We start from the raw sequence: 144,179 nt of genomic DNA, 5'->3' as shown, positions 1-144,179 counted from the left end.
ACTACATTTATTAAGGTTTTAGAAAGGTCTTAAAAAGCATTCAATTTGACTTAAAAAATTATGCAAGCACCTTGTGATATACATAAGCCTTTCTCCAGGGTATTCCACAAACAGCCCACCTATTTTGGGCTTGCAATTATAGCTTGTTGAACAACATGCAACTTTTCTAAGCGTTATTTCCAAATTTAAAATGTGTTAAATGAATCTAGCAAGTCGCTCTTTAACCAGCTGTTACTATCGATTGTTGCTTATAACAAGAAGTCAACTCTCTCATTTATACTTTGCCTGTGAACACCACTTTGAGTGAGCTATATAATTTGTATCACCTAAAAAAACGGAAACGGCTCTGCACTGAAGAAGCCTGTGATTTATATCATGGAACCCTCGCGGAGAAAACGCCATGAACACTGCTAACTCTGCGATGTTGGATACTAACATTTGATCAGAGGTGCTAAGGCTCTGAGATGTTTACGGAGCCTACTTGGGAGTTTGGCGTGGGTGTGACAGTTGGAAAAAAACTTGAGTTCGTTGTCGTGCTTGTGAATCATTGCGGGCAGGCATTTTTATTCAAATATGCATGTTGACGCAGTCATATTCAAATGCTAAAATAAATCTTCCCTGATACGGTAACACAGCATGCGAGCATCATGAACATATCAGTGAAAGAGATTTAGCTCCGGGGAAAAAAAGATTCACAGCTGTTTAATTTTTCAGGAATCATGTCAGGTTTGGAGTCAGCATATCACTGGGGCTATGTGCGTGATAATAAAATACATATCTGAGAAACAATGTCAAATGATTAATACAACAGACCCAGTTGTGATTTGTACGCACTGCAAAAGATGCAGGAGAATGGCACCACGCTAATCTTTCAAAAGAGAGATGAATAATGACAAAGCGATGAGGTGCAGCACGGCGTGTGGTTTCCTTTACAGGTGCTTATATAGATCTATCATTTTGTTCTCTCCGGCATCTCTTCCCTCCATCTCCTCACTTTTGCTGTGGGATGAGACAGCTCTGCAGCGCACGCAGCAAAACCCCGCGCCTGCTCCTCCATTCTGATTTTCCGGCCATCCAGCTCAAATTACCGAGCTCTTTCTCTATTTCAGCTTTCACAGTAAATTCATGTGCACAGATCAGAGGGCTGTGTGGCCTCAGCTCTGCAGGCTAAAATTGTTGTCCTCTCCCGTCATTCTGATGCTGCGCCTCGCAACTTGTTGTATGGGAAGAATAATGAGCACATTCTTGGACGATGCTGTGAGGACGCCAGCGGCAAATCTGCCCTCCATGTGTCTCTCCAAACGTGCACACTGGGAACAGAGAGACCCCGGAAGTTTAACAAGTGCACCGAGGGACGTTGGACATTAGGGGCAATGATTACATTCAGTTTGAGACATGTTTAAGTGCTATAAGAGGCTGGAACTGGCAGTTGGCTGCATTTCTGTATCAGACGCTCTCGGGGTGAATAGAAAATATAGTGTTTCACTGCATGTGGAGAAACGTACAGTATATAAAGGTGCCTTCGGAAGCTGAGGTCATACAGATATATCTTGTTATGTGACCAATGAGTGTACATAAAGATGAATGACACACCAACACCTCCTCTCTCTGTACAAAAATGAAGATGAAATATCCTGGATGTGTCAGGATATATGCTGGTGACTTCAGTTTGGGTTTGCACGGTAGTTATTGCAGTGGTATCAAGGTCCCATAAACCAGCTCGAGGGAAATATTGGCTAAACTTTGTCCGACTGTGGTTTGGTGCTGAACAAGAAGTGTCCATTGGGTTTATTTATTTGTTATTAGTAAATATTAGTTATTAACTGCACTAAACATACCTGTCTCAATTCATCATTTCATACAATAATATTGTCTTTTGCACACTCTGTCTACATATTCTTACACTCACAGTATATTATATTATCTATTGTATTGCCAAATACTTATATTAATACCCGTACTATATATCATATATTATATCATACTCTTTGTATATTCTTTGTATATATAAGTCTATATACACATATTTTATTTATACATGTGTACATGTTATTATTATTATATTTTACTATTATTATTATTATATATATTGTTGCTGCTATTATTACTATATACTGCTATTATATTGGTATAATTACTATCATATATAAATATATATTATATACTATATATACTGTACTATCTTTTATATACTGTCTAACAATAACATTACCATCATATCATCAGTACTATTACCATCATCTGCCACTGCACCTTATCTACCTATTTTATCTTTTGTTTCTGTTTTTATTCTTTCTACCGCAATATTTTATATTTTATATTTTATTCTATTGTATTGTATTTTATTGTATTCAAATGTACCGGCTGCTATGACGACTTAATTTCCCCTCGGGGATGAATAAAGTAATCTATCTATCTATCTATCTATCTTATTAGTTTTCCCTTAGAACAGCTACGTGACAGAGGCTGATGAGAGCATTGACTTTGGACCCTAAATTTGACAAAACAACGAGGTAGTATTGACGGAACCTCCAGTAGGGAGCAATTATTTGTGTGTCCTTGTGAGCGACATTTTTAACATTACACATATTTGTTTGAACCACTGGGACAATAATGCATCTTTAAAGAATAAGGTCATGGTCATAATTAAAAGAAAACAATGTCGACTCTTGGTGGCCATGTAAAAAATTGGACAATTGAACCCAACCGCATCCCACTATGTTCGCAGACCAGTCAATAAAGCAACATTGTAGATTACAGTAGGGCTATACACTTCCCACAACACATCAAACTAATATCAAAAGTCAATAACAGCAATAAAGGCCCTTACTGCGCGTTAAAATAAGTAGAACTTGTAAAATACAAAGCATTGGCAGGCTGTCGCACAACATGTAATTACACACCAGCCATACTGCGTGTTTTTGAACCACCTCCAGATAGACAGATAAATATTAGCATATGAAGATTGCATGGCTCCGCAAACCCCTCGTCCATATAATAAAAACAGACGCTCTCGCACAGTGCGATATGAAGACAGAGCTGCGATCATGTGAATGTGGGGATATGTTTTGAATGCACTGCTGGGGAGCCCGGGGTTGGATGTGACGTGGGCTGGATGTGATTGATTGTGTTGTTATTGCTAAGGACTCTCTTCCGGCTGCCTCCGGGACCCTTTTCGATCCATCCACTGTCTGTTTGTACTGCTGCTCATAAATTTTACAGGCCGCGCCTCGAGCCTACTGGGAGCTTAAACAATTGCTTTATTGATGAATTCCTCTCGTACGAGGAAGACCACCACTCCAGACTGACACGGGACATTTCACCAAACCCCAAAATTAGTACTGCTGCGTTTTTTGTTAGTTTGTTTAATTTAAACCTCTTAAGTGCAGTGAGGCTGTGTAGATGAGCACTTCCCTGGTGGTCTTTATTTACCGGCCTGTTTCTGGTCTCTAAAAATGAAAAAGTCTCTTTACATGGGGAGGTGAACTTCTGGTTTATGTTGTTTGCCAGATCCAAGTTGTTCCATTACACACCCTGTGGAGAAATAAATGTGAAACTCAAACATTAAACAAATAAAGCCCCTGGAGTTAGCATTAGATTGCTTTCATTTAAAAGTAACCTCGGAGTTTCAGGTCGCTCTGTAGGAGCCGTAAATTAATTACAGAGAGTAGTGCGACGGATACACAGCAGGTTTTGTGCGTGGGGGAAAAAACGAGCGAGGCACAGGTTACGGTGTGTGATACTATTCATGGGTGCAGTGAGGCAGTTGGGGGATATTATGTTAGTGGGAGGATTATTGGGGTTATTAGTCTTGTGCTACTAACCTCAGTGAGGGAGAGCTGCGGAGATATCATGTCACTAAAGAGAGCCTCCTTAAATGGACACCAGGTCGCGCCCCGACACAGTAACCTCTGGAAGCCAGCGAATCAGCAAAGCACATTGCTGTTTTTAAAGAATAAATATTACAAAGAAAACATGTTTAATTCTCGCCAGGATCAGCTCCAGGTTCCTGGTGAGTCAACCGGGGGTTTTGGGAAATGGAGTACTGAAATATTTATCAGAGTGTTGCATATTCAGCTGAGGGTCCTTTGTGCGTGCCCGTGTGATCTTTCACAACACGTTCACAAATTAAATATTTATGGCATTTAAATAAAAAGGCGAGTGCCGGGTCTCACCGAGTGGTAGCGTATGTGTGTGAGTGTGTGTCTGCGAGTGTGTGTTTGCCCTGCGCCTGAGTGCATGAGGGGAGAAGCGAGCCCTGTGCTATCTGGGATGATTGGTGTGGAGTCCCAGGAGGTGGGGGTGTGTTGAGCCTGTCAGGATGGAGATATGCGACTCACCTCCCTATCTACTCATTCACAGAGACTGGAATCAGCCTCAGCTTAACCAGTGCGCTGTGGTGACTGAGGGGGCTGCAGCAGACACAGAAAGACCAGTGTGCCTGACCTAATGCTGCAGTAAGCCACCACGCACACAGCTGTACGTATGGAAACAAACCGAAAAACCTCTTTTCTCTGCTTCATTACATAAAACATTTGATTTTTTTTAATGATTTACACATTAAATTGTTATGTATTTATGTATTTCCATATTAAACTACATTGGTTTTTGTACAGTTACAGCCATAGACAATGCGTGCCAATATTCTCTGAATAAAAAGGTATGCAGCCAGCATCCTACTGCAAATAGCTCTGAGGAGAGACCTGCTATTATCAAGTATCTTGTGTAGCGTAGCATTTCCTGACACCAGAGTTTTCGGTGATCAAAACAGCATGGCAGGTTGAAAAGACAAAGTTTATACGTTAATGCTAATGCTATTGTTCGAAAAACCTTGTGTGAACCAGTTTGCTGACTTTATGGCATGTCTGTACTTGCACCCCTGTTATGCTGTATTATCCAGCCATCCACATTCTGTACTGCTTATCCTTTGAGGATAGTGGTGGGGAGCTGGAGCTAATCCCAGCTGACATTGGGTGTAACTGGCAGGGTACAACCTGGACATGTCACCAGTGTATCACAGGACCAACATCCTGAGACAAACAACCATTGGTCTAATTAGAGTCTCCAATTAACCAAACCCATTTTGATTGTCTTTGAATTGTGGGAGGAAGCCTGAGTACCCAGAGAAAACCCAAAGTCCCCACAGAGAGACCCAGGATCTGTACCGGGAGCTCACTGTGCCGCCAAATGCTTTAGCATGTCAATAACCATCCAGACAAACAGGAACACATGAGACCTGACAGTCATGTCGTCTCCTGCTTGTTATAGTCATCCTCTCAAGGGCCCACTAGTGCAAGACAAGAGTCACTAGGTCAAGGTTAGCCAAGACAGCAACACCTGTAGCAAGCTTCTTTACAAATGACCTGGTTGCAGTTACATCAGCCCTTTTAGCGAGGCTCCCATAATGGAGCCCCACATGCCTGTGGACGTCTGTCTGACTTGGCCTCACAGAAACTGAGTTCAGAGAATCTTGGGAAACTAGGGGAAACTCATTGTGTCATTGCACAGTATTTATCACTGTATGTAGGCAGAAGCAATAAAAAATAATGGCTGAAACTAATATTGGATCCCCAAGTCCTGTTTATTAGAGCCAATGAGAATCCCCAGTGTTGTGGGTAAATAAGATTAACGCTTTACAGTTTCTCCTCAGCTTGTCGCTAATTTCCAAAGGCCAAATGCCAGTGTGCTACTCGCTCACTAATGACACGGGAGTCGGTTTTACAGCACTTTTCAAATTCAACAGCAGCAGGGCCGATCTAATTACAGCGTGTTCACACCACGTCCTTTGGAACGTGGGAGATGACTTTACCGAGTTTCCCCAACATATGCACATTCAAGCCAGGTACTGCACGTTACCTTCCAAGCATGACAAAGCGTGTCTGTGGCTTTTCACCGTTCCCATGGGGCGAACTCGAAGTGCGGGTCACCTCGTGCTGTGAGGAGAAGGGGGGGGGGGGAGTGCTCAGGTTCCGCTTTCACAGTGGCACCGTTAGCGGAGCCGACCCACTGCGACAGGGACATCCAAAATGAGCCAAACACAATTAGCATAGAAAGAGTCAGCAGGTGGGAGTGTTTTGTGTGAAAAATAATACCTCATCAACATCAACAACCGCTATTACAACAAGACAGAATGCCTCTAGTGATGAGTGCAGCCCAGCATGGAGCACGCCGTAAATCACCATACGATCCCTCCGAGGTTTGAATCAGCCTCTTATTTCCGACAACACAGCGTGGATATGAACACAACTTAACAAACAGTGTGATCTCAGGTACATTTTCTTCCCCCGCGTCCTAAACCGGCTCTTTACTGATGCGGTGTCAGATGAAACTCCTGTTGACAAGCAGAGCCTGGCGAGAGGACAATCGACCTCCTGGGAAGGGGAGTCTCGGAACAGCTTTGTCTTGAAAACGTAGCACCAGTTCATTAAAGGTTAATGGTGCATTGATGATAAGTTTTATCCACCTCCTCTCTTCTGGACTAATGATGCACTGCCTGCATTGTGACATCTTTCAGGCAGGATGGATGGTTGAGTCCCAGGGATAAGGTGCTGGAGAGTCTTTACTATAGGGGCCAATGCCGCAGTACACTTCTTCAAAAGGAAGGCACCAGGTTTTAAGAGACAGGATTTACACCTCAAAGCATCTGCAGTCTCACCTCAGTAAATCTGTATTGAGAGGATACATCTGAGACCCTGATATGTTTATAGCTCTGCGACTCTAGGCATTAGCATTGGTTGCAACACTTCCTTGAAGTGAGACACATATATAAAGCTGCAAAGGTGAGATTATACACCTGAACTTGAAAGTTAGCTTTAGACATGGAGTGGGGGATGCACCTTTCATATTTCATCAACAGCACGGCACTAATTAAAAAGAAAAACTGGACCATGGATGAATGTCTAACTTCATTACTTTGTCTGTAAGTGGTCTTAGCTACTGCACCATTTACTTTCATGTGTTTTATAATGGAAAGTGGTGAGGGACTGCACCTTATAGCACTTGAATTTTAGCTCTGGAGGGAACTGGCCACAGTTGACATTACTGGCCAATGGTCAGATCTAACTGCTTTTTAAAGGGAGAGTTGAAAGTCTTAACAGTTAATATGTTGTAAATATCAACAATATGTATATATGTGAACACCAGCCATCTACATTCTCTATTGCTAAGCGCCAGCTAATGAAAGTCCAATCGACATGAACAGTTTCTTGTAATTCCTGCACAATTACATGGATTTATGTGTTTTACTGGCTCTACACGGTTGACTACACATGAATCACACCAAAAATATGCCCTGGCATGTGGGATGGTTGTTTTTAAATAGACTCAAGTGTATCTTAAGGCATCAGTGGCTTAATAATCAGACTCCATGCACAACGTGTTAATTACATTCAATGCATTTTCTCATGGATTTTAGAAGCTTTGGATAAAAATTGCGTCTCTTTTCCTCACTGCAAACATGAATCTCTAATTGCACTGTTTCGCTAAATGGCCGAACTAGCCAGCAAGCAAACAACACAATGAATTATTGAGCAAGTCAGAGATGTGCAATGATTCAGGGGTAGAAAACAGAGGTTGCCAAACTTCTCAGCTCATGACCCCCAACATAACAGTGCAAGAGACCAACGTTATTCCAAAAGATATTGATTTGAGCTAAATTCACCTACGTGCACATGTTACAATACTTCCTGTGGTGCTGTAAACTGACCTTCTGCTCGCTGTCCCTTATCTGTCTGATTCACCTCAAGGGTCAAACGAAGACAAAGAAAATCTACAGATGATCACTATTTGTACGGTTTTATTTTATATTCATCTACGTTCTAGGTTCGGAACGAATATGGCTCTAATACGATCCTGAGAAGTAATTCTCAATTGTGTTAGATCTTTTGTAAATTATGTTGCGACGCTGCAGGGGGACTTGACCCCTAGTTTAAGAACCACCGGTTTAAAGCATTGTATTACCTGCAGTTCAAAAAGTAGCAGCAGCACAATTAGCACATACAAATGCAGCACTGCTGTGAGGTCATCTGGCAGCTGAGAAGTTCAGATGCATTTAAGAAAAAAAAACACAACATCTCCGATTTAATTTCTGCCTAGAACCCTTTCTTGCAAGTCTTACCTCTATGTCCCTGCATTTTGCATCGATATTTTTTTTACAGGTAAAAGAAAAGTGGTCAGAGTTGAATAAGTAAAACAAGTGAAACCGCATAATAAAGAACTGAAGCAACATCAAGGACATTGTAAACCTCCTGTGTTTTCACTCATGCTATCCAATCTCCTGTTTCCTCTTGGACTGTCTCTGCCACAGCATGGGGACACAATCTGGATGGATCAATAGAAAGGCTCAGCATTTGCCAAACCGACCAGTTCGTCTTAATTCTTGAAGTCTGTGGCACCAAAAGATGGCGAAAATGAAAAACAACAAAAATTCCAAACAATGTAACAGATGCCACCTCATCCTTGACAAATAGAACTTTGCTGGCTCACTATAGTCCGACTGGTTCCTGCATACATGTTGGACTCACTATCTGGCAGTTGCTAACTTTTATTGAGAAGAGATAATAAGAAGAGAGTAAGTTTTGAATCATATGTTTGCCTGTACGAGAAATGGGTTGTGCATGTTTTTTTTGTGTGTGCAATTGTCACCTACATGTCTTGCTTGTTGCATCAGTTGTCATGACTGCAGGCCTCACTGCATATCAGCAGCATGTATATTTGTGGTTGCTGCTGCCTAACCTGCAGTCTGCACTTTAAATACTATTAGTGCACTCAACCTTTGCAGAAGTCGCCTCAGTGTGTAGCTGGACCCGCTGTGAACTACAATCAGGGGCCTTAAAAGGAGGCAAACACAGATCTCCTGTAGCTGAAGGATAAAATCAACCTGTGGCGGAAACAGTGGTGTATCTGCACATACGCTGGTTCAGCTCAGTCATCAGCCTGCAAACTATTTGTTGCAGATTGCTGTTCATCCGCAAATTTTATTGTTTTGCCGCGGGGCAGGATCCTCTTTGACCTGTTAACCCCTCGGTCGTATACTCCTCCAGGTCCTCTGGTGGATCAGGATCTCAGGGGAGAAACACGACATTTAAGCACACTATACAAGTTTGACCAGCAATAGTCTTAAGAATTATGTGTTTTCTATGTAGTGTAGTAAAGAGAAAGGTAATGTGGAGTAAAGTTTATTAGGGCTTACCTTAGATTCTCTAAGCCTTCCGCCATACACCAAAAATATACTGTAAACTGAACCATTTTTTCTTCCTACAATTTACCAATAATTTCTTGGCTGTCATCTATCAACATTGAATGAGTCATTAGCAAAAAAAGGGCATTAAAGGAAAGTAATAACACAAAGTACCTGAATAACCTGGTATTGAAGTTGTGCTTTGTGAATGTAGGTGAGAAGGATTTTAACACTTAACTGTCTATAGCATGAAACTTACATCCTCCACCTGTTAGTGCAATATCCAACTGAATAATGTGCACCGTACCTTATTGTACCTGCTACCATGGAATCCTCACAGATGGCTCACACTGTAATCTGTCAAACTATACTGCTGTTCATAGTTGGATATTGTGCTTATTTTTATTTAGTGTGTGTGTGTGTGTGTGTGTATTGGTGGTTTGCTGCAAATGCAAACCTAAAACTGGACAAAAGGGGATCTCTCAGCATAGGAGTGTAATACTGAGATACTCATACAACTATTTTCATAGAGCTTCCAGTTACACAAACGGCCCATTGACATGCAGAAGGTAGAATGCAGTAATATAATGAGAGGCGGTGGACTAGTGGCAGAATAATTGGACTATGGGCAGATAGTTATGGACATTGGACTGGAAGGTTGCTGGTTCGAATTCTCATGGTTGACAATACAACATACCTGCCAGAACAACACCTGGATCTGTTCCCAAGTCCAAAGAGCACTCTCCCTACCCCCACTGTCTAAGTGCCCCTGAGCAAGGCACCTTACTCCCCCAACATCTGCTCCCCGGGCGCTGTGCATGGCTGCCCACTGCTCTGTGTGTCCTGTGATGTTCACCAGATGGGACAAAAGCAGAAGATAAATTTCCCTACTCTGCATTTCGTGTGATTGTGCGTGTGTTTGGGATCAATAAATGTATCTCTGTATCTTAAAATTACTAATCTACATTAATTTCATGCAATTTTACTACAGCAGCATCAAATGTGTTGGAGTAGGCTCATCCGTCTTTCCTAGATGTTATGATTACATCACACACATTTTTCCCCAGAGTACAGAGAGACCATCAAATGTAAATGTTTTTCTTACAAGTGAATGGAATTCTGAGGAATGGATGATGGATACGGAATGAGCAGCAGTAAGTTTCCTTCAAAACATTCTTGCTGGTGCAAGATGTTGTAAAGCTGTATATAAACGGTGTTGGGCTAAATTGTGCTGAAGAGCAACAACTCTTTTCTTCCCTGCTGATGTTCAGGAAATGTAAAGAAAACAAAATAACAAGATGTTTTTTTGTATCATTGAAATTTGTTGAGTATTTGTAAAGATACTGGTTTTAAAGTCTAAACATAAAATGTGTAAATTATTTAGATTGTGTTCATTACTTTTTAATTGACGTTTTGCTTTTTAATTTTTTGGTTGATGACATGAAAAAAAAAAACATTTTCCATGGACTTGCTAAGATTTGGGTTAACAAGCTAACTATTTAATATTTCACTCTCATTCAACATTGAAATAGATTGAACAATTGTCAAAAGAATATGAGTTTTTGTTTTGTTGTATTTCTATGTTACCACTCAATTTGATTCTGTTTTAGTTTTTAAAATTAACTTCAATTGGCTTTATAATGTAACATTTCTTGCTGAGATGTGGATATTATTATTATTCCAACTTTAAATTAGAAATTGATAAACCACAGCCGGTAAAACAAGACTAGTTAACCTAGTTGAGTCAATGCCATCTGGTTGATAGGATGTTGAGCAATAAACATCTGACTAATCCTGATAAATGTGTTCCCTCATCAGAGCATCATGTGCCATGAGAGGCTGTGACAAGGACAAAGGAGTGAAGAAGCCTGCTGTGAGAACTCAACGATGACAGCGTGTTCACTGTCTCCTGACTGACTGTATTTCTCGGAGACTCTGTAATCTCAGAAACCACAGAGGAGACGAGTTGTGTGGCAGCTAATCGAGGCCGACTGAGGCCGTGCCAGCGTCGTGCTGAGAAGCTCGTTCTGATTTGAACCAACAGCAGTGGAGGCTCCAGAGGCCTCGGAGCGAGGAGTCATGGACGAGGGCTGCTAGCTCAACCGAAGAGCTGTGGAGGTTTGAATGCCACAGCACAGTTTTGGGGAGCTCTAGTTGGATGTACTTTCTTTGTTTGTGTATTGATGGAGTGTTCTGATGTTATTGTAACACGAGTTGGGTTGGGGCTGATATTTTTGCCTTTTCACACTGTCGTCTGTCAGAGCCTCTGGTTATCTCTTGATGAAGTGCATAATTGAATAGCTCAGTAATCACTGCTGAGCCCACACCATTTAGTAGTTGATCCCATGGCTTTCGGTACTTGTTAGTTCCATGTGGTTTCTTGGCTGACAAATGTGCCGTAACCAGCAGGGTCAGCCATTCCATTAGCCGACTGCTACTTAGATTAATGTTGTTGTGATTGTTATAACCTGTACCTGTGTTACGGGTTGAGAGTGGATCGGGCTGGAGGTCCAGTCTTGTGAGGAATGCTCCTGTGCAGGCTGTGTTGGGCGTTCGGAGACTGGTGCTGTTCACGTGTTAACCCCGACGGTCGCCCCTGTGTCTTCTAACAATGGCAGCCAGGTTTCTACATCACTGACAAACCCAGCGCTAGAAGGAATAATTAATTAGATTGGTCCTTTGTGCCCCCCTGTGCAGTATTGTCTTGGCTGACTTTGGCCTTGATCAGCTTTGCTAGAGGAAAATGTTTTAATGACTTTCTGATCAGTTTTTCTCATTCCCTCCTCCCACAGTTGGACACCCGAATCGTACTTCTTATAGGGATTTTTCAGTGACTGATTAAAAACAAACTAATTAAATTACCATTGTGTTCGAAGGCTGCCGACTTCTTCTCTGTACAGGAGAGTGATTCATTGGCTTCTTGAAAGTTACCCTTTGAATTCTTGTTTTTCCAACTTTCTTTTTGCTGAAGCTACACATAACGAGCCAGGCAGAGATCCTGGATAAATAACTATTCTGAGCTTACTGAGAGCTGTACGGCCCGGGGGGTGTGCATGTGCCCTAATAGATGGGTGGTGATATAATACTTCAGTTTTGACAGCAAATCTGTTCTTAAGTTGCCGTGACAGCCAGTCAAACTCATGCCAGGAAGCTATCAAATGGAATGAATGATTCGCTGCGTTCGCATGTCTACAGACCAAACTGAGAGGGGCATGACACAGTTCCTCTGGCAGCGGTTTGCTGGGGTGGCGTGCTGCCAGGGAACAAAGGCCCCAGCTCGGCGGGCCCGTGTGACCGAACAACGGGGAACAGCTTCATAGTCGCGGCTCAACCTTCAAAACTTGTGCAGGTGAAGACAAACAGCTGCGCACGGCCGCAGTCGCACTCCCCGTGTGGAAACAGAGCTGCTTACTGTGCTTGTCACAGGAGGGAATCATACCAATTAATGTCCTCGGGATCCTTCCTTCCTGGTGAATTAGGATGAATAGCAGCGCTGGTTCTCTCTCAGAATCTTTCACTGCGCAGTCTCTGAACATCGGTGTATCAACATCTGCAGAAAGGGCCATGTGTGGGGACAGAGGCTCGCAGCTTCATGCACTATTGATGTTAGTCCTTAAGTGGTCTCTGCACTTCCTTTCCATTCATTGAAATAAACATCCATTTCACTGTGGTACTTTTCCTATGCAATAGTCATAATTTGAACGTGATCTATCATTGCGTGAACACCAGTTTGATTAACATATGACAAGGCTGTGCTCGTATAATGAGACTTCAATATCCTCCAAAGTGAGTGCAAACTTTTACAGCACACATGAGCATAAAAAACCACACTGTAAATAATAAAAAAGGACCAAATATGAGTCAGCAACATAAAAAAAGACTTGTTCATCACTCATTAATGTAAAATACCACATACTTAAAACAAGCACAGGAATCCACATCCCTGCATGTTAAAAATAAAGAGGACTGCAACTTTCTTTTTAGTTCTGTATCAACGCCTAAATTGGTGCCCAGGGGCTGCCGGTGCAGGAGTGAGCAGCATTAGCTTTCCTCACCACCACCCTGGCCTCTTAAAGACTTACTCCCACCAGTAAACATATTGGCTGTTTTCACCAAGTTTCCCAGTCTGTTTATTCGTGCCCCTTAAAAAAAAAAAAAAAAGCAGCCAAACAAGACACTTATCAAATTCACTCATTTATTGATGTCAGGGTGCAGGAATGAAAAGATTAGTCCCAAATGGGATAAAAACGTCTGTCTATATATTAAAATATGCATGTGTGCAGAAAGAGCGTAACCCAGGGGAGAGGCAGCAGATGAAATGAGCCGCTACGAAAAGACACCTCCATCCCAGATATAGTGAAAACTGTCTGTACAGAAGTTCAATCTGCTGCCCATAATGATCTAATTTGACATGTCGGATTTTAAATCTCCAACTTTCTGAGTTAAAGACTTTTTGCTCAAACTTTTCTGAAATGTGTTCTCTCTCCATTCCATCTTTAAAATTGCTCCTGCCCGGTGTCTGCCTGCAGTGAATTAGATTGTCCGAGGCTGCTTGGAAGTGCACAATGGCTAATGTTTACCAGTCAGTCTAATTTGTTCACTTTTTATCTGCATCTTTATGCATCCCGTTCCTCCTTATATAACCTCCTAGCCTCCTTTCTGACTATTCTTCCTGTCATTTGCATGGAATGGGGATGTGGCTGTTGATCTGCATGGCTCTGCGGCACTTCGTGAATTCAGTGGTCAAAAAGTGTTGCTGAAGTTCACGCTCAGGTCAGTGAAAGCAGCAGTATTAATGAATCAAAGTAGCCTGGATGCCAGACAAACTTAGCCCCGCCCACAACATTTGAGGTCGGGAAGTTCGGTCTGGGTTGCTCCGTTGGGGAGAAATTATGCCCGAACAGAAACTGACCGGACCAATCAGGTTGTCAGGGCGGGCTTTATACGATGATGGACAGATGATCAACAGTACCACGTCATCAAAGTGCGCTTGGGTTGAATTCGTTTTCAACAAACATGCCTGCCGCTGGAGAGCTGAGATGTGTAGATGCTGCCATTGAGTCTGTTTTAGAAGACATCGACAGCACATTCATTTTGAAAGAGGAACACAGAACGTGGAGGCGACGCCAAAGCACCGCGCTAATCCCTATCGCCCCGGCGCTCTTTTTATCTTTATCACTGCTTGTGTGGCTGTAGTGGATGGGCAGTGGGGGACATTTAATAATGTCATTGGTCAAATTTAAACTCCAGGACAACAGAAGGGGAATTCAAAGTATGGGATGCATACTTGATCATTTATATCATATAAAATATGTCATCAATATTGTTTAAAATCATTTTTCAGTGTGTTTCCCGGCGCAATACGCTCGCGTCAAGCGCAAAAAAATAAACTCGACGCCGAAACGATCGCTGCACGGCGCTAGGCAGCCTTGGCGCAGCGCGGTGCTTCAGCCTCTGGTGTGACCCGCACAAAGGTTTAACATGGGAGTGGATGGGAGCCAGCTGTTATTTAAGGCTTGGCGCTGCGCTGAAGCGTTGCTTTGGCGTCGCTTCAGCGTCCGGTGTGAACCCGGCGTTAGTAAATAACTCACAATGCGTCGCCTAACATACGTCACATACTACGTTGCTCTGATTGGTTGTAGGTCTATCCAATTGAGACAAGAGGCATTCTTTTTTCTGGTTTGGTTTAAACACGACCCATAATCACAGCCCAATGGAGCGGTATCAGACTCACATTCTGACTAGAATTGTGAGTATGACAACGTCAGGCTAGAATCAAAGCGGAACCTTCACTGAATTTCCAGTCTAAAAGCTGAGAATACCCTCCACCTGTCTCTGCTGTGTACTTGCTGTAAACTACAGTTGTTGGAAAACAAAAATATTTCAAGTTTATTCCCCACAAATAAAGATATAGTGTCATATTTGGTATGTAGGAATCCATCCATTATTAGTCCGTCTGTCTGCCTGTGGAACGCATATCCGAAGAAGCGTTCATCTGGTCATCTTCACATTTGGCTTGTGTATTCTCTATGGCCCAGGATAGTGCAGTTTAAAATTTAGTGTAAGTTTGACACGTTTGATATTAATAAAATGTGAAAGAGAAGAAGGATCGTTCCCTTTAGCAATTTGCCTATATAGAAGGAGTACAGGTCTAAAAATTGTGTCGCTGTTTTAAAAGAGCTTTGAAATTGCAATGTATGAAAAAAAATTAAAGCATTAAGTCATTAAAACAGTAAGAACGGTAATAAAGCAAATTCAGAGTCATTTTATGATAAACATTGGCACTAAAATAGTCATCACAATTAAACCAGGTGGGTTGAACACAAAGTTTTCTAACTTCACTCTGCACCATCGACTGGACACAATTCCCTCCATCGTCGTCTATTTGCTGTATTTATGTCATAAAGAGGAAGCAATATTAAAATAATATTATTAATAATAATAACTTGAATTTCTATAGCGCCTTTCAAGAGACCCAATGATGCTTTACATGTGTCACTATAGGGACAAAAATAATTAAAAAAAACTGTTAAAAGCCTCAATAAAATTGCAGGAGATGATACAGTAAGACAAGATCAGTGGGCGTAAAGTCACTTGCTATATACTCAGCAGTATAGATGGTAGTTAAGATCAGCCCCACCTTCAGCAGCTGCAACATTAAAGTGATGTACACGTTCATGCCTCAGTGATGAGCAGGCCTTCTTTTGTTTTGGATACTTTGAGAAAGTGCGCAAGGACACATTTTGTTTGATGCAGCATTTTCCCTCGTGCTCCCAAAGATACTGTAATGTCATAAAAAATAATGAGTAATTTTAATGTGTAATTAAACTAATTAATATATCCATGCTTCCTGGGGGCATCAAAGAACCGATAGGAATTCACTCTGCCTGTGCAGCTTCTAAAAGCCTTATCAGCGAGTGCAGCTAAATCAGCCAAAGAGTTTACATCTTTCATTGACAGACAGTATGTCTTCATAGACATTGATCCACTTTCTCCTTTCTATTGTTCTTAGAGGTTCGGGATCAGGTTTCTAAAGCCACCACTTCCTTGTGCACATGTTAGTTTATTAAATTTGCATGACTAGGACATGTTCCAGCATCTACTGTGGGCAATTGTTGGCTTAGTAGTGATGAATAATTAATGGCAATTAAGCTGTTTGTTTTTTACAGCTTTACAGTTGATTTTACAGTTTGGCAGGGCATATTTTTCCGAATGATTAAAAATAGGGTAGCGAGTCACATGTGCCTCATGTTCTTTAGACTTGGTCACATTTTTTAAGGTTAGCCCACATAGCCTAGAGGACTTTGAACATTAATAATGCAGCAGTAGTGTTTCCTCTGGAAAGATAAAGTGGAGAAATGGCTTCCTGAGCAGAGAGTGAAGTCCCACTTCTTCAGTGTTGTGATTCCACTGTCTCTCTTCCTTAGTTTGGAGCAGGCCAAATTTCATGTCGGGTCCTTCCAGTGACACTGTTGAAATTCCCCATGTTTGTAAAGCGAGATGGCGCCGGCTGTGACCGTCAGTGACAACGACACTCGCCCCAGCTGCCCACCACGGTGCAGTTGAACCAGAAACACAGCGGCTTGGCTACATCACAATAAAATATCCTGTACATATGCTGACTCTATTCATCTAAGCATCTGCATGTTTAGAGGCTGCATTTATTAGGCTTTTGCTGAAAACACAAAGGATGTGCTCGTGCAACATCTATTGGTAGTACATATCTTATATGTGACCTTTGAGCGAGGTCAAAATAAGTGGTAATAATCACAGGATCCAATCTAGGGACTGTTGTGTTCTAGATATCTCTGTTCATTCTATTTAAAAGGACTGGAATTACATTTACTAAGTGTGGTCCTTTTTTCTCCAAAGTGGATTCATGTTACTAAATATATTCACATTCACATTTTTAATTCCGCTTTTTAATATACTACACAAATATTTACTTGTGATGTTCATGAATTTCTACAGGGTAGTGTCTCAAATAAAGTTCCGTGGACTAACCAAAAAAGAAATTCAGAACATTACTAAAATTTTAATTATTGGACAAAAATGATTACAGACTAGTTAATCAACCCATTAAACAACCTAAGAGCTTCTGTTTGACAATAGTATTGTGGGTAGGAGAAAAACTACTTTTGTATTCAGTTCTGACACAAAAACTGAATACCTGCCATTGGGCCTTGCTCTGCTTTTCTTGGGCATGGACAGGTTAGAGAGCTAGACATTCTCTGTGTGCAATTATCATAACAACAGCCACAGCTTCCTCTGCCACCATTCGTTACAAATATGGATATAAAATAGGTTGTTTAGCCAGTAATGGTGACCAATTAGACTGAGTGCAACTCGTTCCTGTTATAACAGTCACAACCATGTATTACCTGCTGCATTGTGAATGCACTCAAAGACTTAAAATTGGCTTTCTTTTAATGGCAGACAGTTGGATGAGTCCCAGTAGGAAAGGACAGGTGATTATAATGCTTGCAGGTAGTCCCTTATCGCCAGGGAGAAATTCTGAATCCAACTGCCTCGCAACACCACAAATAGGTTTTCTTACTTGTGTAATTGTACAGATATAACAAAGGAGATAAAGTGCCATTTTAGTGAACTTTGGATGTTCTGGCTTGCAGCTAAGCTTATTGTCTGCAGGTGGCTGTTTGATATTTAGCACATAAAAATTCTGGGGGGAATCAATCTTCTCATCTAACTTGGTGCAAGAACGCAAACGGCCATGTCAAACCAATTAGGTCTGGAGCCGTCTCATTAAGTATTACAGAAATACCCCTGCTTGCTTTTGAAATAATAAATGTCACCAGGATCCGTGGGCAGCCCAAAATAAATAGCTTCCAATTTTATTCACATAAGAAAATGACAACAAACAATTTAGGTGAGGCGGAGGTGACTCACAACATCAAATGCACAGACGAAATTATTCAGCTGCATTTGAAAGAACAGTAAAACAAACAGGGTTTAGCAGGGTTTAACAAGTGGCACAATCCCTCAAGCACTAGATGCCACTAAAAAATTATGCAAACTGTAATTATACAAATTTTATATCAACAGATTCTCAAACCACTGAAAGCAGTGGCTAGTGAATGTTGTGTGTGGAAACTCGATGTGAGCGCTGAGGATGGTGCAACACCAAACTGGGTTTTCTTGAGACATGTCCCAAAGAGAGGCACTGCAGAATGTGACGAAACAGCTGTCAAACTCTTGTCCCAGCCTGAAACAGGACACTCCCATCCCATCACTCACGAACATTTCAGTATTAAGTTCACATCCTGACAGTCGCTTTCTGTTTATCAGGGTACTTGTGGAGAAGACATCACAGCGTGGACAATGCTAATGCTGAAACCTTACACAATATGTTGCAAAGCATCAACTAGAGAAATAGCCTGCAGTGTCTTGCCAGTGGTGGATTGGTAATGATGAATAGGACAAATCCTGGTGGGTTTCAGGTTCACTGTGGCCTTATTACCAATAATAAATCATGGTGCATCAGTCAGAGCCGATAGAGCTGATGCACTTACAGTCTATCTGTGTTAGACAAACATGGACAGATTATTGATCATTCCTAGAGGGCACACACCCTGGGGCCCAAGTGGGCCTGAACCTTTGCATGATGTTACAGACCAGGACTGTCTGTAGATGAGTGTTTGTAATTGAACTATCCTAGACATGACCTTGAGTGATTAGAAGAGAAAAATGAGAAAGGGACGAGGGGACTCTAGAACAGTTTTTCAAGTCTCTTTCAAAGCTGGATGCAAAAACACTAAATAGATAAATACAATGAGCAGAATTTGACAAGAAATGAAAGAACTACCAAAAAGAGACAAAGATTAAAAAAAAGATTTCAATCGAATATATCAGAACTACCAAGAGACACAAATCGAATATGATGGGACACAAACCAGCCACTAAGAAACACATTCCTGTGTTTCTACCTGTGGGTTTTGATCTTATGTGGGAGAAGTGGGCAGCTTGTATGTGTCTGTAGATACCCAGGGACCAATTGTCTCTTAATCAGCACATATAAATACAAAAAATTGTGGCTCCTCTTCGAATAATCTGCTCTGCACATAGAGATGGAGAAGTAAACTGAAAAAGAAAAGAAAAAACACTGGAGCAGAGTGCAGACAAGTGCAGCAGAGATAGATAGATTCCATACAGGTGGGCACTGCAGGGGCCAACATTCATACCAGGCTACTGTTTTAACTTTCAGGACTGTGCTGGTCTGAACAAAGAAAGGTCACACAAACACTCACTAAATGATTTAAAACCCCAAGCTGTCAAATCAATAACAATGTTTCTCACATAAGTGAAAAATCAAAACAGTGCCAGCTCCCCATTTTATTTTATTTATTACCGGCCGTGACAGGTATTGTTTCACCTTGTGTGTGTGTGTGTGTGTGTGTGTTTGGCGAGTGGCAAATCATGGCAAAATGTGGTCCAGGAGACACCTGCTCTAGTGGGAACTAATACAGAGGTATTTTTGAGTACAGCTACTGTCTGTCTGTCTGTCAGTTCGTGGAAATATGTTGTCACACAGCTGTGCCAGATGCTGTTCCAGGTGTGTTTGGAATAAAATGAAGGCCAAGTTTGAAGATGGGTGCTGTCTGACCCATCATTACTGAGTACTTATATAATAATGTACTAGTATCTACTATGTAGTTATGGGTAGTATGATCCCACTGAACTTGTTGTCAGTGTTGTAGATGTAGAGGTGTCTTGGCAGCTTCAACTGTACAATCACCCACCAATACCCCTGATGGCCCCCCACTGGTCACCCTTAATCTAAATGACTGGCTTCTCTGGCTTTGTCCAATTCCGATGAAAGGGGTGGTTTATTTGACAGCTGTGTGTTAAGAGAAGAGACAAGAGATCAAAGTAAAATGAAAGTTATAATTAGGGTTTGCGGGGACTTCACAGGATTCAGTCATAGAATATTTCTCCAATGGTTATAAAGGTTGGCGTGGTGTACCACTCGAAGTGGCATGGCATGGTGGTTTAGTTGTGGATGAAGCCCAGTGGGCATGCTGCCCTAGCCCAAACCTGCTGTACCAATCACAGACGCTCATTCATCCCAAGCATCCCACAGCAATCAGAATTAATTTACACCTTAAAGGATAGTTCACCCCTATGCCGATGGAGGGATCGGTGAAGTGTTTGAGTCCACAAAACACTTCTGGAGTTTCATGGCCAAAACGGTTCAACATCCAAATCCAATACAATTGCAGTTATTAGAGCTCTATCTTCAGAGATAAAAAAACAACAGAAAAAAAAACATAGTATGCCTCCATTTTTCTCCTCTAGTGTCATCCCAGTGTCTGCAAGCCCCAACATTCATATTGACTCGAAATGGCTTCATTTACACCAAGTTTGAAGCTTCCTACGAGGTGCATTTAGAAACCGTCTGAAATGCTAATGTCCGCTAACTAGCTTCGGCACTTCTGCTGGACTTTAGTCTCAGAACACGGTGGAAATTATTTTGTTTCAATTCGAAAAATGTATGTCGGGGCTTCCGGACACTTGGCCCACACCACACTAGCGTTATGGAGGCATATTGTGTTTTTTTCCTGTTGTTTATTTTGGTCCGAAGGTAGGTCACTAATATCTTCAGTTGTATTGGATTCGGCTGCTACACTGTTTGTCCCTGAGACTCCAGAAGTGTTTTGTGGACTCAAACACTCACCCACCCCTCCATTGGCAAAGTGTTGAGTAGATAATAAGTGAATTATCAGTTTTGGGTGAACTATTCCTTTAATTCACACACACACACACACACACACACACACACACACACACACACACACACACACACACACACACACACACACACACACACACACACACAAGAGGGAGGGGCAGCCACGTTGCAGACAAGATACTTTAGTAAATATTTTTTTTACAAACTAAAGAAATAACAAGCTGACCAAATATACTGCGCTCTAATAGATTTCTCTGTCCAACAGAATGTAACAGAATAAAACTTAGCTTCCGCTTTTCATTTCTGAAGTTAAAAATGAACCCTTTTTTTGTGCTTTGTCAATATTTCTGATGCTGGGTATACTTGGGACATTTTTGCACATTCTAAACTAAAATGGTTTCAATTCCTTGTTTTTGTTGCCGTTGTAGACTTTTAAGTGTCAGTGTTTTGTTTGCTCTGTCAAATATGGGGGTTTTGACGTTAAAGCCCAATTTGAAATGTCATTATGTCACCAGGGATGAATATGCCCCAATTTTAGCATTTAAAGTGTCCACAACCACTAAAGTTCAGCTGTCCCCTACTTCCTGATCTGCAATAAGTCAAATCTCCTCTTAAAGTCTTAAATTTAAGTGCAACTTATGTAGATATTTAACCTATTGTGTAATGCATTTACCTGACATGTCATACACCAATTCATATTTTATTAATCATTCATTATTGTGATGGTTTATGTGTATTAAAATGAATTCATAAAATAAAAACATAAAGGCAAAGACATACATACATTTTTGTATCCTTTGCATTGAATAGGAAACACCATACAACATGAAAAAACACAGCTTTGTTTTTGGTTCACATTTTTTATTTTTTAAGCCTGTACAAGTTTACACTGAGGTGATACCCACATCTCTTGGTTTGTCTTTGCAACCCGGACCAAAAGTGCACCAATGAAACAAAGTGTTATTCTCGCCAGTGGATGTTGTTATACCTCCAAATTTAGAGAACTGGCAGTAACAACAATGGGAGCAGTGTGCTGTGTGCTGCCAAGCCCGGAGCTTAAAAAAACAATCACCAGTCTCTCAGTCAAAGCTGTACATCTCCTTGGGAAGCACTGTGCACCTCTAGGTGCTTCTCATCTTTCTGATCACTTCCCACTTGGTTTTCTTTTTCTCTGACCTCTCTCCGCACACATTGTCCTTTCAGAGGAACAAGTTAAAGCCCAAGTACGAAAAGAGTGAGAAAGTGCAAAGTAGCATGAGTCTCTAATAATTAGACAACAATTTCCTTTCCATGCACACTCCCTGCTCAGGGGGATGGGGGTCAGAGAAGCCATTCAGCCACAGAGCAGCACAAAATTCAGAGCTGTGGTAGCAAGCCTAAAGCTTCCCAGCCTTGTGACTTTTTTTTAGGAGTTATTTTTATTTCCTTACACTGATTTGCATAAGTTTATGCCACCATATGGCTTTTATAGAATTTTTTGTTTGGTGCAACAGCTCCTGTCGACACTTCAGCAGTTAGAAACAAGAAAGAGAGACTTGGCAGTGCACTAAGTAGACACCAGATCCAAGCGACATGGCTCCGACATCACACCCCATCTTATCATCTTCAGTGATTTCCACTGATCCCTTTTTCTCCAAAGCCGACTCAGGATAAACCCTCTTAGAAATCACTCGATACATTCTGCTTATAACTTACAGTCTGGCATTAGAATCATTGAGCATAGCCTTTGTCAAGGATCTATACAACACGATTCATCATACGGTTGAAAGAATGGGTTCTGATATTGCCTGCAAGAATCAAGTGTGACTTGTGTGATGTTTGCACAGGCACCAGACGCAAGAGGAACATTGAAGCACAGGGGGTTAATGAAGACTTCCTGCCACTCATCCAAATGTAATTATATGTCTCACTCAAGCTTAAATGCGCTCTTGATTTTTTATATTTTAACATTCATAGAAAATATGTTGAATAAAATATACAGAATTACAGTTAATGACAGCAAAAAAACAAAAGCACATTAAGGAGCTGCTGGGAGTTATACAATAATTAAGCAACCACATTATGTTGTATACTGTATTATGTTGAAATGTTCCTGTCTCCGGTAACAATTAGGAAATAAGTGTTTTTCATTTGCACTGATGAAACTGCAATATAATATCTAATGAAATCCTCACATGTTCCCTTCTGTTCTCAACAGTCTCATTAAGAAAGATAAATGTTAATATTTGATAGAAACCTTGTGCGGAGGCTCTGTTATAATTGTGCTTTTTTTGTATATTCTTGATGATAGTAATCCATGCAGGGTTGCCTCTTGATGTGTGTAGGTTATTTCATACTTAGATATGTGTTACAGCGGATACATCTATAAGTTGGTGTAGTGAATTGTGATGTGTAGTACAGTAGCTCTGAGTACTGCGATGAGAGGGAGGCCATCACCTTTAACAAACTCCAGTTGAAACTTAATAGCATTGAAAAGAGAAGGAAGGCAGCGTTCATTGTCTCACTCTCCCTCTCTCCCGCACAAACACCCTAAAAGTCTGTCACAGTCAGAGTGACCAACAGCAGCACCCAGAGAAATCCTACCCATGTCAGTGGCTGGTGGCCATCCATAAAATGTTTACCATCTTCAGCAGGCAGGCTTGATTTTTGAATAAACTCTGTAGACCAGTGATTTTCAACCTTTTTTGAGCCGCGGCACATTTTTTACATTTACAAAATCCTGGGGCACACCACTAACCAAAATGACACAAAATGACACTCTATGGCCTAACACAGTACATATAATTAGTAATATAGTTTCTAAATGTATTAAAAAGCACTATTTTAAATTATTTCAGCCCTTTATTACTCTTACCTTTTAATAAGGTAATGAATCAGATTTATGAAACAATCTTTGATTTAACTAAACTTTATTTAACGGAGACATATTATACCCATTTTATCACATTTGATATGGTTCCTTGGGGTCTTAATGAAATGTCTGTAACATATTTTGGTCAAAATACCACAAGGATCATTTAAAACAGGACCTTTTAACCCTGTCTAAAACAGATTGACCTGTTTTGAGTGCCAATAGTTACTCCCGCCGTTTACCCGCGCTTCATTGAATTTCTTCACTTTGACATTCAGAGCACTGGGCAGAAATCACATCGCGTCAACACCCACCGTGGGCCTTCGCGATGCTTTGTTTTAATGAAACAGTCGGATTCCCCTGGTCCGCACCAGAGTCAGCTGCTAGGCGCCAGCCGAGGCGCACCGCCGGAGGGGGCCCCCCGCGCGAACGGAGGGTTCCCCCAGCGGGCGCCGTAGCTGAGGTGATCTGCGAGAAGGGCCCGACACGCGTCCAGAGTCGCTGCCGACGACCGCCGTACCCGGTCCCCTCCAACGGCCCGCCTTCCGCACCGGCGACGGACACCGCCCCGCGGTCCAAGAGAAAGAAGAGAAAGAAAGCACCCCGCACCACTGAAGCCGTGAGGCACAGCGGAATAGGACCTCCCCCCCCAAAAAACCTTGAGGCGTGCCGCACGCCGGGTCTCCGGAGGCGTGGAGAGGAGGGCGACTACTCCCCCAGCCGCGGCACGTGCCCAGCGGTTTAACCACAAATACCAATGATATCAGTGAAAGTCAAGTTTATTACCGATGTGCAGATGTCGGAAAACATCTTCGGTGCAACACTAGATATTAGATAATTTCCCACGGCACACCTGACGATCTCTCACGGCACACTAGTGTGCCGCGGCACACTGGTTGAAAATCACTGCTGTAGACAATGCTTTGCTGTGCACAGTCACTCGTCTCCCACAGCCCTGGCAGCTCATCTCCAAAAATGTAGCATCTGGAGATAAAGTCCCATGTAATATTCACACCAAAACTGCTTTCAGACATGCGCTGAACTGCGGAGATCCTCTAAATTTCCTCTGCATGAGGTGTATGTGTGAATGCAAGTGTCCGGGTGAGAGCCTTGTTAGTTTCTCCTGGCCTTTCTGGCCCTCTAGTATAACGTCTGCAGAAGTAAACGTAAGCAAACGGCACGGGCTCCCCTTCTGGATTCAATGAGAGCACGTGGGGAGCTAATGACACTTCTTCGCGACAGACACAAAAATGAAAAAAATATTGAAAAGAATATAAATATTTCACGATGAAAAAATTGTGCCGCACATGTAGAAAACACAGACAAATAAGTCAAGAGGCTTTGTGGTGTGAAGAGCCTATGTCGGTGTCGATGAGCTGTAAACAAAGTCATGTGATCTCCGCAGTGGAATTAATATGCTACTTCCTGCCATCACTGACCCAGCCCTCACCTGAATCCTGCGGAGAATTTGTTGTTGTTGTGAACATGTCTGAGCAGAGAACCTCAGGCTGCCATGTTCAAGTGTGAAAGGCAAACTGCGTAGAGAAAATCTGGACCCGATTCCTCCGCAGGACATGAAACAGGCACACACACCTACACACACACATACACACACACAAATACATAGAGCCAGAGTGGTGCAAACCAATACTGTTTGCTGGGTAATGAGGCATTAATGAGAACCATTTAAAATGAACAAACAATTCTCGAAGTTTAAAAATCAATCTATACACAGCAGCAATCTATAGACATCTAATTGACTGACTTACTACTTAAGGCTCTGTTCTCTTTCTATATTGCACCATGTTCATTGTCATAATTTAGACTGTAAAATGTTCAAAGCAGTCATGTAATTAGAAACATGAGAAAACCCTGCCTTAATGAGGATAGTTGGCTGAAAGTTTTTACATGTTACTTAAATACACAGTTATAAAAACATAATTGAGTCGGGAAAGGAAGATAAGGATAAGTCAAGGCTTTAACACATTATTAGGACAAGTATCACAAGGGGGCTGAAGTACACTGTGTATAATGCGCCCTTTTTAAGACCTGTGACACATTTGCCTTCTACTTTGGGGAACACAAACAAACACTTTAGACTGAAAGTGTGAGAACTGGCCGGCACAATGTCCCACTCTCAAAGCATGATGGGAACCCCTTGGGGTAGCAATAGAAATCAATACATTTCAGCTCTTTCTTTTTGTTTGTTTGCTTTATGCTCAACATGTTTCTTTGAACTCGAGAACATATCTTATATGCTCCAGGTCTGTTGATCCAATGACAAAATCCTCCTGCTGTTTACACTGTATGTTGTGAACCTATTAACAGTATGCTATATAATGATTGATAAGGGCCCCCAGTGCGGCGGTGAGCTTTCTCAATACACCATATGGATTTTCACACCGGCAACAAATGGCAGGGAAAGTCAAATCGATGCATCAATGCATGAAAAGAAATGCACTTTCTCTCGTGTTTAGTCCTCATGGAGGCTGACGGAAAAATATTTCTGTCCAGTAAAATTCTGACATCAGTCAGTCTGTTGAAAACAGTGGCTCTCAGGGTCTGTGCTGCTGGACAGGACAGCTGGTCCCGCGGAGAGACTGCTCAGCAAACATCAGTCTCAGTGTGGACTGAGCAGACTGGACACTTCAGCATTCACTTTGAAGTTTTGACCAGCCCAGATCTTGTATGCTGTAAAACCAACTGATATTTTAGAGTAGCCAAAGTCTATATTATTCTGAAAATGATTATACATGGCATGCGGAAAAGCCATAGGCGTGTAAATAATGGAGAGAAAAGCAAGCTGTCGTCTTCCAAATGTGAAATTTGATGCAAAGCCATACTTTGTATAATGTGGCCACATGCAGATAATATGGAGACAATGTTCATTTTAGTAAGTAATAATAATAATATTAATAATTTGCAGTTGAGTTGCATTGGAAAATTTACCTACTTATTCAACATGCATCTGTTTGCCTGTATGTGAAACGCATATATCGCAAACTCTTCAACTTAGTTGCTTCACACTTGGCATGTGTATTCTTAGATGTCCTGGGAAGTTGAGTAGTAAATAGTTGGGCATTGGGAAAAAATCTATATTGATCAAATTTGAATAAACAGGCAGTCAGTGTGGGCGGGCAATATGTTTTGATAATTTAAACACTGCAAAGGTGCTCATGGAAACCTCATTCAACAAAAATCACTTTCTGCTTTGTCTTCATAGTAAAAGCACAATCTTCTTTACTGCTGCTGTGCTTCTTATCAGGTGTAATCACTGAGCTTTTATTTTGAAAGATTGTTTCAAATACGTAGACTGTATATATGGGTCAATTACTTAACACCCCGTTAAATAGCTGACATGTCTTGTTTCCTTTTATGAAAAACATTAACATAAAAATGTCATTGTAAATAAACCAGGTAGCATGAGCACACAGTTTTCTAACTTCATTCTGCCCCATCGACACATACAATAGAAAGTGACAGTATATTTTGGAGCACTCTCTGATGACAAGGAATAATTCTGATGTTTTGGATTCCAAACAGGCAGGCATACAACAGGCACTACACTAGTTGCAAAATAACATCAACATTGAATTGTGAACTGGCCCTTGTCTGCTCTTGGCCTCCTCCACATGAGGGTCAGAGTTTAGATTCCGCTGGAGAGGAGCACTAGACCTGCTCGACCTGCAGCATCTCGATACAGGAAGATTTAGCGGGACCTGTGCTCTCTGAAATGGATGCTTGCCCGAGAACACATGATAGTCACTATTAGTTACATTATTTATTCCATTCCCCTGGTTGCCTGTGGATGAAGGTGGATTCTCTGCAGTCCCAATGTATGCAGCTGCTCCAAATCTCTGCTGACCTTGATCTGTCATTTTACCCGAGACAAACCCCCACTCCGACACACCTCTGCTAAGCCAATAAGATACCCAATGACCTTAATTAATGGCATTTCACCTCTTCTGTATTTCCCATCAGTCTCCCTCTGAACACCCCCAGGAGTTCTCCTGCGCCCAGGAACATTAAATATTCATAACTCCATAATTTTAATATATTTTACTCAATCAAATGGATGGCAGCAGATAAAACTAACAGCAATTATCTATGCAGTGATAGGGAGATTTGTTTATGTGATGAGTGACAACTGCTGAAACGTGTGGCTGCCACTCGCTCTCCTCTTTGCCTTTTAAATTTTTTCTTGATAACACAGCGTCGATGCTTCCTTTAACTTGAAAGAGAATCGCTGGCACAGCTTGTGAAGAGTTTGGGGAAATGAGATTTCCATTTTTAACAAAACAAGTAACACAGATCCTCTCACACTGGCTGACAACATCACAATTACAAGTGTGCTGCCATCCAAAAGATTGCTGTGGATAAAATGGGCTGAAGCCACTGATACCAATAAGACAGTGGTGGAATCCTCTGCTGAGAAAGATATGTCAGTATTACTGAACTTTAGAAATGAAAGTTACACATCAGACTTCAATGGAATCATGTTTAATTTTCCTGAAATAAGTGCAACTCAAAAGTAGAAACCATGGAAATGTAAAGATACAATCCCTGTACATACAAAACAGATATAAGAGGTTTTAAATCTAAAGGTGAATCTTGTCTTTCTTTTGTTTTTCATTGCCTCACCTCCTCAACATCAGCACCAGACCATTTATTACCTCTTCCAAGGAGGTTGTAGTTTCACCTACCTGCTTGTTTGTTCATTCACTGGCAGGATTACACACAATAATAAACCAATTTTCACCAAACTTGATGAAGGGAACATGTAAACTTTTGTTGTGGATCCATGATTTCTTTATTTCACTCATTTCGCCTTTCCTTTCCATTTTTTTTTTCTATTTCTCAAGAAATAATGTTTGATTCTGGTTCTAAAACGTAAAACACATTTATGGTTTTGAAATAAATGAGTTTTGAGATTTTGTGCAGATAAAAAACCATAACAATCACAATTTGACAAACGTGTGTAAGATTGTTGTCCCTTGGCTGAGGTATGTGCACTTCCGATGCCAATTTAGGCCTGGACAAAACAAGTTTTAAAACTCTACCTGCTGGTGAGTTAATCAGAACACAAAAACGATGCTGAAGATGCTAAAAATTTGTGTAGAGGTGAAAGAAAGCAGAGCAGATGGGTTTTCTCTTGGCTTTTCACTACTCTGTTTACATAGCCTACAGAAATTGCATGCACTGTTCACACAAAAAATATGTTGGTGCAGCTTTAAACAAAGTTCTACGCTCACGGGTCATTCTTGGGGCATCTCATCTCATTTGCGCGCCCATGACAGCAATCCAGTCTCCAGGTGACGGTAGAAACGAGAAACTGGGTTTATAATAAGCATGTGATGGAATCCCCTTACAGAGTTTAGACTGAAGAAGAAATGAACTCCACCAAAACGCTGCATGATTTCAGAGGGTTGCATCATGAAAACAATGAAACTGAAATTAGGTGACACCGTACTTATAGAGCAAAAAGCACTGAAGCACCTGTGTGTCTGTGTGGTCCTGCACAGCACAGCACTACAGGCCACTTAGTGCAGCAGGGTTTCAGCATGACAACCTCTCACCCTGGTAAAAAGCCTCTGTCTGTGTGTGTGGGCTCTGTACTCGGATGAAGAGGATTCTTGAGGTTCTGATTGGGTGAATGAAAGCCTCATAAAAAAACTCTCAGGGGCTAGTTTCACTAATGCACATCACTTTTTCTCTCTTTACAATTTTTTTTAAAGAATCCATCTTCTTTTCTGCCTAAATTCCCCAAATCTACAGCAAATTCCCTAAATCACGAATACCCTTGAAAAGCCTCTCACTGACATATGTTGTGTCATGGAAATTCTGTGCGTTTTGCTTTTAATGTTGAGCCAAGGCTCAGTTTCTTAATCCAACAGGGTGTGTATACATCCCCAAATGTGAGAAATGTCTTCTTGATCTCTGCTCATCCTCGCGATCAAACGTGCACGCTCTCAAGGCGGAGGAATGGCTGGTGCCCATAGACTGGTGGCGCATTACTGTGCATGCGAGGGGTGTTTTCACGCGTCACCAGTGGGCGCTTCTTTCCTGCGCACAAAGAGAAAAGAGCCCGGGGATGCGCACAATGTTGAGTCTCCGCTCAGAGGCGCCGCTGTGCTCGTCCTCTCCGCGCGTCTTGGCAGCGTCTTGGTGGAGGAGAGCAGTCCGAGGAGGTCGAGGAAACGTCCCGGTGTGAGCGCGCCTCGTCAACCCGCAGAACCAGCACAGAGCAGTCTTTCTCATTGTGGAATTTACCGAGGCAATCTTTTTTTTGTTTTTTTTTAAAAGAAGGCGCACTTGGAAGGAGCAGACATTAAGTGCCGAGGAGCGCGAACGCTGGAGCCGGAGCAAAGAGCCCATCTCCTCTTCCTCTCCTCTGGCTCCCGACAAGGAAAGAGTTGCGGTGAGATATGTTACCCGCTCACTAGATCCAGGAACAACCCGTCTGCAGAGGAGAGTGGGATTTACTATCAGAGCAGTTTCATGCAGAGGAAAAAACAGCGCATCCCGTAGAACAAGTAAGTGTCCGCTCAGCCAACGGTCACACGCACTCCTGCGCGTTATTTCCTTGGGTTTTCATGTGTGTTCCGTTAAGTTTGCTGCATGTGCTTTGCGAAGAGGAAAAATATGACTTCATTTAACACAGGATGAAATAAAAAAAATGAGAATGAGCCTCATCCCCGTGGGGAGATGTCTTTATCGTATTCTCTCAAAGGGTGCACAGAGGCACAGTGTGCGTCGTGCCAGTGGTCACACATGCACGATGCTGATGAGTGCGTTTCTGGTCGAGCCCCTAATGGTTTGCACGGTCCTACTGGGATTTCTACTGTTGGGGCTCATTTCCCTCATCTAGGACGAGGTCCATATGGTGCTGCTTTGCTCAGCCACACAGAGCAACAGCATCAGGACCCCCCCCCCCCCCCCCCCCCCCCCAACTTGTTTTAGGGCAATTGTCAGAGTCTCTGCAGAGGGAGCAGGGGCCTGAGCTCATGTGGATTTTCTTAATGGTCATTTAATTGTGTCTAAATGACCTTTAACATTATACCATTCTGATATTTGCCCCCCCACTAAAGACCCTCACAGGATTATGACAGTGGCAGCCTACTGGGGAGTGTCATTAAAAGAAATTAACAGCTCACTTTTTTTTTCTGGAAAGCTAAATATTTGGCCACCAGTGGTCTCTTCTCTTTTTTCTTCCTTCCACGCAGACCGTATAAAGATAGAACAATGAGAGAGAAACGCTCCATCTACAAAGTATCCTGGTATTCATCTGGGATTTCAATCGTCTCCACCCCCCCCCCCCCCCCCCCCTTTTTTTTTGTATTCATGTTTATTTATAGATCCTTTGCACATATTAGCAAAATGAGAGGTGGAACACGTCTTTTGAAGTCAGGCAGTGAATTATCCTATAACAAAGCAACAACCAGCATGTGGATGAGTTTGTACTGTTGAAAACCCCTTTTGATTGATGCAGAGTGGAAAGCACATTGTACTGCACAGTTTCTTCTTTGGAAAAGGCTCGGAGTTGGATTGAATGGCAGGAGGAAAAGAAAAAGAAAAATGTAAAGAGGCTTCCTGAGTGTCTGCTGCTCCTCATCCTTGACCTCCAGTCATGTGTTTGCTGCTGTATCTGGGATGTGGGTCCGGGGATGTGCGTGGCTGATGATGGGGGTAGAGAAATGGATCGCTGCTCCCCCGCTCTTTTAAGTGCACTTACTCTCCTGCCCCTGCGTTAGGCAGCAGCTGAGGGATGCAGCCGTGTTTAACATCGCAGAGGGAGTCACTGGGGGCGTCCTGCTGTCTTCCAGGGATTCATTGATTTTTCGCATGAAAATACACAGCTGTATGAGGTCTGCAGAGACGTCCTGCCCAGATGTTTGGCCTTAGACTGTGGTTAACAGTCTATCGTGAAATTACAGTTTTTATGTATTTTGTGTCAAAAGCTAATTAATTGTGGTGTCTGTGCTTTTCATGAGTAGATATACTGTATTTTACGAATTTGTTCCGCTCCCTCTCATATTTTGTCTCCCAGCATCCAAACCTGACCCTTCGTCACTGCTCTAATCATTCTGTCTTATTCAGACGTGCACAGCGTGACACGTCTTCCGCAGGTTATGTGGCCACTTCGTATTTTTTTCTAGCCTGCAAGGCTCTTGCTCATAATGAAATGGAAGAAACATCTCGAGAGACAAAATGCATTTAACCAATTCTCTCATGAATGTTAGAGTAGCAGCTGCCGGGATTGGGTTTGAAGCGGGGCAATTACATGAAATGCCTTTTTTTCGCGCAACCTTAATGCATTATTTGCCATGGGAAGCCTTGCTCATTCACTCACCTTCAGAGAGGCCTAATGCAGTGTTATGGCACAATCAGTGCCAAACAATTACTCCTCATTCTTTGCTTCCTCGCGTTTCATTTTGCAAGTTTTTCTGCTGCGACCAAAGCTGTGAATCACAGACGCAGTTAAGCTCTGCGTTCATTGGTTACTCACCTTATTCGTTTATTTTATTTATTTTTACTCTCCCTGCCTGGTGCCAAACTGACTTGTGCAGGTCTTCAGTCATTCGGAGTAAATTAGGAGGTATCAGTGCACAGTTGATTGTGAATTCCTTGTTCACTGACAAAAGCGCAGAGCAGCTGTTCATTGAGATTGAGTCGGTCCCTGGTGGCGGATCCTTGTCTCCCAGGTTCTCTCTCTGAATGACTTAATGGATATGGCTGCAGATAGTCATAAAGACAATCACTAAACGGAAATGAATGCATCACAGACTGTAGTGAATTCATATCTGCTGTGCCGCTGGATTTTTTTCTTTCTTGGCATAATCTGGGAGGTGGATCTCCAAGCTCTGTGTTGCTGATGGCCCGCGTGTGATCTGAATAAAGACCGGGAGCAGGAACACCCTTACGATAGCAGCTCTCTCCTTTCCTCCCCCCTTTATCAGATTCTTTTTGCAATTATGCTGCCCTCGGGGGGGAAATGGATGCCTTTAACCACCTTTCCTATCAATTATGTGCCAAACAACAGCCCCACTAACCAAGAAGTCATCTCATTTACTCTGGAATGTGTTTAGCCAATGATTTCCATTAGGCTTAGCTTCTGTGGAGGAGAGGGGAGAGTGATGCCTCATTACATTTGGCAGAGCAATCTTTTGCTCAGTTGCGAAAGTCCAAGACAGAAAATGCCTCCTCACCTTGATGGCAAAAAATAGCCAGGAGGGAGTTGTTTTCTGTGTCCAGGGAAAACTTTGTCTTTTGGATTTGCCAAAGTGTCTGCACGGTTCGACAATGGCAGCTCCTTGAAGGTCAAAACATTAGACGACATCTGCTCTGTGTATTCCCAAGAATTATACGTGTTAACTGTATGAAATGGCTATTGGAGCACCACGAGACCCTTAAGCTCTCCTCAGAGGGCCACTGAAAATGAGATGTCTCAAGTCACGGTGACGCATCCTCCATGCAAAATGGCTGGAAATACTGGCTAATACTGCGTCTTTTAATGAACCATTAATTCGGAAATAAATACACAAAGAAAACGCTCTGGAATGAAAATGTCACTGCAGGTTTTTACAGGCTGCAGAATGAAGCTGTGCTCGGGGACAAACATCCATCATTTCAGCAGAGACACTGTTCCGTGAGCTGCGTAAAACTCAACTTGCAAAGAAAGTCTTTTTTCCGTGGAGCTTTTCCTTTCACAATCTTGAGGCTTTTCGGACCGATGGGTTGAGATCACGAAGTCGGATCCTCCGGAAAGAGGATGGAAGTTAATACTGTACTCACAGTGAAAAATGCAGCACACAATATGTTGGGGGCTCTACCAGAATCGCACACTGTGTAATCCAACGTGATGGGTTTTTAAAGTGACAAAGCATCCCCTACATTTTGAAAGACACAAGGAAATCCACTCCGAATCTCGCTGTGTCGGCAACTGCACGAGATGAGGAACAATTACTGGCACCGGCACAGTCGAGTCAACACGGGCCAATAAGGTATGATCAGGCCAATGGGACGATTTCCTCCCTGCGCTTCCCAGATTATGTAGCCAATGCTTTGGAAATCACCACCATGATCCTCTAGTTACATGTTAGCAAAACAAGTGAGTGGTTAGTATCTAGGACCGTTTCAAGAATGCCAAAGATAGCCCTTGGGTTAATCCGCACAACAGGGTTGTCTTGTAAGGATGAGGGGCTGGGTTGAATTCTTAATCCTGAGAGGCGTATCACTTTCCACTTACTGTGATGTAGGTCATAGCTTGAGCAAAGCCCCTCCTGTGCCACTGATACTGCAATTACAGTCTTAAAGCTCTCGGTTCCACTTCCACAGTAGAAAAGTTTTAATGGCCATTTAGGTCATTGATCAGTGGGTAGATGGGATATCTGATGGAGCAAATCATTCCCTGTGATAATGACAGGTAAGTGAAGTGAGTGATGTAGATCAAGTCTATCAAGCGTATGATCATTATGTTTTGAAATGAAGAATGTTGAGCAAAATGCCAGACAAAAGTTTCATCGTTTTCTTTCGCTGTTCACCATAGGCAAATGCATTGCTAATACTGATTTATGAAGGAATTATATGGAAATTACATATGATGTGATAATGAGATTTTTAAGGATCAAATCCATAGATTGAGACGTCCTGACTTGTAGTTCCCTTTTTAGGTCTGAATACTAAATCGCTGTGTTACACAATTCCCATAATGTTTTTTAACTGTAACACATTCTTTCTATCATAACCATTAATAGGTCCTTTAAATGTTTAATTAACTACTCATTACGTATTATTTCACATTTCCCTATGGTTTGCAGGAAAGTATGAGCTGCCTAAGCCAAAGTCCAGGGCTGCTTTTGTTTTGTCATTTGTCAAAGACTTTTTTGTTTTTGGCACAACAAAGAACTTGTGAAAAGGTTTGTGAAAGTGCCAAGAGTTGTTTAGAAGTAAAAAAGAAACAGCATAAATGTGAAGCTTACTGATCTGCAGTAGTCAAGAAACAAATAGGTTTAGTAAAAAGACTCTTTTGGATCAAATCATATCATGGTAAAATCACATTTTCTGAATGAAATGGTGTCAAATCACATTCGCATCACAATATAGATGAATTATATCATATCTATTTGGTAGGAGCATCAGATGTATCTTCAGTGGATTTTTGGATGGTTGGCGATGCATTGAGATGTGTTTCTAATAAGCATCATTGATGGAGTTCGATTCCCCACTAATCACTCATCTGCTTAAGTAATTAAGATTCTTTATTCATAACCTGACCACAGCTCGGTCAACAGCTCTGTGCCTTCCTCCACATTCCTGCACTCTCTATATGTAACATTATAGAAAGAAGCCAGTCTATAATTCTGAAGTATTTAACAGGGCTGTCCGCACTTTTTCAATATTTAAATTAGTTGAAATAATTTGAACTTCTTCATGCTATATTTGTTCTATGTATTTGCAGTGCCTGTTCTGCCTCTCTTTGGTCAGTTAGTGGCATTTGATAAAGTATGCTAACATCCTCACCACCACACACAATTCTTTTATTCAGAAGAATAGAAGAATTTATTCACAGTCTCTAGAGACTCTAGACTATATAAAGATGGATGATATGGCAGCTCTCTAAAGTGTAGCCAAAGCATTTTGAGTGCCTCCTGGTGGCTTGCTGCAGTATGGATCATAAATGTTGTCTCCACCATGTTAGTGGATGGGAAATGGACCTAACTAAAATGTTAAAATCAACCTGGAATATTACTAAAATTTACCAGGATATTTTTGTAATTTTACTTCACATTTCACACTGTATTATAGCAGTTTTCTTAAATACAGGTTTTTTCTGACTCTGGTTGAGGGTAAAGAGCAGAGGATGGACCTATGTGGCAAATTGTGATTTGTGAAAATCAGCTATACAAAAAAATATGATTGATACATTCACTTCTGAATAGTGGGAGGAGCTGCAGACAGGTTGTCCATCTTTACGTCTTTGTGTCTAAACTAAGATTTGTTTGATCAGCTTTAATGCCAGTTTGACCTTTGAATTAAAAGAGACATCCTTAATATTTACCTATGATTACTGACCGACAGTCTTCTTTGCACTGCATGTAGCATTGGTTGAAAGTGCATGCACCCTCCATCTCCAGGCTCACCAGAATCTTGCTGGTCAGCTACAAAGACTGACAATAAAAAAACTTTGAAAAATGTTTACCTTATCATATTCGTCTCTTACTGCAGAAGCTAAATATACTCTCCCCACCCCTCCCGCTTGGCCTTGAACAGCCTCACCAAATGACATCAACTGTCCAATGCCTGGTTACACAAGCCCACCCCAAAAGTGTCAAACTCAGGGCATTACTAAGATAAGTAGCTGCAGTGTAATTAGTAAAATTCAAAATGTGGCCGCCTACACCCTTTTTAATCACAGCACTGTCATGCCTTACACACAGTATTCTGCTGGTGGCATTAATGCTAATGACACAGTCAGAGTCATTGTCACAGGTTTGACAAACTTCCAGCTGATTTCACAGGCTGAGTAGTTACTCTCCACGAAATGTAAACTTAATCTTAACGTGAACATTTTTTGGATTGCCCCTTTATATGGATAACTACTTGGTGGAAATGGAAGTTGGCAGATTTCTATTCTCTTACAGTGTGTATTCTCATTCAACACTAATAGCTGAAAGTGAAATCTGGCATTTTTATTGTTTTAGTTTGTGGCCTTCTCGCTGATCTAAGAGAATATGAAAGATGTATAGAAAAATGAAAACAGTCAGTTCGCTTACATTCGTCAGTCATCCACCAAACCCTTTGTTAAAGTATGAAGTGGCATTTTGTGGAGTGGTGGTACACTCTCTGCCAGCTCCTATTAATAGTCAAAGAGGGAGAGAGAAGTATCTTTTGAGGTCAATCATTTCCTTCCTCTCTTGTCTTTAAAGCTGCCGAATGGAGCTTGTTAGGCAGGATGAGCAGCACACGCATTAAAAGAAAACACCCATTTAGCAGCTGTTTCTTCTTCTGTGCCACCTGAACGTCACACCGCCGGCTTGTATCCCAAGGTTTTTGTCTGCTGTGCCCCCCCCCCCCCTTCTCACTTCCTCCTCTTGTAGTTTCCACAAAATAATAAGAACCAATTATGTAACTTAGCAGGGCTATAATCATGTTTTTTCCTGTTGAATGCTTGTCATATTTTGATCAAAATGTCGTATTTTAATCACATCCATAATTACTTTCCTTTCAGATTAAAATTCTTGAATCCAAGGGAGAGCAACCCATTCACAAGCAACTGGATGAGAGTCCTATTAGCCCTTGGCAACTAAAGATGATGTTACCATGGAAACAAATTGTTCTGCTATCAATCACTGGATGCCTTGCAGGTAAGATATTTTAACAAATACTTTATTTGAGTTTCACTGCACTTTATGTCAAAACACCATATCTCCTGATACATTTGCTTTTCAATGCATATTAATGTGTTATTCCACACTCTTAGACTAACTAGCATCTCTCTAAGGTTAGAGGTTGGAAGTAGCTTTGTCAATGAGCAGTGTTTATACACAGAGCTTTATCTATTAGTGAGGAGGAGACTTAATCAGAACAGATGTTAATAACCTCAGATAATCTCCCTGACCAGAAAGGTTACACTGATTAAGTTGCAGTCATTACATGTACAGCGTTCCAGCGTGATGTCCTTCACCGCTCCCGAGAGTCCTGCAGCACGTTGCCAGTACACTGACCGGGAGGTAGTCCAATCCTATTCCTGTTTATGACCGGTCCAGATCATTATCAGGATCCATGCAATGAAACCAGCCCTGCATATTAGCACAATCTACTTGCCACCGTGCTTCACTCTGCCCTTGTGTGACCACCTGGGATTTGAGCAAGAGAAGCACTGACACTGCACCAGAATGTCAACTCTTGTTCGAATGACATTGTAAATCCCAATGAATGTTATTCAAATTGGCTCATGGGTAATTCACGCCTGGCGCTCGTGGGAGCGAGATCCAAGCAGGCTCACCTTCGAGCAGACGAGTGTTTTTAACAGGGCCTTGGTCGCTGCCTATAGGTGCTCATTGTTATTCACTTCAGCTGATGGCAATCATTATGATATCTGAAGAGACATCTTGTCTGACTCTATATTCTGGGACCTGCACAAAGCAAACTGACACCTCAGATGTCAGCTTGCGTGACATTTTATTTAAATTCACATTAGGAAGAGGCTTTTAAACCAAAGGGGAAGGTGAATGAGTTTGATGTGGTAGCAGCTGTGTGACCATTTATTAATAGACCATTCTGCACCAGTCTTTTAAAATGTGACTGTTGTTTCCTAAATGTCACCTTTGCTGTGGTTTAGGTTAAAGACAATTTGAACTTCTCAGTGTCCCCAAAGAAACACTAAGAGCTGCTTATCTTTTTTTTCTCAATCCGTCAAAGTGAAGTAAAGGCTAATTTGTTGACATGTTTTACTGGTTAAACCCACGTGTAGAGCTGCTAGCCACATGCTGCAATCTGTTAGCAGTAGGATATTAATTAGGCCTACTCTGGCCGTCTGTTGACTCTGCTTTCATTTAGTACCAGATTGTGTTACGCATCCTTTCCTTTTAAGCTGCCGGCAGATGAGCACATCCGTATGGCATCAATTAACCGGTGCATGTGAAGTATGACATAGATGTTCTGGAAATAGAGCACTGTGCTCTATTTATCAATCCTGGCACTTATAGGGAATCGTTACTTGTGGAGGAAATTTGCGAAAACTGCCTTTTTGTTACATCAGTTGTCAACTCAGCACAAGTGTTAATAACTATCATTATGATCGTGATCCTGGCAAGTCATTATTACTGAAGACCAAACTTGTCTTGATATGCCACATTTACAGCAGTAGCAGAAGCGCAAAGTAAATGTTCCGCCAACACTGCCCACTACCAGGTTGGGAAATAGAGAAACCTGAAGCTTAATATTTACACTTTTGCCCTTAAGAAGCCTCAGATTTAAACCCTCAGTCAGGGACCCTCACTCGACTGAGATTCTTGTATCCGTTTTGTTTGTTGTTGTTTTGGTCACTGCAGTGTACTTCAGGGGACGTTTCAATCCCCAGAAGTAGCTGCTGAGTGAGCACTCCTAGCTTTCACGTTGCTCTCTGGGGTAAAGTCATTCCACTACGTCAAGTCGTTGGTGAAGATGTTTGCGACAGGTACGGGCAGCTGCACCCCGGGATCCAGGTGAGTCGGAATGAGACAGCGACCCAGAGGAAAAGAGGAAGATCGCGTGGTCAGGCTCACAGTATCTTCTGCCCTCTGCTTAGAAGTGGTGAATCGACAGCTCATAGCAATTTAATATGGTATACTTTTATAAGATATCTGTTTTGTGTTAGCAAACGTTAGCTCGGAAAGATAACTTTGAAGGTTGCTCTTACCCTGAATATCCAGCCAAAACCTCCCACCAAATGTGGCTTGATAGCCTATTTAATTGATTAATATTAGCATTCGGCCAATCGAAAATCTACTGCAGGGGTCACACCTCCAAATTATAAAATAACAAAAGAAGTTCATGACTTATCAGTATTTTACATAAACTTGCAATTTTCTATTACATAATTTGGGCTAAATGCACTCAACTGTAATGGTCAGAGTTTTTTCTCTTGTGTTGGTTCATCAGAAAAATACACCAGCATACAGTAAAAATGATGCCAAATATGTCAGCATTAACTGTTAGCAGCCTTACACTGATAAATGGAGTGTACTTCACTTTATAGAAAGGTAAGCAAATAATGAACACATCATGGGAAATGTATTCCTTTGATTTTCTTTGGAAAAATCCACAGTGTGCAGGGAACAGGAGACAACATACTGTATATTGAAAAAGTAATATAGTGTCAGAAAGTTCCACTATTTCAGCAAGACTAACTATTTGTCCTCACAGTATCTATGCTTTCGCCAAATACATCCACTGTTTTCTCTTAAGGTCAAAGAGACAATTTTTCTGGCTTGTACTGCAATAGATTTTCTCCCCTCTCTCTAGTCTGCACAGAGGATGTCATATTCCAAGGGCCAAGATGGAGGACGGAGCCAAGTGACCTCATTTTACCAATCAACTCCCCAGACCAGCAGGCTACCATCATGTGTGAGGCAGAAGGGAGTCCTCCTCTGCAGTACAGGTAAATGACCACAGTCATGTTACATTCCTCCCACGTGCACAAGCTCAACTGTCTTTCTGCTTTGGCTCCATATTCCCATCACATGGTGAAAATCCATCGCTGCTTAATTGCTTTTGAATCTTGATTGCTGCTCCCGCGGAAATCAAAGAGGGTACCGATAACGTTGATTGCCATTGATTTGCTAAAGAATGCCTTTTTGGGGGCATCAGTTATGCACCATTCAACAAAAAGAGCTACTTCAAAGAGCTACTACTTAATTGAGCATCCATTTCTCAATGAAAAAAGCCTATCTTTTTTCAGCCCCAGCTATGATGTAGGGTAAGAGGCACGGAGCTGCCACTGTGGTTGATAAATATGCCAACACCTCTGATATGAGCGAGGTTAACTTTATTAATGATAAGATTTAAGCCACTGTACGGATGAAGCTGGTGATTTATAATATGGTGCACGGCTTAAGAAATCATTAGCTGGAGAAAAGGAGATTCCAGCAACTAATTTGCACCACAGATCCTTTGATATCTTCTTGGCAATTCCCTGGCGGTGCAGGGAGCCTGCCTGCAAATGGCAGCTGGCTGTGTTTTTTTTTGTGGTAGATTGTGTTTCGGAGCTTGGTCAGCACCATGTAGATACACAGCAAGCAGGGGAGAGAGGCAATAACCTTGTGAGTGACATTCTGCTAAATGCTTACATTTCCCATAATGAGTCTGCGCTGAACAACATGGTCCAGGCACAGCAGCAGGGGGTATCGTTGTACTTGTTGTGCAACCCGAGCTATCCCAGGATGAAGGCAAAAACCATCACTTGTATTATTTCATCTGCAACTTAGAGCATTCTGACATTCACTTGTGTTGCGGAAGAGGTTCTCTCTTTGCTCCTTCTGGTGTTAAAGCAGCGGGGAGACATCGTGTTGTTGTTTGGAGGATCTGCAACTTTTTCCTGACCCAAGTGAGCACAGGTCTGACGTAATCTTACAAGAGCAGCTATGTAGAGATCATTGCTTTTAGAGTGTAACGTGTTATCCTCATATTAAAGCTACACTTATTAATATGTTACATAAATAATTGATCGATGGATCAAATAGAATGCTTTTGGTTTTATATCCAGGAACATGCACTTAAGTGCTTTGGTTTAGTTTCACCACTTTCAATCAACTGAGTGTCCGACAGCAGAGGGCAGTTGTTCATAACGGACACAAGAAGACTCATAAATGGACAGTATTTCAACGTACTACAAGTTTTATTTGTCTTGTTGGACAAAAAGGACAGGTCAGCCCAGCTAGGCCATTAAATAAGAGCAATGTCATAGAGGTTTAAATAAAGGACATTTAAACATTAGATGATTGTGAGACCCAGTGACAAATATAAACTGTATAGTTATGTTAGACACATATAAGTATGTATTTTTGACTGTAAAATGACTGCCCCTTATATTTCTCTGATTTCAAGAAATATCATCCTGCTTTTCTCATGAGCCTTGTGTGGTTGCTTTCTTATTCTGAATGTTTTTTTTTAAAGTGCATTACTAATGTAGCTTTTGAGCACTCAGCTTCACAGCAGTATTCTGCTGTATCTCACATTGGTGATGGTCATTTAGGTCAGTGGTGTTTGGGAATCAGTGCCATGAATAATGAAAACAAAATGTGAAACCAGGTTTAAAAGGAAGAACTGATGTTTGAGAGAGCAGTCGCTTAACACTGTGGCTTGACATTGCTTTCAAAAGACACTTTTTGTCCCTAATTTCACTTTGAGCAAGGATATATTTTTTTTATGCTTTATTTGGGCTGCATCAGTTTTTCTGACACTGATCGTCCTTGAATTGTCTCCTTTCCCTTCAGGCAAGGAGACATTTTTTTTTGTCCTGGTGATAAAATAAAGAGCATAAATTCATGGCAATTCATTTCACTAACACTGTAATTAGAACCTGAAAATGTCCTGAGCAGACCAGAAAAAAAATGCCTTTAGGAAGTGGTCATGCTGTGAGTTTCCAGAGTCTGCAAACCATGCACGGACCTCCACCCTGCAACGAACAGTGTTTGTTTAATTAGAAATGCCAAGCGAGAGGGTATTACATTCAGAGCTGCCCACTTAATTTTCTTAGTTACTGCTGCAATTAAGAAAAAAATCTTTCATTTGGTTTTATAACCATACAGAGAATTGGACCACCCAATATTAAATTTGTCAGAAAATATGATTCTAACCCTCCAGAGGGAGGAGGCAGATAGGCTTGTAGCAGTGAGGATGGCAGTTCACTTAGAACTGAGGCTTTCATAATTTATCCTTATCCTACAGTGTGGAAATAACAACATTCAAAAATCTTAATATTTTACAAGGTTTAAATTATATTATTATTACAAATGTTCCATTATCTTTTATAAGAGCAGTTTTCTCAATGAGTGTGGCCAAATAAATACAGTGTCATAGATTTCCAGTACAGCTGCAATATAGCAGAATATAGATATTTATTACTCTGCAATACTTCTTTATAAAAAATTTAAATTTTAGATAGTTCGAGTATGCCCATGTCAAACATTTCTGTGAGAAATCTTTAGGCTACTGTACTATTATGTTCAGCGTATTGTATCTTTATAGTGATGAATACATAAAATGTAAGAATAGCAAAAGTACATAAACAGCCTCAAGGATAAAGCTCATTACTCTATAGTTTTGTTACTATCAGCAAATATGTGACCACTCTCAAGCCGAGGCTGTCAGTTCACGTAGAACTCGGTGCTCCATATCGAACAGTGTTGAAATCACAACATTAATAAATCATTATATTCTGCAAAGTTTATGTTATGAGCGAAGATATGACTTGGTTCCATCATATTATATGGAGCAGTTTGTCAGTGTGGCCAAATTAATACAATGTCATAGTCTGCTGCTGTTTTGTGGAGCACAGTTCAATGTGAAGTTATACCGGATACAATGAAGTATTGTGTTTTGTGAGACATAGTTTGTTATTTAGTGCTAAACTACTATTTGTAAAAAACAAATATTTCACATCTGAAGTCAAGGGAAGTCTATGTCAAAAGTCCCAGTTGAAGATCTTTACAATTATAATTCAAAGTGTATAGTATCTTTAGTGTTATGTATTATTTAGGAAATTGGGAAAGAGCTTAAAGAATAATACTGATTATTCAATGGTTTGTCACTATCAGCAAATATGCCCGAAACTAAAAAAGCACCAGTCCATCCCTAAATACGATCTAATTTCTCCTATTGGTTTTTTACTGAAGATGAAAATCTTCAGAACCAGATCCCGAATATATAACTTCATTTGTTAAAGAGTGGCTCAGTATTTTCCTGAAAACATTGCAGCGGCTGCAGTTTTTATCAGCTGTAACTCAGATGTGATGAAATAGTGGATCCATTACTGACTATTTTCTGCTCTGGAGTAATATACATTTAGTGAGCTAGTGGCTATTTGCAGCCGCAGGACGGCAAATTTGGGATCGATTTAGAACAAATGACAGCGGCCGTGTTAATGGAAATAAAGAAACATGTCAGCCAGTGCCACATTGTAGCTCGCTGATGTGTTTTTAATAGTGTATGACAACTATGGAACTCAATAGCTCAGAGGAATAAGATATATTTGAGTTTAGCAACACAGAACAGTCCATTGTTCTTTTCATGGAATTTATTGACAGTAGAAAAAATTATACAGTATCAAAATCCTCTCCTTTAATTGGTTTAATCATTATGAGTAGCTGTGTCGATGTCGGATCATCAAATAAAAGAGTCACAGCTTTACAGACTTCACAGTGATCCCACTAAGAAAAATCTCATTAGCCACTAAATGGAGAAAGCAAGGAAGATGGAAAGTTCAACCTAAAAACTAAATGAAAAATCCTTCTCACATAATTGAGTCTGTAATTAAGTGAAAAATCCCGATTTGATTACTGAAATTTAAAAGGGATACAAAAGTGGAGAGTATCTGTATTAGTCGTCTGAAAATGATTTGTAGTTGATTTAATTTTTACAGCACAGACAGCAGATGTGATGAAACAAGAACTCAGACCACTTCATGTCTTCATGCTTATAATAACCTCTGTGAGTCCAGGTCCCTAGTTAGCACCATACCGTATGATGTTGTGTTGAACACTCTGATGCTCCTCTTCACCTTCACGGCGCCCACTCGGTGACACGGCAGATGTACGCTCGGGAACCCTGACAGTTCTGCGGTTGACAAATAGTCCGTTGGAGCGCCAGAGCGCACTGCAGGGCTCAGAGCCCAGCTTTATGAATACACCTGTCACTGTGTTTACTATGAATCTGCTGTAACACAGGATCAAGGGCACTGCCGTGATTGGAAAGGAGGAAGGGAAAAAAGTTCTCCGGTTGGTGTCTGTGCTCGTGTAACAGAAAGAAAAACAGCTGATCTTTATTTCACCAGTATCCCGGTTATGAGGCACATCCCCGCAACGATCATATTCTGAGTATCGTGTTTACATGGAACATTGAGAAATCTAGCTATTCATATCCCTGTATACATGACAAATACAAGTGTTATTACAATAATAATCATAGCAATACAAATAATTATAATTAATATAATTATTCTATGTCTGTGGTCTGAATTAACAGCTTTTCTAGAAGGCAGATATAGAAAATTCTCTTCTCTGCCGGTTGTTGATGAATATACATTAATTGCTCTACTTTTAATTTGATACAAAACATTATATACACAGTATAGATGAAATTATAATCTGTTTGTGTCTAAAGTCTATTGACAAAGGCTAGTGACTGTGCGTCGCAGTGATGCGACCACAGACTTGCGGTTGATCCGCGGTTCTTAAAAATGAACATTTCTGGTTAATAGAGGATGGGCTCGGTGGGTGAAAGAGGCATCATCCATCCTTAATGTGTAGAATACTAGTAAATGAAAACATAGGACCCTATTTATTGCACCATTCAAAGTGCATCAATAGTCTTGTGTGCAGGGAGCGTGTCTGTGCGCATCTGGCGTTTTAGTGGCGTATCTGATAACGTGGAGAGATTGAAATGCAGTGGTTGTGTTAGCTGCGGAATAAACATATATTGTTTTCTCACTTTTATTCTTCCCTTTAAGCACGTTTATCCTTTGAAAAAATAAACAATGCAAAGGGAGATAGTTTACAGATTTACCATGTGAAAGCCTCCCTCTTCCTCTCCCCTCTCTCTCTCTCCGAGACTTGCAAAGTCAGCCCTCACCGAAACGACACTGCACTGCTGCACGGGGCCCACTCTCCTTAAAGGGAAGGATAATGGAAGTCATCAGAGGGGCTCTATAAATATGCAAATACCTTTTAGCATTTCTATTTTCTTCAAAAAATAGAAATGTATTTACTTTAAATAAATGTGAATTTAATTAAAACCAGCCTTCTTAGGTGTAATATGTTACCATATTATCACCAGTAGAGGTGGAGTGGAATGTTCATGTGGGCGCTGGTCATCCGAGCAGATTTGCGCATGTGTAGTGTGTAGATACTGTTCTGTATTTGTTAAAAGGCCTATATCCACAGGGATTTTAGAGGTGACACACACGCACACACACACGGGCACGCAGAAGCACTCACCCTGACACAGGGTAGTTTAGAGAATATTTATTGTGTCACATTGGGCTTTCAAGCCAAATGAACATCAATTTATTAAAAAGCAGCGGCAATAACCTACTAAACATAATTGTAGATGGTACCCTGGTCAGCAGTTGAATTTCCATTATCAGCTCTAAAGCTCTGCGGGTGCATGTGTGTAGGTGTGTGTGTGTGTGTGTGTGTGTGTGTGTGTGTGTGTGTGTGTGTGTGCAGGCAGTATGTGGTGTGTGTGGTCACTGCTCTCTCTGTGGGTGTCTGGCCTCAAGCAAAGCCAGGTGAGCCGCTGCTGCAGTACAATCCCCAGTCTATTTGATGAGGAGACCTCATGCAAAATTGATGTGGACCTCAAGGTCACAGGGAGTTCATTCGGAGCATGCTCAGATCAGCACGCGCCTGCAGCACACCACAGCAAACAGGGCCGTGCTCCTGGATTCTGCATATCAGACTTACTGTGAGCTGCTCTCGTGCCTGATATGTGCTGTTATATCCAGTGTGTTTCAGCTTGGGCTGCGCTAACATTGAGACACCTTGCCCTGCCTGATTCCCCAGTTTTACTGAAGTGGGCTGAGTTTTAGGAGGAATAGTATGGGGGGAGGGCTAAAAGGATTATATTTCTCATTTCTTATCATTGGACTTATTTTGTCACCTCCCAGATTTGTCTTGGGACCCCTCGGGGTGTCCTGACATGCTGGATGTGAACCCCCGGGCTATAAACAGGAAAGAAGGTACAGCGCTATACCAGTGCGGCTGGTGGTTGGTTGTAAATAATTTACTGTATTGAGGAGAGAAACATTCATATCATGTGTCTGACAAGACAGTATGCCTAGTAAGAATTATTATACCCTGTGTACCGGACTCTAATGTTTCCAAAAAGTGCTGTAAAATCAATAGTTATTAATGAAGACTTATTGGTACCAATTTCCAGTAAGGTACATCTTGTAAATAGGTTATACATTGTAGCTAATGGCATTATTAGTGGTTATAAATAATTTGCTTGTGTAAGATATATCCCCCGTTTAGAAAATCACATTTTCAAACATGTTAACATGTCCCCCTTGCGCCTTATATATTATAATAGATACACTTTGAGCACAATAAATAGTCAACGACTCAGCAAGTATTTCCACTGTAAAGGCTTGGTCCCACATATGCAAATAGGGAGCCTCCCGTCCACTTCCAGGCTGTGCAAGTGAGAGGTGAAGTAAACATCCTGCAAATCCGCAGTTAGGTCTTGCATGAACTTAGACCAGCCTTCATAAATGTATGTGTGACCGTGTCCTAACATTGCAGTACACAAACATTCAAAGAAAGCAGATTCAGACAGCCAAGGTTTACTTGTGGGTGGGGCTCGGTAACTGGTGAGGGCTCCGACTCTAGTTCAGCTCGTCCTGAAAACGTTCTGTCGTAACCCGACCTGTAGTCGCTCTGGAGCTACTTCAGAATCACTCCTTGTCATTAGTAAGTACTTTTTCAGAGGTCCGTTAAGCAATTGACACAATATTCAGACAAGTTAACAACTCTTCTGAATAAAAGCTCTTGAATTCACCGTTAGCATTACAGCAACAAAACCAATTTTGCGCCTTCACTTTGAAGACATCTTGCTACAGAGTAAGGGATCTTGTGAATTTTGTTGCCCGGACATAGCCTGGATGCCAGACGAACTTAGCCCCGCCCACAACATTTTTGGTCGGGCAGTTCGGTCTGGAGTCGCTCCGTTGAGGAAAAATTATACCCGACCGGGCCAATCAGATTGTCAGGGCGGGCTTTATACGATGATTGACAGATGATCAACGGTAACGTAATCAACCACGTCATCACAGTGCCCTCGGGTTGAATTCGTTTTCAACAAACATGCCTGCCGCTGGCGAGCTGAGATGTGTAGATGCTGCCATTGAGTCTGTTTTAGAAGACATCGACAGCGCATTCATTTTGAAAGAGGAACACAGAACGTGGAGGCGACGCCAAAGCACCGCGCTAATCCCTATCGCCCCGGCGCTTGGCTGTTCGGACACTGAAGCGACGCTGAACCGCCGGGCAGCGCTAATAATATCACCCGTTGATCCAGTAGATCGCTGCACGGCTTTGTGCCGGTCACACCGGAGGCTGAAGCACCGCGCTGCGCCAAGGCTGCCTCGCGGTGCTTCAGCCTCCGGTGTGACCGGCACAAAGTTTTAACATGGGAGTGGATGGGAGCCAGCTGTTATTTAAGGCTTGGCGCTGCGCTGAAGCGTCCGGTGTGAACCCGGCGTTAGTAAATAACTCACAATGCGTTGCTTAGCATACGTCACATACTACGTTGCTCTGATTGGTTGTAGGTCTATCCAATTGAGCGAAGAAGAATTTTACTTCCTGGTCAGTTGAAACACGCCCCATAATCACAGCCCAATGGAGCGGTCTCAGACTCACATTCTGACTAGAATTGTGAGTCTGACAACGTCAGGCTAGCCCGGACATAGAACGGCACCAGTGAATGCTGTGAATATCTTGGTCAGTCAGATGCAATGGAAATAAACCAATATCCTTCAGTTTGACCAAGTTGTCGACCACTGCTGACTGAAGGCCCACAACCCCGCCCCCACTGACTGCTACAGAGTCACCTGTTTATTCAAAATGCCATTAATATTGAACTTATGCATGACTCCAGCGCTCCAAACTAAGCACTGAACTTCCACTGGCAATTTAAAATACACATGCCAAATGTGGAGCCGACAGGATGAAAGGTTTGCGAGATATGCGTTCCCCATATAGACAGACAGATGTTTGTGGAATTAGTAGGTATTTGCCTTTCCTTAACCCTCACTGTAACTCTGGATGAAATTGCCAGCGTAGTTTTATTATTTTGCCCACATCTGGATGTTCAGATGGCGTCATTATGGATCTTCAGGCTGTGCATTTCACCCCTTGTGACAATTTGAAAGCAGTCTATTTGCTCCTATTGATCTCTGTGAACCTGCAGTGACAGCCTCCTCCGTGTCCTCTAATATCAGTGTCTCAAAGCAGCCAGAGGTAGGCGGCTTTGCTGATTGTGTTGACGGCGCACAGACACCATTGCACCCGTCCAGCTGCCTGCCCTGGGGGGGGGGAGTGATCTCCCCAAGCAACCAACCTGCCTCCCCTCAATCATGCTGGGGGGCTGCAAGTGTAACCCGCTTCTCATCCTCACTCTTGAACATATATTAATCCTTCCTTTTGCACAATAGGAGGAGATATTCAGGAGATTCAGAATTCAGTTGGAGATATACAGGTACCTCATGAGGAAGCACTCGAGAGAGTATTAATTGAAATGGTCACATACGCATGAGGTTTGTCATAGGGCTTGGCAATTAATTGAAAATGTGTCGAAACCAATATTTATAACCTCTATCCGACAAATACTTTCTCCAATGCGAGCATTCACAAACTGTCGGGTGTCCGCTACATTCAGTATCACTCTGCTGCATGTCCTCCCTCCTCAACCCCCCGCTGACCTGCACTCAGGTTACATTTGAGGACTTGAAGTTTTCTTTGTGTTTGTTTGATTTGCACTTAACTTTAGGAGACACGTATTTAAACACATTGAAAAAAACTCAATCATCTTGTGCACACGCAGGTGAATCGCTACACACAAGACGTGACGTAACGTGACGTGCACAACCAGGACATCAGAGTTAGAGTAACCGGACATTCCGGACTCATGATTCGCCATCGTCGATCAATTACTCAATAAATAAATGTGATCGTCAGTTTGTAGGAAGTCCGACAGGGATGGAGCATTCAGCAGGTTTTTATAAAGATCAACTCTACATGTGAGTGATTAGAAATGAGCAGAGGAGAAGAGTCTCTTGTTGACCGACACTGAGTAGTGCACCGAGTGATGCATCCCATTGTGGGGGTTGTAAAATAATTGTTCATTAATTGTAATCAAGGTATTGATTTGAAGTCATATTGGCCAGCCCTAGCTTGTCATGACATAGTATAGAGAGTTCAAAGGTAATATTATGTGACAAGTGTGACAAAATCAGTCAGATTAAGAAAGTGGCACAGAGCAGAATGTTACATGAATAATGGAAGATACAAGATGAAACACAGCTTTGTCTTTTCTGGCTTGTCAGGCAGGAAACCAGGGAGAGCCGTGACTGGCTTTAAGACTGCATGAAGCATCATTCGAACTGCCTATTACTTTGCCTGGGAGTGGAAATAAAAAAAAAATGATATTGATTTTTTTCCCCCCTCCTTATCATTGGCATTGTCATTTCACGGTCTTATCGCTGCGGCAGACTTAAACATAGCAAAACAATAACGCTTTGTCTTTCAGATTCTGTGAGGAAAAGTAATTTTTCATCTTCGTTAATGTTGTGAGATAAAGTTCTGCTACCCTGCCTGCTCCCATAGGCATCACTCATTTTGCACCTCCTTCAAGTGCTGTGAGCTGCCATCAGCCTGACACACCCCAGATTTCAGAGAAGGAGACACAAAGTGTTTTCATTGTGTAGCGTGAACCTTGTTCAGTGTTTCTGTTGGTAGCCGTGATTAATAGCTGTCGCTTCCTGAACCCAGCTTGCATGACCGACTGTCTCGTGACCTTTTCCTAGTGGGAAATGGTCTGTAGACAATGCAATATGAAGGTGTCAAAGCAATAATTCAGAAACGCAAACGCACATGGCATAAACTAATTAGAAATCACTCACAGAGAGCATAACTCTGCCAAGGCTGCACACTCCTTTATGTTTGCAATGGTAATAACACAAAAGGTTAAGACATTTTTAATCTGCACTCGGGATTCAAATTCAAATCAAACTGCACATGCAGTCAGTAAAGGGATTGTTGAAAAAATTTAAACAAGACGGTGAATCGACAACAGCACAGTGCAGTGGTGTTTTGAGCTAAGATGCTAACATTTAGCTGAAATAGTGTTGATTGTGTTCACTATCTTAGTTTAGTGCCTTACTAGTCCTGAAAAGGGACTCAAGAGCTGTACATACATATATACAGGCATATAAATATAACGTATTGTACAGTCAATAAAAAAACAATAGTAAATCAAATTAGTAAAAGTAGCACTTTAAAATACAGCTTTAATATTTTTGCGTCCATAATAATAATCCAAAAAACAGTATTGTATTTAACTAGAAGGGCACTTGGAGAAAGCTTACAGCCACAAAGGCCACTTTATCACTATGAACACACATTCCTTCTGCTTACAGCTTACAACAGCTTACACTAAACACAGATACAATAGCCGCATATCAATATGAAGAATTTAAAAACCAAAATGTACTCTTTTTGTCACTGAATACAGATGACCCCTCCTATAATACTCATTTTGATTCAGAAAACCCAGATACCTATACGGATCTGCACCAAAAGTCTACACTCTACATATGCCTGATGTTTTTTATAAAGATGTCTGCATTGTTTTTGAGAAATTTACACAGATGTTGCAAAGTCCTATCTGAAAGCTTTATTATTTCAACCTTGGCTCATACCCCATCCCACCACCAGGTTTCAAGAAAATTGTTTTCTGTACAACCTTCTTTGGCGTAGGCAATAATGTGACACTGATTGACACAAACTTTTACGACACTGTAAGTACATTTTCTTCAACAATACTTAGTAACACTTGTTAATTATTGTGTGACTCTTTTAACTTGAATAAAATATCTTATTATGTTTCCCGCAGCTCAGTGTTAGCATGAAGCCTAATTTCCTGTATTCTTATCTGCACAAAAACACTTGCTCCTTCGCTCGTGGTCTAAATTTCCTCCAAATGTAATTGAAATCTGTCAGCAGTTTTTTTTTTATATATATGCTTCTACCATTTCCTCCCAACTGCAACAGAATCTCTTAATGTGTTTGTTCAGATATGGCAGCCTTACAGAAAAGAAATAACTTGTTCTCCTTAGCTTAAATTATAAAATATGAGATGAGATAAAATCCATGTCACCATGCAAGCAGGAGAAAATCAATGTTCACCACAGTGGATTTGCTCAAGTTTTGGAGTCTGGCCAAAATTAAGGTCAAAAAAGCAAAAATACTAAAATGTAATCAAACTGATGATAACTGGGAGCTGTGTAGTGTTTCGCGCCTTCCTAACTTGTCTCTGTTAATAATACTCACCTTTTGCTCACCATTAGATACCTTTTATCTTCTCAGCAGGATCCGGACAGCCCAATCAGATTGATCTCTGTAAAAAAAACACTGCAGGCGTGCATCTCCAGGGGGGAGGTGAGGTTCAGCTACTGATTGTGTTTGCGTTTTTCCAGATGGTCACTAAACGGAACACTCATTGATCTGAGGAATGACTACCGGCGTCACATGTCTGGGGGCAGCCTGATCATTAGCAAACTGGACAAGGACCAAGACACCGGGCTGTACCAGTGCACGGCCTTCAACACATGGGGCTCCATCCTCAGCCGCAGAGCCAGCCTCCAATTTGCATGTAAGTGATCCTACAACAGCTTTCTGGCACTGCCCCGACACAGTTGTGACATCCTGGCATCTCTTTGTATTTGTTGTGTCTCAGCCTGTTGTCAGAACAGGCTTGTGGACCAAACCTTTTTAATATTTATTTTTTTATTTACATAAATATATATATGTATATATATTCCTCATCTAAGTTGCCTGGGAATAGATTAAGAGGGGAGTAAAAGGGAAATGGTAATCGAATGAAATATCAAATGCAGGATACACAGTGGGCGAGGCGGCTTCTGACTGCCTTACAACTCCATTGATTCTCATTAGTGGTTCCAACTCTGACAGCAACTACGCTGGGTTTAAATTGACTCATATTTTGCCCAGCCCCAGTGATCCAGACTTTAAAGCACAAGAGCATGAATAATGCTTAAGAGGTGTTTGTATCTTTTTAATCACCAGCTACCTCTTTATGTATATCACAGCAGATTGTGGTCACACAAGACAGTGACAGGCTGTCATGCAGCACCCCGGCTGCATAAGAGAAAGAAGGCAGGTTGCAGAGTGTTGCTTAGGAGTGGGGTCCTACCTTCCTTACAGGCACTGCAGAGCCACCTCTCCTCTTTCAATCAAGGCCGCTGACTATTGATCATGTCCAAGGATGGAGAGCCTTTCACTTCCTCTCAGGAGATGGGCTGCCATTATCCCCATAGCTGAGCAATGAATCTCACTTGTGGGGACCGGGTCAGGAGCAGAGCTGCTTGACATTTATTGTCTTGCCTGCTGCACAGTGAGGAAGGTCCAGGAGATCAGCAGGCCTGATTCTCTGTTTGTATGTGTAATGAGGCCACTGCCCGAAGATAGACATAGCTTGCTTCTTTGCTGCTTAGCCTCCAGAATTCAGCTGCACCCACTATAAGCCAACGTGTCCTCACACAGTTCATATGTGAATTATAAACAACCAAAATAATGTGTGAAATAAATAAGAATGTGCAGTATCAACATACTCTTGTCAAGGACTGTACTAGGAGCACCTACAGACTTATTCATGCATTTGTCCAATCATGTGCCAGCAGTGAAATGTGCAAATTCAAGTAGATACAGGTCAGGAGCTTCAGTTAATGTCCTTCGAGAGAAAAACATGATCTCAGCGAAAGTGGTGGAGTTGGTTTGAGAGTTTCTGAAACTACTGATCTCCTGGGACTTTCCCACACACCAGTCTCTAGAGGTTAATCAGAATGGTGCCACAAAAATGACAGAAAAGTCTTGTTGATGATTGAGGTCAGAGGCGAACAGACGGGCTGGAGCTGACTGCTTCTTACAGCTGTAGTGAGCAGGGACTTTGGGGGATCCAGGCAAATGGAGCTGGGGGACCCTACACAGTTGTCATTGCCGTGGACATAATAAGTTGTTCTCTGCAATTGCCAACTCTGCCTACCATGTTCCAAAGCCCATAGTGGTGAGCAGAAAATCCTCTCACATGTTAGAACGTGAGGTGGATGGTCTACAACAGCAGAGGACCACATCAATTTCAACTCCTGAAGTACGGGAACAGCAATCTGAGAGTGCTGTGGACGCAGATTCAAAAATATCGGACGATGAAACCTTAAAATGTAGCCTGGTCGGATGACTCTCAACAGCATGAATCAATGGACCCAACCTGCCTTGTGTCAACAGCTCAGATTACTGGTGGTGGTATCATGGTTTGGGGGAGTATCTTTTGACACACATGTTTCAGGTAATCCCAGTAAAATAGAGGCGATTGCCTACTTGCCCATTGCCAGTAGTGGAGTTTGTCGTGTTCGATGTCACAAAAACGCTGGAAACGGAAAAGCTCTGTCTCCTACCATTTTCAAGACAACACAAACAGTCATGACAATTTAAACCCAAACACCTGAAAGTTCACTTCAAAACGTCCATCAGTATCTGAACTGAAAATAAAGAAGAAATTCAGCTTTGATATACCATTCTTACTGTAGTTTTGCATGTGTCCTGTGCAGTAACGAGTCATTCACATCGGACTCCCACACACACATTGCGGTAGTGCTATAAGACCATTACAGTTTGGTAGCACATGGCGCCACCCTAAACAAAGCGAATGAGAAGCGTTTGGTCAGCCTAAGACAAACTCCCACCTTGGTGGACAATAACGATATATTCTTTTCTCTCACTTTTGATATTCCCCTAAATCATGTGATTTAAAGTTCCACACATCAATATTTTTTACACTGGGTTCAAACGCCTGTTTGTAGTGGAAAGAGAACAATGTGTCACCACGTTCTGCAGTTCTCTTTGACTCTACAGAAAGTTTTTCTTTCAACTTTTTCTTTTTTCTACAGACCACAATGCTAATGTTTTTTTTCCTTCCCACCACTTTCATCTGCCTTGTTTCCAGCTGCAGCAGGCAACTGTTCTCAGTGTAAAAAGTCTGACAAACCCACGGTGCACTACCTGCTCAGCAGGAAACAGCTGACAGACACAGTTAGGGAATAGCTGGTGAATGTAGTGGAGCGCTTTGAAGAGCTAGTAGATGCACATAGAAAACTATATGGAGGGGTTTAATATTTGACTTGAAACATTGCTAAATGAATGCATGTGTTGCTACATTCTAAATTACTGACATAATCAAGGAACATGTAATTATGTGTTTGATGTGGTTTAATGGTTATAGTTTATTATAACTACATCAACCGCATCACCACTTTGATCCCTGTTGGAATCTGTAGTCAGGTCATTATGTTCCCTCTGTGGTGATTAGAGTTTTATGTTATTTATTTACAGATTAATTTTTGAGGTTTTTCCTTCCTCCTGTCAAGAGTTAAGGGTGTCACAGCTTGTTAAGCCCTATCATGCCAATTGTGATGTGTGACTATGGGCTACACAAATATAATCTGATTGATTAATTGATAGATTTAATTGAAAATAGCTACATTGAGAAGGATTTGTCATTATCCCGCTGAAGCAGGTAAACGCAGCTTTAATCTGGAACTGTGCACGCAATATATAATAGGAACTGTCTCTGTGGTGGCGCCTCTGCTCAGACCAATCATCTTCGAGCTGTAATGGTCATTCTCTGTAATCGCCGGGGCCGCCTATTTTTATATGGCAGAGACGGATTCTGCCTACAAAGGAATCACTGCAGCTACAGTGGGTTTGGCCTCTAGCTCTCAGAGTTACAGTGTGTGGTCAGTTCACTCCAGTGAAGCCCATTATTCTTCTGCACAGAAGCCGGAGAAAAGAGAAGTGTATCCCCTCCAGCACCGAGCCCAGCTACAGCTCTAACCTTCTCTGTGCCTTTGGCTCCGGGATCTGGGCAAAGGGAGTCATCCTGTCCTCGTTTACTAAGTCATTATTAGTAGCTCCCTGTTTCACCTCCCACTGTTTCCAAAACCACTGCCGTTATAATTATCGACTGCTGTTATGCCAGGCTTTTTTTCACCGACCACGTGTGCAAATCTCGCTCCCCCACTCTCGTAAGTAAACGTCTTGAGGAGATGGACTCTGTATTTACCAAAGCAGCCTGGGGAGATCAGAAGGACATCGCCTCTGTCTGTATTTCAAGTCAGCCATCTCCTCCTGTGGACCTCCTTGGTGTCCTGCCGTGACTTGGCTCGGTTTGATTCCGCTGCGGTCATCAGAGAGCTGCTCATTAATCTTACCAGCGCTCTGTCCCACTTCTCTCCATAATCTTCCTCCTCCTAATTTCCCTTATCGGTCACACTGACTTTCTTTTGTTTGTGTTTGGAAGGCTTACTCTAGGCTGTTAGCCAGAGGGTGCAGACAGAGTACAGAGCGGACTGCGGCAGCTTCCCTCCATCAGTCATGAAGCCGGGGACGGTTTATAATCCCAGGTTCCGTTTTTTCCGTCTGCCAGCAACTGTTCATTCATTTGCAGGGGGATAGATTGTGCTGAGAGTATTGATGGGGAGGCTAATGCTTTTAAGTGCAAGATTACACCACATTTAATAATGATGTTACTTATTGCTGCTGGCACTGAAAACTGTCATTTGTCATGCACACTCCCCCGTGTTTGTATAGTCTGCAAACTCACTACACACACTCATTTTATCCAATTTTTGCCTAATCTTTTCCTTGTGTTAAGTGTTGTGTTGCAGGGAAAACATCACCAAGTCGGGTCCATCTATTTCATCCCCCCCCCCCCCCCCCCCCAAGATGCCTTTCAAAGTGTCAGAGTCTGTCAGGAGGTGTTCTAGGACAATCAATGGTGCCCTATTAAATTCCCAGTGCTCAAAATATAACATTAAAAACATGTGGAAAGAGTTTGGGGAAACATTTGTCCCCCGTGTACAGATAGATAGAGATACAGAGGATATAAAAATATGAATGTCTGATATTCAGTTCTATGCTGTTTGGTTTAACTTCCACTCTCACCTTACTTGACTCATCAGATCTTGATCAGTTCAAAACCCAAGCTGTAAGGAATGCGGTCAACGTCCGTGAGGGCCAGGGAGTGGTGCTGCTTTGTGGACCGCCGGCGTATTCTGGAGGTAAGTTTTGTGCCCTCGCCCATCGTTTCCTGTTTCCACCTGACTCCGAGTAATTACCTCTACTCATTCCACATGGCAACCTTTGATAAGGGATTACTCCTTTACTCCAAATTAATCTGCCTTTACACCCATTGATGTGCGCAGATGCTCCTAATAATTTCCGCCTTATGTTGTTCGTACAGAATGTTACTATGTGGATCCTCAGGGTTTAACCCGCTTATCTTAAACGTGTTTCTAATGAAGGCAATGTGTCTATCAAATTGGTCTAATAGGGATAGTTTTATATTTTGGGAAATATGATTATTTCCTTTCTTGCTGAGATTCACATGAGGAGATCGATACCAGTCTCAGAGCTATCCATTAGATATGACGCTACTCTACAATTATCAGCAGCTTAACTGAGCTTAGCATAAAGTGTGACAGCCGGGTGGGAAACTGCAGGCTCTCTGAAAAGATGGGTGACAATATTTGCACGTTACATCTGTAAAGCCGGGCACAGAATTTCAGCTTTATGAGACGCGCAACTTATTTTAGAGTTTTTGAGCTTCATTGTGCATCATACGTCATGCACTATAGAGGGGGGTGGGAAGAGCGATCAGACGCTGCATGACAGAAATGTTGGTCAGCCATCTTCAAGGTCTTGCGCAGTTAAAGCATAGTCACGCTTCTATTCCCCAAACCCAGCATCTTTTCCCTCATTGCGTCTGCCTGGAAGCAATTGCACAGGGAGTAGGAAAAAGAGGGTTTAGCTAGCGGTCAATTAGTAGTCTGAAACATTTTGATCTCTTTCTGCAAAATAGCCAAACAAAAATACTCACGTCTTCCAAGCTACGTGCGTGTCCATGTGGCGACGCTTCTTTGTTGGACTGTTCAGCACATATGGTCAAGCCGGCGCCTTTCCTCCTTGTTAGTATTGTTAGCAAACAAACTTCGCCTTCTCCTTCTTTGACACAAACATTGGACCTGGAGCTGGTCCGGAGGAGCCGACAGCAACAAACAGTGTGAGCAGTCAGGATGTGTCAGCCAATCTGACCGTGCAGTGTGAGCACATTAATCGTGAGCTCTGGCTTCACATCTAAGACGATTTACTTTTACAGAGTTAGATGGAATTTAACTCCAACATTTTTAAAGTCTCACAGTTTATGCCCAGATTAAATCTCTGATTAATATGGTATATGTCATAGAATATGTAATAAGAATTAAGATGTAAATAGGAACAAGTCTTACAGGGGGTGACATACTGTGCTCTAATAGGCTGATTTTGGAGGCTGATAACCAGCTGCTGACAGTCGCCTTATAATTGCGTGAGTCACACATTCAAAAAATGCCTCAGCTGTTTTAATGGCCCAAAAAAAGTACATTACAACTGAGACTCTATGACCAGGAGATAAAGATGCCGCCCGCTCAGCCACACCACCCTGCACAAAACTGAGAACATATGGACAATGGCTGCTGCCTCACTTGTCCCCCCCCTCTTGATACCGTCGCTTGCACGACCAATTTCCTTCACAAGCGAGGCGTTTGTAGAACAGTGCAGTGTACAGCTGGTCTATGGGATAATGGGTCAGAGTACTCCGTGTGAAATGCAGTTTGACAGCTTGCCTCTCTGACATGGGCTTATACGTGGTTGGCTGCTGTAGCCGTAGCACCATTGTGTTTTCTCACATTTTCTCAAGTGACTGAAGGTGAAGCAGTGTGAGTCTGCTGTCCCATTCTTCATCTTCGTTTCTCTCTTTTATTCTCCTCTTTCCCTCTTGAATTTAGAAACATTGATGTGCTACATTACCTTGAACTAGACTGAGCTGATTTTGTCCCCCTCCACAACCACATTCATGGTCACATCTCTCAGCTATGACTCATTAAATATAACATTGTCATAGTAAATTGTTCTTGTGTGACTTTTGTTCTCCAACAAAGACGCTTGTTTCAAAGGGCCTTTTTGTGCCACGTCAGTCCCTTTTTGTGTTTCATAAAAGCCATTCATTTACAATAATTCTAGTGGTTCACGTTACAGTTGAGAGGGAGGTTATGCTGAGTCTGAACTGTGTAGCTCCTGCTTGCCTAATCAGAACGAGCTTTGTATCTGCGTCGCTGCACCGGGCTCGGACGCTTGATCCCAGCCGAGGCAGAGAGGCTTGCTCCCTTGGGGGGCATCGGATAAGCTTGACAGTGACTGCATACACCTTTTGACTCCGAGCCCCTCACCACCAAAGTGGAAGATTATACGGCGCATCTCCTCAGTCTCGCAAGTCTGAGAAGCGTGCACTTCTCAAAATGACATGGTAATTCATCATGGCAGGTCTCTCCTTTCTTGTGGTAGACCTGCTACTTGCAAAAGGGCATGACAATATATTCCTACTTCCGTACATCAATCTGTCTGTCCCTTCCTCCACTCGGGCCTCCCGTGAACTAAGTCACTCAGGGACCCAGGAAAAAGGAGGCCATGTGTCAGGGGAGGGCCACTGACGCACTGTAATCCATTTTGCTTCGCTCCCTTTCCTTAAGTCTCCCTTTTATTCTGCGCTGATAACTATTACACTTGCCATGTCTTGGTATCACTTACCAAGGAGACTGAGATAAGTGAAGGAAAATGGCATGCTAACATTTTTAGGCCACACATAAGTCTGTTTCTTTTTGGTCCAGCTATCCGAGCCACAGACACGACACAGACAAAGCCAGGTTTGTGCTGAATTGTCTGTTGGGTTTCTCTCTATAACCCTGTAAGGTCTTGACCTTGCGGTTAATTCAAGTCTGAAGTTAATGGAATCAGTCAGTGAACAAGCAGTGATGGTAGATCAGCACTGCATTAACATTGTTCTGTTATCCTTTCCAGAGCTGGCATTTGCATGGATCTTCAACGAATACCCGTTCTTTGTCCAACAAGACAGTCGTCGGTTCATCTCTCAGGAGACCGGGAGTCTTTACATCACTAAAGTGGAGCCCTCAGACGTTGGGAACTACACCTGTGTGGTGAACAACACCGTCACGAGGGAGAAGGTGCTCAGCTCTCCAACACCCCTGGTCCTCAGGAGTGATGGTAAGTGCAACAGGGAATCTTTAGACCATTACCCATTGGTTCATCCTACTATCCACTAATGTGTTGGCTTTGATTGTAGAGTCAACACTTACCTATGCTGTGTTTTAGCTTAATATCGTTCACCATTACTCTCTTAGAGAAATAAATAGAGGGGTATTGAAAATATTCCTCAAAACACATTGAGAGGTGGTTTGGGATGCATGTGGCCACAATATTTTTGAATGTAAAAATAAATCCGTCCTGGGCCACATACGAAGGGGCCGCCTACCCAGCTGATGTCATAATCAATCGTCTTTTCATGCCTCTCAGTGACAATGAGTTGATTTGTTTATGGCCACAACATAAACACTGACCACAACACATTGATTTCTAATTTGGGTAAAATCTTTATTCATAGTGGATCTGTGCACAACTCATTGATTAATTCAGCCACTCCTTACTCCTACCGCTCTCCTTTTCTGTCTGTCTTATTTGCACACACACAGAAACACACGGACACACACACATACACACACACACACACACACACACACACACACACACAAGTTTGTATACTTCTGTCTTAGTTGGGACACTCATTGGCATAATGCATTCCCTAGCCCCTAACCCTAAGCATCCAAACAAAACACCTAACCCTAACCCTAAAACCAAGTCTTAACCTTCAAACAGACCTTGGAAGATGTGAGGACTGGCCAAAATGTCAGAAATGAGAGAACGTTTAAGACTCAGTTTTTCGTTTTTTTTTGTCATTTCATAGAAATATGACTAATTATGGAAATATTCTGCACAAATCATTTTGCTGCTCCAATCTGAAAATTGCTCTCTCTTTAAAAATCAACCTCATCAAAAGAATTGATATTTATCACAGTTCTTTGAACAGAGTTTCACTGATTATATTTCAATAAGCCTCACATCTTGAATGATTGAAAATCAACTTTTTAAACCAAGTCTTTCTCTTTCTTAAATATACCCTTAAAAAATTGTGATTTAAAATTTGCGGAAATGTCGTCGATGTGTCCCATCATATTCCTCAGAGCACCTTTCTGGGTCACCAGGTTGTGAATAATCCTTTTTGTCCTTCTTCCAGCAAAGTAGCATAAAACGTTAAAATATCTGCGCTTTCATGAGTGAGGTGAGAGTTTGAATTGTGATGTATCAGTGAATCAGAAACATGCCTACGGAAATTGTCACAAATATGTCCTACCTAAGCATTTAGATGATATATTTTGTTGAAGGAGATGCAATTTCATATTCTGCACATTTCCCACACTCACTGATACTCAGACTGATCACAGCTCATCGAAGTCTTCCGTGACTTCTAAATCTGAAAACCTACACAGGACCCCAGGTCAGCTCTTGCTGCCAGACTTGGGGTTGGTAATAGTAAAGGGCATATTAATATATCTCTCAACGTCTTTGACCCCTTCTAGTGATGTGAATATAAATAAAGTCATAAATGAAGTCACATTGCCACAGGTGATAAATCTCTGCTCAGTAAGACTTTACCCTGATGTGTTCTCTGAATCATTTATAAGCCACCTCGGATTTCCCCTCCCAGCCCTTCAGTGGTCACTTTTGCTCAGCACAAGACTTTTGTGATAGCTGTCCCATTGTGTTTCTGCTCTCTCTCTCTTTGATCCAATGCATGTGTAATGTGTGCTGTTAATCATTGATGTAACAAGCTTGCCATCTATTGTCTCCATTTTTGCAGGAGTAATGGGTGAATACGAACCGAAAATAGAAGTTCACTTTCCTGACTCAGTTCCAGCTGCGAAGGAATCGGTAGTGAAACTGGAATGCTTCGCTCTGGGAAAGTAAGTCGGCCCTATTGTGTGCATGTGACATAATCTTGAGGCTCATTCATGCATGAATTAGTGCTACTCAAGATGATTTAAGGATGCAAAAGCGTAACATTACTCATTCTTTGATTCATCAATCCATAATCGGGCAAGGGAAGACAAGGGAGCAGAAATAAAAGTTCCTTTAAGAGCGTCTGAAGTCTGAGCAATAGCAGTTTGATTCGTAGGGAACAATAATTCCCCGGGCTTTTGCATCAACAACTTTTTTGTTTTGTGCTTAATCACACTTTGATCACAACGACTGACAGTTGCCATCGTGGGAACTTTTTGCTCCTCTTTTGTAGCCCCGTCCCAGAAATAAGCTGGAGGAGAACCAGCGGCGTCCCTTTCCCCAGCAAAGTCAAGATGAAGAACTCAAACGCCGTCCTTGAAATCCCTAATTTCCAGCAGGAAGACGCGGGGACGTACGAGTGCATGGCAGAGAATCGACGAGGCAAAAATGCGGCGCGGGGCCGTATTTCATTCCATGGTTAGTGTTGTGCAATAGTAGGAGTAGAATTGACGTTGGCTAATTATTAATAATCATGAAATATGATTATTAAAATAACAATTATTTCTTAAAAATAATCAAAAATGATAAAGCTATTAATTAAGAAATGTAACACATTTAATTAGAAATGATACGGTTATCCATTAATAATAGTTAAAATAATTAATGAAAACAATAAAATTATCAATTAAGAATAATACAAATCTGTAATCATTGCTTATTGTTGCGGGGCACCACCCTGGTTACAGGGACCAACGATACAATCTATAAATATCAGTCTCATAATGATAAATGTCAAATCAATAATCTCAATATTTAATATTAATAATTATTTAATTAACAGTGAAGGCTACTAAGTTCGAGCACAGGCAATCATAATCCAGCTGCAATCACATACATATGCACAAATAATCACAGACTACAGATACTTTAATTACAAAAGCATTTATTAAAAAGGGGAAATAAAGTTATAATGTTATTCAATGATTCATCATTTTAACAAGCTCCGATATTTCAAAGATAAACACAGCAGCAGCACTTATCACGGTTCAGAAAATACATGTAAAACCGGCGGTCTACCTATGTATGTCTGTCTCGGTGTGTGTGTGTGTGTCTGTGTCAAAGTGTCTCTCTGTGTGTGTGTGTCTATGTGTATGCATGTGAAATAAAGTTAGTGTTATTTAATGATTCATCATTTTAACAAACTCCCATATTTCAAAGATAACAACAGCAGCCGCTTATCACAATTTAGAACAACACATGTATTCATCTATGTGTATCTGTGTGTGTGTGTATCTGTCTGTGTCTATCAATGTGTCTCTGTGTCTGTGTGGGTGTGTCTGTGTGGGTGTGTGTGTGGGTGTGTGAGAGAGCGAGAGAGAGAGAGAAAAAGAAGGGGGCGTGGCGATGACGCAGTCATGTGGTGACGTCACATCTAAGATGGCGGCCGATCATGATTCGTGGAACCAAGGCCTAAAAACTCTCAAAATGGCGGATTGACTACAAAACAAGATGGCGGAGCCGTTATGAATTTAGAGCCAGAATGGGAGGCGAGGGAGAGAGGAGGCGTGGCAATAATAGATTCAAAATGGTGGTTTAACTTGCGTTATCCAAAATGGAGTCTATGTTAATGACACCATGTGGCCGGAGCTCACACTGGTGGTCGTCACATGAATTACACAAAGGGATTTTCAGACAAAGAGAATTCTTTGTCTCTGCTTTGGCGTTCGGCCGCATGGCTTCCAGATGTGTCCAGCCTCTCTGAATATAGATTTAACTATGTTACATGAACTGTATTCTAAATACAGATCGGATGTGTGTATAGGTCGGTTTAGAAGGAGAGAGAGAGAGAGAGCATACAAGGAGAGAGAGAAGCTCTTAAAAGCACCGTCAGAGACAAGTTACATTTACTTTACCACTCAGCACCCAAGTGGCGTTGTGTGCTGAGGTTTGACCGGTAAAGTCTCTTTAAAGTTGTTCAAACGGTCACAATGAGCTGGAGACGCTGCTCACGGCGCTTAAAAACTGTGGCACAAGGCCGTAACCGGAAACCGGAAGTGGCGAATCGCCGCTAACACTAGAGACTCGGCGGTCTCATACAAAACAAATACATTCAAGTATTAAAAACAATACGCTACGTATTAGATTAACATCTGCCCAGACAATAAAGCCTCTTACTGTACCACCCTCGCGGTGTGCGTGCGCGTCGGGCCAGTGAATCACGTGGTCTCTCAAGCGGTCTTCGGCCGCTGGACCGGACAAACAGCGGATTTGCTCGTGCTGCTTCGATGGGATGAGCGTCGTCCTTCTTCTTCAGGCATGTGGAGCTCGTGCTCCTCAGCGGAATGAATCTCGCGCTTCTGCAGGGGATGAACAGCGGTAACGCCGCTGTGGATTTGGAAAGAAAGTCTGTGATGCTCGACCGGCGAGCGAGTTCCTGTGCGCGGCCTCTTCAAGTTAAAATAACAAAAGTCCTTTTGAAAATAAAAACGTCGACTGAATAAAGAAATAAAAGAAATGAAAATAAAATAACTCTGGTTGATAAACTAAAGTTAAGGTTGCCCCCGTTAGCAACTGAATCAGCTGAGAGGCCCCGAAGGGGGCCTGGTGTTGTCTTCAGAGCAGGGTAAAAATGGCAGCGATTATTGGGGTCTCAGTGGTTTTGTTCTACCTGAGAGGTCCTCCTCCTTGAGGAGTTGGTCATAGGATGATGCTGGCTTTAAGCCAATTGAGTGTCAGAAATGGATCTGAGTGGGCGGGGCTTGGAACTGAGCGGGGGTTTCTGGGAAAACCCCAGGACATTTCTCCACCACCAGGGGGAGATTCTTGAGCCTGCAGGAGGATGTTTCCCGCCCAAAGTTTAACAACCCTTTGTTCCTCTCAGCTTCAGTGTCTGGCGCCCCCCCCCGCTGGGCTCTGGCCCAACAGTCCCCCTTTTGGTCTTGAGAGTGGGCTGTGACCCCGGTCTCCAGGGCAAACTATGGTCGAGAGTCCAGTGATAATCCATGAGAGGTAATCCTTGAGTGGAGTTGAAGCAGTGAAAGTTAGTTCATTATGAGGCAGAGAGGCATAAATGTCTTCGAGGCATGAGTCTAAACAGAGAGAGGTAATTGTCTGGGCAGACAGGCTAAATAACATATATTCTAAAACACGGCACACACTTTCAATTTCACATAATGCTTATCGGCAGTTATTGTTAAAATACCAATGAATTTCGGTGAAGAGTGAAATGAAAGAAAAGTGGAAACACGAACAGAAGAAAATGTTTGAGTAGGTGCTGGTGTTTTGAGGTAAACATGTGTGTTATCCTGTCAAACCAAAACATTTAGAACGGCGAGTCACGTTCTGTTGTTCGCTAATCTGTGAATTTATGATAAATCCTATTTCTAGGTTTTCAGATCTACAGATATTGGAATTTCACTGCCAAGACTGAATTGCCAAGTGTACCCGTGAGGGCTGCACAACCGTAGTGGTAACGACTTCAAAATCCTCAACGAGGTCTAAGGAGGTTCACTACCTGAACTACGTTATACAATTTACTGACAGAGGGTCTAAAGCATGCAGCTATTGATGGAGTGAGTGGTTTGAGCGTTTTTTTGTTTTAAAGTTGAGATTTCTTCCCCCCCTTTTCAGATGTGGAGGTGAGAGGGGGTTTCTGGCAGCGCCTTGGTCCTTCCCCGTCATTGAAGTCATCTTTGGGAGTGGAGAAGGAGGGCGTCTGCTCCTAGTTTCGCCAACGGGGTTCAGTGTCTGGTCTCTCAGTGGAGCCTGGAGGAACACGTGGCACAATGTCTCTCATTGCTTCATCCACACATCTCCGTATTTACTCCTCTGTCCCAGGATGCATCCCATGTGTTGGATTTCGGTCACCACATCTATACTCCTGGTACTGATAGGGTTTCCGTCTGTTCCAGCCCCTACTCCTCTGTTGAGAGGGATTCAGGTGCTGAGGTCGAAACTGTTTGTGGGGCTGGTTGAAATCCTCACCCCCTTGGTTTTGTGGGGCGCCCTGTTGGAAGGGTCGCTGTTCCTGGTTCTCTTTGCTGGGGTTCATCTTGGCGTGGGGAAAGTTGTCATCTTCCAGCGCCGGGTCCACATTTAGTTGGATTTGAACTGCCAGAACCACGGTGTCGTCTTCGTTGAACCCTCGGTTGTCTGGGTCGAAGCGATAAATGTCTTTTTTTTTAAGGGGCTCTAGCTGCCGGGTGCAGATTTCCTCTCTTTGAGGGGGTGCTGAGTCATCAGGGTCTTCTGAATTGTGTGTGCCACAGTATTCATCTTTGTGGCCACCATCTCTTGCACCGGGAGTGGAGGACCATCCAGGACGTGACCGTGAGTCATGGTGCGCCCCTGCCTGAGTGGCAGACTGGGAAATCTCCTTCAGCCCTCCAGGACGGATTCCTTCCGTCGTTGTGGTGTGGATCAGCATGGCTCCGTGCAGGATGTGTTCCTTCTGGCTGGAGTGGATGCTGTGTGTCCGCTGGAAAGGCATTTGGAGTGCCTCATAGCGGTCCCAGGTCACTGCACGTCTAGGGGTTGAGTCCAGCCCCCCCTTTGGAGTTGAGGGGGTTGGAGCGGTCGACTGCTGGGTGTGTCTGGCTCTCCAGAGCAAAGCTTCCTCTGCAAGAGGGTTGCGTAGCTGTGCTCGCAGCTTTTCTCCCAGTGTCTCTGTTCCGTTGGCTCCACCGGGAATGACGTCAGCTCCTGGCCCTGTCATCAGGGATATCAGCTCGAGGGGGGGCAGCTCTGTTTGACTGTGCCCCCCTTTCTGCTGACCTTTGACCTTCGCGTGCAGAGCTTCGTGCTCCTGCACCGCCTGGTCCTGTTCTGTGCGGGTCTCGATGATATGCCGCAGGTGGGAGTTTTTCTCCTGCTCCGCTCGACATGCTGCTTGCATGGCCTGGAGCTCCTTCGCATGTTCTTGGGCCTGCAGCTCGGCTTTCTGCTGGTAGAGGAGTGTCAGTTGACCCAGAGCATGGGGTATTTTTGGATGCGGGCCAGTGGGGTTGATCAGGTGAATGGACAGTTCTTTAATCTTACGATCGCAGGTACTTAAATCATACTCACTCAACTCACTCACTTCATCACTAGAAGAATTGATCAGACTGGCGACTGTCTCCGACAGGTCGTCTGGTCTTGAGGGAGCCCTGCCCCAGTGTGGTCCATGCTACTCATCTTCTGAGTGCGCAAACACCTGGTGGGCTGCTCAAGCTTGCTTAGATAAAAGCGGACAAAAACTCAATTATAGCATTTCTATAAAAATTGCTCAGACTGGCGACTGTCTCTGACAGGTCGTCTGGCCTTGAGGGAGCCCTTGCCCCAGGATGGTCCATGCTACTCATCTTCTGAGTGCGAAAATAGCCTGGTGGGCCGCTCAAGCTTGCTTAGGTTAAAAGCGGATACAAATTTAATAAACACTACACAAGATGCACAGGTGAGCTTCACTCTGTGTCTATATAGTAGCGCTATGTAGGATAGCTCGATGGTTCAATCCTTTAGACCTAGTTGGTTAACACTAGTCTCAACAAAACTAGTCTCTCAAATCTAGTTTGTTTCCTTAAAATTAAAAAGCATGCAGAAAATCTCCTATAAAAATATTACTAACCTACTGAAACGTAGTCAGCAACCAACCATAGCTATACACAACGCCTGCTTAGCAAAGGGAATTAAGAATAAAGAAAATTCAAAAAGAGAAATAAATTTCCAAAATTATTTTTCTCTTAAGAAAATTAATTATAATTATTGTGCATGGAGATGACACAACCACTAATATGCAATAAGAATCCAACCACGGATACACAAGGCAATAGTATACCTGCTTGGCACAGGTGCAAAGGGATTTACAAATAAAAAATTCAAAGAGAAATAAATTTCCAAAATTATTTTTCTCTTTAAGAGATTAATCATAAATATTGTGCATCGCGAACACACAACCACCGATTGCACTCTGCAGCCAACCACAGATACGCAACGGCACGAGTGTACCTGTGTTGCAAAGGTGCAGGGGAATTTAGAAATTAAAAAAAAAATTATTTGCAGAGAAATAATTTTCAAAATTATTTCTGGATCATTGTACACAGTATTATGATACAGCTGGAGTTAGATAGCCTCAAGCAGCGGCACCATTTATGTTGCATGCGTGAAGCGTTTCGCCCTCACACGGGGATCCATTTATGTTGTGAGGGATAAAAAAAAGTTTTGGAAGGAAAAAAAAAATTAATTAATATCTTTTTCTTCAAAAATTAATTTCTGGGGGAAAAGAATCTGGATTATTGTACAGTATTATGATACAGCTGGAGTTAGAATGCCTCACACGGGGCACCATTTATGTTGTGCAATAGTAGGAGTAGAATTGACGTTGGCTAATTATTAATAATCATGAAATATGATTATTAAAATAACAATTATTTCTTAAAAATAATCAAAAATGATAAAGCTATTAATTAAGAAATGTAACACATTTAATTAGAAATGATACGGTTATCCATTAATAATAGTTAAAATAATTAATGAAAACAATAAAATTATCAATTAAGAATAATACAAATCTGTAATCATTGCTTATTGTTGCGGGGCACCACCCTGGTTACAGGGACCAACGATACAATCTATAAATATCAGTCTCATAATGATAAATGTCAAATCAATAATCTCAATATTTAATATTAATAATTATTTAATTAACAGTGAAGGCTACTAAGTTCGAGCACAGGCAATCATAATCCAGCTGCAATCACATACATATGCACAAATAATCACAGACTACAGATACTTTAATTACAAAAGCATTTATTAAAAAGGGGAAATAAAGTTATAATGTTATTCAATGATTCATCATTTTAACAAGCTCCGATATTTCAAAGATAAACACAGCAGCAGCACTTATCACGGTTCAGAAAATACATGTAAAACCGGCGGTCTACCTATGTATGTCTGTCTCGGTGTGTGTGTGTGTGTCTGTGTCAAAGTGTCTCTCTGTGTGTGTGTGTCTATGTGTATGCATGTGAAATAAAGTTAGTGTTATTTAATGATTCATCATTTTAACAAACTCCCATATTTCAAAGATAACAACAGCAGCCGCTTATCACAATTTAGAACAACACATGTATTCATCTATGTGTATCTGTGTGTGTGTGTATCTGTCTGTGTCTATCAATGTGTCTCTGTGTCTGTGTGGGTGTGTCTGTGTGGGTGTGTGTGTGGGTGTGTGAGAGAGCGAGAGAGAGAGAGAAAAAGAAGGGGGCGTGGCGATGACGCAGTCATGTGGTGACGTCACATCTAAGATGGCGGCCGATCATGATTCGTGGAACCAAGGCCTAAAAACTCTCAAAATGGCGGATTGACTACAAAACAAGATGGCGGAGCCGTTATGAATTTAGAGCCAGAATGGGAGGAGAGGGAGAGAGGAGGCGTGGCAATAATAGATTCAAAATGGTGGTTTAACTTGCGTTATCCAAAATGGAGTCTATGTTAATGACACCATGTGGCCGGAGCTCACACTGGTGGTCGTCACATGAATTACACAAAGGGATTTTCAGACAAAGAGAATTCTTTGTCTCTGCTTTGGCGTTCGGCCGCATGGCTTCCAGATGTGTCCAGCCTCTCTGAATATAGATTTAACTATGTTACATGAACTGTATTCTAAATACAGATCGGATGTGTGTATAGGTCGGTTTAGAAGGAGAGAGAGAGAGAGCATACAAGGAGAGAGAGAAGCTCTTAAAAGCACCGTCAGAGACAAGTTACATTTACTTTACCACTCAGCACCCAAGTGGCGTTGTGTGCTGAGGTTTGACCGGTAAAGTCTCTTTAAAGTTGTTCAAACGGTCACAATGAGCTGGAGACGCTGCTCACGGCGCTTAAAAACTGTGGCACAAGGCCGTAACCGGAAACCGGAAGTGGCGAATCGCCGCTAACACTAGAGACTCGGCGGTCTCATACAAAACAAATACATTCAAGTATTAAAAACAATACGCTACGTATTAGATTAACATCTGCCCAGACAATAAAGCCTCTTACTGTACCACCCTCGCGGTGTGCGTGCGCGTCGGGCCAGTGAATCACGTGGTCTCTCAAGCGGTCTTCGGCCGCTGGACCGGACAAACAGCGGATTTGCTCGTGCTGCTTCGATGGGATGAGCGTCGTCCTTCTTCTTCAGGCATGTGGAGCTCGTGCTCCTCAGCGGAATGAATCTCGCGCTTCTGCAGGGGATGAACAGCGGTAACGCCGCTGTGGATTTGGAAAGAAAGTCTGTGATGCTCGACCGGCGAGCGAGTTCCTGTGCGCGGCCTCTTCAAGTTAAAATAACAAAAGTCCTTTTGAAAATAAAAACGTCGACTGAATAAAGAAATAAAAGAAATGAAAATAAAATAACTCTGGTTGATAAACTAAAGTTAAGGTTGCCCCCGTTAGCAACTGAATCAGCTGAGAGGCCCCGAAGGGGGCCTGGTGTTGTCTTCAGAGCAGGGTAAAAATGGCAGCGATTATTGGGGTCTCAGTGGTTTTGTTCTACCTGAGAGGTCCTCCTCCTTGAGGAGTTGGTCATAGGATGATGCTGGCTTTAAGCCAATTGAGTGTCAGAAATGGATCTGAGTGGGCGGGGCTTGGAACTGAGCGGGGGTTTCTGGGAAAACCCCAGGACATTTCTCCACCACCAGGGGGAGATTCTTGAGCCTGCAGGAGGATGTTTCCCGCCCAAAGTTTAACAACCCTTTGTTCCTCTCAGCTTCAGTGTCTGGCGCCCCCCCCCGCTGGGCTCTGGCCCAACATTAGTGAGGCGTTTCAAATTGAATGAGAGGGAATGCTGAAATGAATGTGTTCCTGTAACAGATTTCCACATTTGGATGGGAAACGTGCATATGACCAGCAGTTTGTTGAATCTAATTTGTTGAACAGAAAACCTATTTGTCTATAATGTGAGAGATATAATAATCCATGAAATTGCAGGATGGGCCATGGATGATGGCTGTGTAAAGTTAAGAGTTAATATTTTTTCAAATGAACTCCCCGTCAATATATAATTCTGTTTACAATCCTGTGTTTTTCATTATGTTTCTAATCCACTTGTTAAGTTTAAACTTCGGTGATTCAATGCGAGGCTGCTTTAACAGCATTATGATTTCTGATACTGCTCTTTACTAATCCACTGCCTGTGTAATTAAAAAGGTAATCTCCTTTTATTTCCGTCAAGCTAAACCTCACTGGCTCCAGACGATGACGGACACGGCTCTGTCCATCGAGGAAAGCCTCTTCTGGGAGTGTAAGGCCAATGGAAAGCCTAAACCCTCCTACAGCTGGTTGAAGAATGGGGAGCAGGTGATGGGTGAGGTAAGAAGACCTGTTCAGTTTCTGGTTGTTGTACAAACTGTCCCCACAAACAGAAACTGTATGTGGGGAGAAACATAATGAGTAAAGATGAATGTTTGTATTTTCCACATTATCTCACCCCAATGGAAAACTTTATCTGAATGATGACAGCCAATCCATCTGCCACATTATCTTGGTTCCTTCTCCCCACCATTGTAATCTTCAGTCATTCTTAAATCACTTTTGCAAGGGACTGACCAGCCTCTGATTCGACTTGTAGTTTCTGCCAGATTTGCTTAAGCTTGCAGGAAGAGACAGATGGGCGGATTTATTTTTTTGCCTCAAGAACAATTGTACAGATGGTTTTTAAAACCTGGTTGAGATCCAGTCACAGTGCAAGCTAGTCTACCTCCAGATGTGATCCGGCCCACCTGATGGGTTTTTCCTGAACATTGTTCCTAACTAGGTTATATATCCAAATAGAAAAAATGGAGTGTTTGGACACATTTTAGAAGCAGCATGTATTGTTCACAAAGTCGGTGGAAACTCTCTGAGCTATAAATGTTTAAACTTGAACAAGATATTAATATGACTCACAATACATTTTTAATCTATTTCATGAATGCAGAGAGACAGTTCAGTCACACACACACACTCTCATTCTAATTTCTATACATTTCCGCTGTCCTTCGTGTGAATGACAAAAGGTCACGAGAACTTGCCTTTCTCTCCATCATGCCGACCCTGGTAGTAACACCTGTCCTGATTTGATCACATGTGCTAAGCTCAGGTCTAAACGCACTCCAATGTGTTCTGAATATGTCCTGAGATCCTGTCACAGAAACCACAGTCAGAGGGCCACATTCCTTTTGCTGTGTGAACATAAATATGTCCTCGTCCATACAGTATATGAAGGACAGCCTACTCAGCTCACATCCCTTTGACCCGCTACAGTTTCAAAATGAATCAAATGCATTTTTTACGCTTCTCTCTGTCCTTGCAATTATTTGCTGGGGGCCACAGCGAACAATATCAAATACTGACCACCACCACCACCACTAATGATTAATACTTTTAAATTGATCAAATCTTTCTATCTCTCTGTCTCTTTCTCATGCCAACACTCTGACACACACGTAAAAACAACATAACTTGGTCTTTGTGGGCACAAATTACTGTCATGATGTTTTGCTTGTAGAGCAGGGAAGTGAGATGCGTTCACATCTGGTCACAGGACCGATTCAGGACGCATTTTAATACACACATAGTTATTGCTGTCCACTTTAGATCGGCCTCAGGACAGATGTTTATGCCAGGTGTGAACAGGTTCACACAGAGAGCAGCGTATATGCCTGGTTTCACCCCTCAGTGGGACTAAACAGACCTATAGATGGAAAGATGGTGGATGCCCATTTAACACCACAAAACAAAGGGAGATACATGTAATTTGATGGATATACTTTACTCTGATGGTGAGTCGTGTATGGTCTTTACCTCACCTGTGTATTCAATTTTGATGAGCCCACACCCACTATATGCACCTATAATTAAGAAAGCCCTATAAATAGCCACTCCCCCTGCAGCACTAATAATCTCAAACTAGCTCAATGGGTCAAAATCATCAGAAAACGTCATTATCAAAGCCATTTATTATATTTTATTTTCAACTGAACCCCATAGAATAAATCCCTTTTTTTGCTACTGGTCCCATTGTCAACATTGCTTCTTCTCTGTGTATCTAAGATGCAGGTTAGCAGATTTTGCCGCTCGCACTCACCCCTCATCTCTTGCCCCATTCCAAGCTGAACATATGGCACAACGCCACTTGGCTCCTTACCCTTTCTTTTTTTTCTTTTCTCTCTCCCGCTGTCTTCCTCCCGTCATGGTGCACCAGTAATTGCTGCTGTGCCTTTGGACATAATAGACTGGCCTTGCAATGGATATGCATAACTGTTTCTCTTTTCCTCCTCAGGGCCGGGTGCAAATCGAAAACGGGGCCCTTTCTATAGCAGCACTAAACGTGTCAGACTCTGGGATGTATCAGTGTGTGGCTGAAAACAAACATGGCATTATTTATTCCAGTGCCCAACTAATGGTTTTAGGTAAGATGGCCTCCGTCGCTGTGCTTTTATGCTGCTTATCCGTCTGTGCGTTTGATCATCTCCTCAGATAAGATAAAAAACCTAGAGCCTGCTCCTCAGCAATCACTCTGCAGCCTCATTTGATGTCACCGTGGGCTCTGTTAGCAAAAATATGAATCTGATGGAGTGTCTCATTTTACTCGCAGTCGTTTCATCGTATTGATTTGGAAACTACAAACGCCCTGCTTTGTGGCATTGTGCATGCTTTCTCGTGTAGATGGGGTATTGATTTATTGCCAAAGCTCTGATGACTTCCATCTGACTGACTCGATGCGAAATTCAATGCTGTCTTGATTCAGCCGACGTCACTTAGGTCCAAATAGTGGCTGACAAAATGTAATAATGAGTATGGATAATGGCTGCCACCTCTGCAGGGTGTGTGTGTGTGTGTGTGTGTGTGTGTGTGTGTGTGTGTGTGTGTGTGTGTGTGTGTGTGTGTGTGTGTGTGTGTGTGTGTGTGTGTGTGTGTGTGTGTGTGTGTGTGTGTGTGTGTGTGTGTGTGTGTGTGTGTGTGTGTTTTTCCTTTTTTGAGTGTCTGTGTGTGTGTGTACTTTGTTTAAGGGTAGCAGGTAGGTCCAATGGGCATTTCTGCTAAAATTTGACTGAGCACTGAAGAGGAGACCATCTCCGAAAAGCATGACTGATCTGAACAGTTTTATGTTGCCTATATATTTTTTTAATCTCGCACCATTTCTCTATCCCCCCAACAAACAGCCTCACCGCCCAGCTTCTCCAAAAGTCCGTTGAGGGCCTTGCTAAAAGCTCGCTCAGGCAGCGAAGTCACTCTCGAATGCAGGCCTCAGGCCTCGCCCCCAGCAATTAGCCTGTGGAAGAAAGGGAATGAGATCCTGCAGAGAAGCGAAAGGTAGGATAAAGGTCCAAGCAGCTTTTATTCACATTCACTGCGAGCGGAATTGTTTGAATAGTGTATTCGACATTTGTGCAGATGCATAGAGTGGAGGTTTAATGAGGATAATTAAGGGCAGCAAGGCCATCATGGAAACTGCACATGGCTAAAATACTCTGTGCCCCTTCATGAGCAAAAAGCTCGGTGTGAGGAATTCAGATGCTAACTCGTTGCTGCATGCATTAAATATTTACAAAGATACAAGATTTTCAACTGAAGCCACTTTTGAAGATGAGTCGATTTACTTTTAGAAAGCAGTGAAACTGAGGCTGCTGCGCTTGTAATAACCTGAGGTTAAATATTCGACTTTATCTTGACATTTAATGTGATTCACGAAATCACTGAAGATGCAAAGACAAAAGCCTTGTTGCATATTTGCAAGCGGAGACGTCTCACCAGACACAAAACTCCAAACACAGACATGAGTCAGATAATGAGCAAACCTCAAGCACCACTTACTGTGGCAGAAAGTGGTGCTTGATTTGGTTTGTTGTCCTTGTAGGTCTGACTTCTTGTTGAATACACCAGGAGCTGAATTTGAGCTACTGAACAGACTCCACAAAATACAAAGCATCTAATTGATGGTGGAGAAATTCAAAAGAAAATCAGTGACAAGAAGTGACACTTTTAAGCAATCCATCTGCACTCTTTTCATCAACGTGATTGGAGAGCGATGAAAAGCTGGGCTGGTGAATAAACCTTGCTGCAAGTCCATGCATGCGCATTTAGAATTTGTTGCACACACACACACAAACACACACACACACACACACACAGAGGCAGGACAGACTGAACAAAAACAAGTCAAACGCTCACATCCCAGCGTTCTAAAGAAATGCTTAACTTTGTGCTTTTTGAATTATTCCCGTGCTGCTAATTCAAAAGGAAGTCTGAAAGGGAACAATACGAGCCAAGCATCTTGTCAAAACAGCACCGGCTCTCTTTAGTCGGCTGAGGACGGGGAGCTGCAGCTGCAGCAGCAGAAAATTGTTCAAATTCCCAAGCTGAATGACATTTAGCACAGTGCATGTGAAGCCCACATACCCTTTCAAGGTGCATAATGCTGGATGTACAGGGACACTGGCAGGGGAATGTTTTCTCATATATGGAGTCACGCTGTAAATTGGAGCAGTGCTCCGGAAATGAATTGAATTCACATTTTGAGTCACTAAATATCACATCATTTAAAGGTAGTTTCACCTAAATGATGAAAGGCCTAGTTCCTAATTACCCTTCGTGGTGTCTACCCATGCAGAGAGCTTTAGCTTAGTAATTAGATATCAATCTCGGAAATATCCGCCTCCACCCCCTTGTCCCTTGTTACCCTGGATAATCTACTGAACTCGCGGTCAGCAGTTTTTCTAATCTGGACTACTTCTGTGACAGAAAGTGGCTCAAATGAAAACAGTGTTCGCAGTGTTTGACCTAAATACAATTACTGAAGCAGCCCTAGTGCTGTAACTTTAAAGTCATGTCATCATCCAGTCATCAGTTTAATAACATCTTATGATTGATGGCATCAAATGCAGCAGAAAGTGATCTGTTTTTCAACATCCTGAATTACTAAAAGGATTACTTTGGGTTTACTTACATTACTTAGGGTGCTACTTGCTATAAACAGACCCAGTTTGCTGTAGATCCAGATAATGATCCAGATCAACATTTATGGAAATGCATTTAGTGATAAAGTGGCCAGTCAGCCTTAGTGGAGGTATTTGCTCTCCAAGTGCCCTTCTTGTTACATAACTGGTTTTCAACCGATTTTTCAAGGCATTTTTTTCTAAATTGAATGGTGAGGAAAGACCATAATTAGCTAAAACATCTGGGTCGAGATTTAATTACTGCAACCTTTAAAGCTGGTGTGTATGTATGCGGCTAATAAAGATAAATTGATTGGATCTTATACGGAAGCTGTAATTAATTGTGAATCATTGTAATACAGTGTAAATGCGCTAGGTTCCGAAAGGCAACTTGATCGTTAAGATGAAGAAACCGTTAAAGTCAGCACAGAGAGATCTACAGGGGAGGAGCAGCCTCTTGATGAAACAGGCCTTACAATCAACTCTACGGCTGCTGCACTGGGCAACACATTTATTTGTGAAGAGGACTACTGAGAGTTAAAGCAATGCACGAGTCAGGAATATGTCTGCGTTGAAGCAAGCATTGGTGAAGCGTACCTCAGAGCTTCCTCTGATTCACTGCCTTCTTTTGTCACTTTTGGCCGCAGTAGTGCAGCTGCCTTGGGCAACCTACCATCAGTGTGTCACACTCTGATGCTCTTCACTGAAGATGGCTATTTTGCAAATAAAACACACGTACAAATCAACTGCATTACACAGGGTTGGTTCATTTTTCGATTTAATTATATTCAGCTATAATTACGTTTATTCCAAGATATTGTTATTTCCCATCAAATTTGGAGGATGTGGGATATTGCCACAGGGCTATGTGCTTATGCAGAGCTGTATTATATTATGTATCATAGCACGCGTTGGGCTTTTATTAGATCTCCCGTCAGTCAGTGACCTCCCAGCATGACAGTGGTTCCTCTCTGACTTCAGCACATAAAGCCCGTACAGCACATTTCATTTATTCATTGAGTTACTCAGTGACGCTGTGTGTAAAATACTTCTTCATTTGGAAATGTGTTGGTGAGTTTAGCTCACCACTGAGTTGGGGTGATGGGTCATGCTGCCCGCTGCTACCATGCATCAAAGAATCCCATTTTACTGGGATTTAGAGGAAAGCTTTATAGCACCCAGGTCAAAGTGCTTTTTCAGAGGCTTTTACATTTTTGAGAAGAACATGAATCTGGTAGAAACTCCACTCTGCAAACTTACTGCATCATGGAGAGTAATAAAAACTAGAGATGGCACTCAGTAGAGCACATACCTCGGCCAAGGCCAAACCGTCCCTTTATGAAACTACATTTAAATTCACTAAATCCTGGTGTTATTAACAAATTGCACATTTTCATAAATATAATTTCTCTAAACACGCCTGATTTCAATGAATTTTTACCCATCCATGAATTATTCTCTGATTAATTACCGAAAAATTAAAAAATTTACTCATCTCACAATGTTGAAGAAAGTGGAAAAAAAGGGGGATCGCCCCGCTGATCCAGATCTGCACCAAAATGCAATGGGGTCTTTTCCTGACCTAATAAGTCCCGTGGTTTTTGCGTAATACTGCTAACTAGCAACACATAAACAAACACAGTTCAAAACAAAACCTCTTCTGTGCAGGTAAATGTGAGGATATTGAATATTACAGCAAAACAAAGAATACAGAGGGATGCATGCAAAGCTCAGCCCTTTTGTTTTATACTCAGTGTAGTTAAAAGTTGTTCTGCTTCCCTCAGGATTACTCTGCTTCCCAACGGAACATTAAAGATCACCAATGTCACCAGACGGGACGCAGCCAGCTACACCTGCATCGCTAAGAACCAGTTTGGAACAGCAAGCACCACTGGGCGGCTGCTCATCACTGGTGAGGGCCGCTCTTCTTCATCCACTTCTACTAAAGCAAATCACATCCCACTAACCTCTCTACATTACACCATCATAGCTCTTCAGTCTTCTTCCACTGCATTTACTGAGAACGATGGTAGATCTGCTCTGACTTTACTTTCTCCAGCTGCCTGTGAACTGTTCACTCCTGATTTTCCTAGGTGCTTCATGTTGTCCAGGTATTAAAAATGAGAACCGTGCCCACAGATTATATGAAACTCACTGTGATATGCATTTATTTTACAGATGCAAATGAGAAGATTCCACTTTCATCTGTATGTTAAATGTGACGCGTCCATCAGCAGAAGGCGAACTGAGCTTAGCTTAATAACACACACACACCACAATTTAATTAATTTGTTTACTTACGTTAATTTATATACATATATATATATCAGTATAGTTATATGTTTTCTTCTTTTCAGAAATTCCACTTTTAAGTTGGATGCAAATGAGCAAGTCTTTAATTATGTTTTATTGTGTTTTTCTTCAGGGGGCTTTTGCCTTTGGGATTAATTAAGATGTGTTGTTTGTTATGTAGCTTAGCAGAAGAAGACTGGAAAATGGGAAAATTACCAATTTACTTTCAGTTAAACCAATCGGCCATCCAATCACTATTGAAGCAGTTAACTGGGTTTGATGTTGGAAGGAAAATCCCATTGCTGATGGTCCAGAAAAAAACTGGTTTATAAAACAAACATATACACAGATCTGCAGAAACAGCATTAATGCTCTGGCTCTTTAGTGTATACTTCATGAAAACCCATTTATAACCCAGTTTATAATCAAATTAAAAAGGCTGGTATATGTTATGCAAAATAGCAGCACAGTAACATAACATTATCCTTGATTTAGTTAAAGGTCATTATTTGTGGATTCAGTGACATAACATGTTCGTGCAGCCCTCTGGTTTCTATGTTACTCTGTGTGTGTGTGTGTGTGTGTGTGTGTGTGTGTGTGTCTGTCTGTGTGTGTCTGTGTGTCTGTGTGTGTGTAGCCACCTGACTTATTTTTCTCATTAGCTTCTCTTCTTCTCATACACTGACAGCTGAACCATTTAATGTCATAGAATTTAATTACTTTGACCTTTACTCAACATACTGTGAGGCCTCCAATCTACCACCATCACCGAGTGGGAACGCGCTCGCATCTCTGTAATCCTGTTTTCAACATTTTCTCCCAAGTCTATCCTGGAACATAAACTGCGAAGACGAGATGTCATTAATTGTTTCTAATGGACAGGTTTGGAATTTAAGTGCTTGTTAAAAATCAGGGAAAGCACACATCCATTGGTATTTTAATGATGGTGACTTGATTTGGATGTGAGTCCCAGTGAGATGGCGGCTGCAGAGGTCACAGCGGTGTTAAAGGTTCCCGTGGCAGTGATATTAACATGCATGCTATCGTCTGTTGTCTGGCCAGAGCCCACCAGAATCACCATGAGGCCCACTAACATGGAGATTATTGTTGGCGAGAGCATCGTGCTGCCCTGCCAGATTGCCTGCGATCCAGCCCTGGATGTCTCTTTCTCGTGGGCATTCAACGGCCAGCTCATCGACTTCCAGCGAGACAGCGATCATTTTGAAAGAGTGGGCGGGGTGAGTCATCTCAAGCGTTCAACTCAGCTACTTTCTGGCTATTCTGGGATTAATTGGGACATACTGTGTGGTGTGCAAGGGTATGCTCTACTGCCCTGCAGAGGGCTTCTTACACACCAATAATACCGAAGCAGAGACATTTATGCCAAGACTTATCCATTTGAAAGTTTCCCTGTGTTCACTGCAGAATGTTATATCAAAAAAGTCTATTAGGAATCTCTTCCATTCTTCCATTTCTATGCTGTGAAACCCTCAATGAATGGCACTATCAGGTCAGTACTCGGGATCTTTAGTTTTTGAATTAGCTGTGTGAGCTTCAGTGTTTTACACTTCTAGAAATATATTAGTGAAATGCCATTTCATTCATACTGAGGGTCCACATTGATGAAGTCTTTACACTTTTCATCCCTTCAACTTCTAATTCCCGTACCTCAAGGGAGAACATTTTCTTATCATCTCCCTTTGCCATAATTGAATTTGCATACCTATTTATGAATCTTGAGCCCCCAAAATAATTAAGTAATGAGCGGGCTGGCATTCACCAAGGGCAGGCCCGCCACCCGTAAATGTTCATTTGAAATGCTTATGTCTTGAAATAATGATAAGTGGTGACTCTTTGTTGAGTATTTGTACCTTTTGATGAAGGGCAAAGCCATTTGTTCATAGCTTGTCTTTTATATTTGCATATTATAATGTATTTTATCATATCCAAGGTCATTAGCCCGATCACTGCCATTCACATGTTAAAGGTGAGCATAATATCTGAATGCAAATGACAAACGACACTGTACTGTGCTTGGATATACGATGAGATATAGTTTTCACAGAAACTGTTCCCCCTGTCCACAGAGATTAACAGCCCCCTGCTCAACAGCCTCTGATGAATGAATTAGCATAATTAAAGCAAATATGCCTCATCACTTCCTGCTTGCCAAGGCACAACGCCTTGCTTCAGATGCGAGCTCTCAGGTTGGCCAGGTGGCTGCTGACACTGGAGGGGAAAATCTGACATGGCGAACACTGCGTAAAAAAATGTCAGGTGACAGGAGAGCAGATGAAAGGGGGGGTGGGGGGGAGAGAGAAGAGAGAGCAGGAGAGTCTCTTTAGCCCATGGCTCCATAGAAGTGCCATTCAGCTCCCCTCTGCATTGTCGGAAGCTTCAGAGAGTTGGAGATCCACGGGCGTTCTTGTCCAGTTGCTGTGGAGTGAAGCTCTGATCCACTTGCCACTGAGGGGGTGATGAAATCTGCCTTGACTGCAGCGAGTCCTGGCTCACCCCTCAGGTGACTCCTTTATAAAGCAACTCACTCCTTCTCACCGGCTGACATGCTTACTGACAGGCCCACTCCAGGGGTGACTTTCCGGAGGTGGATCCCTAAGCTCAGTCAAAATGAGTTCAGAATAATTCTGTTTGAATGAAGAGGTTAATGCATCTTTGGAAATCACTGTTTACCTCGGTACAATGCACACGTGTCATTTTCAAGGGCAAAGCTGGTGAGGAGGATGGATGTTTCATGAAAAAATACTATTACTACTCGATAATTACTAGGAACCATTTGATTATTATACTAAGTGCACAAATATAAACAGAGACACACAGATGTAGAGAGCAAACCCTTAAAGGTCTTTATGAGCTGTGTTAGACTCATGATTAGATTCAGAGGCAGAGTTTTCACTCACCTCAACTTTGTTTCTTTTTCTTTTTGAAGGAGTTGCAAGTTCCGCGCAGAACTTTTTATGTCTGTAGTCATCTTTGACATTTGATTTTGTCAATTGCCACAGGAAATACTGTGCTGTAAAATAAAATTTGAGGCATGTTAGATCATCCCAAAAGTCGTCTTTGGTGACCAAACCTCTATAAATGAGGACCACCATTTTGCAAAGATGAACAAATAATTCCCACATGTCCCCGGTAGTTGTCAAGTTTTACCTTGGAAAATCTCCAGATTGCAGCGTAAACGCGGCATGACACGTATTGTCTTTCTTTTTCATTAAAACTGTATTTCTCAGACAGTAAGCGTGAAGCGAGAAGCAAGAGAACAGTGGGAGACACACAGCAAAAGGCCGGGTCGGAACCGAACCCGCGGCCGCTGCAGGAGGACTCAGGCATCTGTGTCGTCTTTCTATTCAGAGCTTGACACAGCTTATTCCTCTGTAGCGTTGCGCTCTATTGTTGTCCGACGATAAGAAGACGCCAGAGAGTCACTCTGTTGTACTGGATGACATGTTACTGCATTACAATGAACATGGACGCTGTTGCTTATTCTGGGTCCACCCCATCGCACACCATCTGTACTGTGAATGCACTACAACAATGTGATTAAATGTGAATTAATCCATGGAAGAAAATGGTCCTGAGCCAATGAACTGTTTTTTTATTTCTGAGTGCCATTTGGTTAAAACTACATTGGCCAGTTATTATAGGACATTATTTAGCTTAATTTTCCCATTTAAATTCTCAAATATGCATGTCTTTCACTTTGAATCAAGGGGCTGGAGTGAGTAAAGGGAAGATGTAAAAAATTGAGAAACTGACTAATGCATTGTTGGTTTTGCTCTTATCTTTCACAAAAAAAAAATACTGTATTCTTCAGTCGTAGTGCCAGAACTGGCCTTACCCTTTAAAAACTATCCTTCATGCAGCCATAAATAATACAACTGGTCCTTACAAAGTTAATAATATTTGTTCTGTTGTTTTGTTTTGTCCCCTCATGGCCATCGCAAGCATGCAGCCTGTGTAAAATAATATTTGCTCTTTACACTCAGAGTTATACTCTATACACTTGCATGAGTTATGTAATTACAAAATAATTAGGATTGTCTTGCCAATTAACCAGACTTTGTTTGCTCTGCGTGTCCTCTGTTTAGCTGGTAGCTGTTTGTAGGGGGGCTGTGGGGGGACGGGTGGGGGGGCTGGTTGGTCGGGTAGCGCCTGAAGGACAGCCAATGGCACTATTTGTGCAAAGTACATCTGCTATGTCTGTTGTCGGTGTTTGAAGAGATGCACACAACACACAGCGGCCGTGAGTCGGAGGGATTGTGCAAAGCATATTATAAATGTTGAAGGATCCCAGAGCCATTCGTTCAACAATGAAACAAAACAAAATTGTTTACTTCACTGTGCTTTTCTCAATAATATTCTTTTCTAGAGTATATCAGGGGATCTGATGATTCGTAACATCCAGCTCAGCCACGGTGGGAAGTACGTCTGCGCCATAGACACTGACGTGGAGAGCCTGTCCACCTCTGCAATCTTAGTTGTCAAAGGTAAGAGAAGCAATTTCTATTCAAAGGCTTGTTTGTGTCTGCTCACATACAAACACCCAAGTCTACACTGTAGAGTAATGTGACGCTGACGCATCTGCAGAAGTATGAAAGGAGTCAGAAGTTTGACAGAGTGAGATGCGAACAGCCCCCGAGGCTTCCGTGTAAATGTATAGTGAAGGGGAGTAAAGCTGGATGCTACCTCAGTCAGAGGTATGTCAGCTCGTGTTTGCATTACATCCAGTGAGTGTTGCTGTGCGCGCTCACGGGCGATGTGTGACTCGTGGGGCTCAGCTGAGGCAGCTTTGTTTGTATGTGCTCCGTGTATCCGGCTCAGCATGCGGGCTCTTCCCCGGTGATTACCATTGGTATTCATGCCCTTAACAAACTGTAATAGCTGTCCCAGGTGCTTTGAGGAGGCAATGTTTATCACAGAAAATGACTATAATTGGCTCATTTACACATCGGCGAAATATCATGGAAATATCTGAATAATGGAACAGCGGAGCAAACAACATTGTAAAGCCAGTTACAAACATTTGCTTCTTTCTTTGTCTCTGTGAATTGACTCGTTTTGATTCTTCCCTTTTTGGCCTTTCCTCAATAATGAGCCTCTCCAGGTTATCTTTCCACTGCGAGTGATCCCATGTTCACTAATCACTCTGTAGCCCAGCACATCACACACACAGTGAATGAAGTAGGCACAGAACAAGGACGTAGCCCTTAATTAAAGGGAGTCCGATGGCCTTGATATGCTGCATGGTGCAGGAATCTTTATGAGTTCAGCTTCTTGGTGCTCAGCTCATGTTCACCCCCCACCCCCCCCCCTTGTTGCCTAATTGATTTAGGTCCACCAGGTCCCCCGGACAAGGTGTCGGTGGAGGAGATCACAGACAGCACGGCCCAGCTTTCCTGGACTCCTGGTCGAGACAACGGCAGCCCCATCACAGGCTACATCCTCCAGGCCCGGACGCCTTTCACAGTGGGCTGGCAGGCTGTTGACACAGGTAGCACGGAATTCTCCTCCTGTCGCTCTCTGTTAATATTCATGGGGTCTCCTTTTATTTATTCATCATTCAATTTGAGTCCAGTTGTGTGGTAGCCTGATTTTCTGAGGATCTCATTTCCCTGTTGCAGTGCCGGAGGTGGTCAATGGGAACATGCTGACAGCCACAGTGGTGGGTCTGAATGCCTGGGTGGAGTACGAGTTCAGGGTGGTGGCTCGCAACGCTGTGGGCCTGGGGGAGCCCAGCCCGGCCTCGGCCAAGACCAGGACTGAGGATGCCAGTATGTCAAACTTTTGAATTCACTTCCAAGGTTTTACCAGGATTTCTTGCCATGAATTTACTATAAATATGGATGATCAAATCAAAGTTTATGACTTCATGGACAGCTAGATTGTTTTTTGTCCCGTCCACATACTGATTATACTGAGTCTGTGATCATTTCAGTCACACCAAATGCAAATTTACCATGGCATAATTTTTTGTTACATGCGCTACATAGCAACGCAAGTATGTATTTCGCCTTCATGTCTATCACGTCGCTACACAAGAGACCACTGTATGTGTCTATTTGCATCTTTCCATTGACTTTCAATGTAATCTCATTGTGCGAAAACTTTGTTTCAGGTTTAGTGTGAACGCAGCATTAGACGCCTAAAAAACGCACACGGCATCTTCTCTCAATTTAGAGATTCACACGTGCGGCAGAGAAGCTGAATGTGTTAAATGAAGTCAGAGGGGAAAAGTGTGCATTCACAGGATTTTATGATGTCCCAGAAAAGTCCCAGACACATTGGAAGTATTTTTAAATTTTATGTTAGTAAATTGGTGTCAAAGCCAAGATGTGCAGTAAATCCTGATATTGTGTGACATAGGTCAGAATACATGCCTCCACGAGACGGGTTCAGTGGGTTTGTTTCATTGCCTACATTACACAAGCACACAGCTGCATAGACCCATGCTAAAACGCACAGGGTCCTATATAGATATTTTTTGCCAGGAAATTTGAGCATATTTAGACGAGGGTGGAGAAAAAGCTGCATCTCTGTTCTCAGGATTGAACCCTGCTAAACGCGGCTTCACCCATTCGCTGATATGACACCTTGAATGTGTCTATTAGGACATGCACAACTGCTCCTCCACCTACACTATCAGCGTCACCATCACACTGCCGTGCACAAACAGCTGAGTGGGAGCAGGAGGGAAGTGGGTTGAGTCGAATGTCGTTTGGAAACAAAATTACAAATCTTCATGTACAGTGACATTTAGGCAAAATCGGTAGGTCACTGCGCTCTGACGTGTTGGTGTTTACACACGGTGAGTGATTTGTTGGGTGTCAAACAGGCGACAGTATCTTCAGCAGGCAGCCTTGTCCGCTGCAAGTACAGTTGAGGCTTGTCGCTGAGCTTTGTAAACTGTGTTCTAATTGCTCCCCTCTGGGCTTTACCTCTCAGTTCCTGATACAGCTCCCACTGATGTTGGAGGTGGAGGCGGCACAAAGTCTGAATTAGTGATAACATGGGAGGTAAGTCATCTGTCACATTTTACTGTTCTCTCCATCGCCGGGGTAATGGTTTTGCTTAATTGTGCAGAATTGAACGGGGCAATTTTATGACCCACATTAGAGAGAGGCCCCTCTTCTCCGGCTCAGCCTCCGAGTGCCATTGCTCGCTCCAGAAGCTGGGACAGAGAGCACTTCCTTTGAAGAGTTTTGCACTTTAGCCACAATTACATAGCCAAGCGAGAGCAAAAAGATAAGGTAAAAGATGATTGCGGAGTGTTTCTGGGTGATAACAGGGGAAAAAGAAAGAGGGTGTGACTAATCACAGAAGCCCTCGCGGAGGTACAGTGCAGAGACGGGCCCGTCTGTGTCTTTGCCTGTATGTGTTTTAATATCACTATAGTTTTGTGTTTCGCTCCCAGCCTGTGTCAGAGGAACTGCAAAATGGAGAGGGCTTTGGCTACATCATCGCCTTCCGGCCGGTGGGCACGGTCACGTGGACCCGGGCGGCCATCTCCGTGACGGGCGTGGCACGCTACGTCTTCCGCAACGACACCATCCCGCCCTTCTCGCCTTTCGATGTGAAAGTGGGGGCCTACAACAACCGAGGGGAGGGGCCCTTCAGCTCGATTGGCGCCGTGTACTCAGCGGAGGAAGGTACAGACTCCCCCGCCCCGCAGCAGAGAGCGATGCTTAGAAAGAAAGCTGTAATCTCTCTCCTTACGACTATGACCTTGAATAGTAATGAGGAAATGAGTTTTGTACCTCCAGTGCTGTTATTTCCCTCTGCTCTCAAGCTGGGAATGTCAACTTGATATTAGTTATCATGCTGGTAGATTACAGGAAATCCTAGCAGACACTTACCACACCGTGCTGTCAGGGAGGTATCCTGTTAATTGAATTTGCTGGGCAGATAGTCTTCCCTTATGTCAGTCACAGATCCCATTAAGAGGGCGGGGGAAATAGCTTTTCAGTGAAACTACAGGTCTATTCCGTGCCTTTCCTCTTATTGCTGTTAGAGTGTGTGTGATGGTGTTGGATGAGTCTTTGGGATTCTCACCAGTGCTCTATTTCTGCAGTCCCCAGTGTAGCTCCGAAGAGGGTTAGGGCGAGAAGTGTGTCTGCAGCACAAATTGAAGTGATCTGGGAAGCACTGCCTGCCGTCCCTGAAAGAGTGCTTGGATACGAGGTACGTTCAAACTGAGGAGATAATCATTCTCTTCTTTCTTTCATTTCTCCATTTTTTGTTGCTGTTGATAACATGATAATTGAGATTCTCCCTGTGGCTGGTTTATCCGCTCATAACCTTCCTTTCATTGTTTGTTTGAGTAGTGTTCTTTAAACTTCTAATATTCGTCCATATCTTCTCAAGTATCTCTGCAGAAATTGTATTTTAAGCGCTATAATATCATGAGATGACCTTAATACTTTGGCGCACCAGCAGCAAACCCACAAGAGGAAAATAAAATCCCTCATCCTTTCAAGAATGCAAAGAGGGCTTTGCTGTCTCTTCCCCCCCTCCCCCCGGTGCTCTTTCAATATCTGTCACCTCTGGCCCTGGGCACAAAGCTCTCCAGTTGCCATAGCGCTGTCTCCGTTGTCCTTTCAGAGCCGAGCTCGTTTCTCCAAACGGCGTTCTGAAGTGGCTTTAAGCTGCTGAATCTCAATAGGCCACCAACAGTAGATGTCCAGAGCCTGTCATTAGACGTCGGTGGGACTGCGAATCCATTCCGGTCGGAGTCTAATGTAATCACTGATTACTTGTAGAAAGATTGCATTACTGTTAACTTTAGTCATCACACACAGCGTTAATTGATAACAAATTAAAAATACAGTCATTTATGGGAGATGGAAAAGCAGAGGAGTATCCTCGAGGGTAGACTTCACATTCCAATTTAATTATTAGAATTATACAGACTTAATTCTTGTGTCACTTAATACCACACACATGAATATTGACAATGACCCAAAGCGAGTGGTGAATAAGTCCGTCTGTGTTATCGAATATGACTTCACCTGCGCCCTTAATTGGATGCTAACAGCCCTTGGGAAAGCAAACTCTGCATCTTGTTTTGCAGGGCGGCACACGATCCTCCTTCACTGCAGACAGTGAGGATTTGTTTGTCCCGATAAAGCATTTCGAAATACTTGTAACGTATTTATCCACACTCGTCTCGCTTTCCTCAGACAAAATTAAGAGCTGAGCTGGTTTTATTGAACAAAATGAGCGAGAGTCATGAATTTTTTCTTCCTGGGTCACTTTTCCTATGACCCACTAATGTCCTGTTTATATAACCGGAGTGGCTGAGAGGATGTGCATCCGTAATTGAGACTCCACTTGTGAAGCATTTATTATGCATCGTTGCTCCTTCCCTCTCCTTCTGTTATACAAACAGCATTTCAGATTTCGTGATGAAATATGAATTTCAATAATGCAGTGAAATGCACCCCCAGAATCAGGCTGTTTGTGTCCGTGCTCATGACCTCTTCCATCGTCTTCTTTTGTATTTTGTTCTCGCCAACAGGTTGTGTACTGGGAAGACGACACCAAGCCTGACACTGTTGGCAAAGTGCGCATTTCTGTAAACTACACGCTGGTTAACATCACAGGGCTGAAAGCGAACACAGTGTACTACCTCTCTGTGGCTGCTTTCAATACAGCTGGCCCCGGGCCGCAGTCGGCACCCATCAACACCACCACAAAGAAACCACGTGAGTGCGTCCCCCAGGGGCATTGAAATCATTTCTAAACGGCCCTCGTTCATGAACCATGACAGCCCCGCTCAGGTGACGTCAGGCTGTCCTCAACATGACATGCATAGCTTTTCTTCAGCTTTGTTGGCCGCGCTCATAAAATCTAATCTGACAAGAGAGCCTTCCGTTTACCTTGGAAGAAAAGAAGGATGGGGGAAAAAAATCATATAAATTAGGATTGAGCGGAATGCAGCAGCAGCGACAATTTAGATATTTAAAACGTGATGTTCAGAAATGATGGGATTTTAGTGAATATGAGTTAAAAGACATAACCGTAGGATGACCCTGTTTCACGACAGCAAGCGCATTAGGGTTCAGCTTCTTCTGACTGGGTCAGGTAGCTCTGCTTCTTTTCCTGTGACCAGGGGTTTTACTGCCATACTGACCGTATGATGAAGCTGTGTTAACCCTGTGACGGCCCGAGAGCTCGACTGCTGTGCAGCTCCAAAAAAACACATGCAAACAGACAAAGACCAAGAAAATAAAAGAGAGAATTTTATTTGATGCCCACACTTTGATGCAATCATAGAGAGAAGACAGGATTTGAACAGTGGGAGTTCATGAACGGGGGCACTCACCTGGACTAAACCATGGTTATTTTATGGCTCACCTTGGTTTAGTTCTTTATAACTACAGTATTGTTGTATTTGGTTTAGTTTTGATCTGTTTTAACAGAGCATTTCTCTATTTGTCTTGGGCCTTCTTACGTTGCCACACTACTATCTACATGCTGGGTCTGTTCAGTCAGATTGGTGAAATAGTTTTTCTTCATTTGCTCCTGATTTGTTTTTTTGAACGTGCTTTCTAAGTAACGCTGAGCTCTCAGGGCAACTGTCTTAATTAGTGCCACTTTCTGCTGAATCCACAATGTATTGTTCTTCTTTTTTTCTCTTTCAAAATCTTTCCACCTGGAGCTATTTATAACAGAGGAAGAATTTATTTGTGATAACATGTGTAATCTAGAGAAAAAATACTGATTCATGTCCTTTACCGTGGTGTATCTATTCCTCTGCCTCCTTTTCTAGCCCCAGACAGGGCTCCCCTGAACATACAATGGACCATGATTGGCTCCACACTCACGCTGCACTGGGATCCCGTAGTAGCCATGGAGACAGAGTCAAAGGTCACTGGATATTTGGTACGTCCTAGGTCGCTGCAAAGCTTTATCTTCAGAATCGAGGATGACACTTTTTGCATTAGCTCATTTTTCCTGCATCACCCTCTCTTGACTCAGGTGCTGCTGAAAAGAAATCGCTACAACGACATCAGCACCATCGTGACCAGCAAAACCACTGTGGAGCTCAGCCTTTCCTCCAGCGACAACTATCTCATTCAGATCAAGGCCACGAGCGAGGGCGGTGAAGGTGTGGGCAGCGAACCCATCCACATCCACAAATTAAGTGAGTTTGCTGTTCTCGTTCCTTACTTCAAATAGCTTCCTTTGTGACCACTGATACAGCTCGACTGAGGGTTCAATAATTCAAAGAGAATATTTAATTTGGCTTCATTGCATCCTTTCCAACCATGTGTAATAGACTTATTTCAAGTGAGAGAAAAAGCGACCTTTTTAGAAATGCATGTGCGGTGTCATCCATCTCTGCCATTGGGTTATTATTCCTTGTTGACTGGCTGCACAGCGCTGCAGCATATAAAGCAGTGCTGTGCTCCCATCCTGCTGCTGTGCAAAATTGTGAGGCGGCTCAGTTTGCCACTCTCCTCTTTGATGTGATAGGAACTTTATCTTCTCAGGATACTTAAATAGCCTCTCCTGTTGAAAGCAAGTAATAATGTAGATATGGGAGGAAAAAAACTGCACAGTTGGGTTTTGATTTATGATGACGTGTCAGAAATCTAGAGGCTAGCGCAGCAGAGTGCATGTTTCTTGATCGGAGGTTTTTTTCTGGTTCCTGACGAGCTGCTGTTCTGGCTTTGGTTGCAGGCATGGGCGCGAGAGGCTCCGGAGCGAGCCCCCTCTGCCCGTTGCTCCTCCCTGCAGTCCTCATCAGTGCACTGCTCTGCTCCGTCTGGTGATGTCTAATCAGAGCTTACAGAGTGCACCCACCCCCCCACCCACCCCCTCCTCCCATTTCCGTCCCTTCAGTCAGCCTGTCCTGCGTTAACCCCCCACTGGACTGGCACGAGGCCCGGCCTTCAGTGGCAGGACTGGGAAAGACTGGAAAGGATTGGACTGCACCGAACTCTTAAAGGGACCACGCCACTTCTTCTAAAAGGACCATCGGACAGAGATGTGATGATGATTTGCGTGCATGATATCTTTTGGTATTTCTTACAGTGTCATAAGTGCCGCCATGCTAAAGGTTTAAGTTTAAAAGTTACGATGTCTATATGACTTATCTTCGTAGTATCTCTGCAGATACTAATGCCTTAAAAACCCATTTTACTCATACAGTCCATACCAAAGTAGGTGACAGAGGCTGCTTGCTCTATGGTTTCTTTAACCCAATGTAAAAAAAAGATTTTGTATTCAAGATCAACTTCACTGCAGAAAGATTACTCTATAGTCATTGGTTGCATCCATATTTTGCCATCTCAAAAAGAAACTTAAACTAAACCATTTCTATATGACATCACCAGCTTTTGCCAAAAGTAACCTCCCTCACAGACTCGGAAGTTTTACCAGGTTTTGTCAAATATATGAAAGATGCATAGCAAATTGATCAACTCTGCCTCAAATTGACTTAACTCTGCATTCGGAAAACAAAATTAAGTTTGTCGGGAAGCCACATGCTCCTGAGCTCCAGGGTACTATAGAATACTCTGATTGGCATTTTGCTCTCGATCTCCTGCTCCACTAAATAATAAATGCCTATCACACCCTGCATTCTTCATCGAGTGAAAAAGATGGGATTGCCGAGAACAGAGATGTTACTATGTCAAACAGATCCCACGTGTACTGTTCCTCCTCTGCATTTAGATGACCTGTGTTCTAGATACGTATATTATACCACAGAACCTCTACCATCTACGCTCCAAATGACCAGCTGGCAGAGTGCACAACGGATCCAGGATAACAGTGCCTTCACTAGAACTCACTCTTGATTCTTTTTTCTTTCCTCCCTTTTGCAGATACTTTAGGAGAAAGGTACATGTTGCAGAGGCGGCATAGTTTTCTTTTGTTTCCATAGAAATAAGTTACAAGGGACAGGAAACTCAGGATGTTGAGGGAGCCCATTATTGGAAAGGGTACATTGATTAAATTTTCATCGAGACTAGTACACCGTGCACCCAAGAGAAAATGGGTTGGAAGCTTGAGCAAAGCCGCTATACATCGAGATATATGGTGGACATTTTGGTCCCAGTATTTATGGTCTGTGGTATAATAAATGTATGACTCCATCCGTAACATAATTTATGGACTATTAAGGCATCGGAATAAATGAGGCCAATACCATGGTGAATGGAGCTCTGACTGGAAATGGAGCGAAAGGCATGGCTGTCATTTTACACCAACCTCATCATAATCATCTATTGGACACATACCAGACTGAACAGTAACAATAGAACATTGCAGCTCCACTGAGGGAGCTACTTTTCACGCCCTTTTATCATGTGGATGAGTCTGTCAAAAGCCACCCAAGTAAAAGTCAAGGTGTGATTACTGGGGTTCTGACATTGTTCATGTGGACGTGGAGGGACAAAGTCAACTGAACTGATACACATTACTGTGCCTTTGCTGAACATGGGGCTGTGTACCGTCATTAGCTCGGAGGCCGTCGTCGCTGTCTGTATTTTGCACTCCGTACCCCGAACCCAACCCAAAAGTCGAATGCAAGCACAAGGAACTGATGCAAGGTGACTGGATGTCCTCACTTAGCCATCTGGACCGGTGTGCCGACCCCAGAGGCCTCGTAAAAAGTCCAAACGGCCGACATAATCAGGCTGTCCTATCTGCTCCTTGACTGGTTCCATAAAGCTCTGTGCTCGTTGATTAGACTGCTGCAGACAGTCAATAGGATATTGATTTTCTTGCCCCATTATTACAGCTGTCACAATTCAGCTGCTTGATTGATTGATGGCCGTGTAACTATTGCACTTGTTCTGTTGTGTTACATTCATTGATGTTCCAGATGCCCTCCACTACAAGAAGATTTGGAAGGCATTCTTTTCTTTGTTGTTGTATTTTTGGTTTTACCAGAAATCTCATTTCTATTTGCTCAATTTTCACAGGTTGTGCCAGTATTTTGTAGTGTAGTGGTAGATTGTGACTTTGAATTGGAGCAGTGACCTGCAACTGATTGGCTACTTGATTCTTTTGAGTAACAAGTCAAACACAACCACTGTTGGGCTGTTGGGCTCCAGCAGTAGTACACCTGTATCTTTCTTTACAACAGCCCAGTCACACCAGGACATCATGACCAAATTATGGAATTGATGAAATTAGTGCAGAGCTGTAACTCTGTTGGTGAAGTTTTTCGTGTTATTACCATAGCTAGCTGTTGTGCCATTGAGGGAACAGAAAACTTAGGTGTCCATGTACTTTGAACCCTCCTCTATGGATGTGTACACTGCTCCATGATAGAGGAATACGTTATGAGACGTTATTTGATGGTAGAAGTACATCTTTGGAATAAACTGTGAACTAAATATCCCTTTATAAACTGAGCTCAAGCTAGCTAGTTTGGAGAGTTATTGTTGCCATTCAATAATTCTTTATTTAATTTAAAACGTTTAACTTAAATTTAATTGCACAGGGTAGAACAAATAAAAAAGGATAATATAGGTTAATAAAAAGGTGATAGAGATAAAAAAAAAAAAAAGCTGTTGTGCACGACTAGCACTAGTACGTTTACAGCTGTCTGCCGTGTAGCCAGGTGCTCGATAACTAGTTCAGAAACTAGCTTAGTTTCCAAAATATGTGTGGATAAATTTCCCTGTGCCCCTTTCTGGTGTGACTGGGCCTTAAAGTAGCTTGTGTGTGCAAATCCTTGATCCAAGTGTTGTTAATATTCCCATTGATATCCAAATAAGGTAGCCTCACCGCCAAACGGCAGGCTAATATAGGTTATTAATTTACCGTGCTTAAACATGTGGTTTCCTAAAGCTTTCTTATTTTACATAGCCTAGTTGTCGTTCAGCCTAATATTTCTTTCCTCTGCTCTTGCTCACATAAGAAAAGCATCAAACTACTGATTCTCGCGTTGTGCTTTAACAATTATTACAAGTACGATGTAAAGGACGTGAGGCAAGTGCCACAAACTGAAGTAGTTGAAATGATCACAGAACAACATATCTAAAATTCACATGTTCGGTTCAGTTAGATTGGTTTCTGCGTTAGTTGTTGCGAGAAAAGAGTGTGTCGGGTGCAGTGTAAATAGCTTGCGTATATTTTTTAAACATGGCCATCAAAGAAAACCTTATTGCTTTTATATAGTGTGTTCTCTGACCTTAATACTGCTGTATTAATCACTGATCTCTGTGAGATACTGACGATGTAGAATGGCATTTTCATATTGAAAAGTAACTGTTTTGTCTTGTATACTAAAATTGTGCATGTTAATAATTGTTTGTGAGTTTGTGTTGGATTTTTTTCTAAAACTATATCTTAATAAAATGTTTGTTCCAGCCAGTGGTCTCTTTGTCCGTCAGTAGATTTTTGTTACTTTATTCTTGACAAATTCTTCCTTCAATTTTTACCTTTAAAGGATCAGTGTGTAGAATGTAGAGACATCTAGTGGTGAACTTGCAAGTTGCCGCAGTACACCCCTCATCTGTGGAAGCCTTCAGGTGTCATAAAAACTCAAAAGATGTTTAGTTTGTCCAGTTTGGGCTACTGTAAAAAACACGGCGGCCTCCGTAGAGAGGACCCTCCCCCAATGTAAATATAAAGTATTTAAATATAAAGGGCCCATTGTAGGGTATTTGAAAACAACAATTCATACAATTTAGATGAAGCACACTGGGAAAGCATCACCAGGAATTTTTTATATACAATTTCTGCAAAAAGATCCCTTTCCCTTAAATCTTAAACACTGAACCTTTAAAGTACAATATCAACTATTGCAGGGTTTTTTATGAGATAATCTTGAGTCTTGCAGTTTATTTGTTTTTATTCATATTCTTATTACTGTGTATATATTAATAATACATTTCAGTTATATGTAACTATCATAAACCACAGAACTTAAGTCTGGGTACTATTATTTCTACGTATGCAGGTTCGTTTCTGGGTGATGAGGGAAACAAACTAAAGAGTTTGATATGAACAATACATTTATTTGAACTTGTACATGTTTTTCTACTTGTGTAATCCCCGACTGCTTTTGTGCTTCTGGGTAGAAATCAAACCTCCCAAAAAAACAAAACAATGTCGACAACGACAAACAACAAACAACATTTTGATAAAAAAGAAGATCTGTGGATTAACAGATAGTGCAGTTAAATAATTCTTCACCCTTAATTGCTGGAATTTATCCAGGGAAATCTGACGTGTAGAAGAAATGTATTCAACATAAATGGTGACATCACTGGAATGCTTGATTCAAGTCTGAGCGCCTCCTTTCATAATCTGAGGCAAGCATTTCAGAAAGCCCCCGCTTGTTGGATCCACATTTCAATGCTAAGCAGGTCTTTTCAGTCTGTGAGATCTAAACAGGATTACTTTACGGCACAGCAGTTTGTAGAGTGTTTGAGAATATAATCACCCGATTCATCAAAGCACGGCTTAGCACTGCCTTCTGCACTGCATTTTCCCCATCATTAGAGCCACACACACACAGAGGATCTATAAAGAATAGCTGTTTCTTTGTCGCACCAGAGGTCCTCTTTAAGTGATACACAAGCTGTGTGATTTGAACTTGGGGTTTTATGTCAGAAAAGGTTGCTCATTTGCTTTCGACCTTGTTGGCCTTTTTTGGTTTCTATAGTATCTGTGAAGAGAGCAAAGCTATTATTCCTGGAAATGATCGCCACCTGTTGTAATGAGAAATATATCAGAGCTTTTCTTTCTCTCTTTTTACAGGATGTATATACTGTTTACATTTCCTTCCATTTAGAGAAATTGTGTCAACTAACCAACAAATCCTTAGTTTTCAAAATGAAAGTTCACTTAACTTTTTTTTCGAACAAATGTAGAAGTAGTAAGCTCTGCAAAAGTCTTAATACAGAAGATTATCTCTATGTACTGTAAGATGATGGCAGCGTACATTTATAACATATATCTGATTATACTAAAGTCTCTTCATATTTTCTAGTGTCAGGAGTTTTTTCTAGGAAAAAAAAACATTCTTGGCCAAATAGTTTGGCTGTAACTCTTTACCTTTACCTCATTTAGTATCCACTACTGCTCATCAAACACACAACCCTCTGCTAGTTTTCTGTATCACAAATACTGTAAATATTACAATGGCAAGTGCTTATGTGAAGGTTGTGCTTATATGAAGATTTGAACCTGGAGCCAACTACAAGACGAAGAAGAGAAAGTTCTACATGTATATGTATAAGATTAGAATGTGATTTATTTATCCTATTCTACAACATTACAAATTACTAACAATAAATAGGATGAGCTTTGAAATTACCTATGTTATCAGACATCTAATAATATGTAACTAATGGTAGATACAACTTTAGTCATGTTCACCTATAATGACTTAGCAATATTAGCTTGCAAAATATCAATAAATAGCAGCTGGCTGAATTCCTCTCATTTTGCAGTATCAGGTATGCTAAGGAAAACAACATCCCTCGAGTTGACGGGTTTTGTTTCATAGATCTGTGACACTCGAAATTCTTTTTGGAAACTGTCAATGGTACCGATGCTAGAGAGGCAGAGACGTGTCACACAAGCACATTAAAAACATAGAATAATCAACATTAAGTGAATTAAAGCTACAGTTTAATAATTTACTTATTTTTTCTACTGGCTGTTTTGCATTCCTGTCTTCCGTTAATGTACTTGTTTGAAATGTCTCGGCCACAGAATGATGCAGTTTCAGGCCTCAGCGGCGGCATTGACTGTTTATTCTGCTGATAACTTTTCTTGTATCGTATAAAAACGAGTGTATGGACATGGTACCAAGGTTAAAAGTAAACTTTTCTTTGGATGGGGTCTCAAAGGACTTCTTGTCTTTTTATACAGAATAAGGTATATACTAGCAAACCGACTACCACCTTTTATGTACACATTCGCTGAAGTGACAGAAAGATGGTTACCTTAATTCATATGGTATCATAAGTTTATTTTACCACAGACATTCTTCACACAAATTAGTTCGTTAGTTCCTAACAGTAAACTCTGCTTTGATTAAATGGGTTAGAAGTGAAAGATTTCAAGAATCACGCTTTGACACAAAGAAAAAATCAGGTTGCTGAAAGGTACAATAATATTTGACTTTAATTTGAGGTAGTTGAAAGTTTGAAATATGTCAATGTATTTGCTTTTACCAGAGTCAAATGAGAGTCTCTATCATTCCCTAGCCTGTACATACAACAGTTTAGCTTAGCATAAATACTGGAAGCAAAGCAGAAAGACAGAAATTATGTTACACTTTAGTTTCTACACAAATTAAACAAAATACTTTTAAATCTTAAAGCCTTCGGAGCTGCTGCAGGTTTTATTTGGACAGACCCGGTTAGCTTACAGCCTCAATGCAAGGCTAGGCTAACTGTCAGCCGGCTCCAGCTTCATATTTAATCAGACGACCTAAAATTGGTTTTCTATTCTAAAACGTACACATAAAGGAGCCATAATGGGTTATTTGAATAAAAATGGTTCTTAATGAAACACTTGGTCTTACACAGAACCCTTTATAAATCGTTTTTACTTAAAGGGTTCCTCAGAAATAAATGTTTTTTCAGGTAGAACCCTTTTGTAACCTTTATTTCTAAGAGTGTAAAGTGCATTTCATGTCTTATTCCCACTGGAGTGAGTCAGCTCAATTAGGTATGATTACTTTCAAGAGCACAAAGTTTAAGTCAGAATTTGCTTACATCAAAAGAAGATATACTGATATAAAAGAAAGAAAGAAAGTTCAAGAATGTCACAGCAGTAAATGGTCATTGCAGCAGTGAAACAGTGGATATATTTAGCAGTTGTACAGAAATGTCGACAGAGAACACCATCAAATAATAATAATGAATCTTGTGGATGTTTTTTTTGTAGAGAAATCCAGCACGCCTTGGCACATCTGTCTCTGCATCAGGTCGTTTCTCTCATAAAGCTGTTGTCGCACCAAATGGCATCTAATTAAGGAGGGTGACTTTGACACTTCCACTGATGAAGGGGGGGATTTTAGCCTCATCAAACGGTCGGTGCAGTGAGTGCAAAGATTTTGGGGGAAATAATCATATAGCCTGATCATGTGTAATTATTATAAATGTGTCACATACTCATGTTAAGTCAACAGGCTAAAAGAATACATATGTACGGCCACATTGCCACAGACTTGAGGTACAGATAAAGATTTCTTGTCACAGCAGCACTGCGTCTCTGCAGCTTTGTCCCCGGGCATTATATGCTCCATCAGTGTTCACTAATTAGGAGGGCGCCTCTTTTACAGACAACAAGGGAGGAGACACAGGGGGGAGGTTTGGAAATTAATCACTGAGGTTTATTAATGAGGGGGTATCTGCCCTGTGTGGCCAGAGAACAATATGAAAAGGAGCGATCACAGGCGAGCGCCATCCATCACTCTAGAAACTGTGTGGAGACACCAGCAGAGCAAAGCTTTCCGAGGTGATATTTGTGCACAAGCGAAGAAGAGAAAATCATCACCTCAAATAGAATATAATTATTTAGAGCTGAGACAGGCCTCTAATAAAAATGTTAGCTATGTTTCAAAGGGAAACTCATTCAGATAGTGGGCACCTGGTTGCTTTCCGTTTTTAAAGAGCTCCTGGATGTTGCCTTGTGCTATTTTCACCGCCACTGACTGAATTTACTATTAATGATCTTTTGGATAAATCAGGTAGTCATGGGAAATATAATATATCTCTGAAGGGGGTAACTGGTGTTTATGACATAACAGCTTATTTGTTTACTCTGAGTAAAAGTTAACATAACCGCATTAAACCTGTGACTTGACTGCTTTCATCACCACAACATCTTCATGAAGTTTTCTACATATAATGTGGTGTCCAACCATGCATCCACTATCTATAATTCATATGCAGGTATGGAACATAGTTTGTCTTTCAACTTCCTGAAACAATCACATCAGCAACCGTGTAAAAACATGTGACATTTGTATTCCAACTACAAATCCTGAATCATAACAAGTTATATCCCCTGTGTCATCTTTTGCTTTACTTTAAGAACCTATAATAAATATAGGGCCAATGTTACTCAATAGAACAACAATGACGAGGTCCAGGAAGTGGTTTACATTTTTTAAATTGAGAGTTTTCTGACTTCTACAACTCATGGTAAAAGTTACATGGAAGTTATTCTTCTTTTTTCTGTTATTCTTCTATAATCTCCCCAAAAAAATCTATTAAGTGCACAAAAATAAACTTAAAAGCAAGAGTTTCAATTGTTTCAATATATAAAATCTGAATTGATAAGAAGTTGACTTATTTACAATGCCTGTTGTTTCCCAGATATTATATATATATATATATTACAGTTCAAGTCTGCAGTCATCTTAGCAGCTCTGTGTCTGTACTTATGGCACCGCACTGCAATAAGTTCTCATTTGCTCACAATGACAATGTTGAGTAGATAATGTGTTCACTAAATTTGTGAGGTCTTTGAGCGTGCATTTTACTATTGTGATGACCCAATGATGTCATCATATAGGGAATAGGGGCTTTCAAGATGGACTTGGTCTGACTGTGGCTGACTTGATCCACCAACATAATCTGCCGGCGGCTTTAGAGGTGCAGTGAAAAAAGACAGGCGTTAAGTCGCACACTTGCACTCGCAGCGTCAGTGAGATGAGAACAACTGCTGCTCTTGCAGCGTTTTCGTTTTTTGTTGCAAATAAACATGATGCTTTGGAAATGCCCGTGTCTATGCATGAGTGTCTGTAGTGACCATGAGTAAATACATGGCCTGACTCAGTGATTATCAGGTGTAAGAAGGGTAATAAAAAGAGAATCACTTTTTTCTCCTTTATTAATCATGACATTAGAAATACAAAATAAGGCACATATGAAATAGCATAACTGAGACTAATAGTAACATACTGCCAGTGGTTATTTAGCTTCAAACAACCAAATATGTATATGTTTACTTTTTTTTATTACAAGATACGAGGTAGATAATGTCCCTGTAGGACCTTTGAGGTACAAAGAGAGGGTTTGGCTTTTCTTTTTTTCCCGGGCTGTACAATTATGGACAGCCTGCCTGTAAATGAAGCCTTCCGCCAATTGAAGCAGAGTTGTGTTGTCCCAAGATGCTGCAGCTAGAGGAGAGCAACTGTGCAGCCGTTTCACTTCGGCTGGAAAAAGCCGCAAGAACTTCTAACCAGCATGCATTGTGTTAAGACCAGCATCACGTTAGGTCAGCGCTGCATAGAGATGCATAAAGTCGAACGCACCTCCTGTCTTTTCTGTTATGTCATCCTGGAGGTGTGTCTCTAATCGGCCTCTCCCTTGCAGGTGAACTCCTCTCTGTGCACCCAGATTTTCTGAACTGATTTAAACCTGCTCTTACCTTCTTCACTCTGTACCTCTCCACAGACAAACCACAATCTACATTTAGCATTTCTTTCCTTTCTTTCCATATGAACACATATACTCATGCCCATTCTTCACTCATGACATGATCATTTGTTGTATTGTTTAAATAAAGTATCCTGCAATCTTTCTCCGTGGTGTGGCCTCCCTTTTTGCTGAGATGAAGTCAGGTCACAACAACATATACTTCAACCTGGGATCCTGCTTATGGCAATGAAGGAAAAGTCAGGCATCACCATAATAATTAGTATTCATCCTCTGGAAACTGGAAACATCCTTTATCAAATGTTTCAAACTGACTGATGAGACTGAAATGTATTCCCTAAGGTCTATGCTGATAGTCAAAAACATGACTGTAATCATTTTAAACAACAGTCGTTATCTATTTGATGACAATGAAGTAAGGTGAAAATATGATCCATATTGTTTCAATCCTATTTGTAATCAAATCCTGGATTAAAAAAAAAAAGAAAAAGGGTTATTGTAATTCTTTGCAAAACAAGTTTGTTCAGCTGACAGAAGAAAGTTGCACTTTGTGAAAAGGGAAAAAAAAGTCTGTGGTCCCCATGTTGATTAGCTTCAGGAAGTTCCTTCTACCCCTTCGTGTTTAGGGGGATCCTGAAAAAACTACAGATGAAGTGGTGTTTGAAGGGCTTGATGGCTTCTACCCCTACATCACATAGAGAAAAGGAAAAACACTACCCCATCACAACCACGCAGAAAAAGAGGGGGTAAGGCTAAGTGGTAGGGCTCAGGGGTGAATTGGGACAAGGCAATAATCACACAAGGGGCACCAAGTGGAACATGGTCTTCTCTTTCTCTCCAGGGAGGTGAAAGGAAACTCACAGGGAGGTTTTGACTCACAGGACGCTCCAGCCAAACCACCTCAGCCACTTCTCAGATCTCACTGTGCTTTGAACGATAAATTCAAGGCCACTCTTCCAGGAGGCTACTGGTTAGACGTGAAGGGCCGGGAGGCAGTGGCTGTGCACTGGTGGTTGCGCTGGGTGACTTCATAATCACTGGCTAGTCCAGTAGAGCCACATTCATGCTGTTTATAAACCACACAGAAAAAGTCAGGCAGAGATTACCAGAGAACTGCCAGCACCTGCCCGCAAAGTGAAGACTAACGCCTGGGTCACACTGATCGGTGGCATCTTGCCGGCGTCTGCTGTTCACACTTCACACTGGGAGAGTCAAATGTGACCTTTGTGCTCAACTAAATTCCAGAACTTCAACAGTATTTCCGGTCCTGCAAATATTTTTACCATAAAATACCTTGTTAAAACAAGTATTTGTTTGCGACATATTTTACAATATTATTTTGCTGTGAATTACATGTGGTGCAAGTGAGATGCACCTGAGACACATGGGTCACGCAGGGAGTGGCCGCTCTATCCTGATAACACGGAACTGGTGCGTTTCATTGATATATATTCTCTCAACTTGTGTTTTCTTCTTGATGTCTAAGAATTGTTAGATTATATTGACACAAATCTGATTCCATATACAAGGAGCCATGTTGGTGGAGCAGTAGGAGATGGATTTGTCTTCAAACCCAGAGCTTAAGTATGACAACCTTTAAAGATCAAGATTTAATCAAAAGAATGAACTTCTATACTGGTGTTTCTCTAGCAGGGTCAGGTTTATAGAGGGTTTTTATTTCTAAATCCCAGACCAGCAGGGAAAATCTGGGAGAGTGACTGAGGAATGCGTCTGTTACCTACCCTCCCTCAACGACTACCATTGAACCGGCCCTGATACAGACATTTAACCCCCATTTGCACTTGCGGTGCTGCTCTGTGGCCAACAGCAGAGGACCTGTCACTGTGCTGGGCAGCTCTCAGTTGTGAATTCAGCTGAGCGAGTGTGGAAAACGACATCGTTCACTCCATAGATAAGGGAAAACAAACTAGGAAAACAAGGTAAGCATATGCCTCTGAATGCGAAGAGCGTTTTATTTTCAAGGGATGACCTAGATCAGAAAAATCCGCTCTCTCAAACTCAGAATGTGACCGAACATGGATTTGTGTGTTGAGGGGATAAAAGCAGTGTCTCTAACCTTCATCTACGAGTTTCCAAAGGTGCAGCAAGAAGAGACAGAAACTATCTAGGATTTTTTGTATTCTATCAACAAGTTCTACAACAAAAAATATTTACACAACAGATATTTTGTTCATGTTTCTCATCAGTAAGCTCTATTTCAGATCTGAAGGTTTCTGTTGGTAAAATGATATTATTCATCACCGTCTTCAAGAATGATAACAAAGATGTCACATGATGCTTCTTCCCTAAAGTTATACCTGGGCTGGTTACCCTGGAAATTCTAGCAAGAGAAAGCCACACTCTAATAGTATGCAACTGAAACATACCTTATCCTCCAATCATCTCTCTCGTCACAGCTACACCGCAAAAGCACACGAACGTTCACTACCTGACAACAATTAGATGACAACTTTTCTGTGACTGGCTCGCTCACTTCTGTGCATTGTTCCTCCTTCGCCAGTGGATATCTCTCTGGCTGAGGCCTCTGCAGGTAGACAGGAAGGTTATTGACAGACAGATACACCGTTTGTTCAAAATAGTCATGTTTAAGACAGTCCTGCTCGAAACAAATCCACAACACAGAGACGTTCTTCTTCTGGTTATCAGAGGGTGAAGAGGATTTCAACAAATAACACAAAAAGTGTCTCAGAAACAACCTACCAACTTTAAGGTTTTGGGAGATTTGGACAGGTAAAACTAGGTTAGTGGAAAGATTTAAAGACTGCTGTTGTGGTTAAAAGAAACCAATGTGGACTGTTAATGGGAGGCAGCCTTTAAATGCCAAGCTCACATTTCCCTGATGACTCCAACCACCCACCTGACCTCCTCCTCAAGAGGCTTTTGTGACACAATAACAACTTCACGCTATTTGCACGGCCACCAGAGATCTCTGTCAGGAGAGTGCAAACATTCAGGGTTTTTTAAGCTGCTCTTACATTATGTGTTGTTTTCAATTACCTGCTTCATGCTCTCTATGAGTCGTGCCTCTCGTGTGTAGTCTGTTGTGTTTAGGTCTTTTTGGGGGGAGAGGATAGGGTGATACTTAAACTCACTGTTTTACTACTCATATTTACTCTGGATTTACAGATACCAATTGCATGTTTTATACACTGGGAAGCATTTCAGGGCTAATTTGTGAATTGGGTGCATAAATAATACAGACTTGACTTGACTGTAGGTTATGATAACCAATAGAAATACAGAAATCGTAGTTTGTAGGCTGGAATTAATCTTGAACTCTTTTGTATGCCCGGCTGCGTTTGGTCAGTCAGGCGCTGGATTTTTCTATCAGATCTGTCTTAGAAAAATAATGAATTGAGCAAATCAATTTCATGAGCCACAGCCGCTCTAAGTGTTAATCCTCTGAGCCTGGATGCATTATCACTGTGCAGTGGATGAACAGAAGCAGCTGTCATTTACAACTGTTCAAATAGTGTAATCCAACATCGAGGCAGCTATGTAACAAACAGGTGTACGTTTGGATTCTCACAGATTATACTGTATGTCACTGACAGTTGTTTTCCTCTGATTTAAAGCAGGACGTTGTTTCTCTGTTCTGCTGGAGACACAACATGAAGATAATGTTATTTCTGAAAAGAGCAAAGATAGAAATATACAGCCGACATTTATAGCATACAGTATTTTTTCTGAATTTGTCTAACTAGTTAATCTTCTTTGATTAATATTTCCACTGCCAGTATTTCTTACAGAGCACTGCATGGCAGCAAATTATGTCAGAGCATGCACTTCGGCAATTAAGAGAGTGATAGATGATAACTTTTACGCGTTATAATTTTTGCCTGTACCATGAGGAATTTTATGCTTAAGATTTTTAAAAGGATAAAGCTATGCCAAAGCTCAAATAATAAACCTGAATGATTCCTTGGATCCGAGCAATAGTACTGAAACCAAATTATAGATAGAGTGATCCACCCTGGATATTTCATATTTCTCTTTCAGCATACTCAGTGATGAAGACCTGTGTTTAAAATGTTGGCCAGAAGGTATCAAAGGTGCTTTATAGGAGTTTTATCTGCCACAGAACGTGGTTTCTTTTACCTCTTTACACCAAAATGAACAGGTACGCACGGGTGTTTTAAACGTTTTAAACTTCTAAAACAGGTAATTGACTGCTTTCTAGTGCCCAGTTCCCCCCCCAAGTGCGTCATGTTTGACGTCATGAACACAACAAAATTCTCCCTCACTTCGCTGCCTTGCCAAATTCACCTGGGTGTCTCATTTCTATCGTTGCCCATCGGAGCCGAAGCTGATAAAACCAGAGACATTTGACCTGGCAATGACTGACGGTTGTATCGATTCATATTCAGACAAAAGCTAGATGTTGATGTGTGTTAGTGGGTGTGTTTTTACCAGTAGAAAAGGGGCTCTATAGGAAGCAGATGGTGATGATCGTTCTCTGGGGGAATAAGTCAATGTTGCATTTTAATTCACCCTCTGAGCAGTGATGCATCTTCAGGGCTGAATGAATGCTGCAGTGATTCACTAGTGTTGACTAACTAACTGGTAAGAACAGCCGACTAGCCACTAGCTGGGTAGTGTGCTTAGCAAAGAAGTAACGTAGAAGCAGCAAAACATTTGTGCTGGTTTCCTTTGCTGGAGACGTCCCTCAGCATCTGCTGCAGATGTTTAGTGCTGAATAAGGGACGTTTCTGCTCATTTGGTAAGAAAACAGACGTTCATGCTGACAGCAGCTATGTAGCAAAAGCAGATCATCATGACAAAATTGGGTCGAATCTAAAAGGTTATTGTGACGCTAGTAGAGTTAAATAGGTTAAGTTAACATCGTGTCCATAATAATAATAATAATGTAATAGCGACACATTTTCTTAGCTCAGTGTCACGATTCTGAATACGTTTTTTAAGTTGTCTTTTATTTTTGCCAACTCACCAGCTCAATTACAGGTTGATCATCTGCTTCACTGAGTTCCAGATAGTGGGAATCTGAAGTTTCTGTCAACCATAAGTTAATAGTGTATGCAATTACCATCATAGCCACCGTCACTTTTCTTCTTTTGTAGGATTACTCAAGTTTCATTTGAAGAGTCTAATTTTAATAGACATTACATAACACCACCCTTCAGGTATATAGCTCATAATTGTATAGGGCAAAATGACTTTGAGGTGGAATTACATGCCTGTTGTTCACTCCTAACAACAGCACAATCTCTAAAGGAGGTTGTCATGTACTTGTTTTAAAAGGCAGTGTACTATTTTCGGTATATACGGGCTATGGTTAAGTTGCATTGGCTGTTTGTCCTCAAGTCGGTTTAATGTAAAAGTGTGTGTCCTATTCATAAAGCAGGTTTTTATCTTAATGCAATGCACATTTCTCAAAATGAAAGGAAATGCAAATTAGTGTATCTTTCCATCCTCTACTGTGAGTACTAGGAGTAGGCTCGTCACAGCTGGTGGTGCTAATCCTCGAGTCGGCTGCCAATAAAACCATTGCAGAGGAAGTGGCTGCACCAAGATGACCTATTTCAAAGAGCCCCAGTCAAACAACAAACTGACAAACAACATAGAAATATGATAATATTTATTTGTGTGTTCATGGAAGGAACATATAAGTCTCATTCAACATTGAGAGGGATATTTGTATCGGCCTCAGTGATTGTTACAGTCACATACTTTCACGTTCGTGATTATTTATTTTTAAGTCTCCATTGCACACTGTGTTCTTTAGTCAACACTAACTATCAAATTTCATCCAGGTGCAAAACTTGAAATTTGGAGACTGGTTAAATGGAAACGCACAGTAAGAGCATTGGAGGAGCCTACAAAAATTAGATGTACTTCCCTGTCTCTACTTCCGTCATACATAGTTAAACTGAGTCCTTCTTATATGCATGAAGAGGATCTCCTACCTCTGTTCACCAGCCTCCTCATGCTTCCTTCCCATCTGGTTGAGAACATAAACATCTGAAACTTCTGTCGGTGGCGCCAACTCACTTGCTGTTGTCTTCCTGTACGCATGAAAATTAACCCAGCTTTTCTAGACTTTAAAATGTATTGGATCAAATGCATCAACAACACACCTCCTAGTTTGATACATTAACTACTTTGGATCAACTTGGTAAATAACATGATTCTAAGTGTCAGGTACATGTAAACAACACATGTACATACAGCCCTATATGTTTCATGCATTACAAAAAGCCATGTAAACACCTTCTCCTCTGTAACTGATTTGAATGACAGCCCGTGGTAATGTGCGTGGAGAATTTGAGCAGGCAGTTAATTGAGCAGCGAGCATAAAAATAAAACCTGGCAGATGACATATGTTAATGTCAGTTCTTTTTCTGTACTGGAATTTGTTCCCTTGCACACAAGCCATGGAGAAAATTTAATACGTATTTTGAATTATTTGAATTATACATTTGTATCAGTGGCGCGCAAAAGCATTGGATGGTGTGTGGATTAACATTTCTAAACTGCTGTTATGTTAGATCACTCCGTGTCTACAAAAGAGACATTTTATTTATATATTCTTGAATAATCATTGTATCGGATGACAAATATCTTCCAGGGAAATTATGAGTTGTTATGATTTTAGCTCGATATCTTTACATATTTGTTTTAAATTTTTTGGTCTGTTTGAATCTTGTAGTCATGGGAAATATTGTTTCTTCAGCCTGCTCCTGGTGTTCATGTTGCCCTGAGGTTTCCTGGAGACTGAGGTGCCAATCACGGAGCCTCGTGGTGTAAATGAAGCTTGACAACGGGCACCAGAAATCCCTGAGCTGGATGTAGCATCCTCTCTTCTTCATTACGGCTTAATTTAGCCCCTCAAACACAGACGTGGATCCTGTATGCTGATGCCATTGGACTCTCAGTGAAATACTCACAGGACTTTCTTTGCTAGAGGAGGAACACAGGGGCTTTGAAGCTTTTGTATGAATCTGCCAAGACGTGTACATCAGCACAAACATCAGGCTGCTGCAGCTGATAATTATTGTGAGATCCAGCTGCACTGGCTCCGATGAACTTGCACGCCTCTCTAGGCTGTGGCAAAAGGACACTGCAGTGTGATGTTGCGTATCATTACGGTAATTTAGTCCCTTAAAATCCCTCAGAGTTCCATTTTGATATCACTGAGACAGAGAGAGAATGTAATTATATGTGTCACACAGATCTGCTACATTCAGAAAAAGCCATGGACTGAGAAGATATGTCTTCATTTTCTTTTACATTGCTAGAATTCATGCACAGGCACAAACTGAACCGCTGTGGAAGGCAGCATACCAATTATTGGTGCCAATAGCATGTGTTGGGGGAGCAGGATGAGCCGATCATAATCTAGTTCATAACACTTGTGGTTTCAGTGAAGAGCTTCCTTGATCAGACGGCAGCATTTCATGGCAGGACCAGGATTAAGTGAGGCCTGTCGGGGCAGGAGAATGTGAATTACGGCTCAATGTTCCTCGACAGTGCTGAGCCGGTGGCTTCATCTGTTCTGACAGGCTCTTGACTGTGTGTGATGATGAGAGACAGCTCCGGGTTGGTGCCCGGCACCGGCTCTTCAGCTGACAATGTGAATTATGGAGACCCGAAGGAGCAAGCGCATGCATCAGCAGACCCCCACTGCTATTAATCCTTCCCTCAAAGGTTCACTGAAAAGACCCCAGACGTACCTAACCACAGCTCACGTTCACCTCAAACACTGGCTGAAACATGATGGAGGCAACGGACCCAAGTGCTCCACTGTCATCTGCTTGAGCATCTAAATGGATTACCTTTTCAATGGGATCCAAATTATGGGATGCATAGTATATTTTATATGACTTAGCTTTTATGCTTACTCTGTTCATTGGGCTTCTGTGGTGTGTGGAGTTGTCACAAATCATTGACCTGTTTCACTTGCCTCCTCGATCATTCATCGTTTACGCAAGCTCAACAACTGCTATCAGATATAACAATCTCACCTCCATTAGTAGCAACAATGTCAAACCAATTCCGAAATTAACCGATTTAACAAGCACAGGACACCGCAGAAAAGCAATGCTTAGTTTAAGAAGGCTTCATATGCTACTTTGACAACTCACTCGCTGGACAGGAGCTTGGTTTATTACCCAGCGTTAAAATGAAGATCTAGAGTTAAAAACTTTTGTTCAAGTCACAGAGTGAGTTTTTCTTTGACAAAGTGGCTGTGTCCCCAGCTGCTGAGGTAACTCAGATAACTGCCACTAGACCTACTACTTACTACAAATCTTCCAGGATCCTTAGTAGTTCACAGTACAACCTAGTGTTGGTCGGCTGGTTAGGTCAAAGCCCCGATAAGCCTTGGACAGCTGGGGTGGCCTCCACACCAGCCTCCATACTATTCTTATTTTTTAGATAGATAGATGTTGGTTCATCACTTTTCCCAGTTTAATGTTAAGTACTGCTATGTTGACATGTCTGTGGTTATTATGGTCCAGAATTGCTGTGTCCCCCTTGTGTATCTGAATGGCCTGATCGGTCTTTTGTCAGTGCTTGAGTTGATTTTATTGTCGCTGAGATATGTTGTGTTGACGTCTTTTACGAGTATAAATGTCATTACTATTTTCTTTTTGTGTTTTTTGTTTGTGAAAATAGAAACTTCTTTTAAGAAACTGCCATCTGTTTAGTCCCTGACAAAGATGATAATGAAGACATTACTCTGTATGAATGAGAGTCTTGTTGCTGCTGTGTAGTTACTTGCTATGGACAAAGTATGACAGAGCATTGTGTTGAAACCCTAGACTTACTCTGCAAGAACAAAAGCCTCCTATGACGTTTCAATATGCTGGGGGCATTTGGCGAGAGGTTTCAGGACATAAAGAAAACGAACTGAAAATATTCGTTTAGCCCTTGAATCTGGAAACAACTGATGCGCCCGACAACCGACGACACTAAGTCATTGAGTTGCAAATCATTGACAATCCAAAAGTCAAGAACAACAGGTCCCTTCTGTTAGAGCTCAATAAAACATATGTACGTCCTGAGGAGACATGAATTCAAGTTTGCGTCTCTCCCAAACCTGTGTCAGCAAAAAGCTTGCCAAAGAGACGGAGTTACAGCCATCACATTAGAGAGGTTAGTAGATGTGTAATAAAAATTGCAATTGCCCTGGATAGAAAATATTAATAATTATAACTCTATTTGTATAGCACTTATATAAACAAGGTTACAAAGTGCTTCATAAAATCCATGGCAACAAATTTAAGAACTGAAAGAGAGGGGAGAGCTAGGAGAGGGAGACCAGGAACACTTGTGTAACCATAATATTTAATCTCTGTCAGACTGGTTGTTATAATGAAAAAAAGAATCTTAAGGTGTTTGGGCCTTTTAATCGCATTGAGGTTAAAAGCCGAACCAGAGGGAACGCTTAGGCTAAAGGTGAATCTGACTTGCTTCTGACTTGTGTGGCAGTACTATGAACGCCATGTGGCAGTAGATCAGACATCATTACCCCTAGGCCTTTTTTTAACTAAACACCTACTGTCATAGGCAGCAGAGTCAAAAGCTGTCCTATTTAAGAAACTACATTAAATATGGTTGCAATAAAAGTAAGATATGAGGGAATTTAAACATCACATTAGTACCACATTTAGAAAATCACATTTTAAAAATGCTTTTCTATAAAAATAGGTTCTGAGCCGTGATTTGAAGCCTAATCTCATCAGGCAGGGAGTTCGAGAGCCTCAGGACCCTGACAGAGGAAGCATGGTCACTCTGAGTAGTCATCCTTGACCTAGGGACAGATAACAAGCACAGGCTGGCCGATCTCAGGTTGCGACCGGGAATGTAGGGAGTCCAGCCAGTCCTTTCTTTAGGTTTTATCATTTAAAAATGATCAACACTTACTCCAAGCTACAAATGTTTTATTATCACCTAACATCAGAATTGAATGCTCTCTAAAGCTTAATTTACATTTATATTTATTTAAGAATTCACAGAAATAACAATCTTGTGACCCCGACCATTTGTTTGAACCCCAAACTTGAGCCTCTGCTGTTGGAGATATGAAAATGTAACCATTCCAGGGAAGTGACAAATCCTGTTGTGTGTTCCTCGCTAATCCTCCCTTTGGATGGTAAATGCAACGCACAGCTTAGAAACACACCAGCCAGGCTGAACCACGATGGAGTGAGTGTGGCTTTTCTCATCTCCTTCCTCTGTCAGGTTCACATGCCCACACACGTACGTGCACCCTGCATCCTCCAGCCCTCCCATCCGCCACCGCACACCACCACATTATGACAGATTAATATGCCAGAAGCTATTGGTAAGAATATGTCAAAACAAGCGAAACTTATATGAAGCATTTTGCCGCTACACTGGGGCGATTTATTTAACAAAGTGAGATGGTTTAGGTGGTCGTCAATTCTTGGAACCACTCTCCAGCTGATCTATTGAGATGTTTGTTATTCCAATGATAGTTTGAAAGCTAATTAATACTATATTTCAATACTGAGGTGCCATTGGCATCTTGCAACAGCGAATCTGACCAGTGGAGAATGTGTGGTGTGCATTAGAGACTATCCTGTTGCACCAACGCTGTCAGCTAATGTCATTACTAAGAAAGAGCAGTCTCCACTGTTGGCATGTTGTCTACGGTTAACCGCCCCGCCTCCACACACTTACCAACACAACCACACACTTACACTCGCACATACACAGAATGTGTTATTGTTGAACATATCCATTTCCCTTTCAATACATTTGCATGTGTCGATACAGCTCCTTGCTCGACTCTAATGAAGGTTGCGATTGATTTCACATTCCGGGCATGCTGTGTTTTCCTAGCTGTCGGATCGAGGTGTTCCAGCATCAAAATGTATATTGTTGCACTAATCAGTTAATTTGTGGAAACTATTTCTGGTTTCCTGGAATTTGTATGAAGCCAATCACATCACAAGACATATTCCATTAATGGGTTTTATTTTGCGAAGTTTGGCTGTTGGACTTGAACAGTTCAAGATGAAGGTTCTGCATAGTTTTTCTTTCATTCTAAAAAAGTTAACATATTTTTCTGTGAACAAAACAGTGGACATTTACTCTGTTCATTGTGTTGTCGTATTTCAAAGTGGTCTTTCCTGACTGTCAGGAACAATAAGATATCTTGGGGGGGGGGACTGTCTAGTCATATTAGAGGTTTTAACCTCTGCAGGATTGAATAAGGTTCGGCACCAGGAAGGACACGTTTTTGAATTGACAGCTCCATACCACTGCGAGCCAAACCTCCTGCCTTTATACAGCACTATATGCATTTGATTCCACACAATTAAATTACTGCGGTATCGGTCACAATTTTTCCATTCAGTGTTTTCACACAACATCAGCATCATCTTTCATTATCTGCTGTGCAGGTCCTCCCCTGCACTCATAAATACTGTTTTATTCTATTGCTGTCAGTCTGCCTGCTGCCTCATAAATTCACTGCTGCCACAGTGCAGGGTCATGGGATTCAAGGGGAGAGCTCCTGAATCTCAGGCGGATTTCTGTGGGAGAACGAGGATGTGAGGTATATGAAGCACTCTCCGGCTGCAGCCCATGATACACCGACAGGAGTCTCTTGCCCGGGGCTGTATGTGGTCTGTGCAGTCACATAGATGCCACCGGCCGTATACGTGTACCTCTGATTAATTATTAACGCTGGAGCAGAGGTGGAGGAAGATACAAAGGGCGTGCAGTGAAAACACGTCTGGCTAGTGAGCTGCCCTGGTTTGACAGTGGGGTAAAAATTGAGGTAACATTTTAACCACCCCAATTTATCATTCATAGGCAAGATAGGAACACTTAATATATTGAAGGTCACAGTCACCTATGCCTGCAGTCCACTGTCAGGTTGATCAAAATGATAAAACCTAACCATAACCCTTTTTACACAATATTTGTGTTTACAGATATTTAAAGCTAGGGTCCTGGAAAACTTGCAGCCGATCCCACTCTCTTCAGTAGTCCCTAACGTCAAAGCTACGTCTCGGAACACATGAACGTGCACTTGTCTTGCTGTGTTTGGTAATGCTCACTAAGCAGAACTGGGAAATAAGGCTGCATATTGCTAGATTTTTCCATCTCTGCATCACCGGTGATTGTCTCTCTGGCAATTGTCTCTCTGACTCTGGTCATGCGCAGTGAGAGCACGTCCAGGCAGGTCGATGTGTGACTAACAGATACGGCATCAATTCATTCGGTCCGAATAACATGATTGCTATTTTTCCTTTTTTAAGAAAACACTGCAACGCTGCAGCTCCTTTTGGATAGTTTGTACTGTTAGCAAACAACATGAATCAGGGACTGCATCACTGTGTCTCTCAGGGGGGCAAAATATCAAAATACTCAACATATTCATGGAAAAATAAATATATAAAAGAATGACATCCATTTGTCGGTAAAGAGAGTTTTCAAACATTATTAGAACTGATTTTCATAAGGATATTGAATCACTTAATGTATAGGGGTTAAAAGTTGGCTGGCATATCAAACCCTACCTCTACACCAGTGGTTCCCAAACTTGGACTTGCCTCACGGCACACCAGTGTGCCGCGGCACACAGTTTGGGAACCACTGCTCTACACACAGCAGTTTGCAGGATGCAAAGCGCTGAAGTAACACATCATGACTCTTATTCCGATCTCATCCATCTTGTTTGTAGACATGGAGTTGGCAAGAAACAGACTCGGGATTGAGGGTCTTTAGCCTAGCTAGGGCCTTGCTTCCCCCCCTTCCGTTTCCTCTGTCTCTCTCACCTAAACATTTGATTGTCCAGCCTGACTGCCGTAAATCACTGCGCTGACTTTGCAGACATTGAGAATAGTTAATAGAGAAATCCAATTTACTCCATGATTGTCTCATTTGCTGTCATAAAGAGGCAGCAATGTAAAATATGACCATTGAAGAACTAGTTTAATACATTTAAAGAAAAGGTTTGTACAGATTTTTTATAAAAATTGTTTCTTGTGCGTATCAATTACTTTTATTGAGTTGTATAGCAGGTATTTAAGTCCAGTCTTTAGTTAAGATGCACATAGAAGAGCTTTACCAGTGATACCAATATATGTTCATTCATAAACATCAGGATTAAAGACTTGTGTACACACACACTGTTAATAATGTGTGTGATGTTCCCATAAGAAAATGTGGACTGTCACAAGAGCTTATGTTTACTCACCAACATTACTGCAGTTCCATTATACCTGGACTTGTGAACAAATGTTCTAAACAAGAAGAAATCCTTCACTGCTGAGTAAAACAGTTTATAAAGCTTCAAGGTTCATTCTCAACCGTTCTTTAGTCTGACTTAACCAATGAGCCCCAACCAATGAGCCCCATCCTAATGACTTTCAACAGTGAATGGACCTCACTTAGTTGTATTATTATAATAGTTACCTCCCAGGTGAATATAATACATGTTTTGTATTTTCTATGAATATAAAATGAACATTAAGTCGCTTAGGTATCCAAACATTACAGTTTATATAAACTATTTATTGATTGATATATGAAAACTGGGAGAAAGTTATTTTTTTAAAGCAGGCTCTTTTTAATTAATTAAAATATCATTAATTCACAAGCTGAAGCGTGTTTGGTCCCCAGTACCAGCTTACTTTCAAACGAGTCTTGATAAAAAACCTGTGCAGTGGAATAAAAATATTTAAACAAACAAAAACAATATCACAAGCCATGTGTGGTTTAAAAAAAAAAAAAGGAATATGTGACAGAGAGAAGAGAGAAAGTCTGGTCCCACAAAATGAAACCTCTCAGTCACATCGTTCTCTGCCCCTCTGAGTAATTTATGGTTCTGAAAGTGCACTTTCCCCTAGAAGGCAAATCCAACAGCATTACTCATACACACTGAGATGATGCAAAGCTTGCAGTGAATATCTGTGTACCTAAAAAAAGGATCCAAGGTACGTAGAAGAAAAAACCACATACACACACACAGTCTCATGAAACCAGCCTCCTGTAAGTTTGGCAATCAAACTGAATTTGCCTGCATGCTGTGGCCGAGATGAATCTTTTACAAACGCTAAAAACTGCTGGCATTGTTTTCGGCTACTGTCTCATTGTCTACATGTGAGGCACTGAGTCCTGACAGACAGCCTGAATTATTATGTACAATGTTACGCGTTGGCAAAGTCAGCAGGTCCAATGCTTCTGTTCTATTCTTAACTCAACAGGAAATCTGAATATCTAAACTTTTGTTATGCATAATGTTCAGGCTGGATGAGAAACGTACCTTTCCCTCTGAACTTGGTTGATAAACCCCACGGAGAGCATGAGTAATACTTTATGAAAGTTGAATTTTTTTAGAAGGCACGTTCTGTTTTTAACTGCTAAAAGTTCAATGTTATGCGGGAGAGTTTGTGTGGAAAAGTAAACAGTTCATCTGCAGGTCAATGTTGAGAACTAAACAGTGGCACAGCTTGAGTTTTCGTGTCCGCCGGTCAATTTACTCTTTCACAGAAGAGTTTCCAAGGTCAGATAGAATGGCAGCTGCCGACACAGAGGAGCAGCGTTGTGCTGCTGTCTGTGTGCTACTTCAAAGCACTGTCAAGTTTATTCCATATATCGTGCTCAAGTACATGTCAAAAGTCAAATTTGGATCTTGCAGACATGAGATTAAAAAACTAAGCGAGATGAAATACAGCGCGTACCACGCAGCTGCATTGTATGGCTCTTTCTAAAAAATGCCTAAACCCATTTGAACCAATTGGCTGAGCACTTTGACAAACACAACCCGCTCTCAGACTGGTCTACTGTACTAAAATGCCTTTTTTTTTTCTCCACCGTGGCCTTTAGCCTCTTGGCACACACTGCCGCTGTCACACGCTCCTGAGCCTCGCTGAGCTCTGAATACAGACATTAGCTGTCTATCAGAACGGCTCAGTCAGCACAATTCCTGCTGCGCAAAGAGACTTTGTCCCGAGGCACCGAGCACCCCCCCCACACACACACACACACACACACCCACACCCACCCCACAACCCTCCCCGCCCCGAGTATTCTCTAATAGCACTCCACTTGATGTGTGAGAAGCACAGCTTGTGGTAGACCACAAAGCTTTGAATCATTGTTTGCTGATAAAACACTCAACACAGTGAATGCGTACAGGGAGTCCATCTCCAGAGCGATGCCAGCAATGACTGCAGATGAGACGGAGTAGCCACGCATGGTCGATTTCATTACACACCGATATAATGGCATTGTGTTTACTGGGCAGCCAGTGCATGGCGACTTTACTGGATACTGTTTCCTCAGGTTGCTTTTCATATTTCTCCAGCCAGTACTAACAGGGGTTATCAACCTCTGGGTTGCCGAGGATTTAAGTTTTTGACTATAAAGGGATAATCACATGACTTCCTCTTGCCTGTGAAGGGTTCCTGTTTAGTAATTGGACTGGCTTCCTGAATGAGATGCAGAAATACAGTATGAGGGGGTTAACGTTTGATGCATTGCTCCGTTCCTCTCTGTGTTTCAGTTTTCTCCATCTCTCGAGACACCTTTCTCTATACCACATTCAAAAAAACTTTTGTTGTTGTGGCATTATTTTTATTTTACCGCATCATTATTTGACAAAAAAAAAATCCCCTCCACGGTGAGAAGATGGTTACGGTGTCATGCGAAGCCCCCAGACTCTGATGGTGATGAGATGAAGGGTTTCAGCAATTACCTATCAATAAGAGATGCGCGCTCAGATAAAAATAGCATGCAATACAGGCAGCGCTGGTTCTGCTGACTGAGAAGCTACAGACAACACAGACTGAAGTGAGGACTGTCACATTAGGCACCAAATTATGCATTAGATAGCAAAGGCATGGCTAGTGACTGGTGTGCTGTAGAGCAGCACTAGTGCTCGCTAAGGTGAGGTTTGAAGGTTGTCTGCCGCTGTAATGGAGTCTGACAACCTTGTAACAGAGCAGGGAGAGAAGGAAAGCAAATCTTTTTACCTTTCAAATAGCAGGTGACTCAATTATTTTTAGTTTAGTTTTTTTTAATTCACTCAATTTTAGAGTTGAGACTTGCCTCTATTTGGATTTGAAACATTACATTTTTTTTTTTATCTAGGGCAGTGGTTCCCCGGGTGTGCTGTTGGATTTTGAGAGAAATGGACAATATTCCAGAGTGCGACCATTTAAATCTGTGAAGTGAGACTAAAAACGTTCCTTGGTTGCACTGGTGCGACAAACAATTAGCTGGTGTGTCTCTGTATTTGACGTCGTGATGCTTCCTCTTCTCATCTCCTCTAAAGATTTAACCCTCAAACACACAGGCCCCAGGCTGGCCACGCCCCCACTCACTCACTTTGAGCAGAAATGAGAGAGAAGAGGAGGTGAACGGGGCGAGTCTGTTTGAGTGTCCTCGCTCTACACTCCTGACCTGTGCTCACTTTACACACAACTTATTACAAGTTATTAGGACCTGAACAGTACTGAAGTTTACTTTGGATTTGTTTGATGAGTATTTGAAACACATTAAAAACGTGACGAGCACACACACACACACACACACACACACGCACATACACATACACAGAGACACAAACATTAAAAAAAAATTACATTAAAGGTTTTCCTACACAGTTTATAGCTTTCGTTCTCTGAGATTTCTTTGTTTCTTTCCAGGTAAAATCATTCGACACTGAAAGATCTTTTAACATTTTTGGGTGCGCCTAAATTCTGTGCTGGTGCACCTAAATGGCAAAGTTAGGCAGACCACTGCAACCAATGTTCAGTTAATTTGGAGCCCTGATACAAAAATGTATGAATAACTGTAAAATGTTATAATATTACATCAGTTATTTGTATGCATTACTTTTTCAACACGGAGGTACATTTTTTACCTTGGAAAAATAACAAACAAAAAAACCTTGGGAACCGTTAATTTCACCACTGGAGCAGTTGTCAGAGGGTGGTAAGTATTAGTGTGTGACACATGTAAGACCTTGATTGACAGCCAGTGTGAAGGAGAGAACAACCCTTACCCAAAAAAGAGAGAAACGCGGGTTGATAACAAGGGTTTTTTCATGAATAAGAATACAAGTGTGCCTTGCGATTTTGGCTCAGCCTTCGGTGTGCCTTGGGCAGAAAAACTTGGAAAACCACTAATCAAGGGCACACCTCCCATATCAAACTCCATTTAGACTAAATATGCCAGACATATGGCGTCTTCATTGGTATGCTGTGGTCAAATAGATGAAATGCCTTAATGAATTTGAAAACATAAAGATCATGTTGGTCTTACCAGCCGGAAAAATACAGATTTTTGATCCCATCCAATGATCCATATAATTTGAATCAATGTTGTGCTGCTTATAATTATATATTTATTTATTAATTATTTTGCTGTATTTATTTCTCATCCATCCATCCACTACAACACCTGTACTCGAAGGGGTCAGGGACACTGACAGGCCCAGACTAAATGGCATTTGAACCCAAACCGTGGTGCTTAATGGTGACTGTGCTTACCGCTGCACCAACTACAGACTGTAACACATGCCATTTTGCACATTTGGTGCCAGAGTCTGAGGAGCAATGATTTAAAGATGGAGCCGCAATTTGGCAAGATCCCGCCAATGCATTGGGAGTCAGTTTCAACCCCATTATTAGACTATCAAATAAAGAAATTAAAAATTGCTCGTAACATGAACATTTAAACAAATCAGTGTGATAAGAATGACTTAAAGGGACAGAAACAATGCTTGAGAACAAATCCTCTCAAATAAACTTAGACCTTTTTGTTTGGTCCATGTCCCATCCATTAACATGGAGGAGACCTGATTTATATTCTATACTCCAGCCAGCCACCAGGTGGGGATCAAGATGTTTTGGCATCAATTTTAATGAGCTGTCATGTCGTCCATCTTAATTTACTGTCTATGGCATCCCACAATTTTTCTCCATGTACTCTTGATGATCATTTTCAGATATCGGCAGTTATGGCTGAGGAGAAGAGGGGCCGTTCTCCAACCGGGTAAGGTCGGCAGTTCGATTCCAGTCTTCCCCATCTGCATGCCGAAGTGTCCTTGGGCAAGAAATGGAACCAGGAATTGCCCCCCAAAGAAAAAAAAAGTGCAGCTAATAGATGCACTGTATGAATGTGTGTGTGAATATTTGAATTGCAAACTTTACTGTAAAGAGTTTTGAGTGGTCATCAAGACTAGAAAAGCTCTAAATAATTAGAAACCATTTACATCAACATTAATGATATATATCAATTTAGACCTATCCAAGTGAGTGATTGTTTTTATTCTACAAAACTGTAGACTTAACTGGCCGCAGAGTCAAGCATTACCTTAAACAACATGTCAATTTTAGGAAATCTCATGTCCAGCTTCCTTCAGCGAAAGCTGTTGTTTTTCAATTAGCAGTAAAAAAGAGTGTCAACAAATACTTTTCCACTGTAAAATATTAACTGTAACCATGATGCTAAGCACTTAGATCACAAATGGGATTAATTAGCATGTATTGTTCAAATCAAAAACTACAGCTGGGGGTTAATGTGATTCTCCAGTATTATGTCATGGACTCATGTCTTGATGAAGTAGATATTTAAAGCGGTTGATGGTAGTTGAAGAGTGATAAGGCCACACAGTATATAGTTAAATAGTCTGTGGCATTTGAGATTAAGAACATGAAAACAAAGTCAAAACACAGAAAGGGCTGTGGGAGTGTAGGGGAGTGATAGGCTCCATTTAGATCAACCTTAATGTTAGAGTACTGACACCTTCCCATCACTCTTTATGTTCCTAACAAAATCCTTTATTAAGTTTAATTATTTCATCTAGTGTGAAAACAGTTAAAGCAACACAATGAAACATTGTGGGGGCCCATGGGCATGTTGAGGTGTGGTCAGATACATTATTGCCACATTGCTAACTTGGGGAAAGGACATTGCACAATTCACCAACAAAAATCTGGTCCAGGATCAGCGATCCAGTATTTCATTGTTATTGTGAAGATAGTTCAATTTGATAGAAACCCTTTCCTGGCTGGCAAAACTTCCAGCAATCCACCAAGATGCAAGCCTGCCTGGACTTTAAATGGTCAATGGTTCTTTCAATGAATAATAGCATGTTTTATTTTTAAACACATCCATGATTAACTGAGAAAATGAGTACAACACTTTCGAACCATCCATCTTTTTTCATTGCTAAAACTATTGAAACTGGATGTTGACAAACCCAAAATTCATACCATAAAAATTGAGCACAGATCTTTCTTTTACTGCAATCATTGCCATTAAGACGCCACAAGTCTGTTTGGAAATATATCCTTGCGTCTTATCGATATCAAGCCCATCAGCAGTTCTCCTTGCTTGTGTTTTCCCTATTTGTTCTGGTATTAGCTGCATTTCTGCATTTGGACAGCGATTCGATTACTGGCTGTTCTTTCTGTCTTCTATGTGTTTTGGCCTCCGGGAACAACGTACATATGTGATGAAAGCACTGATTCCATTATCATCCCTCCCATCGGTTTTTCTCTGCAAATCTTTTTCAGGTTTTGTTGTTGACTTGTTTTTTTTTTTATAACCACAGATATTAACCAGGGTGTGTGGCTGTGTGTCTGTGTGTGAGTGGCTCTTTCAAAGAAGTAATGTGCTCCTTGTTTCCTAATAACCCACTGACTAATCTCTGAATTGCCATCCAGCCCAAGGTTCTTAAAGAAAGTATCAAACTCATTAGTTACTCTTTGAGCTGTAATAGTCTGAAGGTATTTCGGCCGGCCTCCTATGCCCTTCAAAGCAGTAGGACAGATCCTCTCAAGGTGATGGATCACTCGCTTCTTGTAACTAAGGTGGAAAATTCTATTGTAGTTCTTCTTGATCTTGGTGCAGCTTTTGACACAGATGATCATTCACTCCTACTCTCTTTACTGGCAACTCTGCCACAGCTTTAGGCTTCTTCCTCTCCATCTGCTGCACAGGACTTTATCTCAGGTCATTGCAGAGTTCAGATCGTCTCTCAGATATCCCCCATGGGTTTGTTCTGGTCTTTCCCAAATATATAAAAACATAAACACTAGGTAACATGCTATGAAAGAACATTAGAGCGCATTGACGTGCTCTTCACTAAAACACAATGAAACAATGTGGATTTCTCCTTCACAAATGAAATCCATCTTTCTGACCAGAATAAACTAAATTTAACAATATAGAGTCGAACAGGAGCCACATGAGGCCACGCTTCACTGCACTTTAGTTGTATTGAACTTTATTGTATTTTTGACGAGCAGTAAACACTCTCGCTCACACAAAGACAAACATAAGCACACACTCTTTTTTTTTAGATTTACAAAGCCAAGGGCACTGTGTTCATGTTGCTTTATGTTTACATGGACACTAATAATCAAACTATTGACCTCACTCTGAATAACATGTTACTACGATTATGATGTTTACTTGAATTACTAATGTAAAATTCCATTCATGTTCCTCTTCAATATGTTAAAGAGCAAAGTCTGTTTATGACACACATCAACATTACATTCTGTAAATGTAATGTTCCTGCCAGAATTGAAGAGCCGCAACCGTGAATAATTTATGCACAATACTACCATATACCATTTTGACTGTTTACCGACTAATATTGCAAAATCTTCAACTCCACGTTTCTATTCCAATCTTGTTTACACTCATACCCAGGGCATATTTCATCAAGTAGTTCATACATTGCCATATTCCAATGTTGTAAAAAGCAGTGCCAAATCCATTAGGGCATTATAATGTGACTAATGGAGCAGTCTTGTTTGATCTGGTTCTTTGGACTTTTCAATTTAGTGTGAACTAAAGTATTAGGTGTGAAAGGTGCCTCGTCTGGATCAACACACTCAAATGTAGTCCGACAGAAAGAGGCCGGATCAAATGAACCATGGTTTGAATCATTTGGAGTGTGAATTTCTTTTTGTTCTGACTCTCTTGTCATTTGCAGGAAGTTGCATTAATCAATAGAAAGAGTCTTAAAAAGCAGAAGCAGATATGGTTCGCAGGATTTCTTGTCAAGAAGGAGGACGTTAATTTTGCTGGAAGTAAGACCATCATGAATTTACAGGTTAATTTATTTCACCATTCAAATGGAAAGACTACTGCATTCAGTTGAAATTAATGATGAAAACAGGATGTCATACAAAAGTCGGAATTCAGCTCCCTAAATGAATATCAACAAAAAAACTGGATCAATTGTTTACAAAGACATGAACATTGGTTCAAACCATGGTGTAGACCTTCAGATGTTCTGATCTCCCTCATGTGTCTGTTACATTTACTTCCTGCCTTTGTGCGTTTCCCTCCAGTTTTGTTGCCTTGATTTGTTTCACCTGTTTGTCCTGTGCCACCTGTCTCCAGTTTGTCTTCAGTTCAGGTTGGATTTAAGTCAAGTCCTCAGTTCTGTCTGTGTCCAGTCTGTTTTGTCGCCACCATCTCAAGTTCCTTCTCCTGTCTTGTTTTCCAGCCGTACCTGCTACTTATTTTGTGTTTTCAATCAATGAGGCTATTTTTTTTAATTGGACCGGCCGCCTGCTCTTTACAATTCTGACAAATATGACCTTATTCAAGCTAATTAGAAAATGCTGTTCACGGTGTTAATCTGCTTACTACTGGAATATTGGTGTCCACTGACAACAACTGACATCAATCAAGCTGTGTAAAAAGTGTGTATGCCCTGTTTTTGTGCATGTTGTGTTATTTTCCTTCCTTAAAAACACTTTTCCTCTAACAACTTCTTCACCGTCACTATTACCTGGTCACTGAGTTTAGTATCGTATTTATCATGTGGTAAAACCTAATTTCAATGAAAACTATTCAATACTACTACTATTCTTAAGCATTCTATACAACAAATGTCCCTATAAGGCAGATGCTGGTCAAGGTCTTGTTAAAACTTATACACCAAGAATCACAACGACTTCTCCGACTTTACCAAGAGGATTCTGGGCTCCTGATGCCATCGGCTTAATGGTTCCCATCATTGTCTCTTTCTGTGTGTGCAGGACTTGACATTGCGATGCAGAGAAAAAGAGAGAGAGAGAGAGAGCCGTGATATATTTATTGAAACACCACGCCTTGGTGTTCAAATCGATACTTGGATTTATGTGCAAGTCTGCAACATATTTTCACTCTTACCTCCAGCCTGGAGGGCACTTTAATTGGTGAAATCTATTCCTCTGATTAGACATAATTCACACATTCACTGGTAATCAAAGAGCCGGGTAGAGACAGGGCTGTTTAATTAATTAACACTCGGATCCCTCACACATGCAGATAAAATCGGTGGCACATTCCTCCATTTATAATTCAGAGACAAAAGTGAAAAATATGCTGCTTGTCCCTGAAGTGATAACATTTACTCAGACAAGACACAGTGTCTTAGACTGCGGCACTGCTGACTGTGAGATCATGTGTAAACTTGACAAGTGAGGTGATTGGATGCACATGAAGAACCAGGCCACACGTGGTTAATTAAAGTTAAACATATTTCCATAATGTAGAAATCTAGACATGAAACCTACCTCATCGTAAGAACCTATATTTACACCTGCTATCAACATGATTCCTTTCTGAAGATGGTATGATGAGGGACTCTGCACGTGCCTGTTTGGATTAGGATGTTTTCTTTGCTTGTGTTAAAGCTCCCGAGCTACTTTAGAATTATTCCTTGTCATTAGTGAGTCCTCCTCAAACAGTTTTATGCTGTTACTTGTAATTGTTTGTGTGCAGAGCTTTTTATAAAGAGTCTATGTTGCAAAGTGAAGTTGGAAAACTTTGCGTTCATCCTACCTGGTTTATTTGCAATGACGATTTGATATGTTTTATGTGTTTTTCATGAGATGAAACAGAATTTGCTTTGAATGACTGCTGTTATTTATTCATACATTGCATCTTGGCTATTTCTGAGGTCTGAGAAGCAACCAACAAAATCTTCAGTCCACAACTTTTCAAAATAAAATAAAGCTGTTCAATATATATGCAAAAGCATTTCAACAACAAAACAATCGTGTGCTTTTACATTGAGCATAACTGTGCACTGCCCCGCCCACACTTACGGCTACGGTGCACTGTTTGTCTGTTCATTCAAATATATATATAAATAAATGTTTATTAATATTGACCAAATTTAACAACAGCACTCGTGCAAAGCTATGGTGAAGTTTGCCCAGCCTTGTATTGCATGCAGGGCCATGGTTTGAGTCGATATCATTGTTCCTTACTGACTCACAAGGTTCAGATCGTCAGATTTTCAAAAACGTGGAAGCTTGCCATCTTGGAACTGCATCCACGATGTTCTTAACAGGGTCATGGTCGAAGCGGCCTCTCCCTTCACCTTGCATGTTTATTGACAAGTCTGGCAGCTCCGTCGGGCTAATTTGCATACTGAGATCCGATCACAAAGCGTGCAGCGTTCTGAGTGATTATTGATACCACGTGCAAATGCAAAGGCCCCATTATTAGATGTTATTATTATGCAGATAATGTATCCATGCAGATTGCATGTTAAAACCAGGAGGGAACGGAGGCTTTTTTACAACCTGCACCAGTAAATACAAACATGCGAGATAAGACAAGTACAACAGCTTTCTCGAGCTTCTCCTCAACTATGAGAAAAAAATGATCAGAGCAGCAGCAGCTCAGCAGTTTCCAGTTAGTTAGAGCAACCTCTGCTCATTTATATTTATGTGGTTTTAAAAATGTTCTGACAGCACTCTGAGCACATTAAATGGGATTGTACTTTAGTGGAAGGAATCAGAATAATACCATCATTGTCCGTGGTCTTAGCGCACAAATAACTCACTTATAAAAACCTGCACTGATTTATATTTATGTGATTTCAAAAAGGATCTGACAGTGTGCTGCGATCATAAGATTGGGACTGTACTTCAGAGGACAGGGGGCAGGATTTGCCATTACCTTTTGAGAATTGATTTCTCTTTGCGTCTAAATAATTCAATATGAGATAAGCTCCTGGGTTTGAAGTCTGCCTGTCAGGTCTCAATATCCCCCCTATAGAGTGTTGAAAGGCTCAGTTTGGTCGTGTGCGCTGCCGAGGCTTTTTCCAGGCATTGATGACGCTCACATTAAAATGCTCAGTGAGGTTTTTAAGCGGGCAAGTCTGGGGGGAGGAAAATCTAAATCAATCTTCAGATGATTAACTACGAACCATTTTCAGCTGCAGTGAACTGAGTAATGGGCACTCTGGAAAATAACTTGGACTAAAATCTCTTTTTCTCGACCTAAAGGAGAGCGTCACATAAAGTTAGCATGCAAAGTGCTGATTCACATTGTTTGGGCAGCTAGTGTGCGTCTATCTCACTATGCTACATGATTAATGAAAAGAATGGATTCGCTGCTGGCTCGTAACAACACTCAGGAATGAGAGGGTTAAAATGGTGAGGAAGATAGACTGTGGCTATTAGGTGGCCGTGACCTGTTAATGATGTTAGTCAATGGAATTGACTGTCCATGGTAATGCAGAACTTTTCATTAGATCATCACTGCTGCTTTAAATGATTACTGTCACACACGGGCCAGCATCTTTTCGCCCTGCACACTGCATCTCCATTAGGACGCCATAATGGTCCAGGGGGCCGCCTCCTCTAGTCACATGTATCCAGGAGACACCAGCACATATTTGTCATGCAGAGTGCACCATAAGCTCAGTGTTCAGGCATTAGTCTGCTAGTTCTGGCATGCATTAGGAAAAGCGGTATTGCGTAAATATTAGTCTTGCAACACATTTTCAGCTCGAGTGACTCTGTTCATATTAAAGAGGTGACAAACAGATGGGAAGTGTGAGGCACAAAATAAGAGGCAGGCTCAGGGCTGTCGAATAAATTCTAGGAGAAGTTGTAATGCTGCCTATGCTAAACGATCTCTTAATCAAATCCAAAGAGTGATACAGCTCCTATCTCTTTTGCTTTGGGTCTCGGAGGAAAAGAATCATGCTCAGAAAATGCTCCTTATTATCTTTGATAAGAAAGCTAGGTTGGATCATTTAAACAAATTCCACTCAATCACACTTGCGGCTCTAGGTGTTTCAGCATAAAAATGGCTTCTGATTGTTGCATTGTTAGAAATGTTGAGTTATAACGTGTTGACAACTTGAGTGACATTCAAAAATAATAACAATACTGTTTGTTTTTCAATAACGAATCAAAAACGCATTTTGAGGATCGGCACTAAAGTGAAATCACATGATATGAAGCATAAACTACTTTTGTACAAAGAAAAAAATCTATAAAATTCATAAAATCTGTACAAAAGATATCAAACCAAAACCAACAGATGGATGTGATGAACAAAATAATAAAACTTTTATACAATAAGAAAAAAGCCATTAGTCAGAAAGGTAAATCTATAAAAATATTTTGAAGTGGGGTTTAAATCAAAGACAGTGTCAGGAAACTGAGCACTAATATGTTCTGCTCCAATGCCAGTGCAGCAATACCCCCCCCCCCCCCCACACACACACACACACACACACAAACCCTTTAACCTGGAGTAATTAATGAAATTGGACAGAAATTGTCAGCGAGTACAAAGAAGCGGGAGGTGATGTCGAAAAAAAACTCTTCAGTGTCCTCGCCATAAAATTCTAAGTTGAACTACAGCTATTGTGTTGGGGCACGTAAGCAATAACTTACAAAGGTTCAGGCTGCAGAAAATTTAAGAATGACTCGTGATACTGCGAGGATGCACTGAAAAAACACAAGAACAGAATGCATCGTGATTTTTCTTTAAAAAGTGTCAATTAAAATGACTAATAGCATTCCCTTAATAATAAAATTCTTTGAAGGCTCGGCAATTTTTATTTATAAAGAGCCTTTCATAGGTAGATTGGAGGTGCTGTACAGGGTCATTGGAAAGCTACACAGATCAAATTAAAAGTAAACAATTTTAATCTGAAAGCATAGTTTTAAACAATTTTCAAGCAAAGTAAAAGATGGAAAAACGGTTGTGTAAAATAGTTGAAAAGATTAAAGGAGATGAAAGAACTAAAAAAAAATTGTTGAGAGGGAAAAATTAAATATTAAGTGCAAAATAAGTGAATAAAATGCAATGCTTGTATGATCCTATAAAATAGGTTAGTTAAAGGCACATTTAAGTAAACTAGAACATTACGGGACAGGAACTTGAGTTAATCAACAATGTTTGTAGTGTGTGGATAGGTGAAAATATTCAGATTTAACGAACCAAGAACCTAAAGTACCAAATCAACCAAGCAACCCAGGGAGGAGAGGGAGAGTGAAGCATTTACACCAGCTCAGGGGTCCAGTATCACTTCAATCACTCACTCCCGTCTCCCCAAAAACCAAACACAAAAGTAGGTCAGAGGCCAAGGGGCCATCACACACTTGACAAGTCTGTTCTGAGTAGAGGCCCATGTATTACCTCTATAGACATTTTAACACATAGGGGAAAAACGCCCAGTTGTACTAATAAATGTCCATAATAAACTAATGTTGTAGATGCACATTTTCTGACCTACAAGAACATACATTACAATGTTGGATTCATTATAAAGTCGGGACAAATCTGACAATAGCTGCTGCTCGATAATTACCTGATCCTGTGCTTTACAGGTTTTAATTGGATCTCTCTAATCAGCAGTTATTTTTGTGAAACGGTAGAATAAAACCCACATTATGTTATATAACTAGTTATATAAAAGAGTTACCTGCTTTATTTAGTGTGTTTTTCAGATTCAGGAATAAATTAAATTAAACTTGGAGTGGATGTATCAATCTAGACACAACAGCAAAAAAGTACCTACTGTATTTCCAGATACAAATTAAAACTGGTTGTATAGATGTTGGCCTTGTGACAGTGACTGGAGAATGAGGCCTGTACAAGTACTTCATTTTCAGGGCAGCAAGGTTGTTGACAGTCACATAGATAAAACTGACTTTTTGTAGTTTACTTCAATTAGACTGTTCCTATTCCTTTAATGCAATTGAGACAAATGAAAAGGATTCATTCAAAGCATCTAGCATTGTAAAGAAATCAAGTTAGGTATCATGTAAATTGTTGCTGTTTTAAAAACAGCAGTGCTGTGAAGCTTGTAGCAGTTTTGCCATCTTAGAGATTTGTATTTACCCTTCATCTAGCCTGGAATAAAACATTTTTATAAATAACCTTTTAGCCAAAGATTAACTAGTGGCTGGTTGCAGTATAGGTCATAAACCCTGTCTCCTCCATGTTTGTGAATGAGCTAGAGACCCAACAAAAAATTCGAAATACACGTCAAACACATTTGTCTCAAAGTCGGCTTTGGTCTTTAACGGTAGTTCTCATCACACTGCTCTATATCCAAGTGTGGCTTTCTCCAGTAAATAAGGTTAAATTAGCTGATCCAATAAAGACTAGGTGAAACGTCATTGTTGCAGTCGAGACTGACTCACAATTGGTTTACAAACAGGTATCAAAGGGACCTCGCCACAACAGCTCCATACCATTATTACTACTTTGGAGACTGGTTCGAAATGCAGTAGAAGGCAACGTTGCTCGAAATACTTTGACTTCATCTTTGGATATTTCTATATGGTCTATAGCTGTCAAGAGTGAGATTATCCGTGTTTGACTTCATTTTTACCATTTTTAGATTAATTAGGTGCATTCGGGTCATTTTTTATAATTTTGACTTCTTCAACTTATTCTGATATCTGTTTGACACATTAGATCAACATATTATACCTGTCGGTAATCCTTAAGATGTTTTCTAACCATATCAGAAGAACTAATGGATATATCATACACAGGAGACATAGCCCAGTTAGTGTTCTTTGTGACAAAAGAGATAATGATTTATATCCCTTTGAGCTACTTCTCCTTGAAAATACAGCAGTTGGCAACTTAATGCTAATATCAACATGATGACATGCTAACATACTCACAACAACAATGCTAACATGCTAACATTTGCCCACTAAATAAGATGGGCTGACTGTAACTGACATCCCAACAGTCATGTGACAAGCATGGCTAAAAATACATTCTATACGACTGTATGTAAACCTTAAGAAAAATGTGAAACTTACGAAAAAGCTGTTGCCATGTAAACAATCAAATATAGACATTTGTTTGGATTTTCATAAACATTCATGGCTTAGGTTGAGGCTTCAGTGGATTTTTTTAACAATTAGGTAATGAAGTTGAGCTTAAAACAAACAGTAAAAATGTATTAAAGTCTTAAATCAACTAGAAAATCGTAAGTATTCATTTCTTGAGAAAATGAGCGTGGACGTGTCTACTTAGAGAATGCAGCCTATGCAGGCTGCACGCTGCCCTGTCAGACCTATGCCGACCTCAACAAGATGAGTACTGAATTGAGTGACAGGTTATTGGATGTATAATATACAATGCAGTCCCCCTCATGGTTTTCAGGTACAATGCTCTGCGACAGATGGAAAAGACATCCATGGTCGACAATCCTCGAACACACACAAAGGTCCAATTGAGAAAATCATATCTCCAACCCCGTCTCCCTATTTCTTACCTTCCTTCCTACAGAGTTATCCCACTGACATTCACCAGCAGATGTCCAACTAATAGACAAATATATAAATTGCGAGGAGGCAGGAGACGCTGGGCTTCGGTTCACCACGGATGTTTCCTCATTTACTCACATGGGATCTGTTTTGGCAGAGGTGGCGTGGTGTCTGAAGGGCTTTAGAAGTAGGAATCCTGAAGTCGCTGAGAGACGGCAGGGAAAAAACAGAGAGAAGGAGGGCTCTAATCACTTCCCTGGCAATTAATCCTTTGGTACCGCACTCCCACATATACAGTACACTGCTCCTGTGTTGCACCCTCTAATTTACAAGCTGAAAGACAGCAGGTGTTCAGGACAAAGTAAACAGAGGGGAAGCTGGAGGGAGGGGGATCGTTCAACCTGCTCCAGTCTGCTATTATGTGGCTCACACACTGCACTGAAAACAAGGAGCTCTCTTGGTATGCAAAACCTGTTTAGCCGTCCCTGTCGGAGTACTAGGCCAGGGCCCAAGGTCACATTTCCAGGGTAGGCTCCGCAAATGTTGCTGTACCCCTGAGGTGTCAGGCGGCGAGAAAATTAACAGACACTTTGTGTTCCTCAGCAGGCTCCTGAGGGAGACATGGCTGACTGCCACACTGATCCTGTCTTGATCTCCTCAGCCAAACACTCCATTATTCTATTCTATATTTCCAACGGTTTGCCATCTTACTCGCACTTACACAGCAGTATAACCGATCGGTTCCCAGTGAATGGACTATGTGACACAAAAACATCAACTTGGACAAAAGATTTGAAAAGATGACTGTGGAGATAAAGGAGTGAAAGTAGCGTAGCGATTACAGGTCTAGAAAGACGTGCAGAATGGTGGTAACATATATAACATATGGTAATCAAAGAAATGCCTCAGTTCCGACTACAGGCAGCATTAAAATCCAGTCCACACAATAAATCACAGTAAGCAATTCTGAGGTTTTAGGATGGCTGTTCTATAGTTATTAGAGTCACAAGAGAGTTTTAACAGATTTACTACTATTTCACAGCCCCTTTATTTGCTCTTAACATTCCGGTTCTATTACTAGGAACCACACCAATGTTCTTGTGCAGACAAAATGCCTCACTGTTGAAATTGTGTTTATTTTCTAATACTGAATTTATACAAATAGCTGCTGCAGCCGATATACTGTTGCTGATTGACCTCTGCTGATGTCTGAAATTAGAAATTGTGGTGTAGTGCTTTGAGCCAGCTGGCAATATGCCCTCAGTGTTTTGTTATAAAATATAGTGTATATACAATTGAATTTATAACCTGATTACGGCAATAGGCGATGAGTCAGGGGTCACAAGAGAGATTAATAACAATTTCATGAAAATTCATCCAGCGATACTAAGGGAGAGTTGAGAGGTCAGGGGATTGATGAGGTTATCAGTTATTCTGATATTTTACTGAATGATTTCCAAATTTCATGGCAGTTCACCCAATCGTTGTAATTCATAGATCAACTGGGAAAAAGTTGGATATTAACTACGGATCCATTTCTGTGGACCTTGAATGTCTGTACAATGTTGTTTTAGGAGCTCATTAAATATTTGTAGAAATATCTGGATGCAGCGTACATTTTCCTATATGTTCACCGTCGGGTCTGAGGTCTCCAGCACCTTGTAGATTGGGAGGTGTGCAATCCAGAGGAGGGGTCCTGGGTTCTTCTCTCTTTCATTCTGAATGCCAGGATGGTGCAAGACTTTCACCGAGCCTATCCACAGAAGCCTGGTGAGTCGCCTGAAGGCTTCTGTCGATGGGGGGATACTGTTGTACTCTGGGCTACAGCTTTTCTCTAGTCTTTCGACTGTGTAACCCCCTCCCTTGTGGATCTCGTTTGTGGGCGGCGACGAGGATCTCCCTGGATGACGATAACACCACCTGCAACCCTTCAACTGCACACCTGCCACCCATTCACAATCGACCTCCTGCAGTATTTATACCCCCGGCTCAACCTTCCAGTCTTCACCAGTATGTTCAGTTTACTTTAGCGGTACTACGTCTTGGCTAGCTTCCAATGTGTCAGGTCCACTCCTCACCAGCCTTCGGAAAACCAGTCCAACTGCCATGCTCTCCTCCAGCCTGACTCTCCACATCTACAGTCCTTCCATCCGAGTGTGTAATAAATAATTTTAATTCACAAACTGTCTGCCTTGTGTTCCATTATTCTGTGAAACTTCACAATAAAGGCAGAAATATATTGACATTTAGGTCCTCAAGTCCCCCAAAACCCTTCCATCCATCCATCCATCCATCCATTATCTATACTGGGGGGAAAGCTGGATCCAATCCCAGCTGACATTGGGCTGACAGCAATCCCTGGACAGATTGCTGTTGCATCCCAGGGCCGACCTATAGAGACAAAATCCATTAACTATTACATTTACACTCATGTATTATGTAGAGTCTCCAATTAACCTAACCTCAATGTGCATGTCTTTGGACTGTGGGAGGAAGTTAGAGTGCCCAGAGAAAACCCACACAAACACAGGGAGAACAAGCAAACTCCACACAGACAACTTGAATTTCAACTTTCTTGCTAATAGGTGACAGCTCTAACCACTGCACACCCCAAGGCTCTTCCCTCCTGGCAAACAGTTTTTTTAGATTAATAGGCTGAGTATGATATTTCAAACTGATATAAATATGTAAAATTATTCGAGTTCCCCTTAATTGTGGAATATCTCACAAATCGCTAGTCTCTACAAAACTGGCCTGAATGCAATCCTCATATTTCATTGTGGAGCTTGGTACATTTGTGAAGGTCCTTGAGTAAAGCATTGTTAAAGCACTGGCGTGGTGTTGCAGTGGCGGTATAATTAGCATTCTGTCAGATGTCATCCAGTTGGCCTTCAGACTCGCTGCACTGACCTTTGGTACCATTTGAACTTTATCTTGCTGTTAAATATACATATTCTACATTGTCACAGGCTGCAGCTCCTTGTGAAACCCTTTGGCTGGCATTTGCATGCAAATCAGTCAGATTTTCATTTTGACTTTTGTTTTTCCTTCTTCGTCTTAATCTGGTAAAACATACTGCACCTTGGTGGCATTTCATTTCTAAGCTGGCGCACCAACGTAACCTTGCCTAGAGACCTAACTGTGCATCATAGTGAACAGCCGTCTCACTCACGCTTCAGGTTTTTATTCATATTTACTTTGGATATTAATATTTGTCTGTGATTGTTTGCTTATGTAACCCGGATAACTGTGTTGCTTTATGAATAGCATTGGCATTATGCTGGTTCTGACTGGAATATCTCAACAAGAGTAGACTGAAATGAAATTATACAATGACATTCATGGCTTCCACATGGTTATTTCTCATGATAAATGAAATGTGTTGAAAACTACTTAATGGATAATTGTTGGTACATACAGTACATTCACAGTGGAAGAGGAAAAATCGTAATGATTTTGGTGATTCTCAAATTTTTATGTAACACAATAAAATTTAGTAATAATTAGCGACACTGCAATCTAAGATTGTGAAGCTGGTAAATATACCTGCTAACAATAAGTATGTTAGCTTTAATGATGAGTGCAGGATAGCATGTAGGAATAAGCTGAAAACTCCAACTACATGGTAAGATATATTGTTTACTTATACATGCGGATGAGTATGTAACATCCATTACAATATTTAAAATACATGTTTGCATGCATGTCCTTCCCCGTACACTTTTCTGTGAATGTCACAGTCTATGTCATACACCACCCTTTTGTACTTAAGCGAAGATGCACTGATTATGTAAGGCACATTTCCACATTTTATTTCTGTCGAGTGTTTGACCAGAGATGTCAAATCGTATCACATGATAAAACGCCATGAATGCTTTCCAGACCAGCAGCTCTTCTTGTCCAGTCAACGGTGGCCTCATTGTCATTTCCAGCCATTGATGTCAAGGCAACTATCTGTCCAAAGGGATCTTCTGTAAGCCGGGAAAATAACAATGGCTGAATGGGAGCATGGGGTTGAACATGGCTATAGGGGCTCTGGGCCTGAGCAGGTCAGGAAATACAAGGCTAGCAGAGACTGCTGCGTGCTGCTAACAGATGGTATGAATAGGTTTATAAATGCTTGAGTAGCCTGTCAAAAATGATGTGATCTGGCATTTAACCATTTGGGATGTATGGAGGAGAAAAAAATATAATGTGATAACCAAGGACAGTGCTATCTGTTGTGCAGCACTGAGCAGGAAAAAAAATCTGATCTGAAAGTGTGGCTTCGTCTGGAATAATGGCTTTCACAGTGCTTTCAGATAAAACATCCCATTTTGTAGATGTCATATGTTGTGATCAGCAGAGACTTCTGTATGGTATTTCCACTCCACAGAGATGCCTTTGAGATACGAACCCCTGCCAGACTGCACTCTCAAGGATCCTAGTGCCACCTCTTAAGCAAACATTTGCATTTGCCGCACTTCGGTTAGTGTATCAAATCGTCCCCGTGCAAAGTGCATATCTCAGGAAAAAATGAATCTCTGTCAAGGTTGATATTCAAGCTCAAGTTTGCAAAACACCGCTTTGACGTCAGTCCACTTAAAGTAAAGTTTAACTAGACCATCAATTGATGAAAGGAGCTGAGCAGCCTTCTCATTCCTGTGCACATAAATGATCACTTAATGAGTATTAAGTATATGAAAATGTATCTTTTATTATCTTCATAGTTTAAAGGGGCAACTCTTTAATATTTTGAGTGTGCTATGAAAGTTATGAAACCGATTATTTTCATGGTCATACAAGTTTGTGCAAGCTGTATGTGGAGTATGACAAATAAAGTTGCTCTCACAGGAGCACAATGCATAAAAATGACACGTTCACCCGAGTGTCATGTTGCCATCACTGCCGATCGGAACAGGAACTCAAAACTCTGTGCTAAAAACTTGTTTCTACTACAGAGTCACCTGACCCGGGACTGAATGCAGATTTTACCATTCCCATTGCTGACAAAAGCCAGATGTTAGTGGCTGTTGACCAGTGGAAAAGGGGCTAGAGAAAGAGAGATTTTGGAGAAGGGGCGCTAGAGTTTTGTTAATCTGGTGATATCATGGATTCTGGGTGGAATATTAAACATAAATTTGCTCACACAGGAGCAAAACGCGTGATAAACGACAGGGTTTATCCGTGATAGGGAAACCTTAAAAGCTAGCAAAAATAAATATAAACCCTCAGCACTTGTCTCTTTTTGACTGCGAGTTAATTAGATGTCAAGGCCTTTGGACAAAAAAATCGTCTTTCAGGCTAATGCTTCAACTGGATGATGACTTTGATTCTTAATGTGCAGCCTGAACACTGACATGACCTCGCCTCGTGTGTTACCTCCTCCAGTCTGCCTGCACTAAGCATCTCTGCCTTCCCCTGGCGACACAAGCCCCAGACATGCACTGGATCCATCCCGCAGTGCAGATTCACATCTTACCTGGCCATCACTCTCTCCAGCAGTCAGACTGAGAGCCGAAGTACTTTCTGGCCTCTTATGCCCACTGAGACGCATTTAAATCAGGTATGTGACAGTTGTGCGTACATGCAAGCTATGAATATAAACCTGGTAAGAGAGCCGCTGCTGAGTCTGAGTGGATGTAAAAACACAGCCATAGATAGAGATGAAATGTGATGTGGAAGGGCTGGCTTTGGAAAGGCTGCTGGCACTGTAACATGTGAGAAATGTTTGCTCGTGGCTCAGCAGAAGCAGATAAATATAAATTGATTGGAAGTGAGCTCCTACAGTGCACTGTTCCATGGTGTTTATAGACAGGTGGAGATGCAGAGTGAAGTGCTGTGGGCTTTAGAGAAAAGAGCTTCAGTGTGCAGGAACATTCAATCTGAAGTGTGGCACTGTTCAGCGTTGGGTTTGGCTTGCCTTCTTACAGCAGAGAGAGAGAAAAAACAAATAAGAAAGTGAGGACAGCTTGTATTGGCCTTGACTTGTGTTTGAAATAATGAACAGCTTACAGTGATAGAAAACGCCACCTCACTGGTAATGGACTATAAAATGTTCACCATGAAGTACAGTAGACATCATTATGGACTTTCATAGACTGCAGAAAATCTAGACATACTGTGATTTTAATCTCACATACCACTCCACTATGCATCATGTAAACAAATGTTATTCCTTGGGATTATGGTGGATGCAGAGAAGCTGCTGTGACAGAAACCATTTACTATTATCATATTACACAATTGTCCATGTAAGTATTATGTGCTTATTCCTCCTGATGGCCTCTTCTGGAAATCTGAATCATGTATTGTGCTTGGAATATACTGCTATATCAAGAGCTCCAGTGTTTGTAGCTTCTTAGGTGCAACAGTTTAAAAGGGGAATAAATTTAAAACATGAATACAACAATAATCATTTGAATCAGTAATAATGTTACCTAAGGGCAAAATGATAGCTAAGTTATTGATTCGGTCATTAATTTGGATAATTGATTTAATAACTACAATCAAAACCACCATAGTCAGTAATATAGGAGGGGTTTTGATAGAAGGGAAGAGGTTGGCAATATTTACTCTTGAATAACATGTAACACATCAGCCAGTCTATTAAGAAACAATTATTTTAAAGATAATTGTGAGACCAAACAATATCCGATCTAATAAAGTTTACTGCATTTATATATATATATGTATGCCTGTGTGTGTGTGTGTGTGTGTGTGTGTGTGTGTGTGTGTGTGTGTGTTGGCAGAGTCAAGGGGAAACAAGACAACGCTACAACCAAGGTGGCAGAAAACTAAAACCTAAGATGGGGAAATCAAGATGGCCGCTCAAACACATGGCCACCTTTTGTCGGATCAAGGCACCATGTTCATAGAGAAGTTGTTTTTAATTCTAGTGCTGAACGTGCTAGAAACATGTGGATGGAACATACCGACATCAAATAAACCTGTGAACAGTCATAACAATGTCACTCAATGAATACGTTGAATCACATCTATACCATACACTCATCAATTTAAACTCTGAGTCTCATGCTCAGCTGTGTTGTACCATACTATGTGCTATCGGCTCGAGTCTTTTCCTCCTGACAGGTGGTAGCTGCTCGACACTAACTCTGCTTTGTGGCTCCTGTTACTTGTAACTTCAGCTAGTAAGACTCTGTGTCATGGCCGCTGGGGTTTAATACAACTTGTTCACCTCTTGGTTGATCCTATGGCAGGCTCGCACATCGCTGTGTTTGAGGAAGAGTATCAGCAGTCTGCTTCAGGCAGGCCTTCATAGAGGGTCAGAGGCTCCTGAGAGCAAAGTTTTGCTCTTGCACATTGAAGATGAAGAGCTGTTAGCTCCCTAACAGGGGCAAGAGATATATACCAAAAATAGCAGGTAGTTTTTTTTTATACGCAGGTAAACAAGCTAAAAAAAAGCCAACTGTTTGTTGTCACAAGTACGCTGGAAACTAAAGCACTCTCTGAACTCACTGTCTTTGCAGTTTTGCATCTTGCACGATATGTAGTACAGACCTGCTGGTGCATGTCATTCCCAGGATACAAAAAATCATATCTACGCAAACGGCTGAAGAAGGTCTAGAGAAAGAGACCTGGTGACATCATGGATTCTGGGGCACACAGTGACCAATGGTAGGGACCCTGGGAGACTAGGTGTCAGGGTTTGTGGAGCAGGTGGACCCAAGATGCAGACACAGAGAAGTTTCAACAAAAAGTATCCTTTTAATGGCAAAATCACTTAACAGAAAAAACAACTGGAAGGAGATCTCAGAAGTCTACCCTGAAAAAACATAGACCACACTGGGGAAAAACACTAGGAAGTCACGAGAGATGGAGATGACGAAGATGAATGACAAGCACGAATGACTAGGCATAAGTGACGACGAACCAAACAAACAGGACAAAGAAGGGAAGTAAAGGTGGAAAACACAAGGCGCAGAAACTACTAAATTAAACAGGAAACAGAACACAGGGAGAAAACAAATCTAAACAGAATGAAACACAGAAAGAAACAGAGTGGGAAACGAAGTGGGACAACATGAAACAAAGGAACGGGTCGAACACAAACATAAACACAGGGATAGACACGAAACACAAGGAGATCATAATCAAAATGAAAATGAAAATACTCTTCATAAAAGAGGCGAGAATAAATAGTCCGAAGTCATAATCATGACACAAGGCTTCCCTTTGTTTTTGGAACTAAGTAGCATGTGGTCCCATTTTCAAGCGAATAATGAAAATGTACAGTGACATTAAAACCTTTTCTACACTTTTCTTCAGAAGTGCTTCAGCTTCATGATAAATGGATAAACTTGAGTGTGGAATTTGTTTTATTATTTCAGTAAGAAATACATATTTGCCAAAATATCAAAACATACTCTTTAAATATGTGTAAAAAAAGAAGTGGGTGGGCACAACATGACATAGAACATACATGCAAAACAAAAACAGCTAAGAACAACATGTAAATCACAGGTTCCAATATGGATATGTACATTTGTGTCAGAGGTCACTGCTGATTGGTTGGCATCTCCATTACATACCCTCCATTACACATCTTCGCTCTAAACCTAATTAACTCCTGGTGTAAATGAAGAGGAAAATGATCCATGATGCAATGGATTAAAGTAAAATCATCTATAACTTGGAAACCCCCACACATGGATACCAACATCCCTTTGGAACAGCTGGCTTCCCTCTGCTTCAGCAACGACTTAAAGCTGAAACCCTGAATGCCGTGGCTCTTTTAAACAATTTTGTTCTGCCTCATTGTGTCACACACGTGGTAAGAGTGCCTAGTGTCCTCCTTTATTCATTGCGAAAGTGTTACCAATTAGATTTCAAATGCCATCACAACTGCGGTCTCCCCAGGCATTTGTGTGAATTGAAGTCTCCCAGGGCCGCACACATTATATCTCATTACTGACAGTGCTGGTCACCTGGGACTCCAATCAGAATATCTGAACACTTTAGCAATTGCCTTCTCTCATGGTGCTTTGAGATTGATTGGGTTTGGGCTGCCCGAGCACCACTTGTGTCATGTCAAACACATAATGCATCGGCCAGACTTTAAGTAGAAAACATTTTGTCTCCTCAGATACTTTGGCGAAATGATATTTTTTCCGAAGCAGGCTGAACAATGCATGCTTGGGCCTTTTCATTTGTAGTCTTGAGTGCTTTCAAAATGACTATCAGCAGCACAGCATTGAGCACCAGATGGTTTTCTAAGTTGGATAATCTTATCATATGTAGAAATGATAGTTCTCAGCACCAGCAGTGGTGAATGTGACCACAGCAATGAATACAAAGGGAGCAACAAGGGTTGTGGAGTTAATGATCTGAAAGAAGGAATCTTAAAATCCCAACTGGAGTGTAATTGAGTGGATTAGTTATCTAATTGGAATTTTAAAAGGCATTCAATATTCTTTAGTGGGATCACTTTTTAGTGGGAGGCCAAAAGTCTGTCTTCCCAGTCAATGCCATAAATGATGAAAAAAGACTGGCAGAGTGGGATCTGAATGACTAGGTTTGCCCAAGCGGGCTGTGAACACTGAAGCATGGCTTACCTCCAATACACATTGTTCTATGTCTGTGTCGCTCCTGTCTTTATAAGACAGAAGATCTTACCATGCTGCATGTTAAAAATTTGCATTTTAATGTACAAGCCACCATGCATATCTTTCATACCTCAAATCTGAGGTCTAAAATGATATCATGTACAGCTCCACATGTATCTTCCTATCTTCTAACCTGTATGGTGGCCATGTGGTTGATTGAAGGTTTAATTACCCACTTTGATGTTAATCTAATTTACGAAATGCATTCATTAGCTTCCCATTTTCTCATGATGAAAATAAGACGATAAAAAGATGAAACTAATGTTAACAAATCAGATCTGATGTCCACTCAAGTCATTGTCTCAATGACTCACTTCATTACCACTGCAACCATGAATACAATGGCAACAGGGCTAGGCTGCACCCAGTTACTAAATGCTATGGCTGTTAGGGCTCACACAGTAAAATGGAAAGAGGGAGGGACAGGTGTATCTGAACAGATATAACGGCACTAAGAAACAAGTTATTATTACTGGGAAGAAAGCCCTGCAGCGAAAGAATTGGAAAGCAAAAGGAAAACACAAACCCGAAGGCACACCTCAAATAACTGAACCTAATCTTCAGATGTTCAAAGATATTACGTTTCTTTAAAACCACTTTAAGCACACTACTAAGGCAGTGTTGTACATTTATGTTTTAGCATCTCACAACAACAGGACTTGTCTGCGGATGAGGGTTCAACTACTTGAAGAGTGAACAGCTCAGCCAGCTGAGATGGCTAACTTTGTGTTTATGTTGGAGTTTAAAAAATGCTAGTCACATTAATTGAATTGCAGATTAAATTGCTATCCACATTTGATAGTAAGGTCCTGTTGAATTTGAATGGGTCTATGTTAACATTCCTATGGTGTGTTCACCACGGGTGACATCTGTCATTGATTAATTACATGAAAACAAACCGCAGGACCGAATTCAAACCTAATCAATCCATCTTCTGACTGTGAAGCAAAGATTCAAGATTCAAATGGTGAAGTATAGCTGGCCGAGCAACAGAGGAAGTCAACATTTTCTTACAGACCATAATAATCATTCTTCCCTATCTTTGACCAAATGTGTATCCTTCTAACCATGACGTGATCGTAACCGCGGCATTGTCATGTTATAAAGCTGATTTGAAACAGCGTAGGAAGGCACAGACAATGACAGTAATGCTGTTTTGCTAGCAGGTTTTTTCAAATCAGAAAATGCCTGCATGTTTCATTCTACACAGCAAAGGCAAATTATGTATTTTGTTGTTGGAATTTCCCCCCTGTAGGTCTATGGTACAAGATGTCTCTTGTTAATCCTCTTTCAATCTTTTTTTCCATTATTCATGACCTGTAAGGTTCATACAGTTTATCCACAGATGGAGTGTGATGGTGGAATTGATGAGTTTAATATGTCCTGTTAACAGACACCTGCCTGTCAATTGTAAGCAAGTAATGGTTTTTACTGTTTGACTTAAAATAACTGCCGGCATTGTAAAGTGGTTGGCACTGTCACTTCACAGAAAGAGGGTTCTCGGTTTGAATCCTGGTTGGAGTTTGGATGTTTAGCCAATGTCTACATTCCCTTTTCTCAGGTACTCGGCTCCGTCTCACAGTCCATAGACATGCAGATTTGGGTGAGGTTTATTGGAGACTCTGAATTGACCATAGGTGTGAATGTCTCTGTATGTTGGCCCTGCTGGCAACTTGTCTTTGGTGTAACCCAGCTCTCAGCCGATATGTCAGCTGGTATTAGCCCCACCCAACGCTCATCCTAACAGAATGGAAGTAATAGAGTTATAAATGGATGGATAACTTCAAAATCAACAAAAAAACTAACAATCTTACCAACCCTCAGAAGTGTTTTTGCCTCGAACCATGTTTTCTTGTGAGATTCTGGATGTTTTTTCTCCCTTAAAAACTCCAAAACAAAAAAATGTTGCTGCAAAGTAAAGAAAAAATTGTGAAAGTGTGATGGCAGAGCCCATAGTGTAGCTGTAGCTCGGTACGTAGCTGACATCCAGCACGGACTAGCACACCGCTTAACTCGATGGTGGTTTGCTTGAAATAGAAAGCTCTTCATAAAAATATAGCCACAGGGTCCTTAAAGGAACTGCAGTTGCTATCTTACTCTGCACACTTACTCCCGAGGCTGGTCGGCCTCAGGAGGACAAAATGCTTTTCGGGTTCCTTGGATGGAACTGCCAAAAATGTTCCATTATTTCTAATTGGTTAGCCATAGCAGGTTACCTGTCAGGCAGCATGTGGTCGCTAAACCTTTACAGAGATTTTTCCAAGCATTTATAGGGGAGAGGCATATTCATCTTGCCCCTGTTCACATAAAATCTTACAGGAAATCTATTTTTTGAATGTCCACTTTTTTCTTTCTGTCTTCATGCATTATGGATGCATATGTCTGCGAGATGAGTCCTCTGTTTATGCACTGGCCATGTACTGAATCTCGGCATCAAAGAGGCCTTTATTTTCTCCCCCAGATTCCAAGGTTACTGCTCTGGTATGTCACCCACATTCTAAGCACTTCACACAATAATGGCTTATGTCAAAACTTGGATGCATTCTCAGAGCTTTGGGAATAAACATAAACGATTGGCTGCTCATGAAGTCGCCACCTCAGAGTGTTATTAGTAAAAGCACGGACCCCATGATATGTTGGAGGGATTTACACATGCTCTCATTGTCTCCCTGTTTTTCTCCTGTGGTGTTTCTTCCTGTAATTGGTGCAGCGCGGACATTATGCAGACACCCCTGCAGGAAGTGAAAATGACACCACTTCAAGCTCATTAAATATGTATATTTACTTTAATTAGGAGGTATTCGTTTGCAAGTACAAAACCCCTTGTGATCTTGATTTTACAGTGCACCTGCTTTTCAGAGGTTGTGCGAAGAGCTGCTGACTGGATTGGAGCAAACAGACTGTCAACACTCCTCACAGGGACCCTCCATTAGGCTGTCTCTTTCTGCGGCGCACACCCCTGAGGCTATGAAGCATTTTGCTCTCTTACCGCCGCACACTCCCTCTCCTTCTGTGTCCATCTGAAGAAGCAGCCCCTTCCGCAGCTCTGTCTCTGTCTTTTTATTGCTCCACCTTTTCCCTTTTTTGTTTGTTTTTGTTTCCTCAGGAAACAATTTTCTCTGCCGGTCCTTTTATGATCTCAATAAACCAGATTGTATTAGCATAGCAGAAGAGCTGGTACCATCAACCAAATAGGATTGTTATGGTGAGAACCTGGGGACAGAATTGTACCTATCTGCATCTCGGTGAAATACCCAGGCTAAATAAATGACTCATAGAACCCCTGCAAGCGGTCATAAGGATTTCATTATTTTTCTGATTTTCTTCTTTCCTTTGCCCTTTTTCATTTATATTACTGGATCATTTTTCCTTTTCATGCTCCCACGAATATATTCAATAGTGTTCAAATAAATTATAAGTCACAGTTAGGAGTTCCCCTGATTCCTGACAGAAATGTTCATTAAGGACTAAATAGTTTTGCCTCGTATGTTTTTGAGGTAATTGCTGCATGGATTATGTTCGCTGGCAAAATGTTTCCACCCGACTTGCTATGTTCGTGTAGAGCACATGTCGTAGGGAGTTGGTCGGGGGTGCACTGAGGGCACAGAGAGAACAAGACTTTGAGATTATATTCAGTTCCTCATTAGCTGCCTTGTGTTTCTCTTAATTCACTGCACATCCTTCGGCAAACTATTCACTCTCAAACAGCCGTATCCAGAGCCTGTCCAGACCTCCACAGCATGTTGCTATCATGTTTTACAGTACATTATAGCACAGTTTAAAATAACATTGGGGGGTGTATTCAAACTATTATTGATCTGATTTCTATTGTAGCTGCATACCCCACAATTTAGCATGTTGTGCACCTACCTAGAAATGTAACTACTGGTTGTGTTTCGTCTGCCTGGGCTCCCACCTCTTCCACGTTTGTCTTTGGCTCAACAAGCAACAAACGATTTGCCTCAGTCTGTTGTGTACATCATCTTCTCCGATATATTCTTTGATGCAATTATTTCAGTAGAAGTAACTAACTTGATCCAGTCTGTTTCAGTCACCATTGATGGAAGCACACACAGTGGCATAGAAACCCCACTGTGTAATTTCAGAGCGACACAGACACGCCACCTAACAAGTATAAATCCTAACAAAATTGTGGGACCCAGTATAGGCTCTGCGTCAATTCCATGGACTGTAGCTAGAGATGGACAATGTGACGGCTACTAAGAAAAAGGCCAAAGCCCCTCAGCATGACATACATTATATTTGAGTGTGGTTCAATTCATAATGAACAGAGAAGTAGAAGTATTGTATGTGGTGACATAGGGAGTCCTTCAAATTCATCACTTGAATCGAACTGTTCTTATTGTAAACTCTAATAGTGCCGACCCACACAGCCAACCAATGGAATTACATCGGGGGGTCCCATCACTGCAGAAAAGAAAGACAAATTGCCACCATGTTGACCACATAAGTACACACGTCAACATAACCTGTACATAAAGGTTTTGTTTTTCTCAAATTGTTTAATTTCTGTCTTTTAGGGATAACAGGCCAAAATGACCGAGCTGATGATACCAATCCTGTGAGCAGTAGCTGTTTCAGACCTTTGTGTCCAAAAAGGATGTAACTACACGTGCACATGATTAATAACAATAATTTACATAGGAATTATAATTAAATTGCAAATTGGAAAAACAGTGTTGGAAGCCGTGACCTTAAAGGAAGATGGAGATACAGTGCATCAGATTGACAGAGCCCATTAGGGAGCTGTCTTTTACTTGCTGTTGCTCGGCTATGAATCACTTTCACAGCCACACATCAAGTATCAGTAATGAATGTCCAAGTTTAAAGCACCTTGATCTTGGCTGTTGAACAATATATAAAATTCCTGCCCAGCTGTCAGCAACACATTGCTTGGCAATTGTTTCTGACTTGTATCAGCAGTGGGCAGTCAGCAAAGCTCACGCTGGTTTTCAACCACAACAGAAGCACAGCTAACACATTTTCAACTTGAAATCTGAACAATTAAAAGCTTAAAAGAGAAGTTTATTCTCTGCTACCTTACATTTGTCTGCCTTCGACTTCCAAGAATTAAGAACAGGTTATAGAGCCAGAGGCACTGAGCAGCTTAATCCTCTCTCCACTTTGAGATAGAAGAAATAAATCGGATAATGCCTAAATGCACACACAATGCCAAACCTACTAGTGGGCGGATTTAACAAATGGCTCTAGTACAGTTAGATGCTTTTGTACTTTTTTCAATCGGAGATCTGTATGTTTCGGGCCTTAAAGCTGTGTACCAGGAGCTTTTGTTCAATCAGTTCAAGAACTTCAAGGACTCTTTTTGATTATCGTACTTCAGGTGTGAGAGGAAGCGATCCTAGCCCGCAGTCCCAACAGCACCGAGGAGCTGGTGAAACGCCGCGAGCTGCTAGTTTTACTAGATGTATCAACAAAGAGGGAAACGCTGGCAAAAAAGATAAGAATATCTCTTGATTTAATTATAGTCGCCCTTTATTACTTGAGTCAACTAGTATAATCCCAGGATCAGTAAATCATTGACGTGGCAACAGTTTGGGCTATTTTTTGTTTGTTTTTTTCATTTGAAAAGGAGTCAAGGAGAAAAGAACATTCCTTGAAAAATGTAATACCTAAAATAAAATTTCAAGATGGAAGACCAGAAACCCCTGAGGGAGTTAATGTTCAGCAACCCAAAACTCAGCCCTGTTTGATGTGTGAAATGTGATGAAATGTGTGATCGTGAAAACCAGCACATTAATTAATACATAACTTTAAAAATAGAAAGTGATTGCAACCTTCTTTTTTTTGTTATCAAAGCAAACGGTGTTGTTTGAAGTTGAGTTAGCTGCTGGGACTGGGTTTAATTTTCACTTGTGTGAAAGTGTGAAATGCCACAAGTCTTATTTGGATTTATGTAAACAATCAGGGTAAGAGCTGCATTTTACAGCCAGAATGTCCAGACTTTATAGAACCGAATAAATCAACAGTAATTGACAGAAGCACAACCTATCCAGCCGTACCATGTTTTTTAGATTTTTGTCCCGCCACATATTTTTCTTCACAGGCCACAAAATTGTCTCTCTCCTGATTTGCAAGGCAGCACACGTCCAGCGAGAGGTGGCACTGAAATGACTCCTGAAATATCCATCACCCCACATGACATCTTTGGTAGTGCTGATTCCCTCTTTTGGGCTAATGAAGTTATATGCCCCTGCACAACTACCAAGGCGCCTGCTAATGTCTTTTAATTTGCAAAGATAATTACAACAAGGTTCCACTTGAAAATCCATACATGCCAGCAAACAGCCAAAATCGACCAATCCACAGGGGTAATTATTTCTCCCTTTGATTCTCTAATGTAAAGATACATCTCAAGGGGCTAATGACACTGATCAAATGATTTATGTGATAATAAAGCAGTCAGGGTTGACATGTGTACAAGATATAAAATATTCATTTGCGTGCGATTCCCTATGAATAGTAATGTGCTCAGCCTTGTGTCTTTTCAGCGCCTTGTTTGGGAAATACCAACATTTGCATTTGGTGCCTAAAGGTGCCGGAAAGCCAGGCTAGGCTGTGCCCCGACATTATACACTTTGCAATCAGCCAGTGTTACAGAGGCTAGAGAGCAGAACACGATGTGCGTGTGGTTATCTTAAGGTTAAAAACGCACGTACGCATGTTCACTCGTATGCATGCAAGGCAAGTGGTGGAAAACAACGCAGGAGCAGGTTGCAGGAGACGAGTGGCAAGGAGAGGCTCAACATAATGAGTTTAATAACCTACAATGTTCATTAAAACATAGCTCACAGCCTCTCCGGAGGTGTCATTCCTGTCAGATTAGTGGTGCTGAGATATGACTTGTGCTGAGCGGAAGCAGCACATATGGTCTGTCTGCTTGACAACACCGTGACCCACAACAGATGTGCTTTTCTTCTCTCCCCATGGTGTTGGATTCAGCTTCTTTGTCACACCTGTGTTTTCTCCCAAGCTGCGCAATAACATCAACAAATGAGAGCGATGGATTTGCCCTCTGAGCAAAAAAAGGATTCTGGGTAGCCAGAGAATACATTTTTGTTTCATTAGGAAGGCCAGGCTTCATTATCAGCATTATTAAGATAGCTGTACCCTGAGAGAAAAAGACAAATTGTGCCTATGCTAAGTTTGCTGGCTGATTGTGTGA

The 144,179-nt window shown here is 41.6% G+C and overlaps 1 protein-coding gene across 1 annotated transcript; it reads left to right on the top strand.

The window, feature by feature from the left end:
- Positions 1–37,045: 37,045 nt before the first annotated feature.
- cntn3b (contactin 3b) lies at positions 37,046–89,250 on the top strand. Its single transcript, XM_053411399.1, has 22 exons — positions 37,046–37,100; positions 39,742–39,877; positions 51,692–51,867; positions 56,249–56,347; positions 59,181–59,384; positions 61,096–61,198; positions 61,528–61,712; positions 70,423–70,559; positions 72,511–72,640; positions 73,394–73,544; positions 76,951–77,078; positions 78,521–78,696; positions 81,846–81,963; positions 82,809–82,967; positions 83,098–83,247; positions 84,419–84,489; positions 84,888–85,122; positions 85,545–85,654; positions 86,991–87,177; positions 88,245–88,357; positions 88,454–88,619; positions 89,159–89,250. The coding sequence occupies exons 1-22, from the start codon at positions 37,046–37,048 to the stop codon at positions 89,248–89,250; spliced, it is 3,081 nt and encodes a 1,026-aa protein (XP_053267374.1).
- Positions 89,251–144,179: the final 54,929 nt, after the last annotated feature.

The sequence above is a fragment of the Pleuronectes platessa genome, chromosome 2 (assembly GCF_947347685.1).
Source record: "Pleuronectes platessa chromosome 2, fPlePla1.1, whole genome shotgun sequence".
Taxonomy (NCBI): Eukaryota; Metazoa; Chordata; class Actinopteri; order Pleuronectiformes; family Pleuronectidae; genus Pleuronectes; species Pleuronectes platessa.
The sequence above is the reverse complement of the archived record's forward strand: the minus strand, read 5'-3'. Positions and strand labels throughout refer to the sequence as shown.

Coding starts and splice junctions, on each gene's coding strand:
- cntn3b (XM_053411399.1), top strand. CDS start 37,046: ATGATGTTACCATGGAAACAAATTGTTCTGCTATCAATCACTGGATGC. Junction 72,641..73,393: donor TGCCCAACTAATGGTTTTAG/GTAAGATGGCCT, acceptor CCCAACAAACAG/CCTCACCGCCCAGCTTCTCC. Junction 78,697..81,845: donor ATTTTGAAAGAGTGGGCGGG/GTGAGTCATCTC, acceptor ATTCTTTTCTAG/AGTATATCAGGGGATCTGAT.